The sequence below is a fragment of the Acanthochromis polyacanthus genome, chromosome 7, assembly GCF_021347895.1.
Source record: "Acanthochromis polyacanthus isolate Apoly-LR-REF ecotype Palm Island chromosome 7, KAUST_Apoly_ChrSc, whole genome shotgun sequence".
Lineage (NCBI taxonomy): Eukaryota > Metazoa > Chordata > Actinopteri > Pomacentridae > Acanthochromis > Acanthochromis polyacanthus.
This window is the reverse complement of record NC_067119.1, coordinates 32,613,729-32,757,907: the sequence shown is the minus strand read 5'-3', so window position 1 is coordinate 32,757,907 and position 144,179 is coordinate 32,613,729. Positions and strand designations below refer to the sequence as shown.

The following is a 144,179-nucleotide window of genomic DNA, read 5'->3' as shown; positions in this document are numbered from 1 at the left end:
ATAGACATATGTGTACATGTCATAGACATATGTGTATATGTTTATGTGATTACACGATGGGATGAGCCGATTGGAGCCGATGTGGGCCGAAGGCAGAGTGAAGACAGTAACGCAGAATATTTGTTCCGCCCGGTAACATCCGACAGGAGGGGGGGCGCATATTTGGATACCAAAATTAATATCCGGATACCACCTTATTGCTCAGATCCAATTTTTAATTTCTTGGAGGTGCTGATCACACCTGCACAGTTCTGAAATCACCTGCATATGCGCACAAGCAAGACATCACATGCAGCAAACTGCTCCTCAAGTAAATATGGAGACCAACCTAAATTGCCATTTGCAGTTTTGTTTTTAGGTTGATGTGACAGGGAAGTCAGTCAATTTGTGAGCAGTACTTTGATGGTACACAGAATAAACCGTTACTGTGCATGTTTTCATGTATTGTGCTTCCAGTGGACATAAGTGGACCAAAAACAGCTACACTTGTGTGGTGTCTGCTGCTGTCTGTCTGGAAGTGAGGATAATCAAAGCTGAACATTATATACCAGCTATCTTCCTCCTTGTGTTTCTATTCATTGAGTATTGAGTGACAACTGAGACACGTCAGGTATTCTAGAGTGGAATTCAGATTTTACTGTTCAAACTGAGCTCACTTTGCAATAAATCAGACCTGTATCTGATTTCAGACAGCACTGGGAAGTGGCCCAAATCAGAAAGAAAAGGAAACGATTCCATGATTTGTGTTACATATGAGCAAAAAATGATCCGATTTTCCCCACAGACTAAAACTAAGGCAATGTTTTGTATGCACTAGCATTATGTTGTTGCCTGCTTGTAAATCATTTTTGCTTGTTTTCTTTGGACATGTTGTCTTTTGCACAGAAAACTAAGTTACCCAGCAGCACTTCTGGAGTGAAAAGTTTCCTTTATTTGTTGCTGCTGTATTCTTTCAACAGTCTGCACCTTACTCATTTGGGTGTGTGTGTGCAATATTTGCTGTATGATTGTGGTTCGTAACCTGCATTGCATTCCATCTACTTCTCTTCCCACCTCTCCTGTAACTGGCACACTATCAACTATAGCTGAAATAAATCAACAGAGGCTGTAATTATTACTACCGAGAACAGAGTTGTTGCCTCTGTTGTTGCTACTGCTGTGTTTTCTAGTCACCAAGGAGTGTGTGCGTGCTTCTGTTGCAGTGTGTTCCCAGTGTCTGCCGACAGAGGATTAATCTTCCCAGCTGAGGCAGTAGCTAAGGTCAGCAAGGGAAATATTTCATAAGTGTCAGCTTGGCCCATAGCCCTCAACGCAGAGTTCGAAATGAGAATGCACGGCCGCATAACAAACGGCTGTGTGTGATTTTGCGTGGCTCACATGCAGCACTTCGGGGGAAGGAGGGGGGTTGATATATGGCAGTGCTTCACTTTCATGTATTCATCTGAGCCGGTGAATTACTGCCAGGGACAAGCATGGTGCTTTGTCACCACAAGGACCCAGTTGAGAAAAGTATTTTGGCCACACCAGGTCTGTGTCTGGAATGCCTTTTCCATTACTGCCTGCTCTCAAACTCCTGTTTTGTTTTTTTCTTTCAGGAGAATTCATAAAAGTAAATCCCAACTTATGCCTGACCATGTTTAGTTAAATTCAATAAGGCAGGATAGTGAAAAAAAATCCAGCATGTGTTGTTTTCCACTGAGACTAAAAATGGTGTTATGACTTGACTTTGCCGTATTCCCTGTATGTAATGCTCTCACCGTTACAGGTTTTTGTGATCCTGCGGTGACCCTGGACTTGGCAGACTCATGCAGAGATTAATGGCATGGGAGGGCCGCTTCAATAACTGTTTGTTTGATGTGTCAAGCCTGAAAGATGCTGATTTACTTACACATTGATAGGCTTTTAATTGAGCAATGCCATCCCTTGTCACATCAAAGCCGTGGCAGCTGACATGACTCGGCCTCTCTGCGGGCTGTGATGATTGGCATGCACTGCTGAGACCCGCCCGTCCCTCCCCTCATCATCATCCACAGTTATGTTTGGCAGGAACTCTGTGACTACTGCAAACTCCAATAATTTCTGCTCATCACATCGCAAATTCCAATGAGTGGTTATATTCAGTGGGTTATGTCTTCTGTTTAAGTTTATTACTTTACTGAGTATCTGTACGACCTACAGTTGTTGTTATAATGTCTTTTGTCTATTTATTATTTATTATGAAAGTGGGTTGCACAGTGTCGCAGTGATTAACACTGTTGCCTTGCAGCTTTAAGATCCCCGGTCCGCCATCCCGGGATCTTTCTGCATGCAGTTTGCATGTTCTCCCTGTGCATGTGTGAGTTTTCTCTGGGTACTCCGGCTTCCTCCCACAGTCCAAAAACATGCTGAGGTTAATTGGTGATTCTAAATTGTCTGTTGAGATGAGTGCCAGTGTGATTGTTAGCCTCTATATGTAGCCCTGTGATAGACTGGTGACCTGTCCAGGTGTCCCCTGCCTTCACCCTAAATCAGATAGACTCCAGCCCCCTGCTACCCTAATGAGGATGAAGTGGTGTATAGACAATGGATGGATGGATTTTTAAACTGACACAGTTAAGTGACATTTTGTTCTCACTGTATATACTGAAAAACACTCTAATGAAACGTAGTGAAATGTATTATAATGTATGTACTAACCTTTAATGTTAATGCTACAAACCTGCCTTTTTGTTATGTAATGTTGTTGTATGTAAGCTGCTGAGCACTTGAATTTCCCTCAGGATTAATGAAGTATCTGTCTGTCTGTCCGTCCGTCCGTCCGTCCGTCCGTCCGTCCGTCCGTCCGTCCGGAACTTAATGTAAGTAATTTACCTCCTTGTACCCAGCAGCCTCACAGTCTCTGTACTGAGTCTGGTCAACAGCTGAGGCTGTTAGATCTACATGTTAAATGAGGACTTTTTCTAAAGTTCAGCTAACTTAATCAGCTAGTTTTCCACTTTCACAACTCATATGTAACTTGGACTGATTAACCAACCAAAGTGCAGTTAACTTTCATTTTTAGCACAGCAGGGGATCTTATATTTCTAAGCTAAATGAACTTTAAGTGCACCTGTATATGGCTGGAATGACAATAAATTTGACTCTACTCGACATCTTTGAGAAGCTTGGCTGAATAACCTGCTCTGTCAAAGCTCAACTTAATTATCATGATGGGAAAATCTATTGTGGTTTTGTTTTTCTGGCAAACTAGATGTTGTTTTGAGGAAAAAAAGATGGACAAAGTGTATGTTCCCAGCAGCCTCCCCCTCAACAAAGGTTGGATGATGAAGACACAGAGGCGGAGACTCTGGCTATGAGTAGAGGAAGCAGAACTGACTTTAACAAGCGTGAGGAATGTGCTGGGGAGATTTTCTTTGCCTGGCCTGTTGTTGTTCCATTTACCAGACCTGTCACGGATCCAGCTTGTGAATACCTTGATTGTGCTTCAGTCAAAATGACCCCCCTCCGTCATCAGACCAGTGAAAAAAAAAAGAAACATCTTTTGATGTCATCTGAAATTTCACACAACAATGCAGGATGATCTGATTTGAGGCTGACTCTGTCTGGCAGTCCAGGCCCATTCTCCCCTCCATCTCCTCTTCCTCCTCCTCTCTCCGTGCTCTTGATAACTTCTCCGTGTGGAGGACAATAGTGGCTTTTGTTTTCTGAGTGTGTAGTGAGGACTTGAGTTTGCACGGGTGTGGGCGTTGTGCAGCCTACTTGCCTGTCTGTGAATGCGTTTCAGGTGTAGCAAGTACGACAAGGTGGAACCCTGCGCAGTGTAGGATTCGGAAATAAAAGTGCCAATCTGTGAACACGGGGGGAAGCCTATTATCCCGATGTGATTATAATGCAGACAGATAGACGACAGGTAGGCAGAGTGGATAAGAGCGTTAGCTTGCGAGACGTGATGAGCTGACAAGAGAGACAATCTCCCTCCTAAACTGGAGAGATAAGGATGTGAGCCACAGCTCTGACTCTGACACACACACACAGACACAAACAGATTTACCATGTAGACAGTCAGATAGATGGTACCATATAAGAAGTACAAAAACACACACATTTAAGATGGTATCAAGGACAGTATGGCCTGTCTGTTTGTGTTTGTGTGCACAGGCTACATTTTCACGTTTGAGTGCATGCACATTCAGCTGTGAAAGGATTAGTACGTGTATGTCAAAGACAGAGGGAAAGGCAACCACAGAGAGATAAACGAGGAAGTGTGAATACATTAAGTACACTGTGCAGATATTGTTTGTGGACCTTTCAGCTCAAGGAAATCCTTGTTTCAACATTCTGTCCTGGCTGGAATGTTGCCTGCGAGGCTCTTTTTAAGTGTTTGGGTCTAAATGCCATGTCTGCTACACCCCATGAAACTGTCTTAATCCACTTTTTTTCCCTTGGTTTTATTACTGCTGGAGAAAACACTAGGGGTAGAGCAGAGCCCCAGCCTCGGGCCTCTATTCCCATTCCACACACCCCATAAGTCAGTCACAGATAATTAAATAGGAGTTATTTACACTCGTTTTCCCTCCTCTGCCTCTCTGGCGCTTTTATCATTTCTCTCTCCTTCTCTTTGTACAGTACTACACGCAGCCAGACCTTGTCAAAGTCTGGCTGACACCAGTGAAGGCCTGTAGAAGTATAATAACTTGAAAAGAGAAAAAAAGAAGCAAGACTCTTATGAGCTCACATCAATGTCAGCCCCTCATTAAACAATCACACAGAGCATCTACACAATGCTAATCCCCATGTGCGCCACAAAACGCCTCAGCACTTCCAAACACGGAGCAAAGACAAACGAGCAGATGAGGATTTGCTTGAGCCAGGTTTGAAGAATTTGGCTGCCTAATGTCAGCATTATATATTTACTCTGGAGTCAGGCAAACGGCAGCTTTTCAACACAGGGATGAATCAGACCCCGCCACAGAGCTATAGCGTCCATTACAGGCCTCAGCAGCTCTATAAATCACAGGATCACAGGGGCATGTGGGGTCCGCTCCTCCTCAGCCCCTATCAGCCCCATCCTGGGCTTGTGTTTGGCTGCTGTTCCAGGCAAACCCACTGCTTTGATACAACCATGGAAAGGAATGGAAATGCCCCAAGGGCCAGTGGGACCTGGGCATGCTGAGAAAGCTCTTTAACTGAAAAGCTGTCCCCTTAAAATATCCACAACAGGAAACAGCCATCAGTCATCGACACGCCAAAACAGCTGTTACCAGCCTACATCAAGGGCACACATGAAAGGAGCTGCTCCCTGTTGTTTGAGCCCTCCCTTGTTTCATTCTCTCGCTGCCTTTGTCTGGCTTTTCCCAATGCCCTCCTCTTTGGTCTCCTTTTAAACGCCCCCTTCTTTATGCAACCCCACCTACACTGCAGTGACTTACCCACTCACCCTTTTAACAAGTGGATGATTGCTTAGTTAGCAAGAGCACAATCAGAAGACTCACAACTTAACCAAGAGTCAGCACTGTAAAAAAAAACACAAACATTTGAAATCCCCTTTAAGCCCTCGGCGTTACCTTTAAATCTCAGTGAGAAAGCAGTTGTTTTGCGTCACCTGTTTATGTGTCTCGTCTCGAAGTGACGACAGACCGTTTTAAACAAACAGACAGATTCAAAAGAATATTGTACTTAGGCCGGCGGCGGGCACGTATACGTTCACATATTCTCGGATCTCTGCAGGTCATTGAAGCATGAGTGGCAGTGTGTGGGTGATGAGTGACGACTAAGCCTAACGATGACAGGTCAAACTGTGATGCTGTTGAGTGAGACTGAAGTGACTTCATCCTCCTCACGCAGCCTTTCCACTCAGCTGCAGATAAATGGCAGCAGCCATTATAATCAAGGAGCAGGCTGATGGCAGTACAGTTTGATAAGACCAGCCTGTGCTGTGAAATGTCAAACATTTTTACCTATTAAACCTCAGAAGAAAGGCTTGTTCTGATTTACTTTAGCCAGTAATCACTGATCCATGAAACCACTTTAAACACTCTGAATATAACAGTGTTGTAATATCTTGGAATATGGATCGAGCTGTCCAAGCCAAGCCATTTGATTAGTTGAAGAGGCGTTTTGTCCAGGATGGAAATCCCCACAAAGCACAGCTTGTTGTTCTTTATGGAAAATAAAATTAAATTACGGGGCTTACTAATGAGACAACTGAAGGGGGACTTCATCTTTTGGATTCTGCTCTTCTATGCTCATGTACAAGCTAGAGAAAACTTTTGAAAGAAGTGTGTATACATCTATAACACTTGTAAAACAATTTGTAATGCTAGAGGAAGGTGTGACTGTGGATCAAAAATTAAAGATATCGTGTAGGCTACTGTCACAGTAAAATACATAAAACTTGAATCATGTGACTTTGCCTTAAGCTGTATGAATTGAATAAAGCTCAGTTGCAATGGCAGTTTGCTTGCTGTAATGCAATAAAGCCATTAACATACCAGAAATATCCTTGAACAGTAGGTTTTTATTTTGAATCAAACGCATCCATTTAGAAGAACGGGGTGGAGACATTCCATAGAAAACTATACACACACAGTTTGTTATCCACATTCTTATTTACTGGTGATAATCCATTTATGATACCGTTTATAAGATTTCTTACAGTGCTGTCAGATCTGTTGAGAAATGTTTTACTGCTACTTTTTGTCATATTTGCATGTATTTGATGCAGGTCACTGACACAGATTTCCACCTACATTACAGCCAGTTGTGAGGGTGAGGCCGGACACAGATACCGCCCCCTCCACGGTTCCGCCCCTGATTATGAATGCGGGTACTTATGATTGGACGGCGGCTCTCTGCTTTGAAATCCCTCCCTTCACGTCTTTAGTATGTGGAAGAAGTGAGGTACTGTGAGGCTGCTGCAGTGGGAGAGAGACGCGCACAGGAGGACTGTCGCACACTATCCTCTGCGGGGATATTCCTTCAACTTGCCCCATATACTGATGAGCAGTGACTACTCATGGTGCTTTTGTTTGTTCCGTTTTTTTCAACACTGGATAAAGGAATATTTAGGAATAATTAGCGGGTCACATTGAAGAGCCCGATAAAGGATGACATTTTGTTTGTCTGTAGAAACAGCTTGGTCACACGGAGGACGCGCACTGCGCACTGTCTGTTTGGATTACCGCACTCTCCTGTATTGAATTTATCATCATGAAATGTGCTGGTAAATAAAATTCAGCTCTGCGTCCTCTTGTTACGCGCCTTCTTTCCACTTCGCGCCCCGATCCAGATGAGAGATCTCCCCGGTGGACCTGAACCGCTTTTACGCAGACAGTCCCCGGAGCGCAGCGCCACCGACGCCAGCGGCGATCCACAACGTACCGGAGCGGAGAGACGATCCGTTTCCACACCCACATCTTGTCCTTCTCCCTCGGATCCCTCGCGCCAGGCTAAAAGGCTTCCTATCAGGATCGTAAAGATGTTGACTGCGCACAGCGGCCACTTGCTGCACCCTGAGTATCTCCAGCCCCTCACATCCGCGCCTGTCAGCATCGAAGTAAGTGAACAAAATGAAAAGAAATGCTCTCCGAGACGTGTTCGTACCATCTGATGCCGTTTTTCCCCCTAATGCTGATCAAATCCTTTGAACTACAGGGCGCAGGTTGCAATACGTGTTATTGGGACAAAATATTATATGCGCCATTTTACGCACAGCAAAAAAAAAAAAAAAAAAAAAAAATGCCAAGTTTCCCCGAGTTCAGAAAGACTGCGAATAGTGTTTAAAAAGTCATGTCATCCGTTTATTTTCTAAATGAATACAACAGGATTACATTTTGTTTCTCTAAAACGTTAATTTGGGGCTCTTGTTTTTTTTTTTTCTCGTTTTCTATTTCTTCTTAAACCTGGCTTTCTATTATATGACGCGCTTTATTCTGTCGATGCCCAACTTTGTCCTCAGTTTGCTTTGTTGAGATTTCTACTTTATATTTAATTTATTGCTTGCCAATATTATATATTTTCATCAAAATTAATATTGCATTTTGTAACTTGTAACCTTATTGACATATCTTTGTAGAGTCAACATGTCTTATAATGATCAAACTAAATGAACTTTTTTGAGAAAGAAAGAAAGAAAGAAAGAAAGAAAGAAAGAAAGAAAGAAAGAAAACTTATTCACCATTTTGTCTTCTTTTATTTTCCCAGCTGGATGCCAAGAAGAGTCCATTGGCTCTGCTGGCACAGACCTGCTCTCAAATTGGCAAACCAGACCCCCCCTCCTCCTCCAAGTTGGCCTCTCTTTCCTCTGGTAGTCTGGGAGACAAAGAGTCCTCCAGCAGGTCATCCAAGCCCGGAGAGCAGCACCAGTCCCTGGAGGACAAGTCGAGCTTCAAGCCTTACTCCAAGTCATCGGGCGACTGTCGTAAGGACGTTCTAGTAACAAAGGGGCCTTCAGATAAAGCAGCATTCAGGGTGCCAAATGGAAGCTCCAGCGCTAGTAACGCTTCGTGTCCATCCTTTCCTCCCCATTCCCGATCACCCAGCTCCTCTTCTCCTCCCCTGCACACTCAGAGCCAGTCCCACAGACAAAGCCATTCCCCTTCCACGCAGCCCCCACCACACTCCCAGGCCCAGCACATGGACAACAAATCTGGGAGTTCAGAGCAGGCCAGCTCGGACAGTAACAGCAACAGCGCTGGCAAAAAAGACTCAGATGCAGGAAAGTCTGGGATAGATGGGGCTCAGTTAGCCAACTCCAGCCACGTACGAGCCAGCGCCAACTCCAGCAATGCCAGCTCTGCCAGCAGCCCACGACCGGAGAGCAAGACTGACCCACAGGCGTCTTCACAGTCTGGCCTGGGTTCTGGGCACATCGCTCCTGTCTCCCCATTTAAACCCGGACAGTCTGTATTTCCCTTACCCCCTGCTACCATGGGCTACCATGGCTCCATTGTGGGGGCCTATGCTGGGTACCCTTCCCAGTTTGTTCCCGGCTTGGATCCTACCAAGTCAAGTTTGGGCTTAGGACTTCCAGGGAAGCACCCCAGCTCCAGCCCACTCACTGGAGCCTCACCGCCATCTCTGATGCAGGGTTTGTGTCGGGACCCCTACTGTCTGAGTTACCCCAACGCTCCCCACCTAGGAGGCAGTAACTGCTCCACCTGTGTCCATGACCCCTCCAGCCTGAAGTCTGGTTTTCCCCTGGTTTACCCCTCACACCACCTCCACTCCCTACACTCCAGCTCCTTATCCTCAAGCACCACCCCCTCTCTCTCCCACCCTCTCTACACGTACGGTTTCATGCTCCCCAATGAACCGCTGCCCCACGCCTGTAACTGGGTGTCTGTCGGAGGTCCTTGTGACAAGCGTTTTGCCACATCAGAAGAGCTACTAGCCCACTTGCGTACCCATACAGCCCTGCCTGGGATGGTGGACAGTAAGCTGTTGTCAGCCTACCCTTCATCAGTTTCATCTACAGCTTCCTGCCATCTCCACCTGCCCCCACCCACCAGCCCAGGTACCCTACCCAGCTCATTCTCATTGCGAGGCTCTCCTGGCTTGGGCCTGGCCCGTTATCACCCCTACAGTAAGACCCACTTGCCCGGAGCCCCTGGACTTCCTATGCCATCCCTCCCCTCCTCCTCAGCGTATTACTCCCCCTATGCCCTCTACAGTCAGAGACTGGGCTCCGCCTCAGCTCTTGGATACCAGTGACATCCGAAATAGCCTTGATGCCCACAGACTGCAGGCACCAGCTTGGACTCTGCAGAGCTGCCCTGAAGATGGATTCTTGAGACTGGGGTCATCACCAGTACAAGGCATCATGCCTGCTGGCATGCCTGCCAGGAATACCACCTGTTAGCCTCAGGATTGTGACTGGTGCTCCAAAGGCAAGACTGTGATGGATGGTCTGCAGCAGAGAACCAACAGACTTTGGTGATTAAAGATGGCGGGAAGCAGAGCTTGAAAATAATGAAATTATGGGATTATTTTGACAATTATGACAATTTTTGTTTTGTTTTTCTCAATATCTGTTTCCCAGAACTGAAAGTCTGTATTTATTTTTCACTGAAGCGCTTGGTACTCAACTCTGGGGGGAAAATTTTGCTGTCCAAATAAATTGTTCTTAAGTATTCTAACTGAAAAGAATGATTTAAGTATAGTACCATTATGCCTATCATACACTCTAAAAATAAAAATGTTGCACCATGATGAAGATGGACTGTGAGGCTTTATTCTGAGGACCTCTTTTTATCTCCTTTCCTCTCTGCTGTTGTTTTTTTTTTCCTTCATCCTCCACTATTCAGACTCTGGAGAATTGCATGTCCTTGATAAATATCTTGAACAATGCCATTATTTTTATTTGTAAATATGCAAAGATGTAATATTTTTTCAAGCTTACGGGGGCCAGCAAGTTGGGGTCACTGACACAAATGGTGGCGCGATAAGAAACTATGATTTAAATAAAAACAATGATGGCTGTGCTATCCGACCAACAGGAAAAGGTCTTATTTTGTTAAATAAAATGATACATGGTTGCATTTTAACTTGTTTTTTCCTCATTGAATTTTATATATAGCATCAGAAAGTAGCAGAGGATGCAGTAAATCTTGCCAGACGGCAGCACTGCACTTATCTAAGACTATCTATCATTATGGCTCTCACAGCCGCACTATATGTGGCTATGTGTAATATTTCATGGCTCATATCAGCTGACAGGGCTGTCCCAAGGAGGGCAGGCTGGGTCACATTAGCCCTGTTAGCTAGTCTCTGAGGACCTGCAGCCCTCCTCCTCCTTCCATCACCCACATTGCTTTTGTTGTTCTGAGTGCAGCTTTTAATTGCTGATTCTTGTTTGTGAGGTCCGAAAACAGCCTCCTCAGCAGAGTGGATGGCTATGTGGAGTGGCTGTTGGGTCACTGGAACTTCAATAATGACCTGAGGGAGGTGTCGACCCAGGATCTCCTCACGGTCTGACAGATTGGCCTGCAACACAAAGGCCAGAGCTGACAATGGGAGGCAGTTAATAGAGAAATATTCATCAAAGCACTGACACCTCCCCTGAGGAGAGCGGGCTCTCTTACAGGAACCACAAACATGGAGGCCGGTGTCCTGATGTGAAGAGCCATTTTCTTGCTGCTTTCTGCTGCGCTGTGGTTTACTGAAGTCAGCGCTCCGGACTCACAGCTGTTAGATACTAATTCGAAGGGAAGGAGTTGGTCTATCTTAAAGCCACACCGCTGCCATTAGAGTATTTCAGGCTTGATAATGTGTCTGTGTCTCCACTCTATTTGGCTGACAGGGTGTAGGTGGCAGAGAGCGTTGAGGCTTTAGTCTCCGAGGCGGCTATTGACCCCGACTCCCAGACTCCTCTACTCTCGCGGTTCATTAGCACTCCAGACAGGGGAGAGGCGAGCACAGGTGTCACTTGACAGGACCATTAACAAAATGGATGACCCTCCCAAACCACATCCAGCCCCTGCCACACCAGCAAGGTCACGGCGCCCTGACCACTGCTCTGGGCAGCTCTTTAGCACACTACACTTATTTTTCTTCTTTAGAAACTGGATCCAAGCACTTGTCCCGAACAAGACAAACTTACTTTCTTGTTGTTGCTATTTTGATAGAGTTCATAAAGTAGTCTAAATGGGTCAAGGATATTCTGGATTTAGTGCTGTATTGCACATACTGTATGTATTTAGTGCAACATATTTCTTACAGTCGTCCCACTAGATATACTCTGGATTATGTTGCCCCCTATAGTTGCCTTAGTGAAGTACAGGTGAAGACTGACTGAAGAAGAGCAGGTACCTCTCTTACACACAGGGTGAAACACAACATCTACACTGCTATCTTGCTTTTGATATGACTGCGGCTGCTGGGATGCTGTTTTACAAACTATAGATAGAGAATTGGTTACATTGGCTTCGATGTGGAGATGATTCACGCTGGAGGTCATGCAGAGGGGAGAACTTTCAATCTTGTCGGGGAGGTGGAATTAATTCTACTGTTGCCAGTTTACACTCGTTCATCAAATGCCTCACTATTCTCCCCATCCCGGCGCTCATCAATCTCCTCCATCTATCTTCTTCCCCCACACTCTCGCAGCTGAGTCAACACCCACACACTCCATTTATGTCGTCTGTGTGTGTGTGTGTGTGTGTGTGTGTGTGTGTGTGTGTGTGTGTGTGTGTGTGTGTGTGTGTGTGTGTGTGTGTGTGTGTGTTGTGTGCCCTGATCCTTTGTCCATGGAGGATGACACATGTGAGACTGAATTCAGTGGGTCTGTAGCAACCTTAAAATTAAGAGAAAAATGTAAAAGAAAACAATAATTATATGCACACATACACTTTACTTCACATTCCTTGTGCGTACAGTGTGTATGTATAATTACACTTACTTCTCATGCACATGTACAAACAATCATATGTCCATGTATGTATGAAACCAATTTATAAAATGGTAAGATAAAATCTCTCCGTTTAGTCACACTAGGAAAGTTAAATGAGCTCCAAACTGCAGGAACATTTTTGTAGACATAAACCCTCAAGCTGTCGCCAATTTGTTAAGAAGAGGGAGAAAGTATTAGCACTTCTAAACATTTCTGAGCCACATGCTGACTCTAGACTGGGTACATCCTGACAGGGATACTACAAGGTAAAATATAACACATTACAAAGTAATTAAGTATTACTTTATTCCATTTTTTCTTTATAGATATTTGAATTCTGAGGTTATTCTGTTATCTTTATCCATAAATTGAAATGCTAAATACAAATTATGTAACTTCTTAACATTAATAAAAGGAAAGGGAATTTTCATCTAAGGCTTAGACCCATCTACGCGTGTACATAATGAGGGTGAAATCGTCCCATGTAATCACACTAACAAAGCTAATTATGCACCAAGCCTGAAGGACATTTGTGAAGATTTAAAGGCTTCAACTGTCACCATTTTGTCAAGACGAAGGAGTTAATATTAGCATTTTAAAAACACTTCCGAGCCACTATCTGATAGATACATCCTTGCAGTGATGTTCCACAGTTAAAAAAAAAAAAAAAACAGAGGAATTTTCCTCACAATTTAATAACATAGTCCTTTTTTTCATTAAAAAATAAAATAATAGTAAGTTATTTTGGTAGCAAAACATTATTCTGATAGGGTTCCATCATTCTTAATCTTTATTTTATTAGATTTTTTGTTATTATTAGAAGTAAAGCCCAAAAAATCTTTGCGGTGTAACTGTTCAAAGAAAAGTTTGATATTTTCTTCTATGTATCTTGGCAAAGGATAGATGAGAAGATTGATACCACTCGCAAATCTAACTTTAGTTTAGCATACAACTGGAAAAGTGGGGAAACCACCAGCATTTCTGAAGACCCTAATTCACATGCTGAAACTTGCTTGTTTTTTAACTGATGCAAAATCAAATAGATTAAAGACGAGGTTATTCATTTGTTGTAACAGTCATTGAAAAAATAAGAGTCGCTGTAGTCATGCAGAAGAGTCAGTGAAGGTGGTTGTCACAGTAATGGTGCTAGAATGACACAAGTAATCAGAGTAGTAGTATCAGTGGAGGTGGTGATGGTGATGGAGGGGACTAATATTTTCCCCCCTGTGCGTCAGTGCAGAGACGGTGCGGAGTGCCACTGTGAGGTCCTGAGCAGCGGCTGACAGGCCTGGTGATTAATGACGACAGGGTGTGGAGCTGCTCTTCAATTAGACGCCAGCTCTACCGGCTCACCATTGCTGCTGACAGCCAGGACAGAGAGAGAGAGAGAGAGAGAGAGAGAGAGAGCAAGGATACTCACGCTTTCTCTCTCCTGCTCTCTGTATCTTCAGAACAAAACATTAACCTCAACTCCATGACTACCACCTCTGTGTTTAACATCAGGACACAATACAGAGCCTCTGGCATCCAACAGTGACCGCAGTGTTAAAGCAACCCAGATGTCGTGAACACATCCCTCATCAGGGCCTGTCACACAATCTCTGCTTTATTTCTCCACATAAACCCGGTGACTGACTCTTTTACATGTCTGTTTCAACTCCCCTCTCATTCACGTCTGCAGTCAGGCATGCTGAAATGCTCTCTGTGAAAAAAATACCAGCCACATTAAAGACTTCCAGGTTGTTTAGCAGGCTGACTGTTCCTCCCACACCTTCAAGTACAGTAGTGTTTGCTTGATCAGAGGAAATGAAAGGTTTGACAGTGAATAACTATGGGCAATAGCCAGAGCTGATACAGTGGCATTATTAGTGACCCAGTCTACAGATAGGGTGTATACACTACCAGTCAAAAGTTTGGACACACCTTCTCATTCAATATTTTTTATTTAATTATTTTATACATTGTAGATTAATAATGAAGACCTTAAAACTATTAAAGAACACATATAGAATTATGTTGTAAACAAAAATGTTTTAATCTTCAGTGTTAATCTACAGTGTAGAAAATAATACAAATAAATAAAAAGCACTGAATGAGAAGGTGTGTCCGAACGTTTGACTGGTAGTGTACGGAGAAAAAGATATGTGCAGATTCAGGTTCACATTTCGGTTTGTGGTCTTTTCTCATAAAAAGAGAAATAATTTCAAAAAATTATGTTCAGGCTTAGGGCTGCACTGTGGCTTGGTGGTTAGCACTTTCACTTTGCAGCTAGAAGATTCCCGGCTCACGTGCCTGCCTTCCCGGGATCTTTCTGTATGGAGTTTGCATGTTCTCCCTCTGCATGCATGGGTTTTCTCTGGGTGCTCTGTAATCCTCCCACAGTCCAAAAACATACTGAGGTTATCTGGTCATTCTAAACTGTCTGTAGGTGTGAATATGAATGTGATTGTTTGTCTCTATGTGTCGCCCTGTGATAGACCTGTCCAGCATGTTGCCTGTTTTCACATTGACACCTTACACATAACCAAAACAAAGGAAAAATTCCAGGCTGTGTAGAGATAATGGCATAGCAGACAAACCACATTACTATGACTTCCTCATTCATCACATGATGCACGCTCCCCCCCACACACATTCATTAGAAAACGAATGACTGTAAAACAGTAAATACATTTATCTGAGCATTACAAACTGTGAAAATTTTTTTGATAGAATTTGATCCAGTGAGTCTGATAACATTTGTAAAGCATAGACAAACTGTATAATTATTGTATTATGCCTATTTGTGTGTGGGGGAAGCTATCCAGAAGTCTGCCAGCTCAACCAGCAGAAATCTCCATTGCACATGATGACTGTGAGCTTTATGAAGAAGGACACTAACATACATGGTCTATAGGCCAAGATTTCTGAAAGCATGTGAAAAATCCAGGTGTCTCAAGGTAGAAGCTTGGAAAACTGTCTCAACCACTGAACTGTTTTTTAACTTGACTGAGTGGTATCCAGTTCTCCGTAATGCATGATATGAACATCTCCTGGGGACCTGCATAATGACGGCTGTTCTGAGTAACTGCAGGAAACACATCCTGTTGACCTGCTCAAGAAGTAAGCTGATTGATTGGTTCAACTACTATCAGGGCAAAGATTCAAAACCAAAATTAAACCAATTGGTGTGCAAATGTATCCAGGTTACCCCCACATATGCTGGCATTCAGGACAGAGAGGTGTAATTCTGGCTTAAACACTACAACACCTATGAAACTTCGGAACTATTTTTACAGAGAAGAAGAGGGTACAATTGCTGCCTCTGACTGGTACTTTGTCATCAACAAAATCTAGCATCATAGTTACTAATTTCTAACAAACCATTTCCTTCTCATGGAATAGTATAACTCTCGCCTGCAGTTAGTAACTTTTGCAATCGTAATTGATATTTCTTTGCTGTTGGAAAAAATTTACATAGACTGTACAAGTTTGTATCTTTAACTATTCATCTGCAAGCTGACACGTTTGGTAGTTTAGGCTTCCTCTATATGAAATCCTTTAAGTATGAATCAGTGCACTAAAGTTCCAAGCTGCAAATGCCCAGACATGGTGTTGACTGCACATTTCACTCATGATACGTTTTTCTGCATGTAAAGAAAAAAGAAAAAACAAGAAAACACCATATGGACACGTTGACAAAGCAAACAACTTATGCCAGAGGGGATCTTTAATCATTTGGACTGCAGATTGGACTGAGAGAGTTTGATGCTAATCTAAATTGTACGCGTGTACTAAATGTCAGTCATGCAACATTTCTATGGGAAAAACAAGTGGGACGTCTACTTCTGGAACCAGAGGTGCCTGAAACAGCTCCTCCCACCTTTGGCCTCCATAAAAAGGAGCAGAAGCCACCTATTATGAAAAATTACAGTAGTTTAAGGAGAGTCTCCTGGCAGTGATGGCTGTGTTCTAGCTCTTTTAAAGGAACAAGTATGGTGATGGAAAATTGATATGACACTAAGATTTTAATCGTTTTGGGGAAAGACCATTATTTGCTTTCCTGCTGAGAGCAATGATACTGCTGATTTATACTGTATGTATGAAATCTGAGTGATACTGATCTTTTCACCTGTGAAAAAGATGTTTCTAAAAACAGCAGCAGCAGCTTTAGATACAGACATGATAAAGGACTATTGCAATTTTTTGTTTTTGCAATTGACAGTGATGAAGGAACATTAGCAACAATTGTGTGATGCAGCTAACAGCATCCATAAATTACTAAAGAGCCTTTGAATTATGATGCTGAATTCTAACAAAACAATATAGTGATTTGTTTTAAAGGCTTTAATATATGTTTAATAAATTTTAACATTCAAGGCTGAAATGTGCATTGCAGCATCATCTGACCTGCCTCTCAGCTGTGTCTTGATCAGTTTGATATCAACAGTTCATGACAACTTATTGATCCTAAAACATCCTGAATATCCATCCATTCATTATCTGAACATCGCTTAATCCTCACTAGGTTCGCAGGGGGGCTGGAATCTATTCAAGCTGACTTAGGTTGAAAGCAGGGGACACTCTGGACAGGGCACCAGTCTATCACAGGGCTGCACAGAGACACGAACAGTCACACTCACATTCACACCTACAGACAATTCAGAATCATCAATTAATCTCAGCATGTTTTTGGACTGTTGGAGAAAGCCAGAGTACAGCCTGAATATATTCATGTTATTTTGAAGTAATGTACATATATTATTGTAGCATGCACATCTAAAAACTATATTATAGTACTAGTTTGAGTTATTGGATATAAAATACAAATGTAGCACAAATTAAATATAATATTCAACTGAAAATGTGTTTAAAATCTATAAAAGGTTGTAGAATTGCTTTTTGGGTTGATTAATTTATTGATTGGTAACAAAGCCCTGCTGTCAGCTCAGCTGTACAGTTTCAGAAAGAGAAATAGTGGCTTTGATTTAATTTTCATCCAAACCTGACCTTGGCAGACCTCCCTGCCCTCGTCGTGGAAAGCTGCCCAGAGCTGCTGTGGTCTCTCCAAAGTTCCAGTGGTGTGAGTGAGCACTGTTAATAGACATACCCTCCCTAACCACCAGAGGAGAAATGAACGTTTCAATTACAGTACGGTGCACTGCTAATAGCGCTCGGACCGCCTGTCCAGCTGGATTCCATTTGCTGCCGTGCTGGGAGATGGCGGCGAAGATGTCACGGGTGTTCAGAAGGGAGCGTGCCTTGGCGAGATCAAGCAACATCACTGACAATCGTGATTCATTCTCTGATTGACAACTTGGTTAGTTCTTCCACTTCGGGATGGTCTGTGGTCATAATATAGTCACTTTAGGCAACAAGGGCCTTATGTCTGTTTTATGTCTCCCCTTCATGGGCACACTGACTCAGAGGCTGCCATTATGATAATTATGCTCATCTTATCCACTGCACTCCTGCCAGATTACACACTCTTTATATTAGCTGCTTAACTTTTCCAGCAGGATTAGTGCTACTTTAATGGCAGACTCTACCTTTCTGAAAACAACTGTATAGACACACATACATCAGTGAAACATGCCGATTAGGTGGACAAATGACTCACAAATTGTCCATAACTGCGAATGTGATTGTGATGACGTGTGTGATGTCATTTACATTTACAATCCTTAAGCCAAACTCTCTCTTTGGCCACTTAACACACATGAGATGTTTGTTAACTGACTGCCATTCGAGTGTGACTTCAGCTGCCAGGGGCAAACAGAGCGTCTGTGTGCATCACTCAGCTGTGTGCTATTGAGACAACAGGGCCGAGACATACATTATTCCACATGTCAGCACATTGCAGGAGCTGGAGCTGCACACACACTGGCTGTATACGTTACACATTTGTGTATATTATGCATAATGTTCACTCAATGATACATGTGCGCTGTTTTTTTCTTCCTTTGTATTTGAATGATTATACATTGGATACATGAACAATGGCTATTGTGACTTAGGCTGAGCAATGACAGCTGACAATCAATATTTTGCTCTAATGATCATTTGGTTTGGGTGCTCCACATACACTTTTGTTTCGCCTCAGTTTATAAATATTATGCTGGAGAATGACAGTAATAAGTAGAAGATATCCAATTTCATGTCCGGGCAAATATCATTCTTATGCTACCATGTATGTGCATTGAATAAAAATGCAAACACAGCATGTAATATTATTTAAAAATATCATTTTCATTTTTACATTGGGGAATAAGTATTTGTTTTTCCAACACAAAGCATCTCTACAATGAAATGGATGCCATGAAACAATCAAGTACAGATTAGAAACTAGAAATTATAACAGGCAGATTTAAAGTCGGTAAGAAGTGTGTCCACCATTTGCACCACGTAGTGCCGCTTGTTTGCGGCACACAGAGTAAATGAGGTTGTCAACAGTGGCTCATGGAATATTGTACTGCTCTTCTAAAGGGTTTAGCAAAGTTGGCAGAGATTTTAGGCTACAGGAACATGTTGTTGGACATCCAAGCATATTTTTTTAGATGATAAATTATTTGCTTTGGCCCTAACTGACAGCCAGCATCCAGCAGCTAACAGTGCGTTCTTGCTTGCTCTCATCTGTGGCATCATGTCATTTGAACAAAGCTGCATTTTACAGTGGGCTGTTATAGTCACTAGTTAAAGGAGAGTCTATGTACTGGTCACTATCTGATCACTGTTCTTCAAAGACACACCTGACCACAGTATAGGTAAACTCAGTTGCTGCAAATTTATCAACAGCTGGACATCTCAAAGGCTTTTTGTGCACAGTTGGCAAAATGCTACTCTTTTCTAACTTTTTTCTCTGAGTCAGAAAAAGGCTATTTGCATGCTGCTTTCATGTTTTTGCTCAGTGCACATATAGTCAAACCAGCAGAACAGTCTCCTTATCTGTTTGTTTTGTAAGCTGAAACTTAAAAATGAGGGTGTTTAAACCTTTCTGTGTATCTCTTTCAGCTTCTTATGTCTCCCTAAGGTGCTGCACTGACAGCTCCAGAGTGTCTGGACATTGCTGCACCAGTGCTGCACAGTGGCCTGATTCCTTCACAGCAATAAGCTGCAGTGTCCTGCAGATGGACAGAAGCCATGTCAGACGTGCATTCAAATGAGGTCTCAATAGAACTTAAGTAACTGGAATTTATCAGCTGCAACAGGTTATACAATTCAAATACAATTTTAGAACATTGAAAATAAACTTACTCAGTCATTTTTTTATTTAGAAATAGTCTTGTGGCTTTGCATATACAGGTGGTCCTGTTTATTGCAACATGTAAGAGCTCATGGCCAAATCATCTCACATTTTGTGCCACATTTTTCACATCACATGAATTGCTTTATTTTTCTAAATTCACAACAAACCTTCACACATTAGGACGTTCATGGTTCATGTTAGCAGTTCTACACCATCCATGACTTCTCTGTGTTTAATTTAGCAGGACAGTGTGAGAGTGTGTACTCACATACACAAGTTTATATTAGCAGGGGCCTTGTGGTTTGTTGAGCAAGGCTGAAAAAAAAACTTTTTCCACATGATTATTTTTATTTTTTTGGACACTGAGACCCCTCCCTCACCTCAACAGTCCCTCCTCCCAGCTCCTAATAGTGAGGTACCCTCATGCCTATGAGTGTGCTCGGGGCAAAAAAAAAAAAAAAAAAAGGAAAGAAAATGTGGAGGGGATAGGAGGAGAGGGTGAGCCAAGGAGAGGGCGGGAAGGGAAACAGAGCTGATTATCCAAATACAGTCATTAAAGGGGAAATGTGTTTTTCAAGCTGTCAAGATGATTAATGGGCGAGAGCAAATCCTCACAAATGCTCTTGTTTAGTCTAACTGGCAGACACGATCCTGCCCATTGATTTATGGCAGGCCTGCTGTGTGAGACCATAGTGAGGTTAGAGGCTATGTGTGCATAAGTCAGAGTGTGTGTGAGAGTGCAAACCGTGCGTTTGTGTGCACACACATGTATTCATATGTGCAGCGGTGTAGAGGGAGCAGGGAGTGTGTTGGGCCACATGAGATGAGGAGGGATCAGAGAACACAGCAGAGCAGTGAGTAAATTCACCTCATCAGCTCACCCTCTACTCTGACAAATCAACTACACAACCCAGAGAAGGAGAGCTGAGCCCCTTTTTTTATTTTATGGCTCCATGATTGAACATCAACAGCAGGATCGATGTTACATCCAGAATGAATCAAACAGCTGTCCAGAGGTACTTAGGCTTTCATCTGTCACTTGCCAATATCTCTCCTCATGGATGAGATTGGAATAGAATAAGTAATATTTCTCTCATTGCTCAACTATAACCGATGTTTATCTGGCCTGTGCTGTAGATAACATCAGTCAAAAACACCTCTTTGTAGAGCAGGGTCAGACTCACTAACAGCTAAGAGCACACAATGTCATGACTTGTTTTCAAATGAGCTCGGTGTTTACAAGGAATAGTTTGGCATTTCAAGAAACAGTCATTTGCTTTCTTGCTGAGGGGTAGGCGAAAAGATCAATACTACTGTCATACAGTATCTGTGTGCTAAATATGAAGCTCCAGCTGGACGACAGTACGCTTTACTCAGGGTAAAGTCTCATGTGAAAAAGGTCCGCTATGGTTTGGTCAAGTAGAGGAACTTATTTTTGTGTGTGTTTGTTTGCAGTTTGAAAAAAAATGCTTCTCATCTATCTGTTGCTAAAAGGTAAATGGGAAGATCAATACTATTCTCATGTCTGTGGAATAGATGTTTGCTTTCTCTGCTATAATGCTTCGTATAAATCGATTTCTGGTTCCAACATGTATGTCTGAATTACTCCATTGTTATAACATAGCACGGAATTTTGCGCAGAGTCGCAGTGAGCTGATGTGCTTTGGCTGCTGTGGGTGCAGATAATTATTTTAATGAAAAGCAAAACTTCTAAACATGAAACTTTGATACAAAGAGGTGAGTTTTAGGAGTTTAATCAACTTATGAAGGGAGACTTGAAGCTAGAACCAAGGGATGATTGATTTTGCTTATCATAGACACGGGAGACTGGGAATTAGCTATAGCCTCGCTCTGTCCAAAAGACACTAAATCCATACACTTGCCCCTCTAAAGTTCTAAAGCTGTAAGTTTTTCTCTCCTCCACTCATGGTGATGACATAATTTCAAGAAGTCACTGCTCCTGACCTGGGTGACCATTTAGCTCAATAGGTTACACAAGTGACCCCTGAACAGGGGCTATAGTCCAAAACGCAGCAGCCTGGGTTACATTCCCGTTCACAGCTCTTTGCTGCAGGTCTTCTCCCTGCTTTCCTATCTGCCTCTTCACTAGCCTGTCAAAAACAGCCAAAAAAATAATAATAATAAAAAAAAAGAACTCACTGCTCCCAGGCAAGAAAGAATCCGGCACATAACCCCTTCCACAAAAAATAGACCTTGTCAATTTACACATTTTGTATGACATAAAATGTGTTATTTAACCAGTTTTGTTAATGGTTGGAGTTTTTCAAGTAATTTTTTGGTCTTATGTATAGGACAGTGGAGAGAGAGACTGGAAACACAGGTAGAAGAGTGGGGGAATGATATGCAGTAAATGACCATGGGCTGAATTCAAACCCACGGCTGCTGCTATAGTCTCTGTTACTGGTCGCCTGCTCAGCCAGGTGAGCTATCTGGGCATCACAGATTTTTGAAAAACTTTTGGACAAACACAGATTAGCTGTTTGTCCTTGTTTACAGTACAAGCTAACCCTAAACAGCTTGAAGCTAGAATTCCATATTCAGTGTACAGACAAGAAGGCGAGGGTCAGAAGTAGAATCACTTTCTCATTGACTTCTATACAATCAAGCTTCATTTTACAGCTAGAGGAGTCGCCCCCACCTGGCTGTTGGAAAGAATTTAAGGCATTTCTTAGACCATAAGACAACATCCATCTTTGATATACAGTCTGTGGTAAGAAAGTCCATCTCAAGTGAGCAAACCGGCTAAGTCAAGATTAAATTTCTGTAGAAATTCCTGTCACTTAATGACAACCAAAACCATACAGACTAACACTAACAAACGTTCCTTCATTTATCCAGACCTGTTAGCCAACATTTTTCATATGACCAACAGGTCAGAATGACTCCTCTGTTTTTACTGGTGGAGGCGCATAGTTTTCATGAGTCACTGGAGTCTTCAGGAGAAATGTGTGTTTGAGAGACTATGTTGGCATACGTTGTGCTTTTCATTGCACACAATCTTGTCTTTTACTGGAAGGTTTCCAAGATTTCTACTCTGTTTCCATCATGTACTGCATTCTGTACAAGTTCACCCAAACATTTTGACACACGTCCATTGGAACCACAGTGATTAAGCCGCTGCTCAGTGCACCAAAATGTTTTACATTATCTGTTTGAAATGCTGACTTTTGGGTAAAACTTTTTAGTTGGTGAGATGTTATTGATTTGTTTTTCATGGCCAAAACCTTTTTCTGGGAATTAGTGAAAATCATTTCTAGGAATAATTATCTGACAAAGAGATAAAGAAATGCACATCACACACCGAAACTGCAACTTCGCTGACAAAACATTCAAGGAAAAACTCATCACAGGATCTCCCACATTGTCTGTCTGACAGGTAATCTCCGAGAAATGAAGAGCAATGAGCAGCAGAAAAAACATCAGTGTCAGTTCATTTTTCTGATTCCTGATACTAGCTGCTCTTACTCTTCACTACCAAATTATGTTCTTGCACAGATAGTTTAGTATATATTGTAATAAATGACTAAAAAGGAAAATAAATGAATTTCATTAGACATGCTGCATTTACAAAAGTCATGTATTCTGTTTTTATTTAGTTTTTCTGTTCTGTTTTTTGTACTATTTGCTGTTGCAACACCGTCATAAATGAAGTGTAATCTTATTGCATGTGAATAAATGAGGCCTTGAAGGGATTTTAAAATAAACCCCATGATTTTTTTTGCAAATACTTACTGACCCAGCTCTGATGGAAAGTCCCAGCGCACTCGTCCCCTGAAGGTGAATACGTCACTGCCTCACAGTCCAGTTCAGGCTGGTCCAGATGGATGGCTAGCAGCTGTTGGCCCTACAACCTCTTCCCTCAGCACAACCATTAGGCCTATCTGTCTGCAATTTCCTCATTCTTCCTCAGTTCCCTCTGAAGTCCACAGTGATCGCTTTCCCACACCCCCACAGCTCAGCGCCACACCACACTGTACGTACACTGCAGCATCATTTGCCCTGAGCAGACCCCAGCACATTCACAGGACCAATTACCACGTCCACCCACACATGCATGCACACATGGGCATGCCTGTACACAATCACACACACGTCCTCAAATAATATTCACCATGAAGCAAAAGCAGGCGGACACCCATGAGGAAGATGTTAAAGCGAGATTTCTGCAACCAGGGGAAGATTAATGTAGCACCGCAGAGAGAAGCCAGTTGTGTAAGTTTGTGCCAGGACCTCCTCTGGGACTCTGCAGCTCTGTGAAGAGCAGGACATCCTAAACTTTCAAACATTAATGGTTACAGATGATACATAGACACGAAGAGAGGAGCATGAGGATGGGTTCCCAAACCAGTAAAAATAAATCATGCTGCTGGTGTCACAACACTCATGTTAGGCTCCAAATAAAACCAACAGGCTGCAACAAACCGGTTGAATTACAGGCTTTACTTTAAAGCTGCTACAATAACTATTTCTACAGTGCCAGTGAATCAAATGATTACATGTGGTATTAAAGAGTTGCTCATTGTGACAAACTCACAGGAAATAATCATGCTACTCTGCAGTTCCCTGCCACTCTTGGGAATGTGGTTCATTCTCTCGCTGTCATCGGCCACATCACAGTTGTTTTTAGCAACAAAACTTTTAAAAAATTGACTGTATGCTATATGCATAGCTTCTACTAGCAGACAATAAAAAACTAGCTTGTGAATGCTCTGGAGCCTTCAACAGCTATAGAGGCAAATATTTCTCTCAGGTGTTGGTGGAGAACAAAGATGAGCTATAAGAGACTGAACCTACAATGCCACATAGCCAGAAACACAACGTCAAATAAATGTTTATGCTGTTCCCTATCTAATGAAAAAAGTAATAATTGGTTGTGTTCACAGTTATTGCAGGTTTAAATTAAGGGGTTTACAGCATTGCTTTTGGCAGTTAATCAGCATGTATCTTACCTCAGGTTGGACCTGTGAAAGCCTTTAACTTCCAGTACTTCATAGGCTGACAAAAATTCCCCATTGCACTCAGAGTTTTTCAACATTCCAGAAAATTCTGTCAAATTTTGCGTATTTAAGACATTTTGAAGGCCAACACATCAGAGAGGGGGCAATGTTTACTCAGTCTTTCAGCAATATTTTGCTAAAATCAAACTCACTCATTTCATAAACTGACTACCAAATGATTGTTGATGTTAAAGCAAACATTTCTACACCTAACAAGACAATTAGGTGTGAAATTCAACCTTAGGTGTCCTTGACTCTCTCACATCCAACTATTCAAAATCCTCTTAGAGGTCAAACATGCAGCTTTGGAATAAAAGGGGAGGAATGTGTGAGTTTATGGTGGGAGTCCAACAAAATCAGAGCCATGGCGCTCAGCTGCTCCTTCTCTGTGTACGTACACATACATGCACATACCGTGAATATTCAGTGTTTGAATAAATGTTCGGTTGAGTTTTTTTCACACTTGCAAGCTCAGCGACTGCATGTGTGTGTGTGTGTGTGTGTGTGTGTGTGTGTGTGTGTGTGTGTGTGTGTGTGTGTGTGTGTGTGTGTGTGTGTGTGTGTGTGTGTAGGAATATAAGTGTATGCGTTCATGTGTCACAGAGCAGTGATTAATGACCTACAACCCTGCTTTCTTCAACTTCCTTCCTTTCCAGGCGTGTCACATGCATCATCACACGTCACTATAAGTGATGCCGGCAGACGGCTGTAGCAGCTCATGCTTGGCCTCATGGATACAAACAAACCATAACATCCTTCACTAATGCTAATTCACTCATGCCTTTACATTTAAAGCTGCACTTGGAAACTCTGAATGTCAGTAGCCCCATAATGTGTCAGTAAGCTGTGTCCCTCTCTGACCTGAGGTGGTGATGGGCCATGTTTCTCTGCAGTCATTTGCTGCTCTTTCCAGCTGCACCAGCTCTTAAAGCAACAGTTTAATAGTTTAAGAAGTATTCATTTTTGTAACACCAAACTGTTTGCTGGTATTATTTGCAAGTAACGGAAATTATATCCTATGGGTTTTATGTTACCTTATGTCGGCTGATAGTGTTTTTGTAATCTTTCATACAATGTATATAGATTAACTTTTTCATGTTTCTTTAATTGTTCATCTACATTAGTTCAGTGAAGTTTAGAGATTGCATCCGCCAATATTTTATTTACTGCCTTCCACTGCCTTGCTGAGAAAATCATTGCGATGATCCTATCTCTCTGTTAAAGCAGCTATAATCAATATTTTATAGTAATATAATATAGTATAGTGTGTAATCTGAGAGGCATCACCTGCAGTGATGGACCGCAGATCAGCAAATCTGAAGTACCCCTCATCTTCATAGACCTGTAAAAATGAGTTTCCGCTCATGGAGGACCGTTGTTATGGTTACTATAATTAACATGTGGTTAAGGTAAAGGAGCAGTCATGGTTAAAAGTCGCCTCTGTTAAAGTTCATTGTATCATTGGCCCGTCCCTCCACCCAGAGCTCCTCCCCATGCAAACTCTTCTGGCTCTATAACCCCACCATATCACTCTCTTTGTTGCTCCATCATAATAAATGTGAACACTGGAGGATGGTGTCACAATGTGACAACTATGTGATGTTTCGCGATATGTGTCAATTTATGCACATTGTGAAGTATCACATTAGAAAGTTAGTGGAAATGGTAAACCATTTACAAACTTGCCACTGTTGCAGGTATTTGCGACTTCAAGAAAAAATCCAAATGAGGTCTCACACAATAAGTGTTTGGGTCACATGACTGGTCAGCTGTTTCTTTGTCTCTGACTCTGAACAGAATGAACAAAGACTTTTCTGTTTCTTCTTTTTTTCTCATTACAGCCATGAGTATCATGGCCTACACTGGCACCTTCTGACGACATAACACAGCCAAGTCCAATCCACTCCAAAGCAGTTAATGGAAACGTTTACTATTATATTATATTTTTGACATCAGCATTTTTTGCTTCAAATTTGATTGACAGTTTCATGGACACATGGCTATTGACAGTGTTGCAGGATGTATAAATTCGCAACAGCTAACAAGTTTACCATATAAATTTAAAAAGGAGATGATATGTCACCCTGAACTGAGATGTTACTTGAATGAAGTCATGTCAAGTGTAAGTGTGACACGTGTACAGCTAGTGGTGGCGAGCTGAACATAAAATTTGGAAATAGTAAAAACACAACATGGATCTGTCTAAAGGGTCAACGAGTTGCCCAAAAATTCATTACACATTAGTGAAGTTGTGGTTTTAGTTGGGTTTTCTATGTCTTAGTCAGAGTTAAAGTTTGAGTCTCTCACAGTAGAATCTTTTTTTCAAATTATTATTTACACTTATTAAGAGAGCAAATAGATGAAAGTACTTAAATGTTGAAGAGACAAACAAAACATGGTGATTTTTTGCCTTTTTGTAATTTTAGATGGTATGAAGGCAGTATTTACACATTTAATAAAATCCCCACTAGTCCAGCTGTAACTGAACTGGTGTTTTATTACATTTTTATTTGGTGACTGTTAAAATAGGACCAACTGATAATTTAACAATACATTTTAATTCCTGAATTGTAACCAAGGGAGCTGCAAGGTCAGATCTGTTAGACTTACTAGACTTTTCTATATGTAACAGTATATGTTGCATATTTGGCCATGGCTGAGAAATGTTAGAGAAAGCCAAAATAAGGAGAATGAATCACACATGCACGCACAGACCCAGTGAACACATCTCATCCATCAAAGAATCACAGATTTTTCCAAACCCTCCCTGTCAAACACATTTATGTATAGAACAGCAAAAAGGCAAAAAAAACCAAAACAAAACTATGTGAGCACATGTGTCCTGAGCTGTCTGCTGACATGCTGCAATGTGTTGTAAGTGTGTGTGACTGAGAGAGAGAGAGAGATAAAAGGAAGATAAAGAGAAAGAAGGGGAGTGGTACTGACAAAGAAAGAGCAGAAAGGGAGTGAGAATGGAAGACCAAGAAGGAAAAAGAATGAACAGTGGAAAAGAGGCAGAGAGGAGAAAGAAAAGGGAACAGCAGAGACAGAAAGCAAGCAAGTCTTGCATGTGTGTTGGTTCCCAGCCCTGTCAGGGCCCTGTCAGCCTGTGATTTATGGCACCGAGACTGGGAGCAGTCTTCGCTGCCAGCTCAGTATTGTTACAACTGACAGCTAATGAGGCCGGACGGGCTTTCAAGCACAGCACTTAACAGAGGCCTCCATCTTCACGAGTCACGAGCTCTCCTCTTTCTTTTCTCCCTCTCTTTCTCGCTCCCATTTATTTCTTCTTCCATGGTGGCAGCAGTGTGGCGAGCTACCACAAGGTTTCTGGGGGTGCACAGAGAAACTAAGGCAGGACGACAGAGATATATGGGCGGCACTCTGTTACTGCTGCACTTCCACTCTCTTCCTCCTGCATGCTATTAAGCCAGAGGCTCAGCTCATATAAATGAGGGAGAGAGGGTGAAATACACAAAGGGAGGGATCCTGCCTCAACGCTGCACTATACTTCTCGTCCCACACCAAAATACTCCCTCTGCAATTACCCCGTCAGGCTTTCAAAGCCTGGAGTCACATGTCTCTCTTCACAGTCTACCTGTGATTATGTGAGTGTGATCTGTGTGAGGCTAGCTGAACTTTGTAGCCTTGGCTGTGGTGTCTTTTACCTTCAGCACCCCTGGCCCTGCTGCCTGGACCCTGCTCTATAATCACTACCAGAGTCTCTGGCAGAGCTGCCCTCCACATCCCCCCTCCTCCTCCTCCCTCGGCCCCTGGTTTCTTGTCAGTCGTGATTAATGGCACTAGGGCCCCGGCGCGGCTTACTCTGCCAGTTCCAGCGATGTTCCCTTGATACTTAATGAACTCTGACAAACTTCTTTTCCCTTGCTCTGTTGTTCCCTTTACCCTCCACTACCCCACCCCTCCCTGTTTAAAATGCACGACACAGAGCTGCCACTGCAGCACCTTGGGGTTAGCTCTGGTCCTTTGTAAATTTCTCAAGAGGCCAACGTCTAAAAATAAAACACCACAGCCATTTAAGTGTCAAGACCCCTGGTTTATGTATCACTTCTGGTGGCTTGTTTGGGGATTGGAGACTTAATAAAATGACTTTCTGCCCTTTCAAATTTTCTTTAAAAATGTAAAACTTGCTTTTAGTTGCTTTAGTCAGTATGTAGCCTTATCCACTGCAAATAAATGACATACCTTCTGCAAAATAGCATGAAAAAGCTTTAAAATGTTACAGACTGAGGTGCAGGGATAATGCAGCTCTCCACAGGTTCCTTGTGAAAAATGAAGCAGAACATTTCAGATGGTCTCTGTCGCCACCTGCTGTTGTGTTTAGGAACATGGAGGAAATGTTTAACTTGACAATTTGAACGTTTTTGCTGACAGATATGAAATAATAACTTTGGCTGTTTAGTGCAACCAAAGTTTAGATCATTAGTATTACTAAATAAATGAGTAAAGAAAAAAAACGTTAATGCTGTGATATTAATGCTTTTCCAATATGTATTCCATTCTCATAATGATACAAACTTTGGTTTCACGAAGCAACCATATTTGTTTTTTTGCATTTGTCTAAAGGGAAGCAGAGTACAATAACAGGCACTAAGCAGCAGGTCAATAGAGGCAGTGGTCTACTGCAGCAGAAGAGCCTGGCTGTGCGAAGAAGACCTGAGACATTCTGGCACATAATAGCAGTGAGAGGCATAATCAAGTTATTGGGATAGCATACAGGAATATCTGTGCTGAGAATGAGTTAGAAGTCTGTAAGTCCAAACAGAGCAAAGACTGTGACCTGAATTTCCAGACTGACATGCAGCTGCTGAACGACCAACCAGACATAGTGGTGGTCAACTTATTTTTGTGAAATGGCTCTATTTAAATAAAACTGAATTCAGCTGAACTGAGAATTTGTCAGCAATTCTAATTTTTCCTCAGAATGAATATGTACTATTATTGTACTATTATTACTATTATATTTGCCAACTGCAGTAATTATTTCCTGTGATTAGACTAAGACAGACTATTAATCCCCAGAGGGAAATTCTGTTGTTGGATATTCAACAAGGGATAAACAATTAGACAGCATAGAATGTTAAGGCCAGGTATAAATTGAAGTTGAATTGAATAAAATAAAATTAGATCAGAATATGGAAATTATATAATAGTAAGAAAAATTATTAAAATATACAAGAGTGATACAGAAATGTGCAAATGAACACAATGTGCAAATGAGAGTGTGCTTAGAGGTGCAAATGACATGAATAGGGCCAGATAAGTTTACAGATGTAATGAACAGCATTTAGAATGTAAAGTGTCCAGTATGTAAATTGGTTTAATCAGCAGGCTGAATGGCAGAGTCCTTTTGTGATCTGCCAGACACAGACATATTGAAAAGTTATATTGCTGTGGGAGGAATGACCTCTTGTAATGTTCTTGGAGCAGCAGGGTTGTTTCAGTCTGTTGCTGAAGCTGCTCCTCGGGTTGTCCACAGTTTCATGGAGGGGGTGGTCGGTGTTGTCCATGCTGGCCAAGATGATTAGAGCTCATCATATCTACCACAGCTGTTTTTGTCCCTCTCTTCCCTGGTGGGAGCATGGAAAATTTTTCCAGTTTTCAAGAGAAAAGAAGATGGCAGGAAGGAATACAAATAAAACTGGCGCTGGGGTCCTCTTCACCAGCAGGGGCCCCAAACGAGCCAATAATGAGAAACTTGCACCAAACACTCCAGCTCTGTAAAACTGAGGCTGTTCGCTGACTGTCCGCCTGAGGGCGCCACTGCAACGAGCAGTGAATTTTACAGGAGAAGAAGGAGGAGGAGGCGGAAGAGGAGGAGGCGTCTGAGGGTCCTGTTTCTGTCTGTTGGTGTCATCCTACAAGAAATTACAGGTAAGACCTGCCGAGCAGGAGAAACATGTGGTTCTATCTGTTTAACTAGTAGCTGCCCCGCTCCTGTTTGATATGACAGTAATATGTTCAAATGTGCTGAGACGTGCTGAGTTTGTTTTGCTAACTTACAACGTTAGCAGGAGGTTCATGAATGTTTGGCCTTATGTTGTGCTTTAACACTCACACTCAAGACAGGGTTGAGGCGTTAGAGTAACTGACATTGAAACTAGACAGGTGTTCCACTTTAACAAACCCCTGTCTTTGAGGTAGAAAAAAAATAACTTATATCAAGCTAATGCTGTTAGCCCCGGACTCCATGAATCCGAACTCCATTCAAATATTTTGATATTTTATATCGACTGTTTCGGTAGCCCTACATAGTTGTCATATTTTGATTTTTTTTTTTAACAGTTTCAAACAATGTTTTAGAGTTGTCCCTTCAATTCGGCATCCAGCTATTACTTTTAAACAGGTGTCCATTTGGATGTTATGTTAAGTTTGCACTTTGACCCACAGATTTCCGTGAATCGAAGAAGGCGTGCTCACCACTTCCCACAAACTAGGATTTTATTCGGCTTCATCTATTATTTTTACTGAAATGCTGTGAGAAAACCCTTTCTACTTGTCTAAAATGTTGCAGCAGCCATGCGTTTTTACCAATATACAGTCAGATGATTTATAAATGTGTTGTTCTTTACGGAACAGCTATACATCTTTACTACACATTATGTACGGTCAGAGCCTGTTGTAGAACAGTTGTTGCTCTGTATTCACTTCATTTTGTGTTTGGTCATTTCTACAAGCAGATGTAACCTGAAGAGAATATCTCCAACTTAATTTGAATACAAACAGTAGCAAAGCAGAGTTGTACAGCAAACAAATCAAAATGTCTAATCCACATTGAAGATGTACATTCAATAATTCAAAGTTTAATTGATCCTAAGGGAAAATGTAAATATCTGCTGTATACCACTGTGATTTGGAGGCACGTTCAATGTTTAGCCAGCAGGGTCACCATATTGTATCTGTGTAAATCCTTACTAACCAAAGCTGAGCGAGCTTCTCATCCAACTCCGTCAGTACAATTAAAAAAAAATATCATGTGTTGTATCTCTATGTTTTTGTAAGTAAAGGAGTGTTATGGTGTTAACAGTATTTTAATATTAATTGGCTTTATCACTGGAGAAGTTACAATGTTTTAGTATTTTACCTTCAATCCTCTTTAAGAGTGACAAGGTCACTGAGTCCCGGTTGATGCCTGGCTAAGCCTGAGCTCAGAGGAGATAAGCAAGGGAGTGAGAGGCCAACTCCAATGTGTTACTACTGCAGTACATAGCACACTGAGTGTTAACTGGCTGGACAGGCAGTTTCTCAGTCACTTCAAGCTTAAAGAGTAAACATTTGATCGTAATTAAGGCAGGCATTGTGGGAACATCAAAAGTGAACCTCCATCTGCTTATTTTCACATGCTGTCATTCCTGTCTGCTTGCCAGGATGGCACAGTGGGGTGCCGTATTCTCAATAATTGCAGCTCTTGGGGGAGCAGCGCTTTTAGCCTCTGTGCACAAGATTGATGAGGGACACACTGGAGTTTACTACAGGTGAGTCAGCAGCACACGTTGTTTTTTATTTTGTGCCTGAGAGATTACACTACTCTGTTGTAAAGCCGAGACTATAAAGAAAAGAGCACCTGCTTCAAAAGTATTTGCCATGAACGTCTTGACTATTCCACAGTGATTACTGTAATTGTTTGAGTATTAAAAGGGCCAGAAAGGCCAGCTGTGTGGTGCTCTGTGCCACCACACCTTCTTAGGTTCAGGGTGTTTAAATGCGCACCACTTGCTTAGACATGCTGCAAATATCTGTGTTTTTATGGCAGGCGAGATAAAATCAGATTTCCATTGCTTCAGTTGGGGGGTTGTGCACAAATGGTGAGCCACTAAAAGACAGTGCTCTCCTGTGATTCATGGTGGTGTTGGCCAAGACCGAAATTGATCCTTTTACAGTAATTCCTCTGAGAAACTATAGACGAGATGATCAAGAATGTGTAATCTCTGAACTCGTCATCAGCAGCAGAGTGAGGGATAATAGAAGCACTGAGTTCTAACTGTGAGGAACAATCCCTCTTTATCTCTCTCTTTAACTCCCTTTCTATTTGGAGTTTCTCTAAAATATATAACTGCTCTTAGTACAAGTAATCACAGTAGAATATTGAATTACTAGCTCAAATTTTGGGAGAATTGCACTGAACCCTTTCTTTATGTAACTTTGTGTCACGCAGGGGAGGGGCTCTCCTGACCGCCACCAGCGGCCCTGGTTTCCATCTCATGCTTCCATTCATCACCACCTACAAATCTGTTCAGGTGAGTCAAGTGAAGTCAGTTATAGCAGAAGATCACAAACCACTAGTACTGCCAGTATATTGTACAGCTTAAATCTACCTATTAAACATTTTGTCTGTATGACACCATTAAGTTTAGCATAACAGATATTATTATTGTCAACCGTTATCTCAGAATGTGTTCAGCCCCTCCTGATTTTTTTCTATTTTATGTGACTCATACTAAACTGTCAATCTAACATTCAACAATATACAAAAGCAACTTGAGTGAACCAACAATGATAGGTTTAAAATATAACTGGATGGGCACTGAGCAAGATGGAGGCCATTCTGACAAACATGGATCATCCACTTCACATCTGCCTCAATGAACAACGAAACATCAGTGGACGGCTCCTATCCCTGAGCTGCAGGACCGAAAGATTTAGGAAATCTTTCTTGCCATCAGCAGTCAGGCTATTCAATTCAAAATTAAACAGATAAGAACCCTGACAACTGGATTTCCCATCGGGGATGAATAAAGTGATTCTGATTCTGAATCAGAAAGGTTATCTAATGCCTAAATTACCAATGTGAAAGAGCCATGCCTGAACTTAATAGATAATTGTTCCACTACTGGTATCGATAACTGCAGCCAGATGCTTTTGATAACTGGAAATCAGTGTCTGATGTCTCTGTGGTGAAATACTGGTGCACTCTTCCTTGTAGAGCTGTGATAGCGTGGCCATGTTGGAGGGTCTGCAAGCATGAACCCACTAGAGCATCTCAATGAAGATGAAGAGTGAACTTTGACTAGGTCACTCTGAAACTTGGCTCTTATTCTCTTTAAGCTATTCATAGTTGGGCTTCCTCCTATTCTTGGGATCAGTCTTGTTTAGTAACTCAGCAACACTGCAGCTTCAGCTCAGACACACTGATGACCTGACATTCTCCCTCAGGATTTCTGGTCAGAGATCAGAATTCCTTTAATTATGGAAGCAGCAAAGAATCCCCACAGCATTACTTTGTCACCTCTATGCCTTACTGTAGGTATAATCTTCTTTTTGTTCAAGTTTGTGTTTGGTTCCCAGCAGATATAAACGGTTCAGCTTCCCCCTCTTCAATCCATAAAACATTCTCCCAAAGGCTTTGGGTCAGCAGGGTGTGTGGTGGCAAAATTCAGCCTTAATGTTTGCTCTGTCCTTCTCCCATGATACCAATTGTTCCCTGTGTCTTTGGACAGTGTAGTTTAGTGTCGAGAACATTAGTCTTTGCTGAGGTGAGAAGGTCCTGCAGATTCTTGGATGTTTTGTGTGAAATTTAGTGACTTCATTGAGTCGCTGTCATGCTGTTGGAGGAATTTTAAGAGCCTGGCCACTTCTGGGAATGCTCACTGTTGTTTTGAGTCCTCTGCATGTGTAGATGTTTTGTCTCACTGTGCATCAGTGAAATGCCAGAGCCTCAGAAAAAGCTTTTAGCTCCTCCTGATGTTTTCTCATGACCTTCTTCCTCCCCGCTTCTGAAATTTCTTTTGCTTTTGGCCTTGTGTGCCAACAGTGAAGCTTCTTCACCAACTTCATGCCTCTGAAATGGTCTGTTAAAGATATGATTTAACAGGACTGGCAGTACACCTGGGTCTGTTTAGGACATCTGTTACCAGTTATCAAAACAGTTTGGTTGTGTTTTGGATGTAGTAATTAAGGGGACAAATACTTTTATGATATAACCTTTTGATTCTATACGTGCAATTATCATTTTATCACTCGTATTTTGTGTTTACTAGGGTTGTGCTTGTTTTATATTAGATTTGACACGGCTGAGTGTGAAATATCCCCACAAAATAGAAATGCTATATTTGGTAGGACAATGTATGCTTTATGATCCGTTGTTCATGTGTAAATGTTTGCATCGTTTATCAGGCAGTGTGTGTATTTAAACACGTATGTACAGAGATACATTGAGTTCATTGTTCACATTCACAAAAGAATAATAATCTGCAACAAAACAAGAAGTGCCAACTAATATGAACCTCTGCACCATAAACCTTGTATTTTGTGAGTAAAATAAACAATGTATTGATTTAAATGAAGTAAGATAGCCATAATGTCTCCCAGCTTTTACTTATTCAAGGTTTAAAATGTCCACAAATGTGTGCTTCCACTTTTTCATAACAGAACAACAAAGATAATAATACCCTCAGCTGTAGCAAACTGTATAGTTTCCATCAGTAAACAGAATAAGCTAAGAAGCACAATGGAGTTGTGAAAATGAGGTATTTTGCTTAACAGTCACAGCTTATTTCAGGATAATGACATTTGATATGCATAAAGGGCTCCTGTTTCTAAAACTGATTGAAGCTGCCAGGTTGCCACGAAAGACTATTTTTCTATCTATTTCTCAGTCTTTTACTGATTTTTCCTAAAGAAGCACTTTTCATCCACAACATTGAATTGATCATTCCATGTAAATTCATTTTATATGACTTTTTAGCGTATATTTGTATTTAGCAGTTACAAGGACAAAAGATATCAAAAAGCGCTACTTACTAATGACAACACAGTTCTGGTGGTGCTTCTTCCAGAATATCATCCAGTTTTCTGGCAGGGGGGCGAATATTTGGATACCAAAATTAATATCCGGATACCGCCGTAGCGAACTAATATTCGGATATTCGGGTCCAGCGCTAGTTACAATGAATTGAAACATTTTTTTTGAAAAATTTGAAAACATTCTTTGGTTAAAATACAGAGTATCCCAAAAAATTTGACATACTTCATCATCATTTTTTGGGACACCCTGTATTAATGAGGATGCATTTTCAGTGTTGACGTCAGTCATTATGTGAACTGATCACAGCAGGAGGCTACTGGGGAGGCTGCAGCCTTCATCAGGAATGTTCTACACACGGATTGGGGTTGTTGGGAGGAATTAAAATCTGATTCCAGATAGACTGCCTGTCTCTGCTGTAGGGATGTGGATGTTCCTCCAACGCTGTTTGAAGAAACAGGACTGTAAGATTTAAAAATGGTGTGTTCTGGCACCAGACTTTAGAAACCTGATCTAGTCTGCCAGTGCTCTGCTGCCCTAAGAAAGGAAATGAAAATATTATTCATCCATTACCTCACCTCCTGAGTTTTAAGGACAAACCTAAGGTTCCAGTACAACAGAGTGTAACATGTACAACTTCTGTTGTGTTATACTGTTGAGTTTGTGTTGTGACAGTGCGTCACAGAGATTTATTTCAGCTCTTTTTACTGTAAAGTTACATTTTATGTACGGAACAACTCTTTATCTTGCTTTGTATTTCCTCTGTGCACAGCTGAACTCCAGCTTTCTTCAGTTTAACGAACTGAATGCCCTGATTTCATATAGTGTTGATGGATTTACTTTCAGGACCACCACTGTGGGTGTTTTTGTAATAAACACATAAAAGACTTCCCATCATGTGGAGTGTTAGAAAATAATAAATGAAACTTGAAAATGTTTGCTTTTGACTTGCAGACGACGCTGCAGACAGATGAGGTGAAGAATGTACCATGCGGCACAAGGTAAGTTTGCTGTTTTGATTGGCTTAAATAGTATCAGATGTGATCGTGAGATTTGTTACGCATAGCATTCATCATAGACAACACACAGACCCCCACACAATACCTTTGGTGAAGTATTACGCCACCACTGCAGGAGTCAGCGGTTCGTCAGCACATGTCTGAGTCACTGACTCATCCAGACTGTCGTCCCCTTCATTTCCCACTAGCGTCTGGCTAAAAGGGATTATTTTGTATTTTCTTTCTTTCAGTGGAGGAGTGATGATTTACTTTGACCGCATAGAAGTGGTGAACTACCTCGTTCCATCAGCAGGTAAACTCAGCAGGTCAAAAAGATCAAACAGTACGTTTATCCTGAACTCCCCCTTCCATTTGTTTTGGATTCAACACACATGATGATAACTTCTTCAGCACTGACAGACGGACATTATTAGATGAGGACAGACATTATTTTGCTGCTGCTTAACCAGCAGCATGTTTTTCTTGAGCTGACCGAGCACTTGTTTTCTCCTTTGCAGTGTATGACATAGTGAGGAACTTCACAGCAGACTACGACAAAGCTTTGATTTTCAACAAAGTTCACCACGAACTCAACCAGTTCTGCAGTGTTCACTCGCTGCAGGAAGTCTACATCGGCTTATTTGGTGAGTGTGCTGGGCTACAGACTTCGTATAAACTGACTACTAATTTAACAATGTGTCTGCATGAACAGCATGTAGTCAGCCTACAGCTCAGGGTTCACTTCACCTCGTATTTATAGCTCGTCTCATTAGGTTGTCAGTACAGTACCCTGTTACACGCAACAGCTGCTGTGCATATGAGCATGGAGTTAGCTGTGTTTTCTTTTCACTTTTAGGAAAGTGAGCCCACAGTTATGATTGTTACCATCTGTCTGGCTAAACACAGTCCCCAGAACGTAAACGCATCCATGGGGTAATGTTGAGACACACACATATCTGTCATCAGTAAAAGAGGGATAACGCCAAAGAGAGGAGTGTATTTACAGTAAGCAAACTGAATATTCCTTCTGTCTATGATAGAATGAATTAGAGTGAATCTCACACTAATCCTAATGCTTCTGATCAATCAGCAACAAGTTCCACAGTTGTTGCCAGAATAAGTACTGAAGCAACAGAAGTTGCTTTCATGCTTTTCTTATTATTAATCTTAAACAAAAACAAATCAATCACTGAGTCAGATCTGGAGTAATTATTGACAGATATTATTAAGCTGAGATAACTTGACTGTACACTGATTATCACTGACAGTATTGTTTTTAGCTCTGAATGTCAGACATATGAACTAGATTTAATATTTTGTGTGACTCCGACAACATGCACATCATTCCTTGTTACATTGGAAACATTGTAAATTGGTACATTTGTCCAGAAAAGTGTTCACCTGCTTTGGAAATTTTTCCTTTTTATTGCTTTTCAACACTGAATCATGGTCTACTTAATTTAGATTTTTTTGACAAAAAAATGCCAGGTTAAAAATGAAAACAGATTTTTACAAAGTAATGTCAAAAATGTAAACTATATAATGTAAAGCAAAGTTGGATAAGTATTCAGCCCCTTTAAAGTGACTCGCCTGTTTAAACACAGGTACAGCTATTTGGAGCTAGAAACCACACAGTTAAATGGAGATCATTTGAGTGAAGTGAATGTGTCTCAGTGATTGTAGTATGAAGACACCTGTATCTGGAAGGTCTGATCACTGGTGAATCAGCGCTAAAAACACCCAAAGCAACTCTGTGAAAGGTTTTTTGAAAATTACAAGTCAAGAGATGGATACAAAAATATGTCCAAGTAACTGAATGCTGAACCTGCAGTACCGCAAAATGTATTGTGAAGAAATCAAACAAATATGACACATGAAAGTCTGCCAAGAGCAGGCTGTCCTCAAAGACTGAGGGACTTTGCAATTAAAAGACTAGTGAGAGAGGACACCAAGACACCTTTGATTCCTCTGAAGAAGTTGGAAGCTTCAGTAGCTGAGAAGGAAACTTTGCATACAGCAACTAATGTCCTTCTTTAATAGTCTTTTTGTGATCAAATGTTTTCTTTATTTATTGCAAATCTGAGCCAGAGATTACAACCACTTTGAATCGTGACAGTTAACCAGAGAAAACAAAACATAAAACCCATCCCTTCCCACCCACCCAAGTCCAACAAAAACTAGCAGACAGGTAAAAAAATTAAAAACAAAGCAAAAAATAACAAGTGATTCTGTGACAAAGCCGTAGGTATATCAGACCAACTCCTTAATCTTCTCAGCAATGTGCGACCATATATTGACATTATCTTCCCTTGCACCATGCAGCCGAACAGTAGATAGTTCGAGGTATACAACGTCTAAAAATGTGAGAGCCCATTGGCGGAATGACAGCGTGTGAGGGGGCTTCCACCTCAAGGCCAACAACTTCTTGGCTGCTGTTAGTCCAGAGAAGAAGACACGTTTCTGTATAGTCCTTAACTGAAGTTGGGATACATCGTTCAACAATAGCACAGACGGGGAGGGGGGAATGACATGTCTCCAGAAGAGTTGAGAGTTCTCTCGCAACCATAGCCCAAAAGTCTGTAACCCCAGGACACTCCCACATCATATGGAAGAAAGTTCCCAGTGCTTTTGAAGAGCATAATGTACAGTTGGGACTACCCAATAGTTTCATAGCGTGAAGTGTGCGAGGAGTCAGGTATGTCCTATGAATAATGTTCAGATGGATCTGCTGATGGTCCGGATTCCTTGATCTAAGTGGGATACTGTCCCAGACAGAGTCCCAGCTGAACTCTGTGTCCAGATTCGGCAAGTCATTCCTCCATATCGCGTCTAACATCAAAGGTTCATAGCTATATTCCAACAAGTACAAGCATAGCCGTGATACCAGACCCCGAGAGGACCTGAAACTGCTGAATACTTCATGTAAAGGGTGCATTGCAAGTGGAGTTTGCCAGGGGACCCCATAGGCTTTCTGTGCCTTCTTTAATAGTCAAAGTATTATGAGAGAGTAGCAAAAAGAAACTGCTGAAAAATGTTTGTATTAAATCTGGAGTAAAGTTCACCAGAAGGCACATGGGAGACTCTGAAATAAACTATTTGAAGGTTCTTAGGTCTGATGAGACCAAAAATGTAGCTTTTTGGCCATCCTAATGCTTTTTTTGGCACGCAAAAAAGCAGTTTTACAAACAAGAAGGCTGTAAAATTGCGGTGTCCAGATGTGCAAGGCTGACTGAGACTATCCACGCATCCTCAATGCTGGAATTGCAGCCAAAGTATCATCTACTAAATATTGACTTAAATGGGATAAATACTTATGCAAACACTTATTTTCTGTTTTCTGCTTTTAAATGACATTACTTGATAAAACCATTTTTTACTTTAAATAAAATGAAATTCTCCATGATTCCATGCTCAAAAGCAATCAAAGGAATCCCTTTTACAGATACTGTAAATGTACTGATAACACACACATTTCACGAATCAAGAAGTTGTTAAGGGTTTGTTCAACCCAAGTATATTTTTTAGCATTTCCAGATTGTATCTAATTAATCTAATGTTTAATAATAATAATAATGGAATAGATTTATATAGCGCTTTTCTATCAAGGTATACTCAAAGCGCTTCACAATGGATCCATTATTCATTCACTCACACATTCTCACTCTGGTGGTGGTAAACTACATTTGTAGCCACAGCTGCCCTGGGACAGACTGACGGAAGCGTGGCTGCTAATCCATGCCTACGGCCCCTCCGACCACCACCAACATTCACTCGCATTCATACTCCAGTGAAGAGCACTGGAGGCAAGGCGGGTAAAGTGTCTTGCCCGAAGACACAACAGCACATGACTAGGACAGAGTGGGAATCGAACCGCCGACCCTTTTATCATTGGACGACCCGCTCTAACACAACAAACAAACAAACAGCAAGAAACTAGCAGTTCACCATAGAGGACAATACAGATAACAACATTCCTTCTACAGATGCTAAAATGAACTGTCCACAGGGTCTTTAGAGGGAGGCTTTTGTATGGCAAAGCTGGAAGGAAGCTAAACAAACATTACTATACCATTGCTTTACCAGTGTAGCTAAGTAGTTGTCTCAAAAACCTATGCTGAAGCTCGTACCTAAATTGTACACTACCGTTCAAAAGTTTGGGGTCACACAGGCAATTTAATGTTTTCCATGAAAACTCACACTTTTATTCATGTGCTAGCATAATTGAACAAGGGTTTTCTAATCATCAGTTAGCCTTTCAACACCATTAGCTAACACAACGTAGCATTAGAACACAGGAGTGATGGTTGCTGGAAATGTTCCTCTGTACCGCTATGGAGATATTCCATTAAAAATCTGCTGCTTCCAGCTAGAATAGTCATTTACCACATTAACAATGTCTAGACTGTATTTCTTATTAATTTAATGTTATATTCATTGAAAGAAATACTTTTTTTTCCCCAAAATGAGTACATTTTTAAGTGACCACAAACTTTTAAACGGTAATGTATATCATACCTGGTTGTGTGGTGTGGAGACAAAGAGCAGATAACAAAAACCTTTGTACAACCCTGGGAGGATATTAGAAATGTTCCTCCTTGCCCGCTGGATGGATTAATAACTGAATTTCCAGGAAAAACTTGCACATACAGCAAGTGAGCAGATAAGAAGTAATATAAATCCTAAATTACTTTCTCTCATGGACACTGTACATAGAATACACTGTCTAATAAATTATGAAATAAGACAATATATTAAAGGATTCAGTGTGAAAAGTGGGAGCAATTGAAATGAGCAATGCAATATCTGAAAAGAACTTAGTTCACTTTTAGAGAGCTTGAAATCAAAGAGACATTTTTCTACCCGTAAGCTCACTCATCTTTATTTGAATTTTCCCCAAACAGACCAAATCGATGAAAACCTGAAGTTGACGCTACAAGAGGATCTAACAGCCATGGCACCTGGACTTATCATCCAGGTACAGTAAGACTGTCAGAGCGGCTGAAACCAGAGCAAGCTAGATTATGCTGTTAAGATCATGTAGTTAAAGGAAAGTACCTACAATTTAAGAAGGACTGACCTTTGATCCCTTAGCTATGCTAAATTAGCTGTTGTTGATGTTCTACCCTCACCAAGAAAACATCAAAAAGTATGTAAAACAATCTCTTTAATCTGTGCAGAAAGTATAGTGCAGTTATGTGTAGGCTGGTGCAGTGTCTCATTGTCTTCATGACGCTGCCAGAGGATCAGAAAAGCCTCCAGGAAACATTGGATAACTTGTTTGACCCTTGCTTTGGTTTTTATACTAAGCTAAACCAGCAGATATGAAAGTGGTATCTATCTTCTCATTTAACTCTTGCCAAGAAAGTAAAAGAGTGTTTTTCTTAAAATGTCAAACTATTCTTTTAATGGATCCTGCACAGATGATACAACATTTCTGTGAGATGAAACAAGAGGCAGCAGAGCTCCACATTACCGTTTCACATTGGTTGCAATGATGCACCTACGTTTTTACCAGCCTATGCATGCAAAATCTTTCATCACAGCAACTTCATTTTTTTATCAGTTGCTACATTGATAAATTTTAAACGCTTTATGTAAATGATTCTAGACAGAAATTACAATACAGATACATTTTTTTGTACATTTTTCCATTTATTTTCATCAGAATCTCAGACTTAAAGTTAGTGAAAAATAGCTCCTCTTGGGCTATATTATAACTATTGTTCATTTGTTATTATCATCGGACTCTTTTCTACTTTTGTTTGTTGCTGCCTGTCACTGAAACTCTGCAGGGAGGAAGACTGCTGTGCTGGCTGCACACTTGACACGGCAAGAGCTTAGGTTCTTGGAGATGTTGTGCTCCTTTGTTTTATCATGTCTCAGTTCTTCTCGCAGGCTATGAACTAACTTGTGGTGATATGTGGCTCAGCAGCAGCAGTTTAAATTGGGACAGAAGATGTTTAAATGTCAAATTTACCTAGGTTGCCGTTGCCAGGCATGCTACTGTCACCACTGTAAGTAATAAAGCTATTATTTGTGTTCCAAAGACGGTTTTTCAGTCAGATCTGTGACCAGAATGGTTGCACACTGAAGCTGGGTAGTTATACAATTAAAAGAAGAAAGAAAAAAAAAAAAAAAAACACAAGACAGCCACATTTTTGAAAATGTACACTATCATTCAAAAGTTTGGGGTCGCTTAGAAATGTCCTTATTTTTGAAACAAAGAAACTTTTTTCAATGAAATAACATTAAATGAATCAGAAATACAGTCTAGACTTTGTTAATGTGGTAAATGACTATTCTAGCCGGAAGCGGTTGATTTTGAATGGAACATCTCCATAGGGGTACAGAGGAACATTTCCAGCAACCATCACTCCTGTGTTCTAATGCTACATTGTGTTAGCTAATGGTGTTGAAAGGCTCATTGATGATTAGAAAATCCTTGTGCAGTTATGTTAGCACATGAATAAAAGTGTGAGTTTTCATGGAAAACATGGAATGGCCTGTGTGACCCCAAACCTTTGAGCAGTAGTGCAGGTAATCTTAAACTGACGGAGGAGACAAGGCAGCTTGCAACATTTCGTAGAGTTACACCAGCTAACATGAATAGATAATATCTCACCATGAAAAACAGAGGATGTAACTTTCTCCTTTGAGGAAACTGACTGAGACCTTTTGCGATAAAATCCACACGTTGGGGCATGACAGTTTTGTATTTATCTTTACTAAGAAGGTTTTGCCTCTGCGTTTGTCACCTTGTTGTCTTTCTCTGGGGAGGGGGGGGTACCTCAGCCACACTGAACTGCAGGGTACTGAAGCTGGAAATGGTAACAGGAAACTCATGCAACCCAGTATGCAGTAGTTGATCCAGTCTGCACACTTTTCCCAGCCACTATGAAGCCTCACTCCTGGACCATTTATTAAAACAACAGAAAAACATTGTTTTTCGGGAAATCAAATCATTGCGTAATATTGTGAGTGGTTGCTGAGTTTTTTTCCTCTGTTGAATTCACCCCCTCATTTCATTCCTGAGAGTAAAATGCTTCAATGGGCTCTAATACTCTAGCCCTGTGTTTCCTGTCAATGTCCACAAACAGTTGAAATAACAGTTACGGCTCTTCGGAATAACCAGTGGTCTTTCAGTTCAGTGGGTCTTTAATGGGACAGTGTTTTTCTCTGGGCTTCTCTCCAACTGCCTGATTTCTTTAACAGCCCCCCTAGATGGTGAAAACCCCTTATTTAGCCGTGTTTCTTGGTTCACTCCTGTTGAATGCTGAATGTTTCTTTCCCTGTCTCATGGTTCCACAGGCGGTCCGTGTCACAAAACCCAACATCCCAGAGAGCATTCGGAGGAACTACGAGCTTATGTGAGTTTTCTTTTTTTCCATGCAAGGAAAAGGAATATTTCCTGTCCTCCAAAGTCTTTGTTGTGGATTTACTCTCCCTCCCAAATGAATAGACTTGACATTCCTCCAACTCCCCCTGCCAAGTCCTGTCGAGACGGAAAACTGCTCTTTCATGTCACTCTGTGAGCGTCTAACTCAGACTTCATGCTTGTGCTGAGTCACAGCCACTGTCATAAGAAAACTTAATAGACTTACAGTTAGTTGCAGTCAGAATGAGAGAAGCTGCAGCAGTGGGAAGTGGATGTTTTCAAGTCAGTCTCATACATTGTCAAGCAACTAACAGAATTTTGATCTTCCTTAATAGCACATATGTTTATCAACTGGTGTCTCCTACCCACAAGTGTGTTTGTTTCATGGTGAAATGGAAGGCATAAATACTCCTTATGATGACCCTGATCAACAACAAAAAGAAACAAGAGAGACTGATATGCACACTAACATCACAGTAAGCCACATAAAATAAATACCTAAAATTCTTCACAGCAGAAACATAATCATGTGTAAACCTGCAGGTGAGTGCTCTGGGTACTCAATTATAATTCTAAGGAATTTTGAAATTCAGTAAGTGGTGTCTAGAAAATATGAATAGAAAGGCTGAGTGTCTGTGTTGGTTGCAACTCCCAAAGTATCCTTCATGGATGCATTATGAGCCACCCAAGGGACTGTTGACAGGACACCCCTGAATGCAAGTTCATTTTTTCCTCTTGAAACCCCCAGTGATCTTTTGTTGCATGGAGGTTTTATATTTGCAAAACTTTCCAGACTCTAGAAAAGTAAGTTTCATTTTTGTGGCATCATCATGATGTAAAAATCTGAACGCTGTGTAGTGAGCCTCACAATGTGGAAGAAAACACAGAAGCTAGAAGTCTTTCTTTTTTTAGTATTTTTCTTTGTTATGAAAATATTTACATGACAAGGTGCAGAAACACAAACATCTAAAGTTCAAACTTGCTCATGTTGAAGAAGCAGAAACGGTCACTGTCAGTATAAACTACTGTTCAAAAGTTTGGGGTTGCTTAGAAATGTCCTTATTTTTGAAAGAAATACAATTTTTTTTTCATTGAAGATAACATTAAATTAATTATCAGATATACAGATTAGACATTGTTAATGTGGTAAATGACTGTTCTAGCTGGAAATGACTGATGTTTAATGGAATATCTACATAGGGGTACAGAGGAACATTTCCAGCAACCATCACTCCTGCTCCTTCACAACATGTTAAACAGAGCAAGGGTTGCAAAAGACACATTAAATGGAGTTTAGTATTTGGTCATCATCCTGTAAAATTTCTAGAAGATGTCCACAGTGAAAAACGGACTCCCACAGACTACTTTGATGCACACAGATTGTTACAACTCCTCAGTATTAACTGCTTTCTACAGATCATACCATTGCTACAGCACACATCCTCTGACTTTGTGTGTCGTGCTGCCAAAGGCGCAAAGGCAATTCAATGTACATAACCTGTAAAGGTTCCTAAAGGACAGACATGAAATTATTACAAATATTTGAAAATAGTATTATTAAAGAGCGATAAGTCATACCTAATTAAATCATTCAAATCTGAAAAAGTTCCCTTCTGACCCCTTCAGAAATTTGCAGAATTTTTGAGTACAGTAACTTAAAGCAGTATATTTGAAGGAGCCATGTGAAAGTTACAGGTCCTCAGAGTACAAATGATTGCTACATCACACATCCTTTGACTTTGTCTGTCATGCTGCCAAAGGCACAAAGGCAATTCAATGTACTTAAAGGTTCTTACATACATGAAATTATTACATTAAAACATTTGTAAATTGTCTTGTGAAATGCTGATGGGACATACTTAATTAAATCATTCAAATCTGAAAAGTTCCCTCCTGACCCCTTCAGAAATTTGCAGATTTTTTGAGTACAGTAACTTAAAGCAGTATATTTGAAGGAGCCATGTGAAAGTTACAGGTCCTCAGAGTACATCAGGGTGGATTCAAATTTCACACGCTTGAATTTGCATGAATTTTTCCAGCATTCTTGAGCCTTTATCATTCCATATGTAAGAATACATCATGAAACATAAACTTCGAGTGAAAGCATCAATGAGCTCATTTCAAGACTGCAACCAGATTCATTTTAAATCCACTCTATGTGTCACAATCTAGAGCCAAAATCTTGTTTTTGGTCAGCACAATTTCTATCAGAACCAACTTGGAGCATCAATATCATGGGTTATATCATGATTTTAATCGTCAAAACAACATCCATAAAAGTGTGAGTTTTCCTGGAAAACCTGAAATTGCCTGGGTAACCCCAAACTTTTAAACAGTAGTGTACAATTAATTGCAATAGGTCTGGGCAGCATTTTCTCACATCAGATATACAGATATCAGATACAGATACACTCAAGAATTGTATGTAGTCAATTTTTTTCCCCTCCTTTTCTTGGAAATAGTTGCATATATATTTAAGTCTGTTTGTTCTTGTGGCTTTTATAGTTTATAATGCTCTTTTTTAACATTTTTTTCTATAGGTTTTATTTATGTCAATTTGCTATCATGCCTGTGGGTTGTGATAACATTTACCCTGCAGTGTATCTGCAGAGCTGTGGGGAGGCAGTGATATGCTGTGTATACATCCAGTACAAGCAGTCATAGGTTATTAGCATTTCATGATGTGGACTTTTTGGGAGGGGCGGAGTTTCTCTAACCTCCAGGATTAACTTTCTCAGAGCAACATTATGATTCTGCTTTGATCTCCAGCCTTCACTGTAATGGGCACATAGACTTTCGATGAGTATACTTTTGGTTTCACTTTCCTGTCCCTGGTTCAGAACATGTTGATACTGTTTTGTTTTACAGCCCGTGTGGGCGTCTGGGTGTTGGTGTTGCCTCCCTGGACTAGAAAGTGATGTAAACAAGGCACATTTTAAAATGAACAGTTACAAAATAAGGTCCAGGCTATAAAAATAAGCTCCAGGCTGTCAGGAGGAAGTCACTTTTTTCTTTTAAGCAGCAGTTTTAATTTAGAGGGATCAACAGGGAGATATAAAAGCATTACAGCCTGATTGAGATGCTTTGTGTAGTAACTGGATTACTTCCACTGAGGCTGATGCTAAAATCCAAGATTTGGAGCAGATTGAGCATTTTGAGTCATGTTCCCATGATGACACAGGGTTCAGATGCTGGACTGGGAGTTTGAAGTTGCAGCAGGCCCAGTCCCAGTGCTGCCATTACACTCAGACATGCAGTTCCAAAATGTTCGCCTCACTGTTAAATCAACCATTGGTTGACCGCTCATGCCTTCTCTGTAAATCATACTTTCCGTAAGTCAGGTTAAAAAAAAGCTGAGTTTCTTAGGGGGAGGAGTGCGTACAGTTCTACACTGATGTTAAAATCAGAAACACAAAAAGAAATGTGCTGCCAAGACTAGGTTTGTCTGCATACAGCAGCAAACACCACATCTTGTTCTTTATTATATGTAAAAGTGTGCATAAATATTTGCAGGGAGAGCGAGAAGACAAAGCTGCTGATCTCTCAACAGACACAGAAGGTTGTAGAAAAGGAGGCAGAGACAGAAAGGATTAAAGCTGTGATAGGTGAGTAAAAATGAAACAATCATGTAACATGGTTGCACTCTAAACCTGAAACTGAAACCGCTTATTTGCTTTGTAGAGGCTGAGAAGGTAGCACAAGTGGCAGAAATCAAGTTTGGCCAGAAAGTGATGGAGAAGGAAACGGAAAAGAAAATCTCTGAAATTGAAGGTTTGTATCTAATGGCGGAGATGTAAGAAAAGCGCCGTCCTCAGGAAAATCTAGCAAAAAAAATGGTTTATTCAATGTGTTTTTAATTTGATTATGTCATAGATGCTAACATAATAGGGAAGGTCGTATAACAATGTGGATTCTATTTCACTGTAATTCTTTTATATTAACACTGCCACAGTTGTCAGATGATGCAACGTAGAATGAATTGAAAACACTCAAGAAAAGTGAAAGTACCTATAAGTATTTGAGTAAATTTATTTAGTGATTTTCCACTGCTGTTATTATCACTGAAAGTCTCACTCTTCAGCTCAGATTCAGATGAAGACTGAAGCATAACACATTTTTCTCCACTAAGGGAATCTTCAAAAGCTGATATTAGGCATGTCTTTGCAAGAAAGGTAGTGGATATCATATAAAAATATGATTAAAAGATATGCTAGTTCCACCGTAACGCCTGCTGACTCACTGATAAGAAGAGCAGGGTGATGACCCTGCAATCAGGGATGCTATCAGTTCCACCTGTTTTTTCCACCGTGACTATTCGCTGGGTGTGATTCTTTTGAACAAAAAGCCAAACAATAGCACTTCAACAAAGATGTGAAGCAGAGCATCGGAGGCCACAGTGAGCTGTTTTCATGACTACACAGAAGAGTTCTAAGAAAATTCATGTTGCTTTGCTTTGCTGTTGGACTGTGGGAACTTGCTGTTTTGGTCAAACCCATATTTGTCCATCTCAGTATTCATGCCAGCTTCCTGCTGTCTGAGTGGTAAAGCAGATTGCACTTTTTTTAACCCTCCCTCACCTGTTGACTCTTGACAGTGTCTGTTTGTGATTGATAGACAGTGCTTTCCTGGCCCGGCAGAGAGCCAAGGCAGATGCAGAGTTCTATACAGCACAGAGAACTGCTGAGGCCAATAAGGTAAAGAGACGACACTCATCCCACCTTAACCCTTTGATGCACATCATGGGTCAAAACCTACCCAAATCCAGTGGAAATGGGTATCTCCTGACCCACATTGCGCATCAAAGGGTTCAGGACTGGAGAGTCCAGTCTGCTCATCATAATCAGTTTTTTGTTGCTTCTCTTCCAGTTTAAGTTAACTCCAGAGTATCTGGAGCTAATGAAGTACAAGGCCATCGCAGCCAACAGCAAAATCTACTTTGGGAACGACATACCCAACATGTTTGTGGACTCTGGCTCAGCAGGGAGCTCTATCAAGGCCTCTGCAGCCATGGACATTGTTGGTGAGCACATCCTTGATCTGGATTAGCAGTGAAAGTAGTGGGACCTACAGGAGCATCCACTGGTGGAGGACAACCTGCTGCAGGGCAATAGCCTGGCACATCAGCGAGCTAGCTGGTTGACTGGCAGGTTCTCCCAGTGGCCCAGAGAATATCTGCTGACCTGGGCCTTTATTTCTCAAACACCTCAGAATCACTGCTAGAAACCACACTGGAAGACCGACTAGAAAAATGTTTCAGCCTCAGAGCAGTGGCTTCCTCTGTTTTCCTCTGTCCTGAGAGAGAGTGACATCCTATCGACACCAAACTGTAAATTAGAAGAAAATAGCCACAATAGTAATTTAAACCTGGCCTTGCTGTTACTCAGCTTTTATAGGCTGTGCATCCAGTACATTTAACCAGAGCAGCAAGGATCATAAATCCATAAATACTTACATGTCAGTACTGCATTATCCATGAATGTGAAACATGTCCTCATCAAGCACTCAAAGAAACCATAAAAATGTCAATAGATGTTACTGAAAATTCTCAATTAGGGTTATAGGTGCAATGAATTGAGTTACCAATGACCAAAATCATGATTATTCCCTTTACGTTGTTCTTGTTTCATTAACTGAACGTTTGCTAAGTGCTATCTCTGCGACAGTTGCAGTTTGTTTTCAGTTCTCTCATGCCACATATTCAGTTGACAGTGATACCAGTGACTGATTTAAGACTTGAAATTTGTTGTAATTTTCTAAGCAATGGGTCAGACGTGGACAACATAAATGATTTTGACTAGCTGAAATGGCTACTTTGATTATCAGCACGGTAGCTAGCCGATTAAGCTAACGTTAGCTCTGTGAGTTGGTCAAAAATGCTGCCCCCAGCTTACTTTTTAGTGTTTCCACTTGATTCCTTTAAAACCAAGAATCTTGTAAAATGGTGCATCACTATTTACTTGATGTCCACTTACATGATTTTGAGTTAAGAACTGAAGCCAAAGCTGCAAATCCCAGCAAACATTTGACAACTTACAAGTTAATGATTCAGAAAGACTTCACGAAGAAAGAGGCAGTACTGATTTTATATTGCAGTGTGAAGGCAGTACGAGTACTATTAGTATGATGCCTTCAAATGTAATATTTGATTATTTTTATGCCCAGTATAAGATGTAAGTTTCTCAGCTGAAGAACTTGCTCTTATTTTCCAGTTGAATGCTTTGGATATAATGTTAGAAGAGAGTAATCTGAAAGAGAACTTACCGCTGTGTCTGACTAACTGCAACAAGTTTGATGGGGGTAGCTGATATTTCTCCAAATCCAATGTCTGTACTGTAAATCAAGAAAGAAAGCACACATGCTAGTAATAAGCAGAGGGTGGGTTGTTTTTTGCTTGTTTTTGAAGAATGTCTTTTCATGCAAACTATCAGATTATTGCAATTCTTACTGTTCTGCAGATGTGTCTGCCGGGGTCTGAAATTTCATGATCAGTGGGTGTGTACCCTCTAATTATTGTGGTCCGTGCACGGTCATTGCATGTGTGGTAGTAGTGCATATACGCAGAATACGTAGATGCTGATCTACTGTTCATCTATGAAACCTGTCCTCTCAGTGGACGACTAAACCGTTTTATAAGAACAACTATTCATCCATTTGCGTGTCCGTAATCCCTTTTTACTTTTTATGTAGCCCCATGCACCCACTTCAGGACAATAGCTGTTCAGTGGACGTTTTTAGTGGTCAAATGAAATAACTTCACAAAAAAAATCAGTCACTCGACCTTTAAAACAAGTAAATAGCTATGAAGAAACCATCTTGTTTTTTCATATTCTGTGTGACCAGAAGGACCAAGCAGGGCAGCTGTTAAGATGGTAAAAATGTTGGTTGTCGTTTTCCTGAAAGAAACACCAAATGTCACTCTAGGGATAGTGGGCTGGCTGTGATTTCCCTCTGACCTGCTTGAAAAATATGGGCCCTGACCACAAATGTAGACAAAACACAGGGATCATGAATGTACTGTGGTAGCTGTTGAGACTCATGTAACATCACTGCTTTTTCTATGGTTTGTAGAACTTCTTTGGAGCAGAGGGGTTCTACTGATTTTTCACTGAATTTGTGCAGTTTACAAAGCTGTACATTTGTCCGTCTATGTGTGTATTTGTCACCCTGTGTATTTGGTTACAGACTGTTTAGGTGTTAATGTCTGTTTTCATTCATTTCTTTTTGAAGGCAGTGCTCATTTTAAACGGGTTAAATTGGATTGTGACACACAAAAAAAAATAGCTTTTGTATGGTTTGTCCTAACCACATTACAGACATGGACATCAGGGTCGATCCATCCAACATTAGTCATGTCCTCCCTCCTGACTCTTCACAATCACCTGATTTTTTTTGTACTGTAGCTTAAGTATATTAAATGAAGTCAGACTAATTTACTTTTATACTGAATGTTTTCTGAGTGACGGAGCCTATATCAGAAAATTGTTGTGACAAACAGGAAGTAATGGCTGGAAGAAGAGCCTTATGCCAAGCATCAGCAAAAATTACACTTTTGATATGCCATCATTTGTTTTGACCATTAAAACTATTTTATGTCCCAGGATTTTGATGCTCCAAGTTGGCTCTGGATAAAATTGTGCTGACCAATAAAAGAGATTTTGTTTTTCTCTAGATTGTGACACATGGAGTGGATGTAAAATGAATCTGGTCGCAGTTTTGAAATGAGCTCATTGATGCTTTTCACTCAAAGTTTATGTTTCATGATGTATTCTTACATATGGAATGATAAAGGCTCAAGAATGCTGGAAAAGTTCATGCAAATTCAAGCGTGTGAAATTTGAATCCACCCCGATGTACTCTGAGGACCTGTAACTTTCACAAGGCTCCTTCAAATATACTGCTTTAAGTTACTGTACTCAAAAATTCTGCACATTTCTGAAGGGGTCAGGAGGGAACTTTTTAGATTTGAATGATTTAATTAAGTATGACTTATCGCTCTTTAATAATACTATTTTCAAATATTTGTAATAATTTCATGTATGTCCTTTAGGAACCTTTACAGGTTATGTACATTGAATTGCCTTTGCGCCTTTGGCAGCACGACACACAAAGTCAGAGGATGTGTGCTGTAGCAATGGTATGATCTGTAGAAAGCAGTTAATACTGAGGAGTTGTAACAATCTGTGTGCATCAAAGTAGTCTGTGGGAGTCCGTTTTTCACTGTGGACATCTTCTAGAAATTTTGACAGGATGATGACCAAATACTAAACTCCATTTAATGTGTCTTTTGCAACCCTTGCTCTGTTTAACGTGTTGTCAAGCATTTGTAATATTTAAAGTGGCATTACATCAGCAGCTGTTGATAAAAGCTGCCTATGCCTGAGTTAATGACCAAATGAAACAATTGATGTGTTTTCCAAAGAACCACTCAACATTAAGAGCTGACTCATTTAATTTTGTAGCTCAAGGCGAAGACGGTAGTTTAATGTAGGACATGTTTAGGCATTGGTTCTGGGAACTTGGTATGCTTTTTTCTCTTAAACGAACACATCACTACTGTGAGGAAGTGTTGCTTTAGTACAGAGATCCAATGACTCTTTCACCAATAATTTCTTAGAACGCTATTATTCCACCTGTTACCTGCAGCACTCTCTCAAAGTGAACCAGTTTGCTCTCTGAGCATCCTCCAGATGTCAGTATTTTCATTCCAATTTATCAGATTAATTTAGACTGACAGTGACTTAGCAACAGGTGATTTTGCACTGATTTCAATTGTGAATGTACAATCAAGTTATTGTCTTTTGACAATAAAAGTACTGTGTTTTATTCTTTGATAAATCAATGACATTGTGAAGATCTTTTATTTAAGTGTGATGTAAAATATGTTTCCACGATTCAGTGAAAGACTATAAATGTATGTACAGACATAATAAATTCCATATATCTAAACTACTGTTATAACTGCACAATAGATTTTATTACTTGAGGACACAATAATAAACGTTTCTTGACAGTTTCTTATCACAAATCAATTAAGTAGTTTTTTTTAAAATATAACTGCTTCCCACCCCCGTTATATCGATCATAACTAACGGGGGAAAAGGCTCAGAGATGATTCATTTGGTTCACTGTGTCACGTTAAGTTCGACAGAACCCTCCAGAAAGTAACAATTTACAAGAAGAAGCAAAAGTACCTTCCAAGGAGTCCATAGGAACAACTCAGGAGTGACCTCAGTGATTATATCAGTTCATTCACATATCATTTAGTGACAAATGATGACTTTCTTGGGAACTTTTGGGGAAATACCACGCAAACAAATGTTTGTGTACTGATTACGTATCTAGGAATTAGTACACCCACCGCTTTCTTAATGAGTCATTCCAGATTAACTTACTGCCTGTTGAGAGGCACTGAACTGCTGGTGGAGGAACTAATTCCATCTCTAAAGTACAGTAATTAAGTAAATGTATTTAGTTACTTTCTCCTACTGCACAATTCTAACATCAACTCATTAATTACTTTTTTTTAAAAGTCCTTTGAAGTGAAAATGTGCTCAGACATAGTAAAGAAAATTACCTCTTTGACACTATAATATATACATTATACTACTCAGTTATACTGTTTATATACACTGCACGTCCAATAAAACAGTTGCACACTAACATACCATTGGACCACTACTTGCTTTAAAATGGTACACATTCACCATGGCGTCGTTTCAGTAAGCTTCTGCAATGTCACAGCATTTATTTTTGTCCAGAGATGCGTTCATATTTCACCAAGATATTATACCGATTATGGGAGAGTCGGACCACTGCACGAAGTCTTCTCCAGAACATCTCAAAGATTCTCAGTGGGGCTGAGGTCTGGACTCAGTGGAGGGCAATCCATGTGTGAAAATTCTCATGCTCCATGAACTCTCATGCTTCTCATGCTCATTCTCTCTCAAACTTCTCATGCTCTTTCTCAATGTGAGCCACATGAATCCTAACATTGTCATCTTGGAACATGATCATGCCATCAGGGAAGAAAAACTTCATTGATGGAAGGACCTGGTCATTCAGTATATTCAGGTATTCAGCTGACCTCATTCTTTGGGAAGATAATGTTGCTGAACCTGACCAACCCCAGGTCATAACCCTAACCCCCACAGGCTGGTAGGCACTAGCCATGATGAATGCATCACTCCATCTACAGTTGTGGTCAAAAGTTTTACACACACTTGTAAAGAACATAAAGCGCCTAATTGAAGTGAAAATGGCCAAGGGACATGTAACCAAATATTAGCGTTGCTGTATGTATATTTTTGACCCAGCAGTTTGGTCACTTTTTCTGTTAACCCATAATAAAGTCATAAAAGAGCCAAACTTCATTCATGTTTTTTGTGACAAAGAAGTATCTGTTTCAATCACTCTATCAGAGAAAAATCAGAGTTGTAGAAATAACTGGAAACTCAAGAGAGCCATGACATTATGTTCTTTACAAGTGTATGTAAACCTCTGACCAAAACTGTACCTCTCTTCTTACCCTGATGCCCCTATCACTCTGGAACACATGACCAACCACATTTGTTCCTAGAAGATGATGGTTCACCACTATCCTTCAGGTTTTTATGATGTCTGGAGACAGTGTCCCTGAGGAAAAGACAGGAGGCAGAGCTGGAGGTAGCAGAACTGAAGATGCTGAGGTTCTCTTTGGGAGTGACCAGGATGGATAGGATCAGGAATGAGTACATCAGAGGGACAGCACATGTTAGAGGCTTTGGAGATAAAGTCAGAGAGGCCAGACTGAGATGGTTCGGACATGTCCAGAGGAGAGAGAATGAATATATTGGTAGAAGGATGCTGAGTTTCCCACTGCCAGGCAGGAGGCCTAGAGGAAGACCAAAGAGGAGGTTTATGGATGTGGTTAAAGAGGACATGAAGGTAGTTGGTGTGAGAGAAGAAGATGCAGAAGACAGGGTTAGATGGAGGCAACTGATTCGTTCTGGCGACCCCTGAAGGGAAAAGCCGAAAGGAAAAGAAGAAGAAGAAGTTTGATTTTGAGGAAATGGTTTCAATACATTTTATAAAATAATTCAAGGGACATATTCTACCATGTAATTAAATAAAGAGTGGCAAGATTTAATTAAAAAACAAATTTACTTTTTGAGATGAACCTTTTAAGATGCAAACATTTTGGTTGGTTGAGCTCGCATGATGATGTTGGTAACTGCATTAACTTATTATTGAATGTAACTTAAACTTAAATTTCTGTGTTAGTTGACTTAAAACTAAATTCAAATTGAGCTAACTTAACGAAATTGGCTTAACAACTAAAGATTTCTTCACCTATGTTTAGCATTTGCAGGTCCTCTCCTCTACCTGAACAAACCTGAACAATTCCTGACAGTTAAGAATGGTAAATAAAATACCTTAGATAATCTAAGGTATTTTAAGTTAGATTGCAGAAGAAAACCTGCTACTACTCAGTGTAGTCGTGTTGACTGACCATAATTACATTGGAAGTCTTCAAAACTCAAAAATAAAATTGACACGTCTTTTGAGAAAAAAGCGAAAATGAAAGGATTTGAAATGTTTCTCTCCTCTTCTCAGGCTGATCTTTAGGATTCCACTTATTCCTGGAAAATCTGCATCTATGGTCAGCAGAGTGAGCAGCCTCTGAACATTAAAACGGTTTTCCCCTGCGCTTCCAGCAGCCACCTTTGTGTGTGTGCGTAAAGCTGCCATTTGGGGATTTACCTTCACATTCTCTGTAGCACAGACAGACATTTGTAATTAGATAATATACTAAAAGTGGGTGGGGGGCCCCTCCTACCACAGTGTGGAGGAGCGAGTCAGCAGCAGAGGCAGAATCGGAACCGCTGTTTCAGAGAAAGATTTAAACCGGAGCAGAGAATCCAGAGAATCACTGTGGATCTTGTTGTCGACACATGTGGGAAGATGTAGGAGACCGTGGTGACGAGGTGACCGACAGAATGAACGCAACAGCAGCTCTTGTCCTCCAGGGGCTCTGGGAGTATGTGAGAGCAGGACAGAGGGACATATTGCTCTCTCTTTACCTGCCCGCGTCCTGCGCCTTCCTGACGCACGTCCTCTTTTGCGCACCTTTCCTGGCGCTGGATGCGCTGGGCAGCGTCTGTCAACGGGTCCGCTCCTGGAGGATCGCCTCCGGCTCGGGTCCTCCGCCGTCTCTCTGGCAGTGGTTTGACTGTTTTTGGAGGGTTTTGTACAAATATGTGACCATCGTCCTGCCCGCCACTGCGCTGGTCCAGAGCCTGCGGAGCTGCAAGTTCCCAGAGCTGGCTCCGACTTGCTGGCAGCTCTTTGTGGAAATTGTGGCTTGTTTTCTGCTGTTTGACATGCTCTACTTCATGTGGCACTACGCCATGCACAGGTGAGCAACACACACCTTTGTTAAGTTAGTAGTCTCGGTAAACCTCTGACATAACTGGGCTTTATGGTCTGTTAGCTGTTGCTGCTGCACTTTTAGGGTCATTTCCATCCTGTCCTGAATAGAAAATATTAAAGGACTTGTGCATATCTGAGCAGAATATCAGCTTCAACTCAGAAATATTCATATTTCTTTCATTGGAAAATTTCTAACTTTATTTAGCCAAGTATACTTTAATTGTGAGGTACTGAATATTCTTGATATTTTTACTGGATTTCATTTAAAATTAATCTGGTCAACTTGTCACAATCCAGGACAGCGCTGGACAAAGGAGGGGAGACCACAAATGAGTTGTTACCGCAAATACGTTTATTCTACAGAACTAAACGGGAAATGAACCCAACTACAAACAAAACTAAACAAGCAGATCAACTGGTTGACTGTAGATAGCAGAGTCAGACCAGGTGAACTGAATCTACACACTACCCGACTGTCCAGGAGAGTCCTGCAGGGAGAACACTGACCAGAGGGCCGTAACATAAGACAGACCTAATGACAAAGATTTGTAGAACAGAGTGCTGGTGGTCCCAGTGAGGTAGTTATGATTTAGTATGAACTGTTTTAAAGCAGCACTTTGGCAGTTCAGCATTTACTGCCTTTAAGTTGGCAGACTTAAAACTTTAAAGAGATAAGGATCAACAGAGAAGCAGCTGAAGTAGCAAGATTCTGATTGTTTGTTCTTGTAAACCTTTAGATACTACAACTCCAAATAATGGAACTCATTACTTTGTGTTTTTAATACTGGTAATAGAGCACATCTTTAAGGTAGTTGCTAGAGGTACGGACCCGTACCCGTAGCCTGTGGCCTACGGATACGACACTTTCCATTTGCCAATCAGACACGCGAGATCTGGTCACGTGACTCCCGGTAGACGCTAGAGGTATGGACCCGTAGCATCGGTACTACAGGTACGGACCCTAAACCTGACCCTAACACTAACCCTAACCTTAACCTTTGCTTACCCTTCAACAGTTTGCAGTGGTTAGCAACTTCTTGACTTGCGAGACTCGTGTACAGGTCCGTATCTGTCTGGCAAATGGAAAGTGCCGTATCCGTAGGCCACAGGCTACGGGTACGGGTCCGTATCTGTAGACACTACCCATCTTTAAACACCACTCCACCAGATTGCAACATCTGTTCAGAATTTGAGGTTTTAATCTGATATTATACAGATGTCATCACCATGACATCACCAGGGACGTCATGTGTTCTTCATGTGTTAAGTCTGTGGAGTGTCCCTTTAATCACCACATGCATCCTGACAGTTGTCTTTTAATAAAATATTTTTATATATTTACTATTAAGAGTAATAGCTGAAACTCTGAAGTAAATTTATGTTGATTAGTTTACATAAACATGATGCCATCTAGAGGAGATTCTAGTAATTTTCCATTACAGTAACAGGTTAAACAGAGGCAGCTGTGTGTGTGTGTGTGTTCCTCATCAGGGTTCCCTGGTTGTACCGCAGCATCCACCAGATGCACCACCAGCACCGTGTTCCCTTCGCTCTGGCAGCGCAGGACTCTAGTCCGGCTGAGCTGCTGTCGTTGCTACTGCTGGCTCTGAGCACCATCTGGGTGGTGGGCTGTCACCCCCTCAGTGAAGTCATCTTCCACCTCCTCAACAGCTGGCTGGCAGTGGAAGACCACTGTGGCTACAACCTGCCCTGGGCTCTGCATAGACTGCTGCCCTGTCTGGGAGGAGCTCCCTTCCACCAGGCCCACCACAGTCTGCAAAGTGGCAACTATGCCCCCTACTTCACCCACTGGGACCAGCTCTTTGGCACATACCGCACACCAGTACCGCATTAATGTTCAGAGTGACCAAACTGTTGCACACTGCAAATTGGAAATTGCTCAGTTTCCTACAAAACTGTCAAGATACAATGAAGGATATTTTCTGTAGCGTTTGATCATGAGATCAACTTTTCATTTCATGAGACACAAACTCTCTGTTTTGAAGCAAACCAGCAAGGGACATTTCATTCACATATCTGCCAGTATGAAGACCGTTTGAAATTTGTGGCCACAAAAGACTGAAATCCAAAACTTTCATAAAGGAGCTACATGTTTATTGTTTGTATGTCTCAAACTGACTAAGATCTTAGACAGTCTCTTTTTCACATACAGCATGTACAGCATATTTTCTGTGGTGCTCTAGAGGTGGAAGCTCAGATCCACAATTTGTCACACAGCAACTGAAAGCAGCTTGATGCAAGTCAACATCAAGACAATGAACAAATGCTAATGTGCAACTGATGTGTCCTCGTGACATGGGTGGGGATAGATTTATTTGCTTTCAAGGTGCTTTTGTGGGCGTAAACCAGCTGATACATTGTACACTAAATGGATTGATTTTAAACATATTTGCAGTTAAAGGAACAGTTTGGCATTTTGGAAAAATATAGTTTCCACATTCTTGCAGAAAGAAGATTGACACCATGGACATTTATTAGTAATAAGTATGAACTCAGACTCAACTGTAATCGTCATTCTAACAATGTGATATGATAAGAACAAAACAGTTTCACAGGTCTCAGTGTGTGAGATTAAAAAAACAAACAAAAAAACTGTATATATATATATATATATATATATATATATATATGTAAAGAACTAGGACAAAGAAAGTAAGGCTGTAGTATACACAAAGCTAAGGTAAGCATGAACCTAAGACAAACAATAAATAAAACCAGGGATAGGACCTCAACGTGCTAATTTTGATTAATTAATTATTGAAAAAATAATATGTTAAAAAAAATAATGCATTTAATCGCATCTTTCTCAGTTCCCTTTTTTCTGGCACACCAGTAACACTGATGGATACTCTAGCCCAGTAGGTGGCGGTAATGAACCTAAAGTCTCTTTGCCAGCCGTGAAGAACTAGTACAGGGCGCAGTGACAGATAAAAGTGTGGTGGTGTGCAAATTGTGCAATAATAAGTTTTCTTACCACCGCAGCACTTAAAGCAGATGGTATCACCTCAATGCAAAGCATGTTGCTGTTAGCGTCAGAGCTAGCATTAGCTACGACAGTCCTGGTACCAACAATGTAGCCAGCCTCCAATAGACCACTTTTCAAGGCAATGTAAGTGCTTGAGTTTACAAAAAGTCTTAAAATGTTGAATATAATCGCACTTTGGGTTTTCAGTAATCTGTGAATGTAGTCGACAGTTGAAAAATGCACAGATACGCTACTGTGCAAAAGTTTGGGATCACTTAGAAATGTCCTTATTTTTGAAAGAAAAGCAGTGTTTTTCAATGAAGGTAGCAATAAATGAATCACAAATCCAGGCTAGATATCGTTAATGTGGTAAATGACTATTCAAAGCGGTACAGAGAAACATTTCCAGCAACCATCACTACTGTGTTCTAATGCTACTGTGTTAGCTAATGGTGTTGAAAGGCTAACTGATGATTAGAAAACCCTTGTGCAGCTATGTTAGCACATGAATTAAAGTGTGAATTTTCATGAAAAACATGAAATTGTCTGTGTGACCCCCAGACTTTTGAATGGTAGTGTAAATACAAATGAAACATACACACGTGGACAAAATTGTTGGTACCCCTCAGTTAAAGAAGGAAAAACCCACAATTCTCACTGAAATCACTTGAAACTCACAAAAGTAACAATAAATAAAAATTTATTGAAAATTAAATAATCAAAATCAGCCATCACTTTTGAATTGTTGATTAACATAATTATTTAAAAAAAACAAACTAATGAAATAGGGCTGGACAAAAATGATGGTACCCATAACTTAATATTTTGTTGCACAACCTTTTGAGGCAATCACTGCAATTAAACGATTTCTGTATTTGTCAATGAGCGTTCTGCAGCTGTCAACAGGTATTTTGGCCCACTCCTCATGAGCAAACAGCTCCAGTTGTCTCAGGTTTGATGGGTGTCTTCTCCAAATGGCATGTTTCAGCTCCTTCCACATATGTTCAATGGGATTCAGATCTGGGCTCATAGAAGGCCACTTTAGAATAGTCCAATGCTTTTCTCTCAGCCATTCTTGGGTGTTTTTGGCTGTGTGTTTTGGATCGTTGTCCTGTTGGAAGACCCATGACCTGCGACTGAGACCAAGCTTTCTGACACTAGGCAGCACATTTCTCTCCAGAATGCCTTGATAGTCCAGATTTCATCGTACCTTGCACACTTTCAAGACACCCTGTGCCAGATGCAGCAAAGCAGCCCCAAAACATTACTGAGCCTCCTCCATGTTTCACCGTAGGGACAGTGTTCTTTTCTTCGTATGCTTGGTTTTTGAGTCTATGAACATAGAGTTGATGTGCCTTACCAAAAAGCTCCAGTTTGGTCTCATCTGTCCAAAGGACATTCTCCCAGAAGCTTTGTGGCTTGTCAACATGCATTTTTGCAAATTCCAGTCTGGCTTTTTTATGAGTTTTTTTCAGCAGTGGTGTCCTCCTTGGTCGTCTCCCATGAAGTCCACTTTGGCTCAAACAACGACGAATGGTGCGATCTGACACTGATGTACCTTGGCCTTGGAGTTCACCTTTAATTTCTTTGGAGGTTGCTCTGGGCTCTTTGGATACAATTCCAACGATCCGTCTCTTCAATTTGTCATCAATTTTCCTCTTGCGGCCACGTCCAGGGAGGTTGGCTACTGTCCCGTGGGTCTTGAACTTCTGAATAATATGAGCCACTGTTGTCACAGGAACTTCAAGCTGTTTAGAGATGGTCTTATAGCCTTTACCTTTAAGATGTTTGTCTATCATTTTTTTTCGGATGTCCTGGGACAATTCTCTCCTTCGCTTTCTGTTGTCCATGTTCAGTGTGGTACACACCTTTTCACCAAACAGCAGGGTGACTACTTGTCTCCCTTTAAATAGGCAGACTGACTGATTATGAGTTTGGAAACACCTGTGATGTCAATTAAATGACACACCTGAGTTAATCATGTCACTCTGGTCAAATAGTTTTCAATCTTTTATAGAGGTACCATCATTTTTGTCCAGGCCTGTTTCATTAGTTTGTTTTTTTAAATAATTATGTTAATCAACAATACAAAAGTGATGGCTGTTTTTGATTATTTAATTTTCAATAAATTTTTATTTATTGTTACTTTTGTGAGTTTCAAGTGATTTCAGTGAGAATTGTGGGTTTTTCCTTCTTTAACTGAGGGGTACCAACAATTTTGTCCACGTGTGTAAAGATTTTTGCTGTTTAAACTCACGTATATGTCTATTTATCGATTCAGTCGTCAACCAAAATTTATTTGAATTGCAAAAACTTTTCTTAATATGTCAAATATTTCCATTTGACAAAAATGTGATTAATCACAATTCATTACAAAGCCTCTAATCAATTAGATAAATTTTTAAAATCGCATCGCACCACTAAATAAATCCAGTGTACAATATTGCACAGTGTACAATAGCAGCAAGGTGGTCAGTGCAGCAATGAAGCTACTGAGAGCAGGAGTCCAGCTTGAATGAACAATGCCAAACTATTCCTTTAACATTACAAAAATTGTTTGATATCAATCTCTCATTCTTTGTAAAAAGTCTAGACATCTAAGCACTTAGCCCATACAAAATCTAAGCATTCCTACAGAATCACCTGTAGTTTAAGAATAATTCATATATAAGGTGAACTTTCCTTCTTTGAGCTAAATGTACTGAACAATTTGCACTATGTTTTCTGTTTATTTCAATGCTGTGTTTTGCCACTTACGCGTCATTGTAAAGGTTGTGCAGATATTGGACTTGATTGGCATGAGAAAATAGACCCTTTATTTGTTTACAAACATTGTGACGTTTTTTGTGGGCGGGGCTTATGCTGGAGGCAAAAGCGGAGGGAGAAGTCAAGCAGGACTGGGAGTATTTAGTTTGCGCTGGGAGTTTGCAGCGCAAACTCGAGCATTTTTAACCCGTTAAACTTAAGTGTACCGCCGGCGGTACACTTACTAATTTGCATAGGAATTTAAAGAATGTCCGAAGGTTGCAAACGCGATTATACAAACACTATACGCCGATGGAAAGCTTAGATTCTCATGAATCCGCCGGTATAAACCACTTTCAGATGTGATTACCACAGCGGGTAATATAAACACATTTGTCCGACAAACAACGAATATCCATCCATCCTGTCTCTGCACACGGCTTCAACGTACACAGCGCGACTCACATTTCCGGGTTCATAATTACACACAGATGAAAATATTCCTCAAAAACGGCCATAAGCTAACCTTGGTCATCCAGACAACACAAGCCAGTAAACTATTTTGTCCAAAACATGTCTTGAAGTCGGTATATAATCCACGAATCGGTCGTTTTCAAGGAAATGCACCTCGCGATGCGCGTCCAATATTCCCTGTATTTCTCGTCATATTTAACGGGTTGTTTTTGATTGTATTTTTTTCTGTGTCTTGTTGTGTCCTTGTTGTTATGGTGTGTGTATTTGGACCCAGTGTCTGGAATAAAGCTGAATTGAATTGAATTTAATATTTTTTTATTTACAAATAGAATATTAGCGATTTTTTGTACTGAAAATGGCTGGAATTGACTGCAGCTGATCGTCTCTGTCCAGTCTTTTCGCCTCAGTGCATTTAACCACAACTGTCTTCGTTCCCTCTGAGCACGAGTGTTCGGTGGAATCCTATAAAACTTTAATTTGCGTTCGCCAATGTCATTCCTGCTATTCTGGCATCCAAAAACACAGCAGGACGACATTTTAGAAAAGTTGATAGAGCCTAGTCCCTCAGTCTTTCGCCTTTCTGTCCGGCCGCGGGCTTCCTCTTTTGCCTCCAGCTAAAGCTGTGACGTCATTCGTGACGTGGGTCATTAAAGGGTCTATATATGAAAGCAAAACTCAGACTTGGTGTTTGGTTGTTTGCCTCGGGTTCAGGTTTCTGCTGTGGTGCTGTGGTTCGTGATTTGTATCAGCTGTCTGTCCTCAGTAAACTGGTCCCACTAGGATTCGACTGAATAATCAAAACCACATGTTTTTAGAGATGAGACACCTCTACATCAGTATTTTAGCTGTAATCTTCCTATTTGTTTTTTTACTACTGAGTACTCATCAACAGCCATGAAACCAAGCACCAACAACATTCTTTAGGTTTATTTTCTGCAGAGTTCTGCTGGGACCAGAGGATTTATAAGTACTGTGCCTTTCTCAAGTTCTGCTCACTATGAAGAAGGATAACAAAGAGCATGAAATTGCTCAAGCTTCCTGCACTTCATCAGTGTCAAGTCAAGCCAATTTATATAGCCCCATATCACAAATCACATATTTGCCTCAAGGGGTTACAGCAAGAACTCTCAGTTATGCAATAGAGGTTGCATGTCAAGAAAGCAACAGCAGATTTGCAGTGCTGACAATCAGAATGACAAAATTATAGCTTGCAAATTTATGGTGGTACCTGTGGTGTCTGGCACTGAGATGTTGGCAGTGGATCCTTTGGGTCCTGTAGGTTGTGGGGTGGGGTCTCAGTGGATCAGGCTTGTTCCAACGCATATTTGATCTAGCTGGAATCTGAGGAGCTTGGAGGCCCGATCTGTGCTTTGAAGTTTTCCCCCAAACTGTTCTGAGTGTTTTTTGGGAGGCTGCTGCCTCTGTGTCAAAGTATCATCCACATAAATGTCGGGACCCGAGGCTTCCCAGCAGAATATGTCACTGTAACGAAAGGATCAGTGTTTTTCATTTTACCTGTAAGTGGTTTTAATGTTGACTGATCAGTGTACAGGAAGACTATGACCCCGGATTATGTCACCAACAATACAGTCCGTGAGCCACATGACCTTCTCACCACCATGGAAAGCACAAATTTACACAAACACACCAAGGGTAAAACTGGAGCACGCCATCCACATGTCCAGAAGAGGGAGACGAACACACAGAAGGGAGAGAGATGAAAACAGAAAAGAGGAAATGTTGAATCTGTTGGAGAGGAGGACAGATTTGGACTCAAAACAATGGGAGTAAAGCAAAGCCAGAGGATAAAAAGAAAGAAAGCTTCCAGACAGCTGATGGCCTAGTAGGATTAGAAGACTGAGTAAAAAGACAGGAGGAGGAGAGAGAAGTATACAACTTGGTCACTTGTGTGCTTGAGAAACACAAGAGGGACTTAAAGACACAACAGGGAGCCAAATGCAATTCTTTTAGAGATATGTCTATATTTCATTGCTTTACATAAGGATAATATCTCTGCTGGAACATGGTTTTGCAACACTTTATAGAGACTTTTCTCCTGATTAGCTGTCTACCTAATAATGATGTTTAAGATATATTTTCGAGGGTCCCTGGTGGAGTGAAAGCGAATACTTTAAATGAAGAATGACACTTGTATGCTTGATTGTGTCCTGACTTCCACTGAACTCATTTTGCTGAGAAATCATTCTCAGGGTTCTACAACTTGGCCTGGACAACTGAACATCTGGTTTTCATTACTGACTCTTTCAATGGGCTTTGAGAAGTTTCGCAACCACAAATGCAAATTGTTAAAAGGTGTTTGAACATTTGGAGGTTCTTTTGTATATTAACATCAAGCTGTGGGTTGAGCAAACTGTGCTTTCCCTGGAAAATGAAGAAACTTGAGGACAGAGCGGCAGATGAGTACTGGGTGGTGGAGCTGCCAAGAGATGCAGTGATAAACATGTGACCTAAAACGGAAACAATCAGGCCCTATTACAGACCCCACGTCAGAGTCTGGGCGAGTCATGCCGCTTTGGGTGACACACACCAAAACACACGTTCACAGCAAGACACACATCAAGAATTACAGGACGCTGAAGCACGTGGAACTGTCTGTACACTGAGAACTGTTCAGATTGTTTACTTGTTGTTAGATGCGCTCGTACGTTTATCACGTAGGCTAAGTTCTTCACAAACTGCAGCGTAAAAACAGTCAGATTATAAAATTCTTTTGTCATATATCAAAACAGGAGAGAGAAAAACCACAGAGCACTCTCCAGCAGTCCTTATCGTGCTAAATACTTCCCATTTCACCATATTCCCTGAAAGTTTGCCATTTAGTGACAAAGGCCAGATTCATATTTCTTCCAGCATTCTGTAAATATCCAATTAGTGAGCTTTACATGGCTGAGACCGCCTGTTGTCACAGTAACTGAGGTTGTTGCTCTTCGGTCTGTAGCCATTTTTAGACGACCTCTGCTCTCATCTTACATGAGAGGTCTGTCCGTGTCCAAATTGTTTGCTCTCTGAAATATCTCCGTGCACTTGTCATTAGTGGGCTGTTGCCAAAAATGGCTTTTTAGGAAGCTTTGCAAGAGCATAAATGGATTTTTCTCTCCATTTTGTCAAGAATGGCAGCAGGAGCATTACATAATCATTATTTTGTTACAATGTAGCAATGGGACTATGATTGCACAAGTTTAAGTTACCCCATACATGCATCTCATTGACATTTTATAAACTGTATAAATCAAATTAGTGATTAGGATTGCTACAGTGACGTTGGCCATGGTTTACAAGCCCCTCTTAAAGGAAACATACATTTTTGCTTTCTTGCCTAGGTTTAGGTGAGAAGATTGACACACCACACATACACAGGTTTGTCATGAAAGAAGCAGTAGCTAGACTAGCTTAGCTTATCTCAGCTTAGCATAAAGATGACAGTTGTCTAGATTTTCTTCTCTGTGTGTTGCTTCTCCAATATGTTTTCTCCTGTATCTGCACTGTGTCCACCTGCCTGCCACAATCCAATTTTCACAACGCTATCCAGATCACACTGGACACTTGAATTTTCATTTTTCACCTCATTTCTGCAGGTATAACACTGTAATTTTCCCAAACAGAGTACAAGCATCACACCTTTCATCGGCTGTTATTGTGACGTACTTTTCTCAGCAACTAAGGAACGACAGAAAGCATTACTTATGTCAGTGCAACAGTTTGTATTCTTTATTTACATCTTAAGTGTACATGAAAGAAACAGCACAATGCTGTTGCAATCTGGTTTAACATTCACAGAAAATGTTGTGTGAACAAAAGAAGACACTGGAGTCCAGATCTTTGTTTGCTTTTTGTTCACATTTTCTCTTAAAACCTGGTTGTCTGTCATAGCAGTCTCCAGCCTGCTCACTGTCTGTGCAAGCAGCAGGCCATTCATTTAGTTCATTAGCGGGCCTTCCACTCATTTTCCCATGGCTCTTTGTTTGTGTGTAATGAATGACCTATGACCTTTGAGCTGATACTGTTGAATTGAAAGGTCTGTGTTACAAGGCTAACATTGTGTGATCCTAAAATGCTGATGAAGGTTGAGAGACCATGATTTCTTCGACTGATAATTGTACTTTGGAAAACAGATTTACATTTACCTTTATATGAAGTCATGTTTAACAACACAGTGTGCAAACTTTGTAAAACAGTGTGGATGAAGGATTAATTAATAGTTAGACAGACCTGGGATTTGGCATTTGTTAAGTAACTGTTCTTTATTGTTTTAGCAATCACTTCTCTTCCCAACAAAATTCACTTTGAGCTGCAAATGCATTGTCATTATTACAAATCCTGCTCTACACTAACTTACAAATGTACATATATAGTTTTCTACACTTGCAAAAATCAATAAATTAGAACAATAAATAGTCTTTTATTTGACACAAGCAGCAGAGGTATCAAAATGCTTATAACAAAAGAAAATATCAGTATTTTCTTTGGGAATCCATATTGCAACAGTGTGGCCCTTATTGTACTCTTGAGCTACAGAAAGTCAACACTGTTTTGCTAAAAAAAAAATCCAAAATAGTGATGAATGACTCAGCTGAGGAGTTGGAGATACGTTGGGGCACATGGTGCTGGGTCAGTGAGTTGAGTCAGGAAAGATTGTTTGTTGCCTAGGAATGTAGACAACCCCAGCCCCCCGCTTGTCCTGTCCCACTCCCCCAACCCACCACCTCAAAAGTTGCCCAGAATGGCTTCAAGTTCTCCGAGCCTGAGTGGTGGCCGTACATGTTTCTCAACCCCCAACACCTTGCTATCACTGTAGCTCAGGGGAGTGGAAAAGAGGCATGTGAAGTGGGAAACGGGGTTGGGATAGATAACCCTGCTGCTAGGATCCCTGCACAGCACCCACGTATCAGGAGGCTGCAGGAGGCAGGAGGTGGGCTTGGAGAGTTCATGTCTTGTCAGGTTGCCTCATGGAGGTCATTTCACTGCAGCAAGGCACATGAAGTGCTGATTAGTGTTTGCATCGAGTGGGGAGGCCAGAGATAAGCAGAGAGGAAGACAGATGTCAGGGGAAAGGAGAGGAGGGGAACAACTGGCCCACTAGTTCCCACAAGGCCGTACAGACTGTGGCCTGGGCTTGGTTCTTTGGGAAAACGTGTGCCTTTTTAGCCTTGTTGCATCAGTACAGGCCACCTACTGACTGTAGATCTGCTGCTCATCTCTACTGTCTGCAGCTGATATTTATGTCTTTGCCATATATGAATACTCATTTCTGACTTAGGTACAAAATATATATCTGTCCACACATTTTTTGGAGTGCACATAGTTGCATGAATCATGATTGCACACTTCCAGTCTCAGAGATTCAAATAATCGTCCCTCTCCTTTGTTGAAGGCATTCTTGGCTCAGCTCCTTTTTCAGCTTATTGTAAGTTTTGTGTCCTTCCTCTTATTGTAAGACTTTATAAAGAGTTTAACTCTAAAAGTATGGACTATCTGCAACCACACTCAGCCACCACCATGCCTTCAAACTTGTACTTGTAGGTGACCACACCTGTGTCGTCCAGGTACAGCAGGGAGATGGGGTCCAGCTTGGTGGGCACACAACAAGCTCGTGCTGCCTTCTGAGGACTGTTGATGTTGACCAAAGTCTGGACAATGGCATGCTTCGTGGGTGTGACATGCTTTGTCAGTGGAAAGGAACAAATACCACTGCACTCAAAGGCATCGTAACCAGTGGGTGCCAGGATCCAACTGTCCCATCCAATGTCCTTGAACTCTACGTACAGAGATTGTTTCTTGCAGTGGTTTCCCTTAGCATTACGACGAATGCGTGATGCTGTGTCATAGATCAGATTGGAACGCATCTGGATAAGGTCTTCTTCACCTGGCTCACCCTCTTCATCTCCTTTCTCCCTGTCCCTTCCCAGTTCCCCCCACAGCCCATTTAGGCCTGTTCCCAAGTCATTCTGCAGAACCATGTTTGCGGTTTCATGGCCAATCATCTCGTTCAGCTCACGTTTGTCATCACGGTGATCACTACTTTGATCATCTGAGAAAACAATCAACAGAGGTTTGTGTTTCTCCTCAGGACTGGTGTCAATCTTCATGTCCTCTTCAGGTGGACTCCTGCCTTTGCTGTCTTCTTTCATACCTTGAACATTGTCACCATTAGCAATGCTGGCAATGTGCACTTCTAACCGGTGTGTGGTACCACTGTCAGATTTGCGCCATCGCTGAACAGCAGCAGTGAGGTCAAAAGCCTCCCAGCCGTTATCTGTGCCGTAGACCTGGCGTGAAGCCAACTCCACCAGCTCTATCCGCTCTTCTCCCCCTGTGAATACATCTCCTCTCACAGCCGTCATGTTGTCATCCCAGTCATGCACTTCCAGTTCGTAGATAGTGACTTTGCGGTCGACACCGGCATAAAGGTGGCGATCGGTCTGGACAAGAGTGTAGAGGCGAAGCTCAGCTGCTCTGATGCGTTCATGATGTGGAACTGACACATTGAAGAGGAGTGGGTGGCGCCTCACCCCTCCTACACCCACAATACTGGGAGATGAATCTGGAGAAGAGAAATAAATTGTCAAAGTTGCATTTCAGTCTATTTTGCATTATCTTTTTTAGCCTCATCCTGTCCCATAACAGAGAAACATTTAACCACTGTTCATTTAATTGCGCTGTGTACCATGCCAGAGAAAGAATACTATTTTGTTATGAAAACCTTGCAAAGAGAAGTAGCAAGGAATAAGATCATTATAATGGCTTTGATTTAATTAGCTCAACATTTGTTTGTACATGCTTGCAGCAACAGTCTACCTAAAAAGTGTGCAGGTATGCATAAAGACCCTTGTTTCACTGCCTGCATACCCTGGCTTTGCAGACCAAAAGGGACATACAGATGTATTTTTGTACTTAAAGAATCATGAAAATGACACAAAAAAAAAAACATAGCAAATGACAAAGCCCTTTTTCTAATGAAACTATATGATGTACAAGTACATTGTGACATGGAACGGAGCTGTACCTTCATTTTTGAAGCTTCGGATGATGTTGGCGGTGGGCATGGCAGAGTGGTCATTAGCAAAGCGGTTGTAGAGCTCCATCATGTATTCAGGTGGCTCCTCTCGCGTACTTCCAGGAGGCAGTGGAGGAGGACCCGAACCAGACAGGTTGAAAGTCCTCAAAAACTGCTCCTTCAGGCTCTCCAGCAGGCTTTGCACGTCCATGTTTCTGTCCTGCTCCAGCAGGGACAGATCCACCACACCTCCATGCCCATCTCCCAGCCCTGGAGCAGGACGATGCCTCTGATGCGTGCTGGAGATGGGGCTGCTCTCTACACAGAGAGGCTCCTGAAGCAGCAGGATGGAAAACAGCAAGAACAAAGTCTTGGAGCTGCAAATGGTTCCCAGTTGAGAGATCCAAATGCTCGCCATGGGAGAAATAATCTGCAGCACTCTAGTTTATACCCTTTGGGGTAGTCAATGGATAAATTCATGCAACAATAAGAGAAAATGATTAAAATCTCTGAACACCTTTGGTTCTGTGGCAGGAGCTTTGAAGCGTTGTTGACCCTTGCACTGACCAATGTAAGTCTCTCTGCAGGCGTTTGTATTCCTGATGCCCTCTTCCAGATCTCACAGCATTTATTCTCATGCACACCTTTTGATGTCCTTTGTGACAGGGCTGTAGTTCCGGTGACAGGGTGGCCGAGGCTTGTCTTCGTCTGTCTGACTCATCTCTGTTGTGTCCTCTCCTCTGTCAGTCTCTCTCTGTGCTCTGCCCTCTCTTCCCAGCTCTTTCTTTCTGTCTCTTATCTATGATATGGTGGGTCTGCATTGCTCAGTGCTTATGGTCTCTTTGCTGGTGTGTGCGTGCGTGCCTTCCCTTCAACTCTGTGTGATGCACATGAGCATGTGTTATCTCACAAATCCTTAATGAGGGTTTTGTAAACACTGTCCTGTAGCCTCTTCCTTGTAGAAGAGCTATTTTGTTTGGGTGGTGCTCCAGGGTTGATATTCTGCATTTGTTTATTTGCTTTGTAAATGGTGGAGTTCTCCGAGCTGCTCCATTGACCATTTCTTTTTGACAAAATACACCACAGGTCTATTGATATCGTTGAGTGTAACAGGATACATCTATTAGACGAGACTTGTCCAAATGAAATTGAAATGCAATGAGGTGTGAGGCCTTAATGATAGAGGATGAAAGATACTGAGTTCACTTTGAGAAGATTAGGCAGCTCATGAAAACAGAGTAGTATAAAATAATCATTCTTGTTCATTCAGCGAAGTACACACCCCTGTTTTGTTTGCTGAAGTGCACTTCCTCTACTGTGGACATGTTTGTAATGGCTTAACAAGGCCCAAGAGGCAACTCAAGAAGAGAAGAGGCACGTTCACAAGGTTTCATCAGGGACAGACTAAAGTTTATAGAGACATTCCTCTCGATTAGGGAGACAGCAACAAGTCAAAGGTGATGACTGTGGAAACTGAGTGACTCATGGAGAAGACTTCCACCATCCAACAAGTCTTCACTGAATGCATGGACATACATTAGTCAGAGGATCAGATATCAGCACTGAGAGGCTCTGATGACAGTAATAGTGGCTCCTACAGATTTGAATAACTTCTCCATTCATCACCTGAACTCTCGTCCAAATACACAACTGTCCTTCATTCCTGAGCTTCTTTGTGTGACCTGCAGATACACTCCTGATTTTGGTGCGTCAGAGAGATGGGAAAGAATGAGCTTTTCCTGCCCCTGCCACTCATCTGCCAGGCTGACAGTTGACAGACGTGCTGTTATCTGTCGCTTTGTTAAACTGCTTCTGCAACAGACTATCACATCTTCCTGACGGCATTACGGAGGCTTGATAGTGGCAATGTCCTTTTGCACACATAGTCCGACCCCTCCATATGGTCTGCATTATGGGGCCTCAGGGTGTAACAAATGTGGATTTATGCAAACAACAGTTGCTATTTTTGGACTGATCCTTCTAACAGACAATATTCTGTGATGGTGTCCAATTTCCGAATTTGAAGATTTCCATCTGTCTGCCCCATAGTGTTATGGTATGGATGAACATGCATTGATAGCTAACACACTTTAAGATAATACTACCACCACCACAAAGTAGCTTCAAAATCAGATAGAGAGCTAGTAAATCAATGTAATTTTGATCTGCTTTTTACTGCATTTAAAGCAGTATTGATACACTTTCTGTCACCTACGGGCCATGGAACAACAACGACAAGGTAATATGGCAACATTTGAGAACACAGTTTCCCAATAATGCATTCAGCAGACATGAGAGTTACATTCATGTTTCTGGACCACCTGATTAGTGCCAGTCTTATTCAGTCTCTGTTTAAAGCTGGGGTGGACAGTATCATAATGTCAACCGAAAAAAAGAACACAGATCCTTCAAAAAGAGTGAATTAATATCCGTTAGGCATACTTACAGAACTAGCAGTTCGTGGACTACCATATTTGAAGCTTGCTGCTCTTCTCCTGGACAGGTGAGCCACTAACCTCATTTTCCCGTAATATAAATTTGTTGTAGTGGTTGGTTAGGTTGTGTAGGTAAATTTGCCATACAAGATGGCAGCAAGTGGCTTTCTACAAAGCAATAGGCAACCTCTGGGCCTAAGTACCAATAACTGCAGTTGCTTGAATCTGGTTCCAAAAATGTGTCCCCATAGACCTCCATGTTAAAATGCCCAACTTTACAGTAATTTGAATTACATTTTTTGTAACTCCCCTTCTCAAATTGTATTAAGTTTTTATTTATGCATGATCGAGAGCATGGCCATTTTAAGTGACAGGTTGATACTGACCCCAAAGCCACCACACTGAGCTTCAAAATCATCCTGTGGGAAACCTATGGGTGAAATTACAAAGTGTTTTGTTCCATCTTTACATAGAGTCAAGGGTTAAATGTTATTAATAGGTTAGCCTTCTATTGACTGTAGGGTCATTCCAGGTGAAATGACCAGATATTCCTTGGGGGTGTTGCCGCACCGTTTTCAAATTAGTCCTAAATTTGCATGCCATTAGATAGTCACAAAAGTACTTTCTATGCAAAATTGTAGGCCTGTCGCTCAAATAGTTTCTGAGTTGTGGGGGTCTGAAATTTTCAGAATTCTCAGCCTCTAGACATATCAGAGAGCTGTGAGTTGGTAAACAAGGCCTCTGCATGTAGCTAGTGCCCCACAAACATCCCCAGGTGTTTCCCTACATTCTGCAGGCCATGGGGGCTTGCTAAAAATGAAGAAAAACCTACTCGCGAGTGGGGTTTGGGACCTTAAAAGTACTTTAAATACTGCAGAGAAGTTTTCTGACACCCCTGGGTTCCATTCTACACAAACTTGTGTGATAACTTAGCAAACTGGAGCTTTCTAGGTACCTCAGTTTGGAAAATATGAGCTCCCAAAGTTGGACGAGATTTTTAATTGGCTATTTTTGGTGGCAAAAATCTCAGTGTGGGACAGGTAACAGTGTGGGTGGGGGGTGGGCGGGTGTGGGGGTGGGGGTGGGGGTCTGGTGGGGGCTGGGGCGGGCGGGGTTGGGGTTTGGATGGTGGGTGGGTCCTCTTGCCCCGGGCTGCCTGGGTCGGTTCTGGCATGCTGGCGGTGTCGGTAGCTGCGCCCTCTTGTCTTCGGGGTCCGTATGGTACACGGTGGCCCCCGGTTGCTCTCTGGGGGTGCTGCCCCGTGGCTCCTGCGGCCTGGGAGGGGGGGCGCCCTGTCGGCTTGGCCCTGCATTGCTGTGATGGCTGTTCTGGGCTTTGGGGTCTTTCACACTTGCATGTGCATGTTTGCTCAGGTCCCACCAGCTCCTGTCGAGTTCCGCTGTTGAGCAGTGATGGGACCCGCCAGAATGTGCTGAGACTCTCTCCAGAGTCTAATCTCACACGAAACCCACTCTCCTTTTCTCTAGTATCTTCTTCTGGCCTATTCCACTCTATACTAACATGACACCCACAACTATGGTGTTCAGTACTGTCTGGCTAATTATTCATTTATTTATTGTTTGTTTGTTTGTTTGTTTGTTTGTTTTCTGTTCTCTTGTGTATGTGTTTGTTTGTTTGTCTTATTGATGGGTAATTATTAGTTGGGAATAACACAACACCTGATATTCTTCAGATGTAATAGCACCGCTTGCTAGTCCCTGTCCCTGTCCATCCTGTTTCATCCTGTCCACCCTTTGTTTCCCCTCACATCACCACTGAGGTGTAGCACTGCCCTCCCTGGCTCTTATCAGGGAAATGTAATAGAGTGTCAGCTTAGCGTTCAGGGAGGGCTGGTGATGGTCACACACATGCACTAAATAATAAGATATTTTGCTGTGTATTAATCTCATTAAGTGTTGACACCCCTTCCATGGAGTTAAACAATGAGAATAAATGCAGACAAAAAAAAAAAGGTATCATGGTGACAGATAGAGCCAAAACATTCAATTTGCAGACTGCAACATCCAAAACAAAGTGCTGTAATGCTCCATACCTCTGAACTGGAGGGACCTGTAGGCTCAGGTGGTAATTGTCTGCAAGTTGGCTACTTTAAGTGACACCCAGCATCATTTTTATTACATGTATTGATAAAGAAAAATGCTGACAAGTGCAGAGGAAGACATAGGAAGCTATATGACTTTTTGACCTCTGATGATGGCAGTCACTTTAGTAGCTAAAATATGGTAGCAACAATTGGAGAGGCTGCCATATGAAATAATGGTGACAAAACTTGTGTCCTAACAACTCTGGTGATCTGGTCTCATTTTGCTCTCATGCAATCACCAGGTCAACTTGTGCCATTTTATTGCTTATTAGTTCCTGTAAAGTTAATGAAATTCCGTTTGAATTCGCTGCGTAACATCAGCGCTATGTAACATCTACCAGCTGTTGCCACTCAAACATGGTTGGTGTCAAAAATATTTGTAGAAAAATAATCTTTTGCACATCAACGAAAACCCTTGTATGTTTTTTTTCTTAATTTGCCACTGAAATGATGCATTTAATGAGCATGTCCATATGACACAGAATATTCATATTGTCTACTTTTAATAATATATAGTCCAGTTGTACTACGATCAAGGGTCTGATCTTGTATTTCCATGTAAATAACTCATTCATTCAAAGTGTCCTTCCTTCTCTGTAAGTTCTGTACAACAGCTACACCAGATGGAGGCAGCCTGCTGCAGTGGGAAGAAGCAGATTTGTGTTTAATGTCTCAAATGTAAATAGTGATATTTATATCTCTTCTAACAGACCTTTCCCACAGGCACAAACAAATGAGTCAATAAATTAACTTCAGGACCAAACAGAGCTTGAATGGAGACAGTCCAGCGTCAGAGGAAGACAATGGTATTTTCCAGAAGCAGCTCGTGTGAAATGAGTCCTACTGAGTTTAACAGAGTCCAAAATCCATACACCAGACTGAATTATTTTAGGTAGGCGCTTGAGTGTCTCTAGTGAGGAACTGCTGAATGTCTCTTTGCAGCTCATCGTTGCGTCTTTGGGCCTCGTCTCGGCTGCGCTCTGCATTTTTTAGGCAGATCTCCAGAGCAGCCACACGGCGGCGCTCTGCCTCCAGAGCAGACTGGAGCTCTGCCACAGTGGCCTTCAGCTCTTTGTTCTCCTGCTGCAAGCTGTGAGACACAATGAGACACACAGATTGTTCAGAGTCCATTATTCTGGAAACAATTTAAGTCCTGGTGTTTGTCACTGCAAAAACATGTTAACATTCTGTCAAGACATGCTGCACTCGCTTCCAACGTAAATCAAATAACGAAATTCTGGGAATCAAGTTTTATTTAATGGATTGTGGTTCAGTGATTTGTTGTATTATGACAAACACTGACACACTGACTGCTTCCAGGCTCCTCCTTGAGTTCTAAGTATTACATAACAATGCATTTAGGAAACGCTTTCACAACCTAAATATACTGATTAGGTTGTTAAGCTATAATAAAGTTCATTTTTAATATCCAGTTGGTGACAGTTGACATTGATAAGCAATATCATAATGAAGGTATTGTCTTTAACCCTTTGATGCATAGACTGTATCAGGACATACCCATTTTCCATTGGATTTGGGTCACTTTTGACCCATGTTATGCACCTCAAGGTGCCTAAGTAGCTCAACTGGATGAGAGAGTGACTCATAAACAGGACTTTGTCAGAGACACCGGTTTGATTTCACCTCACGGCCCTTTACACTCTCAGAGGAGAAGGGCCCAGAGCAGTCCAACTCCTCAACTCATGAACCATAACCCCCCCAACCCCCCCCCTCCATCACCACCACCACTCACAGACTTTAACATGGACCTCTGTGAACGCTGCCATTTTGCACTCCTCAATTTATATCTACCATGACATATTATTGTATCTATCTCACTGCCATATTGCACCTATTTTCATTCATATTTGCACTATGTATGCCATATTTGCACTAGTATGTTATCAAGCTGCCTTTTTTGTTATTTCTCTCTTTTAAATTTTATTCTTATTATTACTTGCTCTACATTTGTTTTTTATTCTTTCTTGCTCTACATTTGCACATACACTGCTCAAAAAAATTAAAGGAACACTTTGAAAATACATCATATTTCAATACGGGGAAAAAACAAACTGGATCTTAGCATTGATATGGACTGGATAATGTGTTAGGAATGAAAAGTGCCACATTGTTTGATGGGAATGAAAATTATCAACCCCCCAGGAGGGCTAAATTCAAGATACCCCAAAATCAAAGTGAAAAACTGATGTGGCAGGCCGGTCCATCTTGCTGAAATTCCTTGGCAGCAACTCAAAATGGTATTCAGTAGTTTGTATGGCCTCCATGTGCTTTTATGCATGACTGACGATGCCGGGACAAGCTCTGAATGAGACGACAGATGGTGTCCTGGGGTATCTCCTCCCAGAACTGAACCAGGGCATCGCTGAGCTTCTGGACAGTCTGAGGAGCAACCTGATGGTGTTGGATGGAACAAAACATAATGTTCCAAAGGTGTTCTATTGGATTCAGGTCAGGTGAGCCACCAAACCAGTCATGCTGAACAATGTTACAGGCAGCATAACGTTCTCCACGGCTTCTCCAGACCCTTTCATGTCTGTCACATGCACTCAGGGTGAACCTGCTCTCATCTGTGAAAAGCACAGGGCACCAGTGGTGGACTTGCAAATTCCTGTGTTGCCAGCCGAGCTCCACGGTGCCAATCAGCGAGCACAGCGGGCACTAGAGGACGCTGGGCCCTCAGACCACTCTCATTACATCTCTTTCTGATTGTTTGATCAGAGACATTCACACCAGTGGTCTGCTGGAGGTCATTTTGTAGAGCTATTGCAGTGCTCATCCTGTTCCTCCTTGCACAAAGGAGCAGATATCTGTCCTGCTGATCGGTTGAGGACCTTCGACAGCCCTGTCAAGCTCTCCCAGACTAACTGTCTGTCTCCTGGAATCTCCTCCATGCTCTTGAGAATGTGCTGGGAGACACAGCAAACCTTCTGGCAATGGGACGCATTGATGTTTCATCCTGGAGGAGTTGGACTGTCTGTGGAACCTCTGTAGGGTCCAGGTATCGCCTCATGCTACCAGAAGTGACACTTACCCTAGCCAAATGCAAAACTAGTGAAAAACAGTCAGAAAAAATTAGGAAGGAAAAAATGTCAGTGGCCTTCACCTGTAAACTCATTCCTGTTTTGGGGGTTGTCTCATTGTTACCCTTCTAGTGTATCTGTTGTTAATTTTATGAACACCAAAGCAGCTGAAACTGACTAAAAAGCCCCTCAGTATCCCACATGTTTCACTGATTTGATGCAATACTTAGATTAAAAAGTGTTCCTTTAATTTTTTTGAGCAGTGTATATTTATCCCCTATTTCTTATCATGTCATTGTTGCACTGACTGCTCAACGTTCCTTTTCAATTGCCCCCTGGGGACAAATAAAGTTTTCTGAATCTGAATCTGAATCTGAATTCCTCAGTGTGTGTGACATGGGATGGTGGGTGAGGACTGAACTCACCTGTGTGCAGTCTGCTCCTGGTCTTTCTTCTGTTCTGACCTGTTGTTGACCTGCGGACCTGAGCCCACTGTCAGGGTGTTCACACTCTTCTGAGGAGGCAGAACCTGGGGCGACTGGGAATCACTGTCAGGTTTCTGGGCAGAACCTGTGGTGTCACTCCCCCTCCGGGCGGTGGATCTATCCTCTCCCTCCTTGTTGCTCGTCTGAGACCCTCCAAAAAATGACCCTGAACTCCGCATGTCCAGGATTTTGAAAATGTCCTCTGACAATGTCCCGGTCTTCTCCTCCACACTCTCTTGGATGCGACTCCACCTGTTGAGGGCGTCGGCCTTGGCTGCCATCCCAGTGAGGGGGCAGTTGAAGGTGGGCAGGGTCTGAGTACGTTTGCGGGGACTTCCAAGCCAGTCGTCTGCAGATGGACTGGGAGGCTCCTGCAGGAGGGTCTGGGCACTGCAGTTCCCTCTATCTGGACCTGGACTCTCATTGTCCTCCTCTTCTTCTGGAGACTCAGACAGAGATGCATCACCCATCTGACAAAAAGACAGAACTGAATGTTAACTACAGATATACAGTTCACACTGCTGGTCCTTGGTGTCCGAGGAGAGAAATGTCAACAGCAGAACAATCAACAACCATCAGCTGAGCGACAGGAGCCTGGAAATCTGGTCCAAACGATGACAAAGACCATCATTCTCAGAGGAGCCTCTCCTACAACCTAGAGTCAAACTTAAACCACACATGATCATCATTTTAGAGTCCACCGAGCAACTGTTCATGTTGGAGTTCACAGGGTTCTGGAAAGACAGTATAAATGAAACCAACGAGAGGAAGAACACAAAGTACCAGAGTCTCATAGGATATTGCAGAGGGTACGGCGAAATGAACTTAGTTTAAACATGTAGGGTGAGCTATCGAGGATTTAAACCCAGAGGAAAAGAAAATTCAAAAAGAGATCTCAAAAATGTTTCATTTACTTCTCCTAGACAACTTTGAGATCTGTGTGACACCAAACTGAGACTAAGGCTTATTTCTCCTGTGTTTCATTTTTTTCTCCTGAGCAATAAGATGCACTAAATCTCAGTTTAGTCTCCTTTAAAGTTTCAGAAGAGATCTCAACAAGCTCTCATATAATTCTCAGAGTTTCTCAACTTTTGTGTCTCTTTGTGATCTCAGGCAGAGAAATCAGAGCGCTCTCTCTAAGAACTCAATCTGTTCTCATCCCAGCTTCAGTTCATGCATCTCATACTAAGCTCAGAGAGAACAAATGAAGAGATCTCCACAAGCGCTCACTGAATTCTCAGACTCAGATCAACGTTTTGGTTGTTTTTAATCATCTAGCATGTTGACTTTATTGTAATCCACATGATATTTTTTTAAATTAATTAATAAAGATTCAGATTACTTTATTCATCCCAAAAGGGAAATTCATTTGTCTGTCAGCTCATCTGCTATTTGCTATAGAATTATAAAGCCTGATCACTGTGGATACAAAGATCTTCTATATCTTTCCGTCCTGCAGTCCAGAGAGAGGCCCATCACGATATTATGAGTGGATGATCCGTGGTGTTTAGAATGATAAATCCAGTCAAGTGGGAGGAGAGGGTGACATGATTGAAGTCACCATATATTATTATAAGTGCCTCAAGATGTTTAGACTGTATCCTGGCAACTTCTTATTTGTTGCAGCATTTGTAAGGTGTGTGTGTGCAGACTAATATATGAATAGGGTGGCATAGCGTAGTGGGTAGAGTGGCTGTCTCACACCCAGAAGGCTGGGATTTGATTCCGAGTCTGTCATGCTCATGTGGAGGTGTGAGTGAGTCTCACATATTGCTCTGCAGAAGCTCCACTATTGTTCATTTTCTTTTCCAGAGGAGAAATAAAGGAGCCATTAAACACACTGTATTGAGATTAGCAAGGTATCTCCCACAAGTCTCAAGTATGACTCCCTCTAATTATCCTGTCTCACCTATTTCTCCTAGTGAATTTTAGGAGAAACATATGAGAAACCTTTAGACAAAATAGAAACTAAAATGAGGCTGACATGAGAATCTCAAATTTGTCTCCTGAGTTGTAGAAGAGCAAGCTTTGAGCAGTAAAATTTTCCTCTGGGAAGGATTTACATTACTGAGCATCACCCAAGAGGCAACGAATAAGGCCAAGAGATTCTCTGATAAAGCTGTGGAGAAAAACACTCTGTGGCCATGCATTCATGGGAGAATGAGCAAACTTTGCTGCGTTACTTGGGAGAAGATTATTAATCCATCCATTCTCTATACATCGCTAAATCCTCATTAGGGTTGCGGGGGGCTGGAGCCTATCCCAGCTCACTTGGGGTGAAGGCAGGAGACACTCTGGACAGGTTACCAGTCTGTCACAGGGTTACACACAAACAATCACACTCACATTCACACATACGGACAATTTAGTCATCAATTAACCTCAGCATGTTTTTAGACAGTGGGAGGAAGCCGGAGTATCCGGAGAAAACCCACACATGCACAGGGAGAACATGCAAACTCCATGCAGAAAGATCCCAGACTCAGGCCGGGATGTGAATCAGGGGTCTTCTAGCAGTAAAGCAACAGTGTTAACAACCGAGCCACTGTGTAGCCCAAGATGATGAATACTAGCTAATTTTTTATTGGAACTAGTAGTTTGTTAGGTTAGCTTAGCATTAAGGCTGCAAAAGAGGAAGCAGTTAGTCCTGCTCTAGCCTAAAAGGTACAAAAATCTGTCGACTCTGAGCCAGTGTTCGTGCTGAGCTAAGCTGACAGTACTCTGGTTTCAGTTACATGTTTATCATACTGGCATGACAATGTGAGCTACAATATTGTTTCATCTATCACAGCAAGAAAATGAAGACAAACACTTCCCAAAATGTCAAATTATTCTGTCAGCATTTGAAACTGACAGAGCTGTATTGGATAGAAACACCTGGCAACAAGCCCCGCTGATTCTGACTGTGAGGATTGGAATGAAAAGATCTTGTCAAAATATGAAACATCTTCGTAACAGAATGCATTTGAGTGCCACAACATGACAAAACAGCATACAGCAAAGGCTTATTTTACAGTGAGATGCTTGTACCTCTGCAGATTCCCAGCCAACAAAGCTTCGGGGAGTGTTCTTCTGACTTTCAGATTTCCTGGAAGGAGGTGATGGTATCACGTCTTTGGAGAGAGGGAACAGAGTCTCATGCTGTCTGATCATCACTGTCATCAGTTTTTGGATCTGAGGAGTCGCTGTGAAAAAAAAAAAGACGTGGAAAGATTATGATCAAAATGTATTATCTTTAGGCTTTTAGGCAAATTCTTAATTCAATTCCTTCAGAATTTGTAAAATTCACCTGAGCCAAGTTGCAGATACATTTTTATTATTATTATGTACAGTTCTAAATAATCATAGACAGATACTATGAGTCAAACGTTTGGACACAATTTCTCATTCATTTGAATGAGAAAGTGTATTTATGTATATTGATAGTGGTTTCAAAACAGCAGCAGCATTACTGAGATAGTTGATTTGCTTCGTTTATGGAGTTAGAGAAGTAGTAATCAGTAATGAAGTAGCACATGTTTATTGCTACTTCAGGGATTCATTCAGATTCTGGCTGTTTTCCACATATCGAGGAATCCAGTTTTCACAGCCAAAACAGAAACCATTTACAGAGAAATCTAAAACTGTGCCGATATATTTTCGCAGCATTTCACAGCACATCAGGCTTAGTGTTTCCAAGCCCTAAAATAGCAGCAGATCTGCTCACATGTTGGCTCAGGACACATCAGTGAGCAATGTGTTCTCACCCTTCATCACAGTGATGGGATCTTCTATCTGAGGTTTGAGCAGGTTGATCCCCATCACAGTTGCCAAGTTCTCCACATTCATCTTGTTCACCTTGGATTGCAGCTGCACCTCAAACAAAAACCTGAAAACAAAGAGATAAGATTAGGTAGAGTCTCTCTCTGGACATTGATTAAAGTCCTGAAAACTCATCTTTGTGCATTAGAAGTATATGTATTATTCATTGAAGTTTTTTTCAAGAAAATCATTTCATGTCTTAAAATGCATTGTTGCTTCCTCTAGAATGTGCAGATCTATGAAGCCCGCATCTGTACCTCCACCCACCGCCCCCCATGTTGCAGCTTGAGCACACCGGCTCACCTATAACTCTGCCCAAACACTCCAAAAGCTACTCTACACTGCAGTTGTACTACTGAAGTCATTTACCTAGACATTTTTGAACCAGAAAACAATTCTGAAGATGATTATTGATTTGTAAAGTTCCTCCTTGCAAGCTAACAGGATTGGCTCTTCAGGTTTGTTATGTGTGAAACCCCAGAAGTCAGAATCTGTGTTTTTGAGGCTGGCATTACTACACAGTAGCTTCAAGGTGGAAACGCTCAGACAAGGTGCTGACTGCCTATTTGGCTCATGACGTGTCTGCCAAAATATTAAAAGTACAGTGTGGACATGTAAACACAGTAGAAAACTTGATTTTCACAGAGGGAGGCCTTTAACAGGTACAGTACAGAATGTGTCATGTCTGAAAACTTTGTCAAACCAGACAGACTGTGTGAGATCTCATAAATGTCTTGCTCAAGGACTTGTTAGTGAGCTATTGTCTTTCCATGTATGGGCATCCTCTCTAACCACAAAGTCACTGGGGCTTTTTTTTTTTTTTTTTTTTTTTTAACCCATGATGCTGTCATATAGCATTAGCTTCTACTAACCGGCAGACATAACTCAGAAGGTTATAGTTGACTCTGGGCAGAAGAGCAATTTGTTTCTCCAACTTTTCCCAACCCTGCAAGGACACAAGGAGAAGAAATTAAAGAGCATGCACAGTCAAAGTATCTCAGGGCATCTCCTTTATATGTAAGCATACACCGAATCCACATACATTCAGAGGTGCACACATGTTGTAGCCCTTTTTAAAAATACATTTACCTCTGTGCTGCTGGAGTCCTGCAGGCTGGTGCAGTCCAGAAAGTCTTGGTACTGAGTCCAGGGCACCACAGGTTCAGGCAGCTCTCTCAGGTACAGTTTGAGTAGTGATGCCACCGTGTGGACATCTGTGTCACTGTGGACAATGACACATTATTTAATATTCAGTGAGAATCCACTAAAAGTAGACCTGGCATTTAAACCTTGAACACTTAATGCTATACCAGAATTGACATATTTTGTATAAAAGCTAGAACCTGGCCACTGCATCATAGACATGCAGTTTGGTTGATACAGTAAGTATTAAACCTGGAGTTATTGTCATACAAGTTTTATAGATTGTGCACATAAGTGCATTTTAATGTTGCTGGAATCATTTGAACATGTATTCTATTTATTGTGGGTTTGAAATGTTTACCACAAGTGTCCAACTGTGGTCGCACACTTAAATATTTTAATGGACTTAGGAAAAGCTTTGACACAGTGGAGTGAAGTGTAAACAAGGTCTTTTTCCATTTTATGAGACACTTCTGTAGAATCAGACAGTTGTTCTATGCTACGGGCCTCTAGGCCTGGTTTTGTATATCAATGGCTAAAATAACTAAATATACAAGATCAACAAAACTCTGACTGGAATACAGATCAAGGGAAAAGCAAAAAAAAAGTTTGTTTGTTTTTTTGATTTTTGCCCTGAATGTCGTCATAAAGCATCTTTCAGTAGGCCTTGCTGGCTCTAACTATGTGCTCTGTTAGGTTAAATGGGTGCTTTAATCAACAGTGCTCTGATGAGCTTGTGGTGTTGAGTAATGAAGACGTCCTCCTGTGCGCCTGCCAGAACAGGATGTGGTATCGCTCTGAGCAGACAGAGACCTACCAGCCTCTTTCTACATCTGTCTCATCTCTCCTGACTTATTTAGAAAAAGGGCTGACTGAGGTTAGGATATTTGTCTCCTTTTATGGCAGTGGCATTCTCAGGTTTAAATAAGGCCTACATTGATTTACAAGCACATTTTTGGCTGTAGTGTGATTTATAAACTACTTCATAACTACTTTACTCTCAGCATTTCCAGTGAATTTCAATAACCAGAACACTTCATTTAGAGTTTGTGTCATACACGGTATTGAAATCATGACTTGTTCTTATTACAGAGCTTCATATGTTGCAGAGGGAACGATGAGTGTGTCACCTGGGGAAGGAAGGCCTCTCTCCTGCATCAAAGGCATCTCTGAACTGTTTGACAGCATTATCCTGACCAGGGAGGCGGAAGATGCCCTCCTCATTCAGCCCATGCTCTTTGATGAACTCCACACACTTCTGCACCAGGATTGGCACCATGTGAGGTCCAAAGCGCTGTTCATACGTCACAGTGTCCATGAGACTCTTCCCAAACACTGCAGAAATGCACAGAAGAAAGATCTGGCAGGTTTGACCAGCAGTTTTCATACAGAACAGCTATTAGAGAACCAATTTACTGATTCAGAAGAACATTGTTATTAAAAATGCTGTGGTTTATGGGTGAGTTGTGTGGCTGACTATTTCTTAGCTACGAGGAATGACTTACAAGTTTCCTTTTAAAGCTGAGTTAACCTAAACCTAAGCACTGTTTGTGTTTTTGGTGCTCAGAAGCAATTTGTTTTTGTTTGTTTCTTTTCTTTTTGGACAGATCCAGACCAGTTGTTTTGATCGACTGTCATTCTTTATGCTAAGCTAAGTTAACCAGCAGCTAATTGTGTCTTCACATTTAAAGGATGAACATGGCAGTGTTGCAAGTTCTCTCATCTAAAGATCAGTTCGTTCTTTCTGTGTCCACAAGTTCACAAATGTATCTGTGTCATAAATTTGGTCATCCACCCAAGCTAGCATGGGTTTGTGCTGAACCCTCTGTGGGTGCAACCCAAAATTTGTTACCACATGAACCGTCTGCGCTGCATGTGCACGACTCACCAGCAAAAAAAATAAGTAGTAATACAAGGAAACTTTTAGTCATCAACAAATTCATCATTAAAAGACCTTTGATTGAAGTAGTTGCTGCTGGGCTTTGAAGGAGCTTTAATATTCACATGCTTTCTGTCAACGGCATCAAAACATGGAAGGAAGTTCTAATTTCTCCAGAAATCCTGTGTGGTGTCTGACCACTAAACTCCTCAGAAATAAGCGTGGACACCATAAACTGTACCTAACTGCTGCATCTAGTAAAAAATGATGTCTGAACCAGCCTTTCAAAAATGTCTATATGAGCTGTGAGTTTTTCTATGTTTGATGTAAGGAGAAATTAGATCTTCTGGGTAGTAGGACTATGTGTATCTATTGTAGCAGGAATAGAACTGAATGCATGTCAAATATCAAAGCCCACATCAGCCATGTGGAAACCATGAATTTGCTTTAACTCTTGGCAAGATAGTGTGGTCTTTTCAGTATGCTAACTTATGCTTCTCACATGATTCTTCTCTTCATGCATAACCACAGTTTCCATGAGAATGGCAGATTTTACCCAACCTCCACTTGTTGGTACTCCGATGACTCGGCGCAGAGTGCGGACCCACTCCTCCATGTCACTCTGAGAGTTTGCCATGAACACATATGGACACCGCTCTCTGTCTCCTGTGGCACCTGTGACATGATAATTATTTTTAAAAGTTTTTTTTTAAAATCTTGAGGTATGCCTGTCAGAAAATGTCAGATCTGTATCAAGGTTTCCAAAGAAATTGTGATTGCTATCAGTTCTTGGTAGTTTCTAATGGTTTACCATTCAGAAAAGTGTTGTCATATACAGACAGACACTGACTCAGAAAGTAGACCCATGATTCAAACACATCAGAATACAGAAAATATAAAAAGAGGACTACTTACTTAATTACTAAGAAGTAAGAATAAGACCAATATGGGAAAGGCAATGAAAGAGGTCCCCAAAAAAGCAAAGATGTCTCACTGCTACAAAAACCATCTTTACCAGCTAAAATAAATATATCAACCACGGCCTCTCCTTCAAGGGGCAATTATATACTTACGTGGTATGATCTCAAAGAGGTACTTCCCCGGGTCATCTGAGTTTGGAGGAAGTTCATTAACTTTACTGAAGCGCAGCTGGATGACTCCCTGCAGGCCAAAAAACAGGAGCACAAACAGAAGAAATGTCACATCCAAATTAAAAATACCTCATGGTAAGAAGCAGCCACTAAAATTTACACTCATACTTAGATCTTTTGATATACCACCATGCTATCATTAATATTAAAGGTCCAATAAGTGAAGTTTTGAAAAAGCAGCAGTAAACAACTGTCTGCTTTGTAATGATACAGTAGAGTCATGGCATCCTTGGCAGAAAAGTCACACTGCATGTGTGTTTGGCCAGTCGAGCCTGTATAGTCACGGAAAAAAATATCAGTTTGGTAGAACCATGTTGGGCTTGTTTTTTCTTGGTGTAATGAATGGCTGTCATGGAGATCTTCGGTTTTTTTCGCTACCTGTCTCTCACTCATTCCAATTTCCAGCAGTGCCAAGATGGCTGCCTTTGTGGTTTCACATAATTCTTTTGTTGTGGGCATTATGTGAGAGCTGACAATCTCTGAGTTGTGCTATGACTTGAATGTAAGCAGGAAACCACTGTAGGCCTTTGCATGTGCAGAGCTGCTTATGACATGAAATGGCCTCTTATATATCCTGGGAATACAATTAAGCTTAAGCATGTCAGATAGGACATAAAGTATAAGGTAATCAGCTGCCTTTTTTTGTTGTGTTCATTGTATTCTTCAGGTAATATACTTTGAGTGATACCAGGCATTGAAATGAACGCAGTCTAATCATTTTTCCATGACTGTATGAATGTCAGTTCCTCCTTTTGAAACTGTAGGCCCTCCCATCATTCATAGACAGACTGAGAGTGACTTTTTACATCACTCGACAAAAGTGAAAGGGGTATTCAGCTGACACCTCAAAAACCGAAGAATTTAAAAACTATGTTTTTCATGTATGTTACAGGAACTCTGATTTCAGCTCAGTTCAGTGTCATACTTTAGGCATTCTGTATGTGTGGGTCCCCCTGAGTCTGCGTACCATAAATTGTCAGCTCAGCCAATCTGTTCACCCATGTTTACACCTCTGCACATGTCTGCCTACTTCCCAAAATTCACAAACACGCAGCGACTACATTGCTCAGGCAATGGTGCAAAGTGTAATAAATATATACAGCTGTTGACAAAATAACTCCATGTTATAAGCCAACAGAGAACACTGACAGGGTACAATTTATTTTTTTTTAAACAGATATTCAAAAGCTGCAGGGACGGTATGTACAGTAGTGATCAGGGGTTGGTTTGCATGCAGGGGCCAAACAACGACAAAATGTAGGAGACTAAAGGGTCTGATAGGCAACAAAGGAGTGATGAGACCTCAAGAGGCAAAAAAACCCCAAAAATGATTTCATTAAATTATTGCAAGAGTCAAAAGTCGATTCAAACCCTATATGATAAGCAACCAAATTACAAAGAATGTGTCTTTTTAATCAGTAGACATGTTGTGGATAAATCTGTACTTTTCCTCAAAACCTGACTGCACATGTGTGGAATGCAGTCCTCTTAGCAGACACCACCGAGTAGAAAAGCAGAACAACAGCAACAACTACAAGTCCACAGTGTCTTCAGCTCTCATGCGTGTGTCCTCCAGGGAGTATAATAAAGACTTCAGTGCGGAAGTCTCTACTGTTATTTTGCTGCTGTCCTCTGCTGGTCTTTCTCTACTGCTTCATGTGTGTCTGTTTCCAAACAAAAGTCCTCTCTGGTCCACGTGTCCATGTGTTACATAAAGCACACCAACATGTGGACACAGACGGACACAATGGAATGAAAATGAAGCAAGTCAAGTGAAGATGATGTTAAACAAGCTGACAACAACGTCTCATAACTGTGATACTATTTTCACAATTCTAGTGTGGACTAACGGTTGCAGTTGGATTAGGTATTGTTGCTTTCGTATATACACCCTTACTTGTTGTAAATGAAACAAAAAGGGGGGGACGGCGTGCCTGACACACTTTCCTTGTTTTGTTCAGAGATGGTGGTGCTCTGACGACATCCAGTGTTTCTTAATGCTGCATATATCATCTTTAACTGCTCACTTTCTGAGAGTCCATGATTTATTTGATGTGCAGACATTGGAAAGGTGCTTTTATTGCAGATGTACGACAAACTGTAAAATGCGAGAAAATGCCCACTGCTTTTCTGTTGTCATTTGATTTAGGCTTATCTTCGCTGCATCGTTCACAGAACATACAGTACAATATATACCAATTCAGCTATAAATGAGTGATGGCTTAGAGGTGATTCCTAACTATTATGTGGTGTTGGAGGTAGTAACTCAAAAGAAAAGGATATAGTGAAGAAACATTTTTTTACTTAAAGAAATAAAATGGCCAAAGAATCAAGAGCTTGTTTCCTTTACTTTACTCACTAATTAGGCTCCACAAATTCACCATGTATTGGTTTACTGGTGTTACAGATATGAATGCAAAACACTGAACAAATGATAATATAAAACTGGCACGACAGTGTAACAATTTAAAAAAAATGTTTTTAATACTTTGAATGTCAGTGGGCCTGTCTTGTGAGGTTTGTTGTGCACAGGAAGTGTGCAGAGGTGGCCACACAGCTTGAGTGTTTGTGGTGATGATGGAAATGATAAATGATACATTTCTGATTGAATTAATCTATTGATATAAAAGATATTTAATACATAAATACTAATTTTAGGTGACAGTTATAGTATGATGCTTCATATTTAAAACTAGGAGCATCAACAAGTGATAGAGACAGAAGAAATGATTTTGATGACAGTTCTATTCACACATTTAAGTAGTTTTTAAATACCTTTAGAATTTGTAATTTTGTTACAAAGACAAAAGGAAGATGGAAAAATACAACATAATCATAAAAAGTGACATTAATAGGGGTAAAATAAACCTTCTCAGCAGTGTCTCACCTGGACTGTGGTCTCCTTATCATCTTTGTGGTACGACAGCGTGCTTCCCCTCAGCACAAAGTAGCGCTGCTGCCAGTTCTTCACTAAAGACCTCTGTTGTTTCTTCAGCCAGCCTGCCTTCAGTGGCCTCTCCATGGACCTGGAGGAGCGTGGCGAGCCTGGGCTGGGGCCTCCCTCTCCAGGTATCACACTCTTGGATCGTGCTGCCAGACACCACAAGGAAGCAGTGGGTGTAAGTGAGAAGAACAACAATCCCCAGCATGCTGTGTCACAGTCAGCACTGTGAAAACATCAGCAGTACTCTACAGCAGCAGAGTACTTCCTCTTTTTGATATGAATATGCATCAGCGTATCAGGGCAAAGAGAACATTTCGCTGCAACCTACTTTTGTTCCCCAACTATTCAGTTTCAGGCTGAAAGGAAACTGCTGGTCTGGGCTGACCAGTTTCCTGTGGAAGGTGCATGAACGCAGCTGCGATTGCTCTACATAAATAACACAGTGACCTGCGAGAGGCGTTCCGTCAAGCAATAAGCAGGAAAGGTCAGCGATTTACTTCTGTGTGAACTTAACTTGAACTGAAACTGACACAAAAAAATGCATTTTTCAGTGTTTTTAAGATTGACTAAGACTTGTCGCCCTGAAGTTGTGTAACTGTGAACCATCATGATATGATGGTTTAATGGTTTGATGAAAGAACAGAGGCAGAGGTGTACGTGGCTCAGAGAAGACAGATGAGGATGGAGATGTCCAGAGTAACATGCAGGGTGGTAGAACTGCAGAGATAGCTGGATGGAGATTGAGACCACTTTCTCAGTTGTTCTTAAATTCACCGTGTCTTGTTAAGCAAGATAGAGGAGAAGAGAAGAAGAAGGGCCACACTGGGGTAAACAGGAAGCTGCCACATCATTGCCGGAGGCCCGGTACACTTTGAAGGTCTCCACCTACAAAGCTGAGAGCCAACTGGTCTAATTTCAATAGTACCCTCCTCCCCTGATTAGCGGAGAGTTCAAGTGCTGTTGAGGAACCCTGAGCCCACACACAGAGGCTGATGTCACGCCACACCCTCAGCTGACAAACACACAGTTCTTAATACTGGCCTTATTTGTGATGAGCCACCAGTTCCACAGCACCTCAAAGATGTCTTCAATGACCACAGCCCAAATAAAAGTTACATCAAGTACAACACTTTGATTGCAAGATGAATTCTTAAGGAATACTTAACGCATGTCAGTTCACCAAATGACGAGGCTAAACATTCACCTCCAGTCCTGAATTTCCAGAATCCCACACAATAACTAATTGAAAACAGCAGAGTCTTTAGACCTGGGCATCCAGGCCATATCCCCAGTGTTTATGAATAGCTGCACATTTGCTTTCAAAATAAGATCACTGAAAAAGACAGCACTACATTTATTCAACTGTCATTACAATAAGCCTTTCAAAAAGAAAAAGAATGAAGGCAATGAGGCACACGTGAGTCTGGAGGAGGTCAACGAAGAGTTACTACGCCCGTCAGTCAAACTATTGTAGTTACCCAACTGGTAGTGGTAGCTTAAACAGATAACCCTGTGTAGTTCAGTGCTTCTCAAATGTGTTTTTATCACAAGACACAGGATTAAAGCTGTAGATCTTTAAAAATGACTACAATTCAAAGACACAAGATCCACTTGTCTGACTATCCTACACTCTCTGTGAGGATAACATGCAACATTAACACAGAAAGAAACTGGGATGGCCTTACCTACAACACAGTGCTTTTACATTTTATTTTCATTTTACTCTGAAATAACCTGAAAATAGTGCAATAATCAGGTTAAAATCTAAAGATTCCAATGTTGTCAACAATGCCTCTGGCTAGTAATAGGATCAAGTTTAGTTTGCACTTCCTGGGGATTGTGCTTGGACAGCATTAATGCATGACTGAGTTAATACTAAAAAGGAACCTTTGGTTTTAAAATAACTGTTTGGTATTATGGGAAATACTTGCATGCATCTTCTTGCTGAGAATTTGATCAGATGATTGCTACCACTCTCATGTTGGTATGCTAAATATAAGCTGGACAGCAGCCAGCTAGCATAATTGAACATAAAGACTGGGAAAAGCTAGCCAAGCTCTGTTCAAAGAAACAAAATTCCAGCTAGAAGTACCTCTTAAATTGTTTTTATTGTTGTTGTTGTTGTTTTATGGGCCATTTTTTTTCTAAGTGACATTCAGAATCTTACGGAACTGGACTGGCTGTTTGTGTTTCCAGTCTCCATGTTAAACAAAGCTGATTAGCTTCATACTTAATGCAACAACCTGTAAAATTTACCAATTAACATGCTACAAGAAAAAAGTCAAGTGCAAAACCTGTACAAAAAGTAAATTAAAAAAATTCCAACAACGTGCTATTCCTACACTTCAGTTTTTGTATGGACTAAACAAAAAAGGGTAAAAATTTCAATGTTTAGCTATAGTATGCTTTGAACAGAGCTAGGCTAGCTGTAGGCCTATCTGTTTCCAGGTTTTATGCTAACGAAAGCTAATCACATTCACTCAGTAGTTTCATATTTACCAGACAGATTTTGGAGTTGTAGCAACTTTGTCATCTAAGCAATAAATAAATAAATACATTTGGACATTTTCCACAATGTCAAACTCTTATCGCATGAAGAAGATGAAAGGTTCAGGGTGAAACTGTCAAGTAGTTTGTTAGTTGAAACTGACTGAAAGAGATGTAGCTAACCTCTCAGATGTTCGTGAAAGGACAGGTGCAGTATGAGTGTAAATACACGTCACCCATCCCTGCACTCACACATACTGTAAGTGGGCAAAGCTACATACACAATGTCAGAGCTCTGCAGAAACTGAGCTGTTACATCAGTTTCCTGTTGAAAGCTGAATCACACACTTTTAGGGCAAAACCACCTTTCATGATCTACAAAATATGTCGAAGTAAAGAATCACAATGGGGCACCAGATACACTTTCATAGTGAAGCGAGAAAAGCAGCTGATATTCAATAAACTTGAAGCAGATAAAGTAAATGTACTGCAGGCAGCTACTTCCTTCCATATTGCTGAACAACCCACATCACTGATGGCAGAAAATGATTAGAGCTGATGCAAGTTGAGAACAATAGCAGACATGTCTGTAGAAGTGTCATCCAGTCACTGCTTGTGCGTACACCTGATGTGAATGTTGCAACTATTGTGCCATGGAAGGCTGAGAAGAAAAAAAACATGTTGATGCACTGATTCCACCTTATGCAAACATGGGTAAGCATGGTATTAGGAGGTCTACACGCTATACAGTCACAATTAAACACATTTAGCACATAGGTTTCAATACGTGTACACATACACGTACTGTAGGTTGGTCAGCCTCTTTGTGCAACTGCTGGGAGCTGCTTTTGAGTCAGTAAAAATGACATTTTAAAGTTTTGAATGTCAAGCTATGTTTGAATGTAGAAACAATGTACTGCATGCTGGACAACAGTGATTTATGTTTTTTTCTAAAAACAGCTCAGGTTATCATCATTGCAATAACCACAACCACCAATGCCACCCACAGAGAAAACAACATGCATCAGTCACTAATTTATATAATCAATTTCTGCTATTCTATATCAAATCTAAATACATATATATATATATAATTATATATATATAATTCACTGGAAAAGAGGAGATTCAAATTATAAAAAAGTAAACTATTTGCTGTTAGTACACTTTTTGCCTCTTTTCTACCCCTGGTTTCATGGAAAAAGAGTGATCTCTTCAGGTGACAAGCTCACCTAAATGTCCCAACTGTAATGTTTCTAATAACATTAAGTGTGAAGTGTGACAGTGTTGCATCCACTGTGGCTGTCAGTGAACGCAGCACGGGCGCTGGCTTACCTATCCGAGCTGTCTCAGCCTTGAAGGTGCTGAAGTCCCAGTTGCGAGGTAGTTTCAGAGACATGGTCCTCAACTCATAGCACGGGTCAGTGTTTCAGTTCACACATGCACTTCACCGGAGCACACACATACACACACATACATATAAATACACACTCAAACACACACACACGAACTGGAGATATCGCAGATCACACTTCCTTCTTCCTGTGTGTTAATCTTTCTTCTTCTTTTTTTCAGCCCTTCATAACGCGTCCCCTCATGCAGTCTTTACTTCCATGTTCATACTTGTTCTGATGGAGTGCTGCACAGATGGCTTCCAGGCTGATTCATTAAAAACTGAGGTTCCATGTAGTGGGGAAATCTTCAAGTGACTAATGTTCACTGATGTCAAAGGAAAAAAACCACCGGCGTCTTCACAGAGGAAATGGTTCTTACTTCTTGGTTTGACTCCTTCTGTGAGAATGTTGCCTCACATCTCTGACTGAAGGGGCTGAGACAGTCATTTACAAAGATGTGCTTCAACATTCAAAGCTTACATGTCTTCTTCTGGTCCATCAATGGAGAAATGAACAACTTTTATTTTAAAAAATGCATGCAAGGAAATCAACTGAATGTTTCAAAATGGGGAAGAGGACAAAGGGGGAAGAAACCAGTCACACAGCCAACCACATGATTTTTTATAATTTTAATTTTCTCTGAACGAAGGCAAAGCACATTTCAGCATCAAAGAGTGCAGCTTTTTTTAGACAACTCAACACAAACCATTGCACAGTTTTATAACAATATACTGAAATCATACAGCTTTGTAAGAGAATCTATAATCACAAAATAAAATTTCCACAAAGGGGAGCCTACACAGCATGTGGGACAGAAACAACTCCCATACATTCCTTTTAGAGGGTCCTGGCTGGGCAGGATGCACTACAGCAAAGTGGCACTGTGTTGATTAAAAATGCACAAAGGTGCCTTTTGGGGGGGGGGGGGGGGGGGGAGAGTCAGGTTTCCTTTTTTAATTTGCTGAAACTTTATCCCTTATATTCTGCCTCCTTGTGAGCAAATCTTAACTTCAGGGGTGCTGGAATGTATCAGACAGAGAAACAAAGGGTCAAACGTCCACATCAGTGTTACTCTGGATCGGCCGAGCACAGGAGCTCCAGCTCTCTCTAGTGGCCGTCCGTAACAACAGGCAGACAAATGGCAGTACAGAGCTGCAGGGCTAAAAACCTCAACTCACCACAGAGGCAGTGAAGATATTTACGACTGCTGAGACACCAGTGAGTTACTTTCCGGAAACTACTCGAAACAGTATTCACAAGTAACAAGCATTGAACTTGCACCGTGAAGCGGAAGTTGACACACGACAGCTACCGGGGAAGAGCCTAGAAAACACCCAACTGCACTAAAGTCACAGCGAGAAACGACAGGGAAAATACTTTTCTGCTATCTCAGTACTCTTTCCTATATGGCAATAATAACACTTTAAATATTCCTCTAACCAAAAATACTAAAGAACACTCAACATGTTTCTAAACATCTTCTTAATAAATGTACAATATAGTAACTTGGAAAAGGTTGGATTTGCTTACAGTAAATAAAATAAATACTTTAAGAAAGATAAAATTAAGACGGTTGGATGTCACAGAAGAATTGTGAATGGAATGACATCGACAGACATATGAATGAAGTGACATTCAAATATGTTAAACAAGATGTGGAGCCATGCTTGATTTCTACAGCGGTTCATTCTATGAAAAATACTGAGGTCAAATTTTCATACGGATGCCATAATGAAGCCCAAGCTGATTCTGAGCTACAAAAAAACTGACTGCTTTGCTTAAAAATATAGACATTTTTGAGGACAGTATCTGATGAGAGGAAATTTAAGGTGGGAAGCAAATTCCAGAGAGATTCTAAGTAAAAGAATCATTTACAGAACAAAAATAATGGCACAATTACATGTTATTTTGTATGGTTAGCATTTAGACACTCAGTACTGACCTTGACATCCCTGCTACACTGACTACTGTATGAATGTTCATATTGCTGTTTTGTCCTATAACACTTTGTACAGAAACGGTTCTGCCTGGATCATCTAGCTTCACTGACCAGGATAAATCCATTCTATCCTCTGATCGGATAGAAACACAACAATAAATAGGCACAAACATAATGCTGATTGGTTAAATAATAAGTGCGGTGGGATGTTTACAGTCAGATCTGTGTCTATGGCGCCTTCTTTTCCTCACAACCATAAAGAATCCTGCAGATTGGCCACATTTGATATTAATACACTAAGCTTTTTGAAATCTATTAGACATTTACATACAAGCTTAATTTTCTTTACCTTTCTAAAGCAATATCAACAAAAAAACTTGAATACCAGTGAATATGCTTTTCAGCAGTTTCATTTTGTGAATTTATGAGTCAATAATTAAAGAAAAATAAAAGACATGTTGGAAAAGTAACAGATTGTGCTGGCAGTCTAAAGGGAGCTACTGCACTTCCTTAAAGCTGGGGAGCTTACAAGAGTCAGACTAAAAAGGAAGTGTCCAAATTGAGGCTGAGATAGTGCATGAATACTACACTTCCCAGAATGCATCTCAACAGCATCTTTAATCTGATTATTCCTCATCACATTTTTCCACCAAAATTTGTAGTCCCCAAGAGACTACAAATCAGGGAGGAGATGTTTAGTTTTCCTCTTCATGAGAGATACATTTCTATGATATTTAGTCACAGAAATTAGTGCAATGCCCCTTGAACTTCAACCAACTTAGCTACAGACCGTGAGTGACATCATTGCGAAAGCTTAACAGAAAGAAAGCCAACAGGAAAGAAGCTTCAGCTTATATATTTCACCATCAAATCAAACATGCACCTGACAGTCGCATAAATATCAAAGAATCCCACTGTAAACCATCTGGGAATGAACAATGATATGTACACAGCTGATTGTATTGGCAGAGTCCAACCCGAACACATGCAGGAGAACGCTATTGGCCATTTCATAGCAAAGATATCACTCAAATGGGTCAAGTTCACCAGTGATAGTAACATATGCTGTGTCTGTGTTGTTAACATGTCAAGGTTACAGCACAGAGGCAGATAATGGCAGTGTAGAAGCCATCATTGTACCCTACTGTTAGTCCCAGCCCAGCAACGTGACAAACCATGACAACAGCACTCGCTGAACACGTGTAAAAGCTAGAGCAGATCCTTGATAGACAAAAAAAAGCATGAACACAGAGCGAGTTAGTGAATCACAAAAATAAAAAGTAACCGTTCTATCTCTGAGAAGCTTTGTCTTTATCCACTAAACAGCAACCAGGACGGATTGTGGCTGTTATGACGAAAGGGGTGCTGGTGTCCGTCGCACTGGCCTTCAGAGACATCTACCGATTCAGAATCAAACACTATTCTGTCTGCAGCAACACCAAACTGCTCCTTACAACACAAAACAGTTGTCAGGTTTTAAATACTTGAGTGTCATATAGTTGTTCACTTTATATTTCAGCATGATAGTAGAATGGCAATGATTTGGCCAAGCTTGATGGATGGCAGAGGAAGAAAAAACACAAGAAACACGAGTGCAGATGGCAAAAGTGAATTCAGCCTGAAGAAAACAGACACAACATTAAGCTATAATAGAACATACCAAATATAAAAACCATCTATGTATAAATAGAAACAATCACAACAAAGAAAATTAAAAGTGAGATTTGGAGGGGAGGTGCAGCTGAAGTAAGAATACAGTGAGTAACAGGGTTGAGAGCAGTGCATTCAAATAATAAAAAACACATACAATAAAATATTAACACACATTAATAGGTATATAGAGGATATCCTGTATACAGGTAGAAATGTACAGCTGACCAACTTTTTGTTTAACAGTGTTAATAGATAGAAGCTGACTATAATGGAAAACAGTACAGTAACTCACAAACTCAACCTGAAAACACTAGTGTCAGAAACATGATTCACAGACTGCATGAACACAAACACACAACTCTCATACCCAAATGAAATGGAATGACCCAAGGCTGTCGTTTTTTGTGGTTTTCTTTTTGTTTTCTTGGATGTGTTCTCGCTCACACAAAGCACTGCGAGTTTCCCAAAGCTCTGGGGCAGCACAGAGCCCCTGGGTGCTGCCCTCCTCTCTGCCTCCCCTCTCCCTTCAGGGCCAGCTGCTGTGGGTGTCTCTAGGCGGCGGCCTCCTCCAGCGCCGGCAGCAGGCCTTTCTCTGTCAGGTGAGCCTTCAGCGAGTTGAAGATGTGGAGCTGCTGATCGGCTCGGAGGGCCAGGAGCTGCTGGATCACTTTGGTGGGGTTTGGACCCCTGGGAGAAGGAGGAGAGACAGTCAGACACAACTCTTTTATTCAAAATGACATGAGCTGAATTGGCCTTTTATTAAACCATCTGAACCCCAAGCAGTTTCTGGGTGTTTTTAGCTCCCTTCATAGTTTTACTAAGTGTTGGCTCATTTTTCACTGCACTACAAAGTCCTGCACCTTTATGGTGACAGCATGGACTGCAATGACATGAATCAAATGAAAAGAAAAAAAGTTGAATTTCCTTAATTTGTTACTTTACATAAATGAAATAACCTGGCATCAGCATGTACAAAACTGTTCTAAGCACCCACAGGTGTTAGCTGTAGGGGGGGAAATGTGGCTCTGCAGTGGTGGAGAAACATTTTAGACATTCCATACATTTGTGAAATATTGCATTAAGAATCACTCTTAGGTCTACAAGTGCAATTTCTCTTAGTACAATCACAGACATAATACTAAACAAATCCTAAAAAAAGCCATTAAAAACTTAAAATTGATTGGTTACATAAAATAAGATTTTTTTAATATTGGGTCATTTTGGCAGAATTTAGCTTTGATAGTTTTTCTTGTAAACAATAAACAAAAAAATTTATATTTGTTTGTGTCTGTCTAATGCAATCACACCTTTTGAAACATAAAATAGATTTTTCCACAAACATTTCATGATAATATTTGAGAGTTGGGCAAAAATTGAAGGGTGCCTGAAAACTTTTTTCTACAGCTGTATGAGCTGCATATACTTTGCTATTTACAGTGCTAATTTGTTTCCACACTTTTCTTAAATGAGACATGTAGAATAGAGTAGCTTTCATGTAGAATAAAGTAGTGTTGACGAAACATTTCATTTGTAAGGTTGGGTTTGGGCGCTTTTTTGACGAACAGCATATCACATATGATTTGTCCAGGGTCATTGGAAAGTTGAAAATCTGGCATATCTTTCTGTTTATACAGTTTCTGGTGCTGATAATGGAGTAGTTCTTCATTTTTCTAAAGGTGACATGATTTACTGCCGGCAAGTGCTTTGATTAGAGGGTTAAACTCTTCCTGCACCCAGCAGTGTTTGCCATTCAATATTTTTTGTGGTGACATGTTACAATATCAACATGAACCACAACATAGTCATTTTCCTTTTCTTATGTTAAAATGTGTGTTTTAATAAAATACACTCATTTAGTTTCATTGCAGCAGAGCACTGATTCACCCAGCCCTTCCTTGTCTCATAAACACACTGAGAATGGATCAGTGTGTCAACAGCCCCTGCTCTTCATCCACATTCTACATTAAAGCATGATCATGTGCAGAAGGAGGAATTACTGCTGGATTTTTCGTGCAGAGAACACAGCTGGATGAATTCTTTATTAGGATCATCGTGGAGTTCTTAAAGGGAAGACCTCTGTACAGATTTATCCACAACAGACATAAGCTCTGATAGTCTATGTTCTCAACACAACATTGATAATCTCAGAGACCCAACACTTTCTGTTTCTTTAACACTGAAAGTTTGTTTCATCAATTCAGAGGACTCTAAAAAGCTTTTCCTGATGTTGTGGCTACACTCGACAGATAACGTATGCAGACGGTGGATGGGCTGTGGAACGTATCTTTTTACTGACTACACCTGCAGTATAAATAAGATGTAGGGTTGTGGTGAAACAAGACAGAGAGCTTCCGTTTTGGGACTGTTGTGTCTTCAGTTTCTTCAGTTAGTTTGTGTAATATGGGACAGTAAACATCTACAGACTACTGCAGCCTTTGTAAAAGATTAAGCTACTGAGCAACCATCAGCATGGGCAAATAAAGGCTAGACACACAGTAATTATTTCCTGTATACCTGGAGTTTAAATTACAAAGTCTGGCAGACATTTTATGACCCACTGCTGTGTAAAAGGGTGACATACAGACAAGTCAAAAACATAAACAGAAGACGGTTTGCTAGTACATTTGCAGAGCAGATCTCTGACATACTCACACCATGTACTGAGCATATCTGGTATAATCACTTATTGAATATAGTAGAAGTGTAGTTATACAGCAGATGTTCCACAAACAGTCTGCATATTTTATATGTTCAGTGTCAAGAGGAACAAAGACAATGTGGACCAGAAGTATCTGTTTTTCAATATCTGACATAAAGTCAAGCGACAAAGCTGTTACAAAGTGCAAATAAGCTATAAAAGCACCGTACTACTGTTAAACTGTGTGCAGCATAGAGTTTTTTATTCAGTATTATTCAGTAATAATTTGGGAAAGCATAGGTTTTCCTCCTGAAAGCACACACTTCCCTGCAGCATAACGGTTAGACTTCTGCTCCCTGTGAAACCTGCATCCAAGTCAGCTTCTATTTCCATCAGTCCTTACTCTTACAGCCCACTCTCTTTTTAAAAAAAAAAAATCAGCCAATAAAGCACAATTCTTACCTCCGGATTGTTTAAGTATGTTTGTAAGTCTGAACTGTATAGTTGTATTTCTGATAATGTAACACGGTACTAACACCACTGCCCTGAGACTTGTAACTTTTAACTTCTTTGGCATCATTACAGAGCACTTGTTTAGCAGCACCAAGTCAAGTAGCCATCTTCTGCAGCGATCAGATTTCTCACTGGAGACATGAAAATGTCAGTAACTTTTATTAAACTACCATCACCTGGCAACATGGAAAGTTCAAAAGATTCTTTGTTGCTGAGAGTCTCACTACGAGTGTGTGTGGGCATCAAGGACAAAATGTGACAATAAGAAAAATCACATAGACAGTGACTTTGCAAAAATTTCAAGGCATTGTGTTTTTACCTGATGAAACTAGCAATGTAGACATTGACGAATGTTGCCATGAGGTACTGGCAGTCGAACCTGTCCATAATGCCACCATGGCCTGGGATAGTGTTGGCAAAATCCTGAAAGGAGAAAACCAGCACATGAGTTTGCTCTACACAAGGACAAGGAACATCAATAGGAACACCAATGGCAATGAAATAAGCTAATAAAAATGTATACATGCAGAACACGTTCATAAAATACACGGTACGTAACAAACACAACACACAGTACATGCTATAAATACGTAACACTCCATAAAGTTTAACATGAAGACTTTAAGACTATTCAAATATGTACAGCGAACCTAACTCTCAGATGGTATCACCTGACTGAAAATAAAATGTGTCTACATGCATGCTGACTGACTCCTGAGGGTTTACGGTAACATCCGTACCTTGATCTTAAAGGCTCTCTTGAAGCCGCTGGCAAAGAAACCACCAAAAGGTCCCACAATGGAGGCAAAGGAGGAGAGAGCGATACTGTGAATCTGGAATGGATACAGACGCACTGTGGTCTGTGGAGACAAGAAAGAACAGTTACACACTCAACAGAGACCAGCAGTGAACAACACTAAAGCATTTTATCGAATTCCAACTGTATTATAAGGTCAGAAGAGCCTAATGAAGGCCTTTTAGGAAATGTCTTCCAGTCCTCGTTTTGGTTCTGATTTTGGCAGTTTTATCCTGCACATATGAGCTGAACAACCAGCTAGGTGCTGACAGAAACAAAAAGCATTATGTACATCTAAAATTTGACAGTATGTTTACTGAGAGTCAGTCTAAAACGTCTTGTACTGTGCTACTAACTGTAACATAACAGGTCAAATATTCCTTTATAACCGATCGATAAGATTCCATAAATACTCCAATGCGATGAAAATCTTTCTAAGAAAACCGTAAATATTGGAACAAAATATTGTGCTTAAATACTACATATCCTTAGCCGAGCCGCGCTAGACCCAGCTCTTAAGACACAAGGGTCTAGGACCGCTCGACAGGGAGGGAGGCGGGCTAAAAGGTTGTCTTTCAAATCACTCTGCAGCAATTGGGTAGGTATACCGGGCTTTGCAAAAGTTCTGTTACACGGTTTCATGATCTTTAGAGACATTTACATGTCGGAGTGAAAAATTCAATTAAATAAACTGAAAGTTCTACCTTATAGGCAGGTGTCATTAACACAAATTTGTTCTCCGGTGAAGTTGTATCAAAATGGAAGTCAAAAGAGTTGAGATATCTGCTCTCCTTCATGCTGGCCACAACAAGTCTGACAGAGTCAAGCAGCTGAACATCAGCCGGATGACCGTCCACAGAGTCGCGGAGAGGCTCAAGAATGGTGAAGATCTTTCAGATGATCTTTCAAGAATGAGGAAGACCTGAAAGATCTTCACCATCCTTTAGCCTCTCCGCGACTCTGTGGACGGTCATCCAGCTGATGTTCAGCACAAAGGAGAGCAGATATCTCAACTCTTTTGACTTCCATCTTGATACAACTTCACCGAAGAAAAAACTTTGTATTAAGGACACCTGCCTATAAGGTAGAACTTTCAGTTTATTTAATGGAATTTTTCACTCCGACATGTAAACGTCTCTAAAGATCATGAAACCGAGTGTAACAGAACTTTTGCAAAGCCCGGTACAACCAATCAGTGCAACGAATAGGCTGACGTAGTTCCTAGAGCGCCAGCGGATTGTGGCTAAGTCCCATTAGCTTCCCAACCAGCGGAGCCAACTGGTATATTAAGGATTTGCCATATCCCGTCGGCATAAGTCCAAATACGTCTTTCTTCTCAATGAAACACTTCAGTGCCGTCCTTTGTTTATCTTTCAAGTTGAACTTTAGCTTCAAATCTTTAAGGGCTGTGGCCAAAGCCGAGTCGAAAGATAACTGTTTATTGTGCGCCGGTTGTTTCTGTCAGAATCGTCACGCCTCTGTCGTCACTTAGTTATGCCTGCCTTCTGACTCTTCATGGTGATTCGTCCGGCCAGTTTTAGGAGCATCCAACCTCGAGCCTTATGAAGGGTAACTAGACCCACCCTGGCAGAGAATTAAATTCGTTGCCGTGGGTTGTCTAGCACGGCTAAGCTAGCATATCCTTCTTTTATACTCAAGCAGTTTCTGTGACAGCAGGCAAAACAGCAGCTGAGTCTTACCCATCCAGTGACAGACTCCAGGATGCCGGGCAGGGCGTAGTCCTGCAGCTGAAAAAGCTCTGATGGCTCACAGTCCACCTGGAAGCTGTTGGAGTCGTTGTTAAACTCCACTGGACATACGAAGTAGCGGTAGCCAGCCATGACGTAGGAGAGCTGAGAGGAAAGGAGGATTCTGTTACTCTTCAGTCACATCAGTTTCACTTTGATCTATTTAAGTTTTGTTCATACTACGATAAATACATCAAGGTTTTTTCTTTAAAAGGCCAGTCTTTTCTTAAAGATTGAGAGAGATGCTGCAGATCTAACAGAGTTTGGTAACTGCTTCCACCGGGGAACAACAGAAGATAAGAGCCCAGCTATCGACCAGCCCTGTGGTGGTGGTTGTATCAATAGCCTTTTGTTGGCCGAGCATAGAGAGCAGGACCTGAATGAGAAAGTTCAGGTAGTAGGGAGTTGTTTTCATTGTAGTTTTTGAATGCAAGTGTCAGAGTTTTGAATTATATGCAGGCAGCAACTGGAAGCCAATGAAGCGATCCGAACAGCGAGGTGATGTGCTGTTTTTGGCTGGTTGAAGACCAGACGTGCTGCTGTTCACAAAATATACTCTGAAAGTAGCAAATACAGGTGGCCAGAGCTGTGGCTACCCTTATTGCTAGCATACTGTAGATAGTCTCCGGGGAAAATGTAGAGGTATGAGGGGGAAAAAAACCCAAAGAAATGAAAGCACATTGTACCATGATGCCAAACACAATGGTGGAGAAGAATCCGCCGATGAATCCTTCCCATGTCTTCTTAGGTGACAGCTGCAACAGCAAAAATCCAAGGATTAATACGTCACCAAGTAAAGTGTGATACTCATGAGGAAAACAATTTTCAGATATCAGGAAATAACTTTGCAGAAAGTTTGCATTTAATGTTTAAGCAGCGACTGAGAATGATTCTAACAACCAACCTTGATGAGTGGAGTTCGGCCAAAGAAGAAACCAAACATGTAGGCCATAATGTCATTACAGATCACACAGGAAATGGGCACAATGAACCTATGTGGACAAAGAAGACATTACATCATAGCTGTCTGCATTCGCTTAAGTACTGCAAGTGAATTATAGTGAGACAATCAAGGTAATTGAATTTCCCAACAATTATGTTTTACTTCTTGTGCAGACACTACCAGAGGAGAAGCCCTGTTTCTGCCTCTTATGTTCAGATGGACCGTATGAAAGGAGCTGAAGAGATCTTCACTCACCAGATCATCCCCTCAAACAGGTTGTGAATGATGAGGTGGGACTGAGTCACTACGATCAGCAGAGTCACATGGGTCCAACCAAACTGTGGAGACAGCACAACAAGATCAGCTACACATGTCTACATTCAAAGTTTACTATTTACAATAACGACTGACTCGTCACTCTAAATATTTCCTGACAGACTAAGAATGTATATTTGGCAGTTATTTTTCCCCACGAAAAAAGTGATTTGAACAAATTTCCTACAATTCATGACCTAATCTCTTGGTCAAGAAACAGTCACTTGTGAATCACAAATTTCCAGAGTGTCTCCATAACAGCAGTAAATCAATGACTGAATGAGATTACTCTGACAAGCAGTACAGCTGCTTTTTTTCCACTGTGTGACATTGAGTCCTGACCAATAAGTGAGCTAATGGTAGGTGACTAGTTTGACATTTTGGTAACTGTACACTTCTATTTTAGCTAATTTACAGTTTTTAATAGATGACTGGAGCTAATAGGGCAAGCAGGTTCATTCAACTTATGCTAGTCTATGTGTTCCTATTGTAGCTTCTGTTTTCAGTGAGGCTTCCTGTTAGCCAAACACTATAGACTCCTGGTCTACAAAGTGCTGAATGGTCTTGGACCAAAATACATCCTGGGCTTATTATTTCCATATGAAGCATCCAGAGCCCTCAGGTAATCAGGGACAGGTTTACTGTGTGTGCCCAGAATCAGAACCAAAAAATAGTGAAGGAGCATTCATCTATGATGCTCCCCACCTGTGGAACAAACGTCCTGAATGCCTGAGGTCTGCTCAAACTGTCGACTCTTTTAAATCAGGCCTGAAAACCATATTGTTTACTGCAGCTTTCTCTTAGATGCTCAATCTATTTTCTGGACTTTTAGTGCACTATTATTGCTTAATTATGTTTAATTTCTGTGATTTTCATGTATGATCTTAATGTCTACCTCTAAATCATTTTCAGAATTAATTTTAAATTTATGTGCTGAATGTATTTCTTTGCCATTCTAAAGCACCTTGAATTGCCTTGTGTGTGAACTGTGCTATACAAAAAAACTTGCCTTGCCTCGTCTTCAGTCAGTTAAGCTAAATGGTAAAATGGTTTCAAGCAGTGCACTGGACACAAAACCACATTCTATCTGAGAGGACCAGCGTTATAATGGTGATAAAACCTTTACTCAGTGATGGCCAGACAAATGCTGGATACAACTGCTAAAACATGATCAGATAATAGCTTGATTAAATCTAGTGTGACAGGAAAATATGAGGGTTTAAAAGGGGGAAGGTTTGTCTTTCACCTGGCAAAAAAAACAAAACATATTTCCTGTCTCTTCTTAAGTGGGATGCATGCAGTGTGCTTTAGCCATAGAACTGATGTGATGTTTCAGGATTGGTTTGTGGTTATTATACCAAATACACCAAATACAGTTGGAGTGCCTATGCCAGACATTTCTATTAGAGCACTCTCTGGCCCACTTCTCCTTTTACTTGAGGCCTTGTATTTTAGCAAGCCTCATCAATTACCCAGCAGTCTCTTGAGGAAGGATTCCAGGAGGAGGCGGGGTGACACTTACCATGTAGAACTGGAGGCGGTAGTGTTTCTTCACCAAACTCAGCACAAACATGCAAAAGCCTGCAAGAACAAAGAAAAAAACAAGTGAAACAGAGAGCAGTGGTGCCGGTAAAGAAGAAGAGGTGAATTAATTTGGAATCCAGGTCATCTTTGGTCAAAATGACTAAATTTAGCTTGACCTATTTTAAACAAAGGCCATTTTAATGTGCTGAGAGTAGCTCAGGGTTGAAATTTTTCCTATGACTGAGGTGAGGAGAATGGCAGAAATACAAGTCACACGTACTGAAAGGCCCAGCTTCCTGGACTCACACAGACATTTATTCTTTGGCAGGTTAGATGTAACATGTATAACATGACAAATCACCATGAAACTGTGCATTTCCTGTCACTTCAGAGTATGACAGCATTGGCTTCTAATTCTTTCTGCTCACAGACTTGTAAGAAAGCTGAGCCCATCAGTTTCACCTTGTATCTAATAGGCAAGAGGTACAAACAGACAGGGTGCTTCCTTCCTCCCCACATCCTGTTTGGCATCAGCCAGAAGCTGCAGTAGAACTGTTCAACTAACTGACAACCTGCAGCACAGGATGTGGGACTCACACCGTGACTGAAATAACTAACTTTGAACATAAGAATACATACAATTTGAGATTACTGAGACTAAATACTGACTGGAATACTGGCATCTGCTGAGAGGAATATAACACATCCGGGTGCAATCTCTTCTAATTAGATCAGCTGAATCACTAGACAACATCTCGCCTGTGTGTAACAGCAGTTCAGTTAAATCTAATTAAATTCAATGATGTACATGGATATCAGGTTAACTAGCCAAAGCATCAGTTCTGGTTTTAATTCTGCTGTCTGCGTGCTATTGTTGTCTTTGCTACGAGAAACAACAACAACCCCTGGGCTAGCGATGTACACACTAAATATTTCAAGTTTTGTAGAGGATTTAAATCGTGCAAGAAAGCAGTTTTGTACCGAGATAGCTAAACTGTATTGCCAGTTTCCCTGAAGTCGGAGTCTCTTCTTACCATATTAGGTCTTCTGTGCCTTATGTAGATTAGGATATTGTTGTCTTTTGTTTTTCTCTTATGCTGATGGTACTTCACGTTTTAGGGGTAGAGAGAAATGCAATTTCAGTTCTCTGTATGTGTACGCATGTAGCAGAACCGACAATAAAGCAGACTTTACTTTGACTAGCTGTGTTTCCATGGAACTGTCAAGCGAACACAAAGACCTTAAAAAAGTTCATCTGACCGAATTTGCCAAATTTTGTAATTTTAATTAACCTTTTCTAATTCAGTAATTAAAAATATGCATGAAATGCATTAGAGAAACAAAACTATTCCTAGAAGTGTAATGGAGGAACTTTAGCAGACCAAATGGGAAAGTTTTTAAGGAATTTCCACACTAGGAAATGATGAATTTCTCTCATTAGCTAGACACATTTAGAATAAAAATAGAATTTTTAATATCTCATCTTTAATAGAAGCCTGTTTTTAATAAAGGTTAGTTATCTTGTGTACTATTTGGGGAAAAATGCTACTCTAGTCACTACTAAATGACCAGAATGTTTGTTTTCAACTAGCATTAACAATAAACAGAGATATCCGTGTCAACTGAGCTGTAATTACAAGAAGTTTTTCCAGTTAAATTAACACACCAACATGGAGACAGACCTTGATTTTCAGTGTGACTCTCACTGTTTGTACCTGTGAGGTAGAGGGCAAAGGAGATAAAACGGTGGTATTTGCTGAGGATGCGAAGGGGCTCCTCTCTTTGCACCAGTGTGAAGAAGTAATCTGTCACAGTCTCACCGTAGAAGAAGTAGTTCACACACAGGAGGAAGTACCTGCAGGACAGAGGGTTAGAGCAAATGTACACATCTCACAGTGTAGTGACAGCAGCCAATCAGATTCTGAATTCCATATGCCTGCAGAAAAACCAGCAAGGCTGAGACCTTCAGTCCATCAAGTGAATAAACGTAGATCACTGGCTGACTTCCCCCATGAAAGAAAACATGAAGCAAAAAGGTTTTGTTCTTCCTAACTGACAACTTTATCAGGTTTTTCAGGAACATGGCATAGTGAATGTCAGGGCTCTGTTATCTACAATACTACACTGGACACCACTACTGCTAAAATTAAACAGCACTTTTGATTTACACTATTTCAGCTATTATTTGGTGATTGGCTTAATAATCTAGGAGGTACTCAAGATTTAAAAACACACCAGAAAACAAACCTCAGGACATCTGCAACAAAATAAAACATGAGACAACAGAATAAGGAAGAAGCCGAGAGTGATGTTTACTACGTTAATGACACCTCCATAAAATGTGATTCCTTTTGTTTGTTCTTTTCCTCACCAGCTCAACGTCCTGAACCAGGGCAGGTGGTAGGAGTGGTACACACTGTAGCCAATGGTGATGATTTCTTGGAAGCACTTGATCTGAACACAGAGGACCTGCACAGAGACACACGGTGTTACCAGGAGAAGGAAATACTGGAGCACTACAAACTCAGTGAGCATGTCCTACAGCATGGTGTCCTACTGACACAAAATGGCTGACAGGCCTATTTTCAGGGAATTCCCAGATGAGCAGAGCAGCGATCCTGCATGTTATTAGAGAGCCTGGATCCCCATTAATCCATGAGATTAGGTTTTTCGTTTGTGTGTCAAAGTTGAACTGAACGTACCACACAGAGCCACCTGAACTCACTGAGAAAATGAATTGTGCTGCACCGTAACCCTGTGAACCCCAACCTTCATACTTGCTTTCACTGTGGTTTCATTTTTTTTTTACTGCAGTACAAAATCCTGCACCTCAACAGACGCAGAACAACCACCACAAAAATTTAAGAGAATTCAAAGATGATATTTGTGCAGTTTAACACATGGAAATCAAAATGTATAGCACTTTGCAAGTGCCTACAGATGTTAACAATACTGGAAAAATGTGGGCTGCACGTTATAGATAGGCTATTTAACCGCAAACTTTTTGTGTTTTTCTCACCGCTCTGCATTTAACTCTAGAAAGATGTTTCACCATGTTGAATGTATCTTCCAACAACTTGTTCCTCACTTTCCTGTTTTTGAGCCATGCTGCATATAATTTGTTGATTTGATTTCTTTCTCAATCTCTTTTGCCATCTCCTGTGCCATTTCTGTGCAAACACAGCCTGCAGTTCATCAGAAAAGTCCCTGAAATTTTATCACTTGACCGCTGGTCGTAGTTAAATGATTGATGATATCTCAGCTGTGCAGAGATGCACAGATATTTTTGTTTTCAACAGAATCTGGTGTAAATCGTTCCTTTGGCATGTTTTTAAATGGGACACCTACAATGAAACGATTTTGATAAAATGTCATAATTTTAACCTTAGATTTCATTGATTCACAAGGTCTTTTGGAAAGCTGAAAATCTGATAATTATTTTTGTTTTTAGTGTCTAGCTCTGGCAAATGTTGGTCATTACTGCTAATTTTGTCCGTTTTATCAAAACTCCCTGCAGGTTTTGGCTTTCACAGCCTTAAAGCACTGAAATACGTTAAAATAGAAAATGGCTCAGGCTTTTTAACGTTGTTCATGATTTTCAGCAACATCAGTGTTGCATGTACTTACAATCATCATAAGCACCATGGGGCCCAGGTAGATGATGAAGAAGAAGAAGGAGATCATGGCTAGTGTGAGGATGCCTCGTACCCACCAGTTCCTCCATCTGAACAAAACATACACTTTTTTCAGCTCAAAGATGAATAACAGACAGAAGTTAACAAACCAAACACTTGAATTTAATAATGGATGGGCAACAATAAATAGGATGCTTCAAATTAAATATATTAATAGGCTTCCAGTATGGACATCACATCTGTTATGTCCATACTGTGTATACGGGCAACTGTGTGACTCCTTTGTGTTACTGTGTTAATATGTTTTCCATATGCAGCAGTCAAAACAACAGTGTAATCATGGTCATACGCACAAATCAAGTTTGATATTAAGTTTTCTGCCATGACTGCATATCCTACAGTTCAGTGATTCATCTGTTGTTCAGTAAAAACTGTGTGAGGAGGAACATCTTGTATGAATCATGACATCTCCACATGTGTAGCAGAGCTGATACTGTAGTACAGCAAAAACACGGCCCTCTGGTTTAGGTTAGCAGGTTTAAATAGAGGATGTAGTAACTCAGAACACAAAGCCCTTTCTTAGATACTGGATGTCTATAAATAGGACTGACAACTTTAAGGCTGTAAAGACTCATCTTTACAGCCACACTTTGAAGCATAATATAAACATACAGTTTTATTATTGTATATAAAACTCCAACACTGCGCATACCTTGAGGAGAGTCCAGACAGGGCCTTGTTTAGAACCTCGGGGGTGTCATCAGCAGGAACTGGCACCTCTGGGACCCCAGAGTCCACCTTGGACTCGTTGTCTGACACCCCATCTTTGTCCACTTTCAACTCACTGTCTGAGCCCTGACAAACACACAGAGGAGACATAAGACACTGACATCCAACAGAGATATGGTTTTATAGCAGTGGGAGAACAGTTGTGACCAGAATTACAAGAAACATTTTTTTCTCTTTCAATTTAAAGACTAATGGGATTTTGTGATAGTTTTATGATCAGATCCAGGTTGAACGCAGCAGTCTTCCCCTCCTCTTTCTGAGCTATCCAAAAATATGACACATGCCTGTGCTTACATATTTCCAGGGGCAGAGAGCCAGCACAGCTAAAGGAATGTAAATGATGTCACAGTGTAAACAGTGAAACTACAAGCAAACAGTATTTACGTGACGACCAGCCTCAAAGCTATATCACATGATATGGTATCTAGGTTAGATGGCTTTATGTGCCTGTTGGCCTTCACAGCTCAAACACACAACTCTTCTTGCACCATTTCCACCCGCGCTTTATTGCAAAAACGGCCGCTTGCAGAAAAAAAGCTGGTTTGGGTGAGAAATTTCCACTACATATATTTTCATTGTTTCACTTAGCTTCATTTGGAACTAAACTTAGTACAGTAATTTCATCATGACACCTTCAATAAAAACAGTGTCACTACAGCAAGAGAGATGACAACCAATGCAGAATGTAAAAGCAACCCAGGCCTACGATGTGTCTTTAAGCCTTTAAATGTAGTGTCACTTGGAGCATATCAGTCTATCATTATGATATATGTGACCACCATACTTATCTTAGCATACAATCTTACACTGAAATAGGGCTGAGTACCGAACTTCGGTTCTTTAATGGCACAGACCAAAATGTTTCGGTAGTAATGAGTATCGAAATAAACCTCGTCTTTCGGTTCCATGTTCCGGTACTTATCACGTGATTATGACAAAGCAAACCTGTGATTGGCTGTAACATTACACGTGATTGCGGCAAGCCGGAAAAAAACATGCTGCCCATTCACAGACAGGTTTCACGTTAGGTACATTGAATTTACTGCAGTTGTGTAGCGTGTCGTCGAAGCAAGAGTACCTAGCTGCAGCAATAGGTCCCTCTCCGTCGAAGTGGGAAAAGATGCCTCTGAGGTCTAAAAGGTGGCTCTACTTTTGTAAAATGGACACAGTATATGCCAAAGCGGGTGGTAAACTCCATCTAAGGCTAAATACCGGCACGAGACCGATAGTCGACAAGTACCTGAAGGGAAAGTTGAAAAGAACTTTGAAGAGAGAGTTCAAGAGAAACCGTTAAGAGGTAAACGGGTGGGGTCCGCGCAGTCCGCGGGATTCAACTCGGCGGGCCAGGGGCGGTCGCTCGGTGCGGGAGGATCCCCTCGCGGGACCTCTCCCCGGGTGCGGGCCGTCCCCCACCGAGCGCATTTCCTCCGCGGCGGTGCGCCGCGACCGGCTCCAGGTCGGCCAGGAAGGGTCCGAGGGCGAAGGTGGCTCAGTATGTACTGAACTGTACATTGCTTGCAAATGTTCTTTTGCACTGGAAGTCACCGGAAAATTACACTCAAGACGTGAAAAGTAATTTGTAATGCAATTTTCATTCTGTTAGAGTATATATTGTAAAACTGGTATCGAACTGGTATCGTTTAGGAACCGGTATCGAAATGAAGGTATCGGAATTGGTACCGGTATCGAAACTTTTAGATTGATACCAGCCCTACACTGAAAGTACTTCAAAGTACTTTTGTCTGGTTTTGCTAATGCTACAAATCAGACTTCAATCATTAGCTTTGTGTGCATCAACACTGCAAAAATACTGTAGTGTCTGAACCTAATAAATGATTTTACTCAATAAAAACAACACAATAAATTACTGTTGGAATTATAATTTCTGTTTTGATAAAAATAAACAAATAATAATAGATGAAATTTAAAAATTATACCAAAAATGCAACCAAATGACAAACCTAAAATGACAATAGAAGCTATTTAAATTTTTTAAAAAAGTTCTATCTTATAAAAGTAAAACAGCTTTTCATTACAAAAAAGTTTAATAATGAACCAAACTGACAGAAATCACAGGCTCTGTTAACCTAACAGGTGTTTTTACTGCTGCCTTTTCCTGTGGTTGAAAATGTGTGAAAGCTACACTGACTTCTTTCAGATCATCACACTCTGAATAATTAAGTGCTAAAATAGTCCCCCCTTGAAGATCCCCTCCAAAGAAAATCAATGTTTTAACCTTGTTAACATGTCTATATTTTTTTTTCATGCTGAAGCACACATTACAAGCCAAATCATGTGTACTGATGACAGCCTCAAAACAGAATCAGCCAGCCAGGGTTTTCATATGTAACAAAACTATAAACCAATCCTGCAGGACTTCAGTAGGACTTTCTGTATCATAATTCTTCCTTAGAAAAGTTTCTTCAGTTTCTAACATGTAGGTGAGCTAGAGTGTTTGAGCTGCAGTGAGTGTGGTGGGGTGGATCAAAAGAGAGGAGTGGACTTCAGTAATCTGCACATACTAGAGAAAGCCCTGTTGGTACAGCTAAGGCATTATAGGACATTACTTTCAAGGAAAATAATCAACATACAGTACTTAACACATGTATTTAACACCACCATCCAGTGTAAGGTGTTTGCCATCACTGCCCTAAATAAACAGTGCTGCTGATCGCCAAAATATTTTTAATGTTTGTCATGGATAATCTGCCAGCATGTGCAAGATCTTGAATCAAAAGATATCTTTAATGTTAAATATAATTATTGTTGTGATCCATGAATTTTCAAAATTACAGTTTTACAAAAAAGCAGAAAAATTAGTAAAGCACATTCTTCTTATTATTGATAGAGATGCCAAATTACAGTTGTTTGCTTGCGTTCTTGAACAAAAAAAATTGGTTGTATGTTGTTCTTGATTAATTTCAAACTTCTCAGAGAAATCCAGTGTGCTGGCTCAACTTTGGGTATAAAAATGTGAATTCAATTAGAAATTCCTGACTCCTGTTCAAAATGGCATAGGGAACTGACTGAGAAAGACAGAGTCTGAATTAAAGCACTTCATGATGCTGGATGGTCTTTGAGACAAATAGGGAAGACATAAAGTGTTCTCACAGTGTGGACAAGTATGTCTTGGACTCAACTGTAGAGACTGGCACGTAGGAAATGTGTCAAGGAAGAGGCTGAAAATGAAAGCTAACTGAAGAACATGTCAGACACTTCAAGATTTGAAGTATTGGAGGCAGAAGGAAGACCGCTGCTGATCTTCAGGCACAGATGAATACTTCTACATTAGAATCTAAAAATTCTCCAGAATGACCATAAACAGACGATTGAAAGAACAAGGCTTAAAGGGAAGATTAGCTGCTAAGAAACCAATACTGAGGCTGGCAAACATCCAAAAACGCCTAAAGTTTGCCAGGGAGCACAAACACTGGGCTGTAGATGACTGAAAGAAGGTACTCTGGATGGACAAGTCCAAGTTTGAACTCTTTGGTCATCATCGTCGTGTCCATGTCCATAGAAAAGCTGGAGAACATTTTAATACCAGATGCATTGCACTGCAGTGGGGTTCCATTTGTGGAAACAGCATGGGCAATTTAGTTCAAATGGATGGTACAGTGAACAAGAAGGTCTACTACAACATCTTGGTGCATTATGAAACCCCTTCTGGATTGAACCTGACTGGTCATCGGTTCATAAACCAAGAAGACAAAGACCCCAAGCACACTTCAAAACTTTGCAGAGACTATTAGAACAAGAAAAAAGTAATCTGGAGTTGTGGAACTGATGGACTGACCAAGTCAAAGTCCAGAGAGAATCCTGTTGAAAAAATCTGGCATTTATTGAATTCAAAAATGGGTCACACAAAATTTTCATGCAAAGTAAGTCTCTGGGAATGTTAAAAAGTACATAAAAACAATGGTAGTGAGAACGCATGGTGTTATCAGGTCCAAAAGAGGTCGCATAAAATATTAAGATTTTTGGTGAATATATGTGAAAAAGGACTATTTAGTTGATCCAGTTTGTTATTTGCCTAATAAATAAAAATACAATGGTTAGTTTTAAACAAGTTTGACAGATTTCTAAAATATTTGTTAAGCACTGTATACATCTTTAATATGTGGAGAGAAGTGTGAGATATTAGCCGACTATTCGTTAAACCCTGTCTCCATTTGTTACTGATGTTACACTTGTAAAGCTTTTCAGTCTCTACCATAGTTGAGGCTCTGGATTTACTATCAGAAAGTCGGAGATTGAAGCCCCTACTCTTCAAACTGCCACTGTTGGACCCTTGAGTGACGCCTTAACTGTATCTGTTGTAGAGGCATCCTATCAAAGATGAGCCTCGCTGGGACACATGCAAAAACAATTTAATGTTGCTGTAATGCACTTTTTGACAAATAAAGGCTGCTGCTGCTTCTTCTTCTATGGATTTAACACTCATAAGGGGTCTCTTAACTTTAGTCAACTTTTGTTGGATGAAATGACAAATGTAAATAGATTCTATTAGCAAACACTGACTCCAGAACTGGCTGAAAATTGTGTCTCTATGAGACTTTTCATGCTTACAATTGATTTGTTTTAAATCAACAAATGCATAAAGGGTCTTAAATCTGCACTTTGATAGCAACATATATGATATAATGTAATTTAAGACATGAGACTGAGGCTAAAGCTGCAAGTCCCAAGAAAAACGTCTTTATTGTCATCCAGTTGCTGACCCAAGGTGGTATAGCAACGTTAGAAGCAGCATCATTGTTTTTGTGACTTTGCTTTAGCATCACAGTCAAATTTTAAAATGCCATCTTGTTTTTATGTTGCAAAAAATCTGATACAACTCAACTATGACAATGAGGAGCGTTTTGGGGAAACTATCTCAAGCAGCAACAAAGATTAGGACAGAGCGTCTAACTTTAGCCCCTAACTCTTCTTCTTGGTTCCCATGCAGAAGATGTGTTGATCCTGAATATTAATTTTTCTAACATAAACTATAATAACAGTGAAAATGTATTTAGTTAACAAATAATAACAAGCTTCTTTGCTTCGGTGGTAAATCTAGGTTACTACTGTAAGTGTCAAGTTACAACATTTGTAGATTGAAACAGAAGAACAAAATACAGTTTTGTCCCTATACTGTTGTGTGATTACAAAAAAGACACCATTAACCAAAATCTTTAAATATATATAATATATAAAAATCCAAAGATGGGCATAACTGTTGTACATCTCCATTCTGGGGAGGGGCTTAGAGTGAACAAGTGCAATCTGTATTACCACAGAATATGAAGAAAATCACTAATCAGTCAAAGTAACTTAAAACACCTGTGGTCCGTGGATGAGGGGTGCTTTACAGCCTCAGGAGCCACTTAATTTAAAATACATATATGTTCTATACACAGTAACTGATATGTAGTCAGACAAATAGGGATTTATTGCTTTACAAACAGCATCAGATTCATCATATCAGATCTGGACTAACTGTATTAGGCAAACAGGAGCAGGGCTGCCTCAGCAGGGTTGTGTGTGGGAGGCTAAACGCTGCGCCAAATCATCTCCATCCATATTGTTGATTTCTCAGAACCATCTGTTCTTTGATGGAAGCCTGTTTAAACCACACTGATCTCTGCCTCTCCATGGTAACAATAGTGAATATGATGGCTGTCTTCAGTTACAGCTCCTCTGAGGTTTCTTCAGGTCAGCTCGTCCTTTCACTTTTTACCCCCCCACTGACCTCTCTGGTGCTGGTGACCAAATTAGGCTCGGACTCTGTCACCTCACATTTATGCAGCAGATGGCTGACGTGCTGTTTTGTGACACCCACTCAGTCTCACACTTTGGCTTGATAACTGCAACCATACTGCAGCTGGATATTTTCTGTATTAATAATATAGCTTTGTTGCCTTTTCTCTCAATGGCAGGTCTTTTCATATGTCCTCTAATTTTACTTTGCAACCTCATGTCATTTTGTGCTCATTTCCACATAGGTATGTTTACAATGTTGACAGCAAAGACGGAATTATCTACTATTTCAAGGCTTTACGTCCGTCCTTTAACTAGCTTAACAGTATATTATAGAAAACTGCTGTCACCCACAGAGCCTCATCTATTAAATGCAACTGTTATGGATTAGTTTGATGGTAACATTGTATAATATAAACAGCAGTATTTTAACAGTTTCTATTTATAATTACATTTTTTTAAAGATAATTTTCAGTCTGTATATATAGAAAAAAATGAATGTGTCGCTCTGTGATACACTGGTGCATGTCCAGGGTGTCCCCTGCCTTCACCCTAAGTCAGCTGGGATAGACTCCAGCACCCCTGCAACCCAAATGAGGATTAAGCGGTGTATAGATGATGGATGGATGGATGGATGGTTTTCACATTAGAATGACACATTGTAATTGCATACTGCTGGATACCAAATTATTCAGTTGCAACACAAAGCTATTTGTTTGATCATACTGGCCAAAATCAACATATTTATATTAAAAATATATGATACTGCTCCACAGAGGTGGGCAATGTCATGATGTTATATCATTATTATATATAGTAAATGCCATCGCTGTGCTCCACGGTGACTTGGTGGTTAGCATTTTCACCTTGTGGCTAGACGATCTCTGGTTGCTGACGGGTCCCCCTGGATGGATGCCGTTGCTGCTAAAGCTGGCAGCAGTGTGTTAAATTTTGTGTTAATCCACCAGTGGGCCAGGCTGGTCAGGTCACTGTCATGTCCTTGATGCCATTCAGCTGCTTCTCCAGTGAGTCTCATCCTGTGGTTGAACTCCAACTGAACCATCTTGGACTGCAGCTGGTGACAGGAGTCCTTGTTCTGCTCCCTGAGAGACCTACTGGGAGCTGGAGGGCGACTCCAACCACAACTAAACTGGTTCATGTGCCGCTACAGCAATCTCACTGAGGCTGCAGAGCAGAACAAGGATTCTGCAACGTCTGACTGCCAACTACATCTACTGTGGTTCAAGACAGTGGATTTGCAGTTTGTCCATTGAATCAAAGACTCTCGACAACGGCAGATAAATTGCATGGAGGAGCACCACAAAATCAGTCTTGCAGCTAATTCTGTCAACGGAAAACAGCAAGGTCAATACAGAATAGCGGAGAGAGGACTAAAATCCTGACAGAAGCATCAAAGTATTGGACATAGAAATCACTGCACCTAGTGGATCTATAGAAAAATGTGAACAAAAACAGGATGCAGAGCTTGGTGATGTGGACCTTTAGCCTTTAGTTGAATTAATAAGTTTTGTATTCAGGCAACCAGATGCACTCGGAGTCAACAGAATATTGGTTTGGTAAATCATCCAATTAAGAGGAAAATTTTCAAGTGTGTTATTTTGGACGTGATGAAACTTTGACACCAATATTTTTTATTTTAACAGCAAATATATATTTCTGCTATTTGTCCAATAATAAATAACAATTGGCATTGATATCCGCCTTGAAAAAACATATTGATCAATCTCTAATATGTACAACTACTCAAGTGACTACATGGAAATCTGAAAGAAAGATCCTGGATTGTAGTTTTACTTCAAAAGACTGTCACATAATCTTTCAGCCACTACTACTGCCAAGTGAGAAATATTGTTATAAAATGAGAAAGGGTTCCCATTACAACAGAAAACAGAAATTCTCTGCCACACTTTGAAGAGAACCTGAATGTGCAGGTTGAGAATCACATTTTATCAGCTGTAACAGTCAGTGTTTCTCCACCAGCGTCCAAAATCCAAACAAAGCAGTGATTCCCTGAGCTGTTACACCATCTCTAAGCATTAACTCAGCCAAGCAAAAACTGCATTTCCCAAGATGGGCAAAATTTCATTAACTTTCTTTCAAATGATATGACACACTCTTATGCAAGAGAAGGCACTGTCACACAGATGTCAGACTCCACTCACTGGATACAGAGGCGTGCATAAGAACACACATAGACACACACACAGGCCAATTCTCCATCTGCTGGTTTCTATGGTGACAATATCCGTCATTCAGGATGCTTGAGTTAAAAATAGGCACTCCTTTCACATCAACACTCCTCCCCTTTCTGGTTGTCTTGTACAGGCAATAGTGCCTCTGTGTTTATGCTTGTTTTTTCTTAAATCTCAAATTCATTTGAGAAATCTGTGTCTGAGCTGTGAAAAGCTATTTTCACTGGGAGTTTACAGCTATTAGACGCAGTGAAGTGATTCCTTCAGACAATACAGAAACCAATCTGGGAGGCTGGTGATCTGGTTTTCAGTTGTGTCGTGCTGCGAGTTCATCAAACACAAATATCTTAGAGCAACTGTTTGGAAATGTTTGGAATAGCCAAAGATCACACGTGTGTTCAGATGGTCGACGTGGTTTAGAGTGAGTCTACTGATATCGCCTGAGAGGAAGCCATTTGTCTTTAAATGGAAAAGTACACAGTCTGACAATGTGCCATGGCATGAGAACTAAAGTCTGAGGCATATTTAATGGTTCAAACAAAGAGTGACTCATTCATAAATTAGTGAACTGAATTTCACCTGATTCTCAATCATGCAAAACACCACAAAAATGTATCTTAGATAAACTGATGTCATTCAATAAACCCATGTTATTGAATTCAAAGCTGTTCATATAATAAATACTAAAATTCTATTATTTCACGTGACCATGATGTCACCAGGTTTGAACCCATGAGCAACTTACTGCAGTAATAAATGTCCCTGATCACATGATTGTGAGACACTGTCTATGGTCTTCACTCAGCTTAAAGGCATGATAATTTGCATGAACTGTGCTTGTTACTGTTGTATGGCTTTAACCTAATGTTCTCTTAAATCAGGATGTTTAAACCAGGACTTACCTGACTACATTTTGCATTATACTGCTATCAATTCGACACGTAAATTATTCAGTCTTGACACAAGGGGTGCAATGAATAATCAATGTAGTCAGCGTATGCTGACAAAGACTGAAGACCAAAACAGTTGCCAATAAATGTAACTGTCGATGAGTTGGAGACATCAACACGTGCATTTGTGTTCTCTTGGAATGTTCTGACATTAAAAGGTGTCACTACCTGTTGTGAGTAACAGCCAGATGTGAGTCGTGTGACTGTAAACGCTTTACAGCACATAAGGACTGCCATCTTCACTGGATTATATAAAAACATGCAACGCCTTCTCACAGTCAGAGGACATATGCTGCAAGTAGACTAGTTTTACTGCTGATCTCAGCACAGAAGAACTGAAATAACAATGACGCACCAAAATAATAATGTTGGTCTTCATTATTCCACCAAGGAATGCGGCGAAATTATGTGACGATCGGTGCGTTTGTCTGTGAATCTGTTATTCCTTCTGTTAGCAACATTACTCAAAAACGGACAAACGGATTTGGATGAAATTTTCAGGGAAGGTCAGAAATGACACAAGGACCAAGTGATTAGACTTTGGCAGTGATGCAGCTTATAGTCTGGATCCGAAGATTTGTTAAAGATTTCTGTATTATTGCCAGATCATGGCACAGTGTCACTGTAACTATGACAACAAGTGAATGCTACATCAGCTGCGTGCTGACAATCACATGACTGTGATCCTACTACAAATCGACTGCTGTGGACTTATCAGGACTTATCTGTCAGAAATGATACAAGGAACAATTGACTAAATTGTGGAGGTGTTTCTGAGTCCCATCAATTCCCGCCGCTCGCTACATATTTATGTCACACAGTTTGGTATCCGTGTATAATGTACACATACAAACACACGCCTGTGCTCAGCCGAAGGTCATTTTGTTTGTGGGTACATTTGCATTTTATGTTGCTGTGATTTCTGATCTTCAATAACTAATAAACAAATGTTGCATGTCTACAAAAACATGTTGCATTTCTGACAATGCCATATGAGGGAATAAACAGCCTTGGGGTGCTTTTCTTGTAAGTATTATAACAAAGCTTGGAACTAGAAATTGCCATGTCGTAGCAGCAATTAATGTCTGTGAAATCACACTGTAGCTTCATGATGAGTACAAGTTTCTCTCTTGTTCAGAAACAGATGACCTGTTGAACTGTTAAGAAGTATCTTACATTGACAAGAAGCAGCAAGACAACAGCTGATACAAACTACCAACACACATGTACCCGCTGACAGTTGTGAGAACATTAATGTAACACTAATGCAACACAGGCGATGAGGATGTAATGCTACTTTGAGTCAGATACCGTTCATGTTGTTGTCAGAAGGACTGAGTCAGTTCTAGGGTTGAGAACTGCCCTCCATTTATGTCATCCTATACATGTTCACTCAAGAAATATCTCTGTGTTAACACAGACAGTGAACAGCATCTCAATGAACAAATGAGGGACTCATTTGCTGAATGAAATCCTGCTGTGTAGTGAAGAGAGCAGTCTGGTAGCAGTAATGCTGTACGAACAGTTCTAACAGAAAGAGAGAACGGTTTGGAGATGATAACATTAACGGGATTTACTGAAGAGAGTACCTGTAACTATGGCAACCATACATAAAGATGTAGCCTAAAAATGCTTAGAAGTTTTAAAAATTAAAAACACACTAACTCAACTTAAATGTCACTGACAGACTAAATTTAAACTAACAAAAATCAAATGACTGAACGCAAAATTTTTATGAAACTAAGCAACTAAAACAACATGCAGTACCAATAATAATTACAAAAAGTAAAGATTTACTACAACAAGCATTTTTACTGATTTTACTTTGAGTTAGCACACACCTAAAACAACCTTATGCTAAGTTTAAAAGCTGATTTTGTGAATAAAGGTCACAAAGTTTATGCAAAATCTGACTAATTGATTGATTATTTGCTTCAATAACTGATCACCATTATAATAGGGAGTCTAAACCCTTACTTGACTTGTAACATTCCAGTGTCTGCATTTGAGCTTTGCTTGAAAAACTACTGTCATATGAAGGTAAAACACAGGAAGGACATTGTGTATTGAATGCAATAAACCAAATCATTCTGAAAAAAGAAAATGTTTAAAACTGAATCAACTTATTTTGCTTACCAGTAAATGACAAAATAAGCATAAAAACTGCCAGGATGGTACCTAAACAGCACTTTACCTAATACTATTTATTATATGACTATATGACTCAAAAGGCAAGCTCATAAAGTAGGCTGCTCTGAAAATGCACCACAACCGAGAAATTCATAAAATAAAAGTCATAGTACTTTGTGGGATTCCCTGCTAAATCGACTTGCCCCATGTGGTTTGATGTCGGGACTAATGGCTCCACTACTTTCCCATCTGCTTTAATGTGTTCTCCAATTCTCTCTAATCATCTCGTCCGAGATTCATCCCACATCCATCACGGCTCACCACGCCCCTTTCCCAGTTACACATCTTTTAACACCATACAGTCTATATTTAACACTCGTGTTGACAACACAGAAGATGCATTTACGTGCCTGCAGTTTGAATCCAACTCCATATTGATTCTAACATCTGGCTGCATAGCAGCAGCAGATGTTGTTGCAGCAGTGAGAGCAGCAGAGCTAATGCTGCTACAGGGACCACGTCAGGCTAACAGTAAACAAGCTAAAGTAAACAGCTAACTCTAGCTAACGCTGCTGCTAAAGAAAACATTTGTCAGGAAAACAGTCTGAACAGGTTGTTGCAAAAGACGACATGCAAAGCTTTGCCGGTGAAAGGTTGTAAGTAGCTAGCTGAAGAACGTCTCACCAAATATCAGTTTAAAATCTCACAATTTACAGTTGCAGTGCCTCACATCAAATAAAAACGCCGGTAGAAAAACAATTAAAAGGGTGCTGTTACACAAGAACAGTCATTCTTTACATCGGCATATGTAAGACGAAAAATGCAGAAGTAGCTTCGATACCATTTCAACTTTTGCATTTGGGTCGCTGTTGTTTTCGAAACCAACGCTCAGGCAGGAAGACCGTAAGTCGCTTCAGCCAATCATGTCTAAAATAGGAGCAGTTTGGCGGATGATTTGTAAGTCATGTTCCCGTGGTTTGAACGAGCTTTTAAATTACAGCCGTCACTCCTGTAAGTAGGCGACTGTGCCCCAAAAAACAACATTACATTATTAAATGACTCTGAAAAGACTTTTGTCCTGTCACGCAAACCGCGGGATAAAACACTGTGACTGTGGAGCAGCTAGCTGCTAGGTAGCGTTAGCCTCACAGTAAATGGCAGGACTGAGTTGTGGCTAACGTTACCTTGTCCTCTGACGGCTGCTGCTGGAGCGGTTCGGTGTCACGGGCTCCACGGTGTCTTAGCTCCGTCATCTTAGCGGGTCGTAGCCGAACGACAACAGCGAAGGTCCGGAGGCTCCGACACACAAACTCCTTTTTTGGACTGACAGATCTTCTGCTAAGCTCCCAGCTAGATTTCACCAGTAACACTTTTCTGTCGAAGAACGCGATCGATAACAAATCTACAGCAATAACACGTAAACACAATCTTTGGTTTTCACAATAAAGGCCTCGTTGAGCTGACACGAGCAACATGATGCTGCCAGACTCCACATCTAAAATATCCTTTTTTTTTAAAAAAAAGAGGAAATCCAAATGGTAATACAAACTGTTAAATTATTTATAGATTGTTTGCCAAAAAAGGATGATGTCATCCTTTAATTTCCATTGTGCAGAGTGCAAGTACAAAGCTGATGAACACAGTTAGCATCTAATTCAAAAATCTGAAAGAATAAAGTGACTTACAAATGTGTGTAGGTAAAAGTAAATACTACAGCTTTAATGAAACAGTTTTACAGTGTCATTAAATAATGTATCAAATATGTTACACACAGAGAGAAGAGAAGCACTGGAAAGAGGACAGCATACGTTTTTTTAAATTTTATTTTATTGTTTTGTTTTGTTTTTGCAGCGTCAGTGCACAGTGAATGAATGAATGAATGGATGAATGTTTCTTTATTTCAGACATGAGAAAAAATCTACAAAAACAATCAAAATGTTTAAAACAATAACAACATAAACAAACAAAATAAACACTAAGCAAGAAATAATAACCCAACATATCCAAAAAGGAGTAGGATGAAGCATAAGCTTATTTATTCTTACCCCTTCTCCATCTGGACCATCAGTCAGTTAGTGAGTTATTTATGTACATATTTACAAGCATTCACTAATTCACTGACGATTTAGACAGATATTAAATCATCAGTGAATTAAAAGTACTTGCACTAGAGCTACTGTACATCTGGTGTCCATGGGGAGGTACACCAAAAACAACCACAGAACACTAATTGCACTATGCAAAAATTGTCCAACAGTGTGAGATTCAAAGTAAAATGAGACTGATGAATAAAAACACAGATATATAGGGTTGTTTGGACAAAATATGTACAGTCTTATGAATGAACAAGTTAAATAATTGTAGTCTAAAGATTGTGAGATGTTCAACCTATGGAGAAGTGCAAAATATAAGCACTGAGACTGAAATGAAATGAATGCAATAATGCTTCACGTTGTGGAGTGAAGCTCTGCACTATCTCAGTGTCAGGAAAGAAGCTTTTACTGAGCCTGTTGCTGTGAAAGCAGAGAGTCCTGTAATTCCTGCTGGATGGGAGGAGAGTTAAAGTTTATGGGTAAATGTGGGCTGGATGCTTGATAATTGTTTTCCCTCTGCTTTACTGATAATGTTGAAAAAAATTGTCAACCACAGGATTACAGATTTTAAACTAATGACAAAATTTTAGAACTTTCACACCTTGTTTAGTGAACTTTCCATCAAAGGGAGCACTTAAAAGTCTCTGATTTAAAAATGTACACTCTAAACACAGCTTGATTTAGAAGTAAATGTGATTTTAAAAATCACGACAGCGTGACACAGAGAAAACAGATTCAAGCAGTTGTATCTCCTTTGTAGCACACACATTTTCATTATTTGATGTATATAGTACACATTTTCTCTCTACAACCTCTTTTTCTCTCTTTGTGAGATGTCAAGATGTTTTTGTTTTAAATTTGTGCTTTTATTCCTAAAGTATGATCACCTGGTATTTAGTTGTACTCTGTCTAACTTGACGTCGACAACTGAGTCCTCTGATGTCATGTGGGGGTGTGGGCTATATTCAAGAAAAATACTCTGGAGTGCTGCTACTGTAGATTTTTAAAGAGCTATAACCAGGTACGGCTGGTATAAATGGGCTAACAGGGTTAAGCCCTCCCACGTAAACACAAAAAAAGATGAGAAAATTATTTTTTAAATAACTTACAACAGATTGTTTTAAGTTTAGGTGAAACCAAAGGTAGCAACAGCACCAATCAGTCAACAGAAAAACATAGAATATCTCTCAATGGGCTTATTTTTTACAGCCCCAGCAGATACAGTCCGCTTTCATTCATTTCGTTCTTGTAAGTGATTGACAGGTGTCATTGTCCCGCCTCCGTAATTTACTGATCATTTGGGCTAACTTCACTCAGCCCACAGGCCGCTGACTTTTGACCAATAACAGCGAGTTAATACACCGGTGCTGCTATTTGTGGCAGAGTTAGGAAGGAGTGAGAGAAAGTTAAGCTATGACGGGCATTAGCATGAACGAGGTGGATTATTTGCTTTCATGTCCATTTTCCTCAATGTCTTTGCAGGAAAAGCTGGAAGTTAAGAGACTGGGATCACGTCGGCCAAACAATGTTCAAATAACTCAACGGAACAAACGACAAAATCGTAAGTTTTGCGTTTCTTGGTTTGACAGAAAGGACTGGCTAACGGCAAGTATAGCTAAGAATTCACTTTTCTGTTTCCCATGCTTACTTTATGGGGGAGATACCGCATGAACTCAACAATTTGTGGATTTGTGGCTGTGCAAGCTGATGAGACAACCGGTGCGTGTGTGTGTGTGTGTGTGTGTGTGTGCGTGCGCGTGCGTGTGTGTGTGTGAGAGAGAGAGAGAGAGAGGGAGAGGGAGGGAGAGAGAGCGAGGATGTAGAGCACTAAAAAAGTATAGTGTACCTGTAATTGATGTAACTGTGTGTATCATAGGTGATGTTGCTTTTGCAGCTGTGTTAACCATTTAATCGGTATTATACATTTGTTAGCCCACCCAACAAATTTCACCATCAGCCGCCACTGGCTATAACTATATATGTATAGCCAATTTTTTTATTATTATTATTTTGATTATTAATAACTAAATCATTCGGGTAGAGAACAGTGGATATGTAGGGACTGTAACCTTTTGATGGGCAGTGTGAGTCAGGAGATATTCATTGTCCAATGGATTTGGGTCACTTCTGACCTATGCTGTGCATCAGAGGATTAAGGCTCCTGTTGAGGCTTTTGTACCAGGTCATAGATTCTTGATCAAATGAGACATTGTAAAAGTTCAATTTCAGCATTGCTCTTGATGCTTTTCATATCTTTTAAATGGTAAATGGTTGTATTTATATAGCGCTTTTATCCAAAGCACTTTACATGATATGTCACATTTACCCATTCACACACACTGATGGCAGAAGCTGCCATGCAAGGCACTAACCACGACCCATTAGGAGCAATTAGGGGTTCAGTGTCTTGCTCAGGGACACCTCGACATGAGCACAACAGGCCGAGGATCGAACCGGCAACCTTCCAGTAACAAGACGGCCACGCTACCCAATGAGCCATGCCACCCCCATATCTTCTGTTACAAAGTCATTCATCACTCACTCTCATTGTGTTTAATAACTTGGCTTCATAACAGGAACGTTTCCTTTTCATGTATAGAGAATTCAGAGTTCTAAACTGTGCCAGGTATATATTTAATCATTACAGAAAGAGCACATTATTATCCTAGAAGGCCTTTTAATTAGACAAGTGCATGTATAGCATTTATAGTTTCATTTCGCTAAAGTCTGGCTGTCAAGTGTCCCTGAAAACTCAGGAACACTTGATTGTAGAGTGTGGATCTGGCCTCTGAAATGATCTGTAATTTGCACCTTTAACGCCAAGTGGCAGCAAATGCTCACTACAATAGAAGCTTGTGTGTGTGTGTGTGTGTGTGTGTGTGTGTGTGTGTGTGTGTGTGGATAATTATAGGGGTTGTGGGGACCTAATGTCCTCACAACCATAGGAAAATCAAAAGAAATGTCATTTGTGGGGACCTCATTTGGGTCCCCACAAATGGAAACAGTGTTTTCTTGGCCATGTTGTTGTTACTGAAAAAAGTAAAAGTGCAAAAACGTTTCTTTAGGGTTGGGCATTGTTTTGGTCTGGGTTAAGGTTAGGGTAAGGGTTAGGGGTTAGATATGAATGGGAGTCAATGGTAAGTCCCCACAAGGATAGGAATACACCGTGTGTGTTTGTGTGTGTGTGTGCGCGCACGCGCGCATGTGTGTGTGTGTCAGCTCTATAGCCTGACAGTAGCCAGCAGTTATAAATACTTAATGGCCTACCGCTGTTGCAGAAGAAGTGAAAGGGTGAGCAGCATTGCAGCCCAAATACAACAGTTCAATAAGATCTGACGTCACTCTGGACAGCGTTCACTTTCTCCAGAGCTGGAGGTGAATGAGCATTAATAAGGCTGTGAAACAGAGCAGGATTATTCAGGATCGTCAGAGTGAAGCAGTTTACATTTGTATGCATCACTCAGACAACAGTCTCCAAATCCTGAGACTAATCCGAAGGTTAACAAGTGTTTGCCACTAACGTGTCTATGTCCCCCGCCGCAGACAAGGATTTGAAAGTCAAAGTCAACAAACGCTCGGTGTGACCTTGAAAATTATGCGAAGTCACCCAAATTGACTGGTGTCGGGGGATCATCCTAATACATGTTGACATCAAGTTTGAAGAAGATTCGACAATTCCTTCATGAGATATCGCGCAGACAAGGATGCGGGGCGTATGGACGGACGGACGGAGGCGAATACTAGGTCCCCCTCTTCGCGCGTTCGCGTGGCGGGGGACAACTAGTCATTCTTTTGGTTTCTCTACTGCACTGAACTACAGGACTTTCATTGATTGTTGCTCTCAGTTTTACCAGTGGTTTGTTGTGACCACATGAATGAATGAATTATGGCAGGTCTTTGCATTACCACACAGAAGAGATTACATCTAGTGATGTTTACATTACAGATTCCTGATAAACAGAGGAACTAAAGCTGTCAGTTTACAGTGTTCTGCCTCTGTTCACGCTCCAGCTATGTTTCGCCTTCAGGCATGCCCAGCTTATTTTTTATCGTCTAATTAATCCTTTCAAATCCTCTTGACATGAGTCTCTTTATATTATTTTGTGTTCCTTTTATATCATGTCTTTTTTCTCTAATGTCTGATTTGTCTGGTTGTTGAGAGGTTCTTTGCAAATATGTGACATAAGTTGACAATCACACATCAGCCATCACTGCACAATGTATCACATTAATGATGGATAACATTTATTTTTCCTTTTAATTTGACTGATGTCGCAGGGATTCATTTACCTGAGAAGAAGAGAAACTATTGTCAGTATTTAATAAAATATTAACCACTGATGAACCTTGATGTTGATGCCTGCAGGTCCTCATTAAAATCTTGTTTCATTCTTTTATCATTTTTAGTCCAAAGGTGTTCGGCTCTTTAATAACGGCCTTTGCTATATTTCAGATCATATTCAAAAGGTTTCATCTGTTGCTTTTTGTTATTACTTTTGCTGATGATGTATTTGATGCATTACTTCACCAAATGTATTATTTATTTGCATATTATATAGATATCGCTAAATCCAAAGAAACATGTGCTTTGAAATAAACATATAATGTGAAATTTACTGTTTTTGTTGAAGAAATTCATACAAAAAAGAATTGAGTCATTACCTAGTAATTCTCTTAAAGCAAGAACCAGAAGGAAACTGCTTCATAAAATTATTATGACACTAAACATACCCACCCACCCAAAGATTAGGACTGCAGTGGTTTTCACTCTATTCTGTGGGGGGCACTTCATCCTTGGTGCAGTGCGATGACTGTACATGTTCAGCGTTACTGTGTTCAGTCTGGTCACGCTGTATCTGTCCCATCCTGTGGTGCACAGTCAGTCGGCGACTTCTGCTTGCCTGCGTGGGCTCTGTGTGTCAGGAAGCCCAAATTTTGGCTGGGACTCCTCAGCAGCTTCTCCAGAACTGCAGGGCTCTGGGACATCTGCAATGCAGAAGTCTATATATAGCAATGGAGTTAGAGGGAGAGAGAGGGGGGGAGAGAGACATAGACAGACAGAGACAGAAGGATGAACGGAGAAGGGGGAAGGACAAGACGGAGTGAAACAATAAATGAAAAGAATAATCCTTGAACTGAAACTGAACTAATAGAAAACACTCAGCTGTTCTGTTTAGTTAAACTTTCACCTCCACATTTGATTAAAAGTAAATTCCTATCTATGAAAACTGAAAGCTGTGAAACATTCAGAAACTCCTACATCAACAACTCAGGATGTCAGCACTCACGATGACAAGGACACTGAGCAGTGTTTCACCACGATCTCTGAGTGTAACTCACCGAACGAGGAAACGTAATTACATGCTTGTGGCCCTCCTGCAACAGTAACAGGGCAGGCTGCTTCCTAAATGCTGAGGTTCAGTATTTATTGCTTTATCTCAAAGGGTCTCAGGAGGGCAGTGGAGGAGGAGGTGGAGGAGAAGGAGGAGGAGGAGGGGGAGGAGGAGAGCGGGTCAATTATGTATGCACCTCCACAACAACAGAATCTGCTGACAGCAGAGCTCAGCACACAGCAGCAGCGTGGCCAAATATCAAGGACGACTCCACAGTCCTGCCATCAGCCTGCAGGCCTGCAGAGCTGCTGAGGGATTGATCGGACTGTTGAATTTTCAATAAATCTGCCCTCTGACATGCTCCCTGTCCGACTCCCCTCCACAGAGGTCCATGCTGAGTCATAACTCTAGTTGTGCCACTGAGAGAGATGAGCATCAATCATAGGGGCTGAGGAAGGTAGCTTAGCTCTTTTAAGTGTAACATAGTAAGGTTTATACAAGCGCTGTGCTGCTGCTGTCTTTGGTTAAACATTTCAGCTGTGTCTGACCTGATGCAGAGCATGATCTGAGGGGAGCACCTCTGGTCAGCAGGAACAATATTTTAACAACAATTGCACTCTCTTGATCTCCAGTTATGGATAAAGCTTTGTCATTTGACTGGTTTATCATTTGAAGGAAAACAGTTAGCAAAACATTCATCTTTGCTTACCTGCAGAAGGTTATTCTCAGACTGAAACAGTCTTATGTGTCAGTTTGCAAAGTAATCAAAGTACAGTGTAAAAGTAATAGGTTGTTATGTGCCATGAGCTATTTTCCTTCTTTTTCCAGCCTTTAAGCTCAGCTAACAACAACTAGCTGTAGCTGCATATTTCTACAGACAGACTTCAGAGTGGTTTCAATGTTACTGTCAAACTCTCAGCAACAACTTATGAAGAGTATTTCCCAAAATGTCAAAGCATTGGATTAGCATTATAGAGTGTCCGTCCAAAAAAAGTCGCATTCTCGAATATTTTGATGGACTGCCTTTAGCTTTGAGATAGCCTGTCCTCAAAAGAAAAATGACCACATAGGTCATCTGTACACGCCCGTATTACGACCGCATGTTACGTTTTGACGTTTCCGACCTCTAGCGGTTGAGTAAATATCGACACTCCGGTGTGTCAGCTGAAATGTCACCATGAACAAAGTTTTAACTAACACTATCCATGTCCCTATCCCTAACCCTAACCTTAACCATAACCCTAAACCCGTGCTGGGAAAGTGAAAAAAAAAACCATTTCGTGACGGAAAAGCCGTTTCGTGAATTAAATCCCCCATTTTCCCTGTAGGGGCGCAAACATTCATACGACCGCATAGGTCGTATTCCGGTGCACCTATGCGGTCGTATGAATTTGAGGACTTGTTGCTTTGAGAACAACACACATTTGCCGTGGCATCATTTCAATAAGCTTCTGCAGATTCACAACATTTATTTCTGTCCAGAGTTCCATGAATTTTCTGCCAATATCTTATATTGACAATGGGAGGGTCGTACCACTGCACAAAATCTTCTCCAGCACATCCCAAAGATTCTCAATGGGGCTGAGATCTGGACTTTTTAGTGGGCAATCCATGTGTGAAAATGATGTCTCATGCTCCCTGAATTACTCATTCACCATGTGAGCCCATGAATCCTGGGATTGTCAGCTTGGAATATGCCCGTGCCATCATGGAAGAAAAACTCCATTGATGAAAACACCTGGTATTTTGTAGTATACTTAGTCAGCTGACCGCATTCTTTGGGAACATAACGTTGCTGAACCTGACCAACTGCAGCAACCCCAGATCCTAACCAAACACTCACAAGCCTGTAGCACCAACCATGATGAGTGCATCACTCCATCCATCTCTTTTCTTACCCTGATGCAGCCGTCGCATTGGAACAGGGTAAATCTAAACTCATCAGACCACATGACCGACCACATTGGTTCCTCAAAGATGAAGGTTCACCATTATCCTTCCAGGTTTTAATAATGCGTTGGACAGTTCTTGACCTGATTTTAGTAGTTTCAGAAATCTCCTTAATTGTTTTCTTTAGTTGATGCGGGCCAATATTTTGACTCTTCTGAAACACATTACCATCCTTTCTATGACCACAGGATATGTCTTCAGACATGTTTTTTTAGGGAGCTGTATCAACTAGGGTTAAATAAATTCTTGCCAGCTGAAACATATTCATCACCACAGTAATTATCTAATTAAAGGTTCTTACCAATTTGCTTAGTTAAATCCAAGTGGTTGCTTTTTTTGGGCAGGCAGTGTAGTAGTAAAGTACCATAATTTGAATCATCAATCATTTAACCCAAGCACTGATCAATGCAGATAGTTTTTATCACTTTTCAACTGTCTTTCATAACCCTCTGATCAAGGTAATAATGAGTTGTTTTCTGTCTTTTTTAGTTTTTGAAAGTTTGTTAAACATAAAATTGCAACAGCAGGTTTTACAAATATCTTCACTTGTATTTCAACAAAGTCTATATATAATTAGGCATTTAGGATTCAGTCATATAAAAACTTGTATCTTAAAAATGATTTTCTTTACATTAAACAGCTTGATTCTTCACTGCTAGAAACAAGTACATTTGACTGGTTAAAACTGCAATTGGGCTGCATAGTGACTCGGTGGTTAGCACCGTCACCTACGGTTTGCATCCCTGCCTTCCTGGGATCTTCTGCATGGAGTTTGCGTCTTCTCTCTTTGCGTGCGTGGGTTTTCTCTGGCTTCCTCCAACAGTCCAAAAACATGCTGAGGTTAACTGATGATTCTAAATTGTCTGTAAGTGTGAATGTGAGTGTGTTGTGTGTCTCTATATGTAGCCCTGTGATAGACTGGTGACCTGTCCAGGTGTCCCCTGCCTTCTCACTAAGTCAGCTGGAATAGACTCCAGCCCCACATGACCCTAATGAGGATTATGTGGTGTACACCCCCTGTCAAAAGTTTTAGGACACTGTCTCATTCAAACAAAGTAGAACCTGTCCTACAACTTTTGACAGGGGGTGTATTTCATCATATGGATGTGATCAGGGCAGGACTCTGATCATACATGTGAAGTTTCAGGCAGATTGGAGCATGTTCAGGGCATTTACACTGCACTTGAAATTTCATGGCTAACTTTGATTCAATTAGAGATTTTTTAAAATGTTTCACCCACCCTTTCAGCATTATTGCAATATCAGAAACTTGGTGTAACAGTGTTAGAGGAATGGACTTTACTTTAAATGGCTATCAGCTGAGATATGTAAACAGAAATGACAAAATTGGGGGTGGAGTTGCTCTTTTTGTTCACCATTCTATCAAATTTGTTGTTGTCGAAAGCATGACGTTTGCTGTAGAAGGCATTATGGAATGTCTTAACAGTAGAAATCCATAATGAAAAAAAGAAAAATATTATTGTTAGCTGTGTATATCGAACACCAGGCACTAATATTGACATATTTAGTGAAATGATGGATAAGCTGTTTTCATCAGTAAATCAAAAAACACTGTTCATTTGTGGAGATTTCAACATAGACCTTTTAAACCCAACTAAACAAACTAATGTTGAGAACTTCATGGACACCATGTACAGTTTGTCTTTACATCCAACAATAACTAAACCAAGTAGAATAACATCTCAGAGTGCCACAATTATTGACAATATCTTCACCAATATATTACCAAATAATACAACTAGTGGCCTGTTTATTTCTGATATTTCTGATCACTTACCAGTTTTTACTCTGTACGCCTGTGAATTTATCAACATAAACCATCCTACGGAAATCATTGCTAAACGTACGAGAAGTGAGGACTCAATCAATAACCTTAACAGTAGTCTAGCACATCAGGACTGGAGCGCAGTCTACAATGAACAGCATGTGGACAGTGCATACGGTAAATTTTTAGACATATTTCTTTCCTTGTATGATAAATACTGCTCAAAAAAAGAATTTTGCATAAGTGCAAAACATAATCATCAAAAACCTTGGCTTACCAAAGGAATAATTAATGCTTGTAAAAAGAAAAATAATCTATATAAACTATTTATTAAATCAAAAACGAATGAAGCGGAACAAAAATATAAGACGTACAGAAATAAATTAACAGACATTATAAGAAAAAGCAAAGAATTATATTACAAGAAAAAATTAAATGCAAATAGAAGCAATATGAAAGAAACCTGGAATGTTCTCAATAGCTTAATCACAAAAGACTCTTCTAAGTCAACATATCCGGATTACTTTTTTGATAAAAACGGTGAAACTCGCAATATGGCAAATATTGTAAATGGCTTCAATGAATTTTTTGTGAATGTTGGCCCTGAGTTGGCTGCCAGAATCCAAAACCGTGGTACCATTGAATCTAACCTTACAAAACACAATCCGTTGTCATTATTTCTCTCAGCAACAGATGAGCAGGAAGTGATAAATATTGTCCTAAAATGAAAATGTAAGTTTTCAACTGATTGTGACAACATTGACATGTTTTTAGTGAAAAAAGTAATTCTGAATATCACAAAACCGTTGACTTATATTTATAATTTATCTTTTCAGTCGGGCTGTTTTCCGGACAAAATGAAAATTGCAAAAGTAGTCCCGATATTTAAAAATGATAACGAACACAGCTACACAAATTACAGGCCCATCTCCATTTTACCACAGTTTTCAAAAATCCTTGAAAAACTCTTTGCATCTCGCGTTGAAGTGTTCTTTAATAAACATAAATTAATAAATGAAGGTCAGTATGGTTTTAGAACCAACAGAACCACTACAATGGCACTGATAAAAGCCACTGAAGAAATAACCAATGCACTAGATCAGAAAAAAATTGCAGTTGGAGTCTTTATCGACCTTAAGAAAGCTTTTGATACAATCAATCATGATATCCTATCAAAGAAACTGGAATTATATGGAATCCGAGGTGTAGCCGGGGACTGGATTAAAAGCTACTTAATAGGAAGGGTACAATGCGTAAAAATGGGACAGTGTCAATCTGAACACCTTGGCATTGTTTGCGGTGTCCCCCAGGGGTCCGTTTTAGGACCAAAGCTGTTCAAGTTGTATATAAATGACATCTTTAATGTTTCTCAATCACTAAAAGTAATTCTTTTTGCTGACGACACAAACATATTCTATAGCAGTAATGATTATAATGAGCTAGTCCGTACTTTGAACAGGGAACTCAATGAAATTAAAATATGGATGGATATAAATAAATTCTCTCTAAATGTAAATAAAACTAAAGTGATGACTTTTGGAAACCTTTCAGCAAACTCAGAGTTGCGGATAAGTATTGATGGTATTGAGATCGAAAATGTTTGTGAAAATAAATTCCTAGGTGTCATAATTGATAACAAGCTTTCTTGGAAAGCTCACATCCGACAAATAAAAACAGCTGTACGGATCATTCATAAGGCTGGTTTAATTAGATAATTACTGTTTTCTTGAACATACCCACAACCTTTTTATCCAATCAAAGTTGCTAAAATTTAAAGATCTTGTAATATACAATACATTATTAATCTTGTACAAAGCATTCAACAATTTTTTGCCACAAAATGTACAACAGTTCTTCAGAATAAAAGAAACAGTTCATAATTTAAGAGGATTTGGAAACTTTATCATACCAAATGCTAAAAACACTCGTAAACGGTTTTGTGTGTCTGTATGTGGAGTGAAACTGTGGAATAGCCTGGAAACTCAGCACAAGCAATGCCAAGGTATTCATAGTTTTAAACGACAATATAAACATAAAGTCTGGTCACAGTATATTGAAAAAGGGTCTTGATTCTTTACCTGTATTAAGTGTGTCTTGTTGTTTCCTTACTGTCGTTGGTATATTGTCCATTGTTGACATACATGTGTGTATATATGGATATGTAGATGTATGCATGTATGTATGCTTATGTATGCATTTATTCATACAATCACTACTCTAAATCCTGTGTTATAGCTTTTGGTATGTATCATTCCTTAGCATTGTTGGTATGTAACTGTTGTTGCTATTTAACTGCTTTGCTATTATCTATGGTTAATCCCACTAAGATTCAATACTTGTCATGCATTGCCTATCTAATGCATAACTTATGTCTATAGATAACTAGTTTATTTTGAATTCCTTTTCTTTACTTATAGGAAGTGAAAATTTTGAATCTAAGTAAAGGGCACGGGGGTGGGATTAAATAAGTTTTCTTCCTCCCACTCCCTTTCAGGCATCGGAACCTACTGTATGTAATACCTACTGTAGTATTGTTGTTGCTGTACGGAAATAACAATATATCTGTATGTATAAGATGCGGTTCTATTGTATATACTTGCCTGAAATGAAATAATAAATACAATACAATACAAAATACATGGCGAAGGATCAAAATTCCAGAGGCCCCCACGGACACGCCCTGTGACTTTGGAAAAAGATATGAATAACTTTGGATCATTAAGGCCTCCTGTATGTACTGGCTGAATTTGAGGTGAATTGGAGTTTCCCCCTAGGAGGAGTTCGCACTAGAAAAAAATGTAAAATGGGCAAAATCTGACATTCAACGCAAAATAGCTCACTTCCTGTTGGGTTTGGAATATGGCTGTCACTGACTTTTTTGTTCAGCCTGATGTGATGTATACGTGTACCAAATTTGGTAGATACACCCCCTGTCAAAAGTTGTAGGACAGGTTCTACTTTATTTGAATGAGAAAGTGTCCTAAAACTTTTGAAAGGGGGTGTATAAATAATGCATGAATGAATGGATGAAAATTGCAATTGTGATCCATGCTTATAATGCATTTCTGCACAATATTTTGCTCCCCTCACACATACAAATGACGTGGACAAAAAACTAGCGACGTTTTTAAGTGGAGAGCAGTTCAGTATACCACCATCACCCACTATGAGCCCAATAATAAACAAAAAGTACAATTATCAGCTTCAAACATCAGCTGAAACTGAAAATGTATAATAAGGGAGAGTTGCTGTATTAGACTCTGGTTCTCATAAAAGTAGTCAGTGAGTGTATACTTAACTAACCTTTAACTAATGGATTTACTCATGATATTGTCACAGGGTCTTTGGTGTGAAGTGTTACGTTTTTGCAACACAAAAAAATCCCTTTTAATCGTGTGTATTCTACTTTCCAAAAAACTAAAGTTTATTTTACTAAACATCTTTACAATAAAGTTAAAGAATACTACAGTTTATATACTTTTCACAGTTTCAAACAGATGTTGCAGTTTTGGAGGGTTCATTATGGTAGAAATAAAATTCTAATAAAAAGTGTCTTAGCTTTCCCCTCAGACAAACACAGACACTCTTTTGAAGAGTAACTTCCCCACTCTGTTGATACACAAGCTCTGGTGGGTGTGTAAGAGAAAAATATGCTAAAAGATGCTGAGTTAACCTCAACACACACACACACACAGTGTTAATACCGTGTCATGGTGATCTATCTCAGATAGTATCGAATCTAACTGCCTATTGATTGTCCTGAGCAGGCTGGATCACATTGCATTTGCTTTTCCTGAAAATCACGTGTGCTTTTTTCATTTAATACTTTCGTCAAAAACATTAATCCTCGCTCCTTCCTCTGCTTTTCTGAGACTTTTATTGATTGTCTCTCGGTGCTGATAATGTTTTTGCCACTGTGCGGATTCTACCTCCCACACACACACACACACACACACACACACACACACACACACACACACACACACACACACACACACACACACACACACACACACACACACACAGAAGACTACAGTGAGTGAACAGATATACAGTCTGAGGCTGTGATGAAGTTCTTGTGTTGACAGCTGTGCTGGTGGGACAGCGTTGGCAGCTGCCATCCATCTTAGCCAGTCCATCTTTTATCTCTGGGTGCAGGCAGAAGGCTGAGATGAGCCGATAGGAGCACCGGTCACACTTGATGCGGTCTCGCCTCATTTGAAGTATTGACTGCAACCTAGAGGCCAGCAGTCATATGATTTGAAGTAGATTTTCTGTGTGGCTGAGAGTAAATGAGTGGACACCAATTTTAGTAACAAATGCTCTGAGAATGTGGCTATAAGTGACTTGGTGGTTAGCACTTTTGCCTTGGAGCTAGAAGATACCTGGTTTATGTCCTGACCTGAGCCTATATCTTTCTGCATGGAGATAGCATGTTCTCCCTGTGCATTCTGGGTTACTCCGGGTACTCCGGCTTCCTCCCATAGTCCAAAAACATTTTGAGGTTAACTGATCATTCTAAATTGTGAGTGTCATTGGTTGCCTCTATAACCCTGTTATAGACTGGCGACCTGTCCAGGCTGTCCCCTGCCTTTACCCTAAGTCAGTTGGGATGGGCTCCAGCACCCCATGACCCTACTGAGGATTAAGCAATGCATAGGTAATGGATGGACGGATGCCCTCAGAGTGAACGTTACACTCATTTATCTTTTTTATCCATCTTCTCTGATGATTGAAAGTACTTTTCCATGCAGTTTTACAACTAGAAAATAAACAGCATTTCCTTAATCAAAGGTATTAACTCATCACATGAAGCTGACATGTCAGATAAAGTGCATACATGCACAATGATACACTGAGATTTTCAGCTGAAATGAATGAATGAATGAAACAGATACTGTGCCATTTGAAGCACTGAAAGCAATCAGTGGTTAAAGTATTCGGATATTTCACTGCGTAAAAGTATTAATACCACACTACGGACATAAGCCACTACAAATAATCTCCTGCATTCAACACCTTACTTAAAAAGAAGCATCATCCTCAAAATGTACCTACACCATGTTAAAAAAAATCATTCTCCCCAGAAAAACAGAGCTCAGACTGAATATGCAATAGAATCAATTTTGAGGTATGAGGTTCTTGAGTGTGGATGGTTCTATCTTCCCCCTCTCCTACACAGCCCCAGAGTTCAGCTGTTTCATGGTGGTCAGTGGTGGACTGGTAAAGGTGCGACTGTTCAGGATTCCCCGATTTAGGCAAGTTTGGTGGCCATTCCTCCTTATACAGAAAGCCAGGCAGATGCTCAGAACACCTTTGCTGAGTCACACAGGCAGTGCTACTCCTCTTTCATCCAAAACACCTACTACATCCTCATTTTTAACAAAGAATTGACTGAGATAATCTTATGTGAAAGATTAAAGAAAAAACATAATGAGAAGGCAGTAGTAATGTATACCCAAAAATTGCCATGGCAGTAGCTTTTCCACCCTTAGTCTAGGCCATGGTAGTAACGCTTCCAAATTTGGTTGTAAGTGTAATGTGTTTTGGTGGAGCAAGAAATTTATATATTGGGACCTGACAGTTTGACCAGTCAAACAACCAAACAGTACCTGATTGACCAGGTGGAACCCATTTTGGTGACAAACTATCAAACATCTTGTCCAGTGGGGAGAACGAACTTTTGGGACACGGTGTAAAGTATCAAAAGTAAAAAGCAGTTGCATCTGTAGTTGAATCTTCCCTGTTGCTGTTTTACTATTATTATACGTGATGTTTTCTTCTTATTATTATTACTGTATGTTGCATGTTTATTGCTGAGTTATCTTTAACATCTTCATACACTTTTGGGCAGTTTAATCTACAGCGATGCATTACATTCTATGAGAAGATCAGAAGTGTTTGCAGGATCGCTGTCCTGTGAGGAGATGTGTGAGTTTTCATTGGACAGGAAGGGTACGACGATCTGTAATTTGAAAAAGACACTAATACTGCTGGACGAATGTAGTGGAGTAAAAAGTGCAATACTGGCTTCTGTCATATAGTGGAGAAGAAGTGTGAAGTACAACTTCTACTAGTTACAATTTGTACTTAAGTAAATTTATTTAGTTACAGTCCATCACTGAAAGCAGTTGCAGGGTCATTTGAAGGTTAAGAAATAAATAGAAATGTCAAATGAAGCAGTGAAAGTAGTTTAAATGGAGGTAATATAAGCAGCTGCAATGATAGTTCAAGTGTGACTAGTGAAATTGGCTGAAATGTCATTTTGAAATACAGGCTCATATATTGTATATTCTGTTTTGTGCAGTGTTGGTGGTTGTGACGTCCTTGTGGTCAACTGCCTCTCTACCAAAGGCATGCTGGGTAAGAACTTCAGCTGCTAAATGGCCTTGAATATGACTAAGTGGCTTCACAAAATGGAGGGATGTTCAGGTTCAACAACATTAGTCAGCTTCAGTTACAAGGATACACTGATAGAGGAGACTCAGTTATTAATAAATACAGGCTTTCATTTGTAGCTTTTCTGGGATCTTAATCATGGTCCCCTTTTTCTGCATAGACCGCCATCATCATTATCATATTTAATCACTTTCAGCAACCTTTTTAGCTGCATAGTTTGTCACTGTCATCTTTATCAGTAGAACACTGCACATAAATAGATTCCACTCATGCTTTTACACCTCATTTTAATTCATTTGTGCTACTGCACTCAACAGGATCACATTTTCATTCTCTATTGATTGCACTCATCCTAAATCCATGTTTGGCACTGACAAACTGGATATTATTCACATCTAATTATCACCTTCTTCTTTCCTATTTAAAATATGTATATCCTTTTGAGCAGTATTATCTTAAATATTGCCAACATCTTCCATTTCATTGACGTCTTTGTTTAGATTTTTGTCAACTAATTTCAAACCCATGAATGTTATTGTATCAGTTTTCAACAGAAGACACGGGGATGCAGCACGTTTGGTTAATAAATGTCTTTATTTGGCTTTGAGAGGAATATCACTGCATGAGATAGCAGCACATACAGTCACAGTTGTATAGCAGAACGGTCTGGAAAGTGTCAGCACTCTTCTGCCCTCCCAGAAACAAGTGAGATGCAGGTGAAATCATGTCTTATTTTAACTTTCATTCATGGTTAAGGCAAGTTTTTTAATTGAACACACAACAAGCAAAAATCTATCCCGTCCAGTAGATATTCAAGCTCCAAGAATCAGGCCATGCATTCATGCCCATTGGCTGATTCATTTGTCAAATATTCAAGGCTGAGGGAGGGACATGATGAACAACAGTGATGAAAAACAGTTCAGGGCAAAGTGACAGAAGAGGTTATGGTGAAAATAGCCCTTATATGTGACTCTGTACCATTTAACCATGAACCCAGTAGCATCTGCCCCACCTGCCACTTGCAGTCTGGGCCGAGGGCTGTCAGTGTCACCATCAGCTGCCTGGCACTGACAGCTACACCTTCTTTCCCTTCATTTCCTATTTCCAGCTAAATGAAACAAAAGCACCATGTGAGGAGAAAGAAAACAGGTTGGGTTTCTCTAAAAGTAAAGATAATGAAATACTAAATACTCTGTCGTGAGAAAAAATCCTTGACAAATGAATCAGTCAAAGGGGGGATAATTTATATTCCCAAAATATATATAGCAGCAATTTAAACTCTACATTTTTCATTCCCAAAGATGCACTCCCTCGCGGAGAAGCTGCAGCACTCCTCCGTTCCAGCACCTGAAAATTCCACCCGCCCTCCCAGTAGTTTTTTCTGAGCTCCGAGTTGCCGTTATTGCCGTGCTGTGACACTGCAGTAAACAAAAGAGAGATGAAATGCAGAACTAAGGAGAATAGTGGAAGGAAGTGAGGCATTCACCTGCTGTGCGAAATGTGCAGTTGGACTTCAAGTTCAGATAGAAGCAGTTTCTCCTCTAAACCTTTCTGCTTGACATTCAGGAGTGAGCTGGTGGAGCTTTGTTCTACCATAAAATCTTCTACTCACAGGACTCCCCAACTTTTATATGTAAAAATCAAGTAGCACCGTAAAAGTTGGACTGGCTGTTTCTCGTGCTCCAGGATCTGCGGTTATCCTAAGTCTGTGTGCTGACAAAATTGTTACTTTCAAGATATTTGATTGCTTGAATATTGGTAATTAATGGCACATTTATTGTTGCTAATATGGAGGAAAAAACATTCCTACTTCAAACTCAAGAAACTTTGTGCAATCATGCCAGCTTTCGGCGCTTCTCTCTGCACTTCTGTGATGTAAAATCATGATGACGGCAGCGTATGGAAATGATTTAAACTCTTCTGCCACTGTAGTGCTATCTAGTCCTTTCTAAAGCTCTTTCTCTGTCTAATAAGGTTTAAACTAATCACTTCTGAATTACAGAGCAACCAGAGACAGAAAAACACAGAAGGTGTGAGGCATCTGGAGTGTGCAGATTTGTGTGTGTGTGTGTGTGTGTGTGTGTGTGTGTGTGTGTGTGTGTGTGTGTGTGTGTGTGTGACACAGAGATGATGTGAACAGATCCATAAGTGACTGGTGGGATGTGGAATGCGTTATTGATGATGATGATGAAGAAACAAGCAGTTTAGCTCTTGCTGTTCTTCCCGGTGGGGCTTTCCTTCTTCTTCTCCTTCTCCTCCTTCTCTTTTGGCTTCTCCTCTTCCTTCTCCTCCTCTTCCTCCTCCTCCTCTTCCTCCTCTTCTCCCTCTCCCTCACCTTCACCCTCCTCCTGGTCATCTCCCTCCTCTCCCTCCTCTCCTTCTTCTCCCTCCTCCTCCTCTTCTTTCTCCTCTTCTTCTGCCTCCTCCTCCTCCTCTTCAGGCTTGGCTCCGGACCTCCTGTAGGCTCCAAGGGTGTAGGTGCGGGCCGACATGTAGGAGAAGCCGGGGTAGCCGGACTGGACCATGGCGCCACCGACAGAGCTGAGGCGGCACTCTTCACCCTCCAGCAGCTTCCTATAGACACAGACAGAGAGACAAAAGATGACATCACATCCTGGTCTGGATTTGTTGCTTTTATTATCACAGTCTGTCTCTCATGAGGGATATAATGTTACTGCAGTATCAATGGCAGCACCTCTGGTGTCTGTTCTGGGTGACGACTTAGATAGATCTGAGGTTTCACATTGTACCATTTCCCATTATTTATCTTGTTACACTTGGAAGGATTGATTTCTCTGAGAAAGCCTTGAAAACCACATTTTAGAACACATTATGATGTTGCTGTAGACAGGAATTGTTGGGTGAAACAGGGATGCATGACATGCAGCAAAGGTGCCTGGATCAAAATGGAATCATGCCATGTCTCAAAAAATAGGCCACTAGACGCCCCACTAGAGTTCCATTCTAAAAATGCTTAAAGTAAATGCTGGACTAGAAGTGAAGTTCATTGAAGTGCACATTTTCAGCTGATAAAAAATCAACTGAAAACTTGAATGTGAGCTTATAATTCAAAGGCAGACCTCTGGCTGCCCTGCTTTGTTGACTTTAGTGGATTTTGAGAAAGTTTATGTAAGCCAAGCTGTAATGGAATTTTGCATGTAAGGCATCCATAAAAGCCAAATAAGAAAAACAAGCTTTCATTTTGATCATATTTCATTTCAAAAATGAAGAAGGAACTATGTAAAATAGAACATTTTTAAAAAGCTCACTAGTTTCACCCTGCAAAACACCCACTCCTGTGTATTAAAATTACATATTTTATTTATTTAGCCCTAAAATGACTTGGATGTGATTCTATACCAGATCCATGAAGGCCCTGCCTCTCTCTCCACCTATCCCTCCACTGTATGCTGCAACTCAAACACACCAGTTCGCCTACGACTCTGGTCAAACACTGTAAAACTTTGCTACACTCCACAATGGCACATTGTAACATTGAAGTAATTAATTCATATGTGTTCAAACTGTAAAACCTACTGAAGAAGGATAATAATACCTTACAAGTTGATAGATTAAAAAATATATAATGAAAAGTCTGAATCTGTGTTTTTGAGACTGTCTTCAGTTCACTGCACTTTCAAGTTGGAAATGCTCAGTCATTTTGTTAATGGATTATTTAGCTAACAATGTATCATTTGACATAGAGAAACACCACATGGGCATGTTTACAAAGTAAAAATCTGATTTTCACCAAGAGGGATTTAAAATAATAGGTTAATAGAGTGTAGTGTAGTCAAGTTAGTTCAACTTCCCAAAATGATTGCTCATTTATTGTTTCTAATAGAACAGACCTGTAGGCAGCAATCTCAATGTCCAGAGCCATCTTGACATTCAGCAGGTCCTGATATTCACGCAGGTGACGGGACATTTCTCCTTTGGTGGTACGCAGAGCAGCCTCCAGCTGCTGGATGGTATCCTGCACAAACACACAATATTTCATCATGAAATACTCATTATCTTGTTATGCTTCGCATTAGCCAAGCATTTGCCTTGTAACTTGTATTATTAACTGTTGTTCTACCTCATGTCTGGTACATACCTGCATCTCTCCTATTTCATTGTTATGTCGATCCTCCATCTCAGCAATCTGCCTCTCCAAGGCCTCATTGTGGCCCCGGAGGGCCTCGATCTCCAGGGTGCGGGCCTGCACCTGCCTGCGGTACTCACTCAGCTCCTCCTTCGAGTGCTTGATGGCGTCCTGGTTGCGGGCAGCCGCCTCAGTCACAGTGGCAAACTTGGAGCGGTACCAGTCCTCTGCCTGGGCCTGGTTCCTGGCTGACAGGTTCTCATACTGGGCCCGGATGTCCTTGAGAGCTGCAGCCAGGTCCGGTTTGCTCATGTCCATCTCTACCGACACCTAGAGACAGGACAAGGTTTTTTTTAAAAAGCAGAGACTTTTTTAAAAAAAAATATGAGCGATAGCTTGTAATAGGTTCAGACATAGAAATACCAGCACCATGTCAAATATTTGTGATCAGTAATTCCTGTCATTTCAAAAAGTAGCACTATGTGTGTTTACATTCAAAAAACTGCAGACTTGTTCACTCGAGATTATTTTCTTGTTTATTAATTTGGAAGAATCTAATTTGCTAATAACTGAGATAGGCTCCAGCACCCTCCGCAACCCATAGTGAGGAGAAAGCAGTGTATTGATGATGGATGGATGGATAATTTGCTAATAAGACCAAATGAAGTTTAAAGTGGCCTAAAAAGTGGGTAGGAAAGTCTCTAGTGTGAAAGTCTGGTTCAGAGGGGAAAAAGCTTTTTCTCTAAATACTTAGAACCTAAAAATCTTAATTTTTCTCTGGGTAGTTGACTTTACTTGTGTTTGTTCTTTTAACAGCAGTGACCGTAATTCAAAAACTCTGTAACACGCTGGCATGCTGAAGTTATGGAATTTCATCATGAATGACAAAAAAACTTTTTAAGCCACTTCATAATTAACTGACCCGCCTGATGAAAACAACAGCATTTCTTTATATACTTCTAAAAAATACAGCAAATAATTGAATAATCTAACTCTTCAAAAGCAATTCAGTGCTTTAGCTGACTGCAGGTAAAGGCTATTTCCTCTGCTACACAGCTGCATTCATTTAGAGTACACTCTTTTCCTGCACTGTAGTCAGACTGTATTTCTCCTGGTGACATATACATAAATGTATAAGGTGAGCAGGGTGTTGATGAGCTGAGTTGCAGTCCAGTGAGGTGGACTGCTGCAGGACTGATGAATCGACTGCTGACAGGCTCTTCTGCTGAGCTGTGCTGTCAATAGCTTGCATAACAATAATATTCCCTGCGGGGAAGAGGAGAGACCCTGGAGAAATCTACCCAGCAACCATCCTGAATGGCTTACTCAATACTCGTGTGCATTCACTTAACGGATTTCTGTTCAAAGTTGCACTAAAAGTTGGTGCGTGCACTTCAGAGTCAAAGTTTCATCTTTTTAGTTTTCAGTCTGAATCATGATTAGATTTATCACTGTTCTATGAATAGCAAGGCCATAAATTCTCAGGGTAACTCAAGTTCTACCCCAATCGATATTCTTGGTGGTTTTGTAAATGAAAACAATACTTGCGCGCATTTAGCCTGCAGTCGGTTCACTTTTTTGACAAATTGTCAGTATTTCCATTGTTGTGTTGCTGTTAAATAGGTTTAGCTGCTTAAACTATAGCTACAGAACACAGATGCCAGTGCACCGCTGCCTGCTGCCCCTTGGGACGACCACACCCCTGGATTATGCGCTATTTCTCCGCATTTTCCTCTCCCCTCCGCCCTCCCTCCTTCTCACCTCCATTAATGAAAATATCACCATTATCCCACAACATGAACTAGCCAATGGCGACCCAACTTTACAACGACCTTGACGCCCTCAGAGTATTTGTATTAGAAGGAGGAACCCCGTAATGAGATACTCACATTACCACCCCCACCCCACCCCCACGCCCCAGAAAATTCAGTTTTACGACACAATCGACACAGAAAATGCGTTGCCGACCAGATTCGCTTTATTAGCTTTAACATCTTTTAAGTTTTCATGGGCGCGTGGCGGAGCGGGCGGGACGCTGCAGGGACGCGCGAGACCCCCTGAATTCTGGAGAATGGAGAGCGCGCACTGCTGAAACTGAACTGCAGTGCCATCAATTTCCCGGTGCGCAGTGTTCAGAGAGGACGCAGCTGTCCGCCATCGACACACGGTCACGGAGCTGCTCATACTCTCCTCAACTCTGACACGTCCGCAGGGTTTGGTTTCTGAATCCCTTCAGTGTTTAGAGAACCTTGTGAGCCTAACAAATAAGCAGGCGACTACAGTCTGTAAACAGACCGTGGACCTGCATGGACCTGTTATTTTACAGGTGTCGAACCAAACAGTAATGGAGTCTAGTGTAACGGTCTGCAGCTGCTCTTATCTGCATCAGTCAGAACATCACTCAGCAAAACACAACTTTACGTCTGTAGTAGCCTAATGAAAACGTGTGTCTATGAAAGACTAACATTTCTTGTAACATAATATGTATGTTAAAAAAATGTTTACAGCTTCGTCAGACAATACTATAGTTTGTTTCGACCTAATGTGTTTGGTATATTTAAAATCCTTGTTTAGACTCTAAACAACGTGATTTATGAATGGGTTCTATATACCCTATGATCCCTTTCTCTTTTCTTCTATTAAATCTTTAAAATCATGTTGATGCACTATTCAACATTCCAGTCGCAATATAGGGGTGCAGTCACTTTTTAACAAGTGGAAAATATTTTTTGTGAGTTGAGCTGGTCTTTCAAAGGTTTTTCAACTGT

General features: G+C 40.7%; 7 protein-coding genes across 7 annotated transcripts in view; 3 read left to right on the top strand and 4 right to left on the bottom strand.

The window, feature by feature from the left end:
* The first annotated feature begins 6,849 nt into the window (after positions 1-6,849).
* Positions 6,850-10,523, top strand: znf703 (zinc finger protein 703). Its single transcript, XM_022210671.2, has 2 exons — positions 6,850-7,534; positions 8,182-10,523. Exons 1-2 carry the CDS (start codon positions 7,268-7,270, stop codon positions 9,688-9,690), a joined length of 1,776 nt encoding a protein of 591 aa, XP_022066363.1. The 5' UTR covers positions 6,850-7,267; the 3' UTR covers positions 9,691-10,523.
* A 19,903-nt stretch (positions 10,524-30,426) lies between these two features.
* Positions 30,427-52,584, top strand: erlin2 (ER lipid raft associated 2). The gene is made up of 12 exons (XM_051950317.1): positions 30,427-30,505; positions 31,999-32,106; positions 32,787-32,868; positions 36,327-36,373; positions 36,622-36,683; positions 36,889-37,014; positions 41,272-41,345; positions 43,679-43,737; positions 47,259-47,350; positions 47,427-47,516; positions 48,360-48,439; positions 48,612-52,584. The coding sequence occupies exons 2-12, from the start codon at positions 32,000-32,002 to the stop codon at positions 48,789-48,791; spliced, it is 999 nt and encodes a 332-aa protein (XP_051806277.1). The 5' UTR covers positions 30,427-30,505; position 31,999; the 3' UTR covers positions 48,792-52,584.
* Positions 52,585-54,110: 1,526 nt separating this feature from the next.
* Positions 54,111-59,730, top strand: ch25hl3 (cholesterol 25-hydroxylase like 3). Its single transcript, XM_022210675.2, has 2 exons — positions 54,111-56,139; positions 57,645-59,730. The coding sequence occupies exons 1-2, from the start codon at positions 55,676-55,678 to the stop codon at positions 58,006-58,008; spliced, it is 828 nt and encodes a 275-aa protein (XP_022066367.1). The 5' UTR covers positions 54,111-55,675; the 3' UTR covers positions 58,009-59,730.
* A 5,674-nt stretch (positions 59,731-65,404) lies between these two features.
* On the bottom strand, positions 65,405-70,137 carry bmp10 (bone morphogenetic protein 10). Its single transcript, XM_022210673.2, has 2 exons — positions 69,383-70,137; positions 65,405-68,920 (listed from the first exon to the last, which is right to left on the bottom strand). Exons 1-2 carry the CDS (start codon positions 69,789-69,791, stop codon positions 67,848-67,850), a joined length of 1,482 nt encoding a protein of 493 aa, XP_022066365.2. The 5' UTR covers positions 69,792-70,137; the 3' UTR covers positions 65,405-67,847.
* A 3,553-nt stretch (positions 70,138-73,690) lies between these two features.
* arhgap25 (Rho GTPase activating protein 25) lies at positions 73,691-92,632 on the bottom strand. The gene is made up of 11 exons (XM_022210674.2): positions 92,180-92,632; positions 88,301-88,503; positions 85,336-85,423; positions 84,824-84,937; positions 83,514-83,718; positions 82,330-82,462; positions 82,113-82,186; positions 81,186-81,307; positions 80,470-80,624; positions 77,380-77,909; positions 73,691-75,003 (listed from the first exon to the last, which is right to left on the bottom strand). Exons 1-11 carry the CDS (start codon positions 92,241-92,243, stop codon positions 74,802-74,804), a joined length of 1,890 nt encoding a protein of 629 aa, XP_022066366.2. The 5' UTR covers positions 92,244-92,632; the 3' UTR covers positions 73,691-74,801.
* Positions 92,633-92,852: 220 nt separating this feature from the next.
* cds2 (CDP-diacylglycerol synthase (phosphatidate cytidylyltransferase) 2) lies at positions 92,853-121,192 on the bottom strand. Its single transcript, XM_022210670.2, has 13 exons — positions 120,948-121,192; positions 108,655-108,797; positions 107,935-108,031; positions 106,679-106,776; positions 106,023-106,162; positions 104,306-104,364; positions 102,724-102,806; positions 102,430-102,517; positions 102,212-102,280; positions 101,478-101,630; positions 99,722-99,841; positions 99,301-99,404; positions 92,853-96,517 (listed from the first exon to the last, which is right to left on the bottom strand). The coding sequence occupies exons 1-13, from the start codon at positions 121,014-121,016 to the stop codon at positions 96,382-96,384; spliced, it is 1,359 nt and encodes a 452-aa protein (XP_022066362.1). The 5' UTR covers positions 121,017-121,192; the 3' UTR covers positions 92,853-96,381.
* Positions 121,193-137,899: 16,707 nt separating this feature from the next.
* Positions 137,900-144,179, bottom strand: part of zgc:65851 (uncharacterized protein LOC321113 homolog) — a 7,671-nt gene continuing 1,391 nt past the window's right edge. Inside the window, exons 2-4 of the mRNA XM_022218951.2 lie at positions 141,424-141,741; positions 141,176-141,300; positions 137,900-139,898 (exon numbers count right to left, since the gene is read on the bottom strand). Coding sequence (XP_022074643.2) covers positions 139,529-139,898; positions 141,176-141,300; positions 141,424-141,741 — 813 coding nt within the window. The 3' untranslated portion in view covers positions 137,900-139,528. The remainder of the gene's footprint in view (positions 139,899-141,175; positions 141,301-141,423; positions 141,742-144,179) is intronic.

What these genes read in the sequence shown, in the direction of transcription:
- cds2 (XM_022210670.2), bottom strand. Translation starts at nt 121,016, where the DNA reads ATGACGGAGCTAAGACACCGTGGAGCCCGTGACACCGAACCGCTCCAG. An exon ending in CTGTCTGGACTCTCCTCAAG is followed by an intron (nt 108,032 to 108,654) that starts GTATGCGCAGTG and finishes TGTTTTGTTCAG; the next exon opens with ATGGAGGAACTGGTGGGTAC. An exon ending in CTGTTTGAGGGGATGATCTG is followed by an intron (nt 102,518 to 102,723) that starts GTGAGTGAAGAT and finishes TTGTCCACATAG; the next exon opens with GTTCATTGTGCCCATTTCCT.
- arhgap25 (XM_022210674.2), bottom strand. Translation starts at nt 92,243, where the DNA reads ATGTCTCTGAAACTACCTCGCAACTGGGACTTCAGCACCTTCAAGGCT. An exon ending in CGGAGTACCAACAAGTGGAG is followed by an intron (nt 83,719 to 84,823) that starts GTTGGGTAAAAT and finishes GCATTTCTGCAG; the next exon opens with TGTTTGGGAAGAGTCTCATG. An exon ending in TTGGCTGGGAATCTGCAGAG is followed by an intron (nt 77,910 to 80,469) that starts GTACAAGCATCT and finishes TCTTTTTGTCAG; the next exon opens with ATGGGTGATGCATCTCTGTC.
- bmp10 (XM_022210673.2), bottom strand. Translation starts at nt 69,791, where the DNA reads ATGGCGAGCATTTGGATCTCTCAACTGGGAACCATTTGCAGCTCCAAG. An exon ending in CCGAAGCTTCAAAAATGAAG is followed by an intron (nt 68,921 to 69,382) that starts GTACAGCTCCGT and finishes TCTCTTCTCCAG; the next exon opens with ATTCATCTCCCAGTATTGTG.
- ch25hl3 (XM_022210675.2), top strand. Translation starts at nt 55,676, where the DNA reads ATGTGGGAAGATGTAGGAGACCGTGGTGACGAGGTGACCGACAGAATG. An exon ending in TGGCACTACGCCATGCACAG is followed by an intron (nt 56,140 to 57,644) that starts GTGAGCAACACA and finishes GTTCCTCATCAG; the next exon opens with GGTTCCCTGGTTGTACCGCA.
- znf703 (XM_022210671.2), top strand. Translation starts at nt 7,268, where the DNA reads ATGAGAGATCTCCCCGGTGGACCTGAACCGCTTTTACGCAGACAGTCC. An exon ending in CCGCGCCTGTCAGCATCGAA is followed by an intron (nt 7,535 to 8,181) that starts GTAAGTGAACAA and finishes TTATTTTCCCAG; the next exon opens with CTGGATGCCAAGAAGAGTCC.
- erlin2 (XM_051950317.1), top strand. Translation starts at nt 32,000, where the DNA reads ATGGCACAGTGGGGTGCCGTATTCTCAATAATTGCAGCTCTTGGGGGA. An exon ending in CTACCTCGTTCCATCAGCAG is followed by an intron (nt 36,684 to 36,888) that starts GTAAACTCAGCA and finishes TCTCCTTTGCAG; the next exon opens with TGTATGACATAGTGAGGAAC. An exon ending in GAAAATCTCTGAAATTGAAG is followed by an intron (nt 47,517 to 48,359) that starts GTTTGTATCTAA and finishes TGTGATTGATAG; the next exon opens with ACAGTGCTTTCCTGGCCCGG.